The sequence below is a fragment of the Phragmites australis genome, chromosome 6, assembly GCF_958298935.1.
Source record: "Phragmites australis chromosome 6, lpPhrAust1.1, whole genome shotgun sequence".
NCBI lineage: Eukaryota > Viridiplantae > Streptophyta > Magnoliopsida > Poales > Poaceae > Phragmites > Phragmites australis.
Genome location: NC_084926.1, coordinates 45259305 through 45401575, shown reverse-complemented (window position 1 = coordinate 45401575; position 142271 = coordinate 45259305). Strand labels below are relative to the sequence as shown.

The 142271-nt window shown below is 44.2% G+C and overlaps 13 protein-coding genes across 15 annotated transcripts; 5 read left to right on the top strand and 8 right to left on the bottom strand.

Annotated features, from left to right (window-relative positions):
• Positions 1-6330: 6330 nt before the first annotated feature.
• On the bottom strand, positions 6331-11025 carry LOC133922883 (probable transcription factor KAN2). Of its 2 annotated transcripts, none has more exons than XM_062368408.1 (6): positions 9970-11025; positions 9703-9779; positions 8791-8836; positions 8534-8714; positions 7219-7288; positions 6331-6853 (listed from the first exon to the last, which is right to left on the bottom strand). In XM_062368408.1, the coding sequence occupies exons 1-6, from the start codon at positions 10607-10609 to the stop codon at positions 6734-6736; spliced, it is 1134 nt and encodes a 377-aa protein (XP_062224392.1). In that variant the 5' UTR covers positions 10610-11025; the 3' UTR covers positions 6331-6733. The 2 variants fall into 2 exon arrangements, with proteins under 2 accessions (XP_062224392.1, XP_062224393.1); XM_062368409.1 differs by having other exon boundaries at positions 7219-7285.
• A 19465-nt stretch (positions 11026-30490) lies between these two features.
• On the bottom strand, positions 30491-30943 carry LOC133922178 (uncharacterized). The gene has a single exon (XM_062367388.1). It carries the CDS (start codon positions 30941-30943, stop codon positions 30491-30493), a length of 453 nt encoding a protein of 150 aa, XP_062223372.1.
• A 7881-nt stretch (positions 30944-38824) lies between these two features.
• Positions 38825-58015, top strand: LOC133922879 (DNA-directed RNA polymerase III subunit 2). 2 transcript variants are annotated; one of them, XM_062368405.1, is made up of 37 exons: positions 38825-39029; positions 39097-39218; positions 39350-39442; positions 39706-39772; positions 39858-39948; positions 40053-40105; positions 40291-40355; positions 41261-41366; positions 42354-42464; positions 42653-42712; positions 43322-43351; positions 43607-43657; positions 43731-43829; positions 47889-47948; positions 48015-48104; positions 48796-48897; positions 48987-49097; positions 49223-49339; positions 50200-50316; positions 50402-50482; positions 50968-51072; positions 51151-51231; positions 51318-51464; positions 51538-51582; positions 51855-51932; positions 52001-52140; positions 52256-52355; positions 53053-53180; positions 53306-53441; positions 53524-53654; positions 54760-54885; positions 54961-55016; positions 55496-55566; positions 56420-56504; positions 56607-56710; positions 57151-57279; positions 57730-58015. In XM_062368405.1, the coding sequence occupies exons 1-37, from the start codon at positions 38898-38900 to the stop codon at positions 57778-57780; spliced, it is 3471 nt and encodes a 1156-aa protein (XP_062224389.1). In that variant the 5' UTR covers positions 38825-38897; the 3' UTR covers positions 57781-58015. The 2 variants fall into 2 exon arrangements, 1 of the variants encoding a protein (XP_062224389.1); XR_009910543.1 differs by lacking the exons at positions 55496-55566; positions 56420-56504; positions 56607-56710; positions 57151-57279; positions 57730-58015 and having other exon boundaries at positions 54774-54885; positions 54961-54977.
• A 215-nt stretch (positions 58016-58230) lies between these two features.
• Positions 58231-60583, top strand: LOC133922882 (uncharacterized). The gene is made up of 3 exons (XM_062368407.1): positions 58231-58448; positions 59953-60119; positions 60229-60583. Exons 1-3 carry the CDS (start codon positions 58312-58314, stop codon positions 60282-60284), a joined length of 360 nt encoding a protein of 119 aa, XP_062224391.1. The 5' UTR covers positions 58231-58311; the 3' UTR covers positions 60285-60583.
• On the bottom strand, positions 59183-59863 carry LOC133922881 (pectinesterase inhibitor 12-like). Its single transcript, XM_062368406.1, has one exon. It carries the CDS (start codon positions 59723-59725, stop codon positions 59183-59185), a length of 543 nt encoding a protein of 180 aa, XP_062224390.1. The 5' UTR covers positions 59726-59863.
• Positions 60584-60832: 249 nt separating the features above from the next.
• LOC133920742 (pectinesterase inhibitor 12-like) lies at positions 60833-61813 on the bottom strand. Its single transcript, XM_062365335.1, has one exon. It carries the CDS (start codon positions 61677-61679, stop codon positions 61095-61097), a length of 585 nt encoding a protein of 194 aa, XP_062221319.1. The 5' UTR covers positions 61680-61813; the 3' UTR covers positions 60833-61094.
• A 648-nt stretch (positions 61814-62461) lies between these two features.
• LOC133922878 (WAT1-related protein At3g30340-like) lies at positions 62462-70805 on the bottom strand. The gene is made up of 12 exons (XM_062368404.1): positions 70671-70805; positions 70384-70479; positions 70103-70287; positions 69654-69716; positions 69424-69540; positions 68840-69248; positions 67488-67639; positions 64573-64635; positions 64369-64485; positions 63867-64287; positions 63200-63351; positions 62462-62799 (listed from the first exon to the last, which is right to left on the bottom strand). The coding sequence occupies exons 1-12, from the start codon at positions 70680-70682 to the stop codon at positions 62664-62666; spliced, it is 1923 nt and encodes a 640-aa protein (XP_062224388.1). The 5' UTR covers positions 70683-70805; the 3' UTR covers positions 62462-62663.
• A 600-nt stretch (positions 70806-71405) lies between these two features.
• Positions 71406-73366, bottom strand: LOC133922877 (large ribosomal subunit protein uL6). Its single transcript, XM_062368403.1, has 3 exons — positions 72772-73366; positions 72078-72200; positions 71406-71675 (listed from the first exon to the last, which is right to left on the bottom strand). The coding sequence occupies exons 1-3, from the start codon at positions 73132-73134 to the stop codon at positions 71589-71591; spliced, it is 573 nt and encodes a 190-aa protein (XP_062224387.1). The 5' UTR covers positions 73135-73366; the 3' UTR covers positions 71406-71588.
• A 151-nt stretch (positions 73367-73517) lies between these two features.
• On the bottom strand, positions 73518-76412 carry LOC133922876 (ferredoxin--NADP reductase, leaf isozyme 1, chloroplastic-like). The gene is made up of 7 exons (XM_062368402.1): positions 75890-76412; positions 75358-75491; positions 74714-74792; positions 74494-74585; positions 74277-74354; positions 73888-74185; positions 73518-73781 (listed from the first exon to the last, which is right to left on the bottom strand). The coding sequence occupies exons 1-7, from the start codon at positions 76218-76220 to the stop codon at positions 73714-73716; spliced, it is 1080 nt and encodes a 359-aa protein (XP_062224386.1). The 5' UTR covers positions 76221-76412; the 3' UTR covers positions 73518-73713.
• A 6379-nt stretch (positions 76413-82791) lies between these two features.
• Positions 82792-83351, bottom strand: LOC133920741 (tubulin beta-9 chain-like). The gene has a single exon (XM_062365334.1). It carries the CDS (start codon positions 83349-83351, stop codon positions 82920-82922), a length of 432 nt encoding a protein of 143 aa, XP_062221318.1. The 3' UTR covers positions 82792-82919.
• A 2307-nt stretch (positions 83352-85658) lies between these two features.
• Positions 85659-87667, top strand: LOC133920740 (WAT1-related protein At3g30340-like). The gene is made up of 6 exons (XM_062365333.1): positions 85659-86027; positions 86217-86279; positions 86375-86491; positions 86633-87032; positions 87223-87374; positions 87505-87667. The coding sequence occupies exons 1-6, from the start codon at positions 85840-85842 to the stop codon at positions 87647-87649; spliced, it is 1065 nt and encodes a 354-aa protein (XP_062221317.1). The 5' UTR covers positions 85659-85839; the 3' UTR covers positions 87650-87667.
• Positions 87668-112394: 24727 nt separating this feature from the next.
• Positions 112395-137560, top strand: LOC133922874 (MADS-box protein SOC1-like). Its single transcript, XM_062368400.1, has 7 exons — positions 112395-112881; positions 115528-115609; positions 136278-136339; positions 136455-136554; positions 136643-136684; positions 136814-136855; positions 137026-137560. Exons 1-7 carry the CDS (start codon positions 112607-112609, stop codon positions 137215-137217), a joined length of 795 nt encoding a protein of 264 aa, XP_062224384.1. The 5' UTR covers positions 112395-112606; the 3' UTR covers positions 137218-137560.
• Positions 137561-138180: 620 nt separating this feature from the next.
• LOC133922875 (uncharacterized) lies at positions 138181-140858 on the top strand. Its single transcript, XM_062368401.1, has 2 exons — positions 138181-138464; positions 139635-140858. The coding sequence occupies exon 2, from the start codon at positions 140013-140015 to the stop codon at positions 140679-140681; it is 669 nt and encodes a 222-aa protein (XP_062224385.1). The 5' UTR covers positions 138181-138464; positions 139635-140012; the 3' UTR covers positions 140682-140858.
• The last annotated feature ends 1413 nt before the right edge of the window (positions 140859-142271 follow it).

The window sequence follows — 142271 nt, the reverse complement described above, 5'->3', positions numbered from 1 at the left end:
ATGCTTGAATGCCTATTTCTTGTTGAACCATGACTGGCGGATTGGCAGCAATGCTGTCTGGTTTTGGCTCATGCGTGAGATAATCAAGGTGCTACCAGATCCAGATGACTATGAGCTACTAATTAAAGATGATACTTAGGTTGACATTGTGCTGAAATGCAGGAGACTAAGATGATGTCTATCATTAAAGCTGTCCAAATGGATCATGCCTACTGGATCAGCCTAAGGCCTAGCACTCTAGGCACAGCCCAGGCACGACATGGTGCCACGGGCTGTGCCTGGGCTAAGTGCGTGGCACGGTGTGCTCGCACGGCACGTCCCGACTAAGTCGTGTTGGCACGAGTACGACCCAGCTTGGGTCGGAACGAGCACGACATGGATGGCACAGGCATAGCCCAGCACGCCTGGGCCCATCCAGGCACGATCAGCCCATCAGACACGACACGACCTGCCAAGAGCCGTTACGCGTGGGGCCAACCCAGTGGGGCACGGTCAACATGGGTGGCCCAGCCGGGCATGTGGAGGCAAGGCCGGGTTAACGGGTTGAATGGGCATAGCCCGACCCATTTAACCTGTTAACCCATTTATTTTGAATTTTGTAGCCGTTTTGTGACCGTTTGAGCTCAAAAAATCAAAAATTGCAAAAATTATCATTTTTAGCTATAAATAGAGAACCACCATACCCTTCCATTCTACACCAGCAACAACATTTGCTCTCTTATTTCCTCCTCTCATTCTTGTTCAAAGTTCCCAAGAATTTACAATAATTTGGCAAAATTAGTTTGAATTGTTGCCAAAAATCTGAGAAATTGCAACACCCTTGTGCTGCTATCTTGAAAAAATCTTGGTGATTTTTTGAATCATTGTTCTTTCTTGTTTCTTCCATTCTTTGTCTGTTAACGTCAAATATTTGAAAAAAATTTAGTGTCATTCAACATTAATAATGGACGCTGGTGGTCATGATCATGATAATACGTCCATCGATCATGATTTTTTTCTTCAAGGACTCGAAGGGGACTACGTTTCCTTTGATAGCGGTGTTGCAGGTGATGAACCCAATGGTGAGCCTCCAGCAACACCTCCATCGTCAGGCTCTACAAGTGCACACATGTCAGTATGAACTGGCTCTAAAAGATCAAGAGCCACTACTTCCAAAGTTTGGCAAGATATTGAAAAGATCTACAGAGACTAAGACGGGTTAAATATCAGGTATGCTAAGTGTTATATTTGCAAAAATAAATTATCTGCAAAGCCCTCAGGTGGAACGAGATACTTGAAGAAGCACGCCACAACTTGTAAGCGAAAGAGTGGAGCAACCATGAAGCAGACAATGCTACAGTACAACCGTGATGGCTCTGTTCATCATTGGGGGTATGACTCCACCAATGCTCAAAAAGAGCTATACCGCTTCATTTCAAGAGCGGGTCTACCACTCAACATCAGTGAGTTTGCTCTCTACCGCATTTGAAGATTACATTAAGCAAGCTCATAATCCTAGGTTCACGCATGTTTCTAGATAGACAACTAGTAGGAATATAGTAAAATACTACAATGTATGTTGTAGCAAGCTTAAAGAGAGGTTACAAATAATTACATTTTCAATTGCTTTGACCTTGGACATATGGGCAGGTAGAGCTAGAGATGATTATTTTAGTGTGGAAATGCTCACCATAGTAAAAGGCTGGAAGGATAATCGAATAGAGAATAACAAATCTGTTAAGTGAGATGGTGAAAATGCTCATTATAGTAAAAGACTGGAAACAAGCTAAAGCATGAATGCAACACACTACAAAGAACACTGAGTTTGAAGCTTAATTTGAAAATTTGTATCGAGATGCTGATGAGAACGTGTAATTTCCTATTTTCTAAGTTAGGTTGTACTCTTTTTTTCTTTGCTAGAAAGATTTTTAATGAGGCAACCTATCAATAAAGCTCATTTTTACAATTACTTATGCGTCTCTATTATTTTTTATTTTTAATTATTTTTCATTATATTTATTTATTTATTTGAAAACAACCGGGACCTGCCACCCACATCTCAATCTCTCATCTTGACCTATAAATAGCCACGAGCCATGCACGGAGCCACCATCCCAGACTCCCTCCCAATAAACAACAAAGCTACTTGCTAACCAAAGCCACTTGTCTACTTCAACAAAATAATTTCACATTTCCTTTCATGGATCAAGACACCAAAAACTCGCGTGTATGGTCATGGCTATGACAATATTTTGGAAAGATCTTTAGAGAAATTAACGAACATGTAAGATTTGGTAAGTATAATATATGCAACTATGAATTATGTGTTAGGTTTACAAATAGAATGAGACACTTGAGAAAGCATATTAAATATTGCAAGCAAAATTCTGGAGTTTCTAAAGAAACCATGTAATTTTTGGAGCAAAGATTGTTGTCGGAGGATTAACTCCTATCGCAGGGATCCCAAAAGACCCTTTTTTAGAGATTCGGCCGGGGGGATGATCCTGAATAAGTTCGTCGGAGAAATAAATGAAAGTGAACGTAAATGCGACGTTCGGTGGTGGGGGATGATTGACCTAGCGCAAAGAGAAATGAATGCACCGGAGTTTTAGACAGGTTCGGGCCGCACGGGGGCGTAATACCCTACTCCTGTATGGATGCAATAACTGTCCTGAGGGAGGTCCCCTGAGGATGTATCTGGCTACAAGAATCTAGTGTCTAACTAAGAGTTTGAGGCTCCTTGTTCTTCGGCCGGAGCTCTGCTCAGGCTTGCTTGCAATGTCTTCGCATGTTGGCTTGGTTCGTTGTGGGGTTCATCTTCTTCGTTTGTTGTGTCTTTTTTGTCTACTTGGGCTTGAGGCCTTCCGCCCTTTCTCTCTCTGTATGCCGATCCTTTTATGCACTCGCCGGCCACGACATACCCCGAACGGGAAGGAAGGGGCACAAGTTCCAAGACGCCATGACTGCGCCATCATTTCCTCTGGGTGAAATGACTGGGGCGGTGGAAAAAACGCGCGCGTGTCCGGTCACGTGTCACTGTGGGCGCCCTGGCGACGGGCGCCGTTGAGAGGGCCCATCGGGCAGCCACAGAGGCACCCGGCGTGCCCGCCTTGTCTTGTTCCTCTGCCACGGCAGGGCGGCAGGCGGAACGCCTTGATCCTAGCGATGTTATCCCGAGACATACCGGATGATACGGGACGAGATCCGTGCAATTAATGGCCCCACGCCTCTCTGCTAGAGCATGGCAGGGACTGACACTGCGACGGGAGCAGTTTGGGATGTCAGGCCGCGCACGCTCATTAAATGCGGCCTCGGACCTCTGACTGGCTGACACCTCATCGGCGGGTCCTTCGGGGGCCCTTTTGGATCATTGGGGCACCGAGTGCTCAGGGGTACTGTTCACCTCCCCGAGCACCCTCTCCCGAGAACGCCTACCCTTGCCCTCGGGGTACCGGGCGCTCGAGGGCACTGTTTACCTCCCCGAGCACTCTCTCCCGAGCATTCTCGCACGAACCTTCGGGGAACCGAGTGCTCGAGGGCTGCCACGTGCAACCCCGAGCACTCTCTCCCGGACACTTTTGCACTGACCCTCGGGGAACCGGGCGCTCGGGGGTTGCCGCACGCAGCCCCCCGAGCGCTCTCTCCCGGGACTTAGCTCTTCTGATCGTCGGGGGACTAGAGTGCTCGGGGGTGACCGGGCACCTCCCCGAGCACTTTCTTCCCGGTACTTGGACTCTGCGGGTCATCGGGGGATGGGGGTGCTTGGGGACCAGAGGCTGTGGCCCCGAGCACCTTCTCCCGGAACTTAGATTTTTCTCATCCTGCGGGAAGGACCTCGCGGGATGGTAACACGTGGCGGACGGCTGGCCTGGCCTCGGGACTCAGGGACCCCCGGTTCCTGATACACCGACAATTGTACTCTTTTTTCCTTCTAGTAGAAAGGTTTTTAATGAGGCAATCAATCAATAATGCTCATTTTTTATCTATTTTCTATAAAAAAAATTATTTTTGGAAGTTTTTAGCTATTATTGTTTATTTTTTTCTATTTTCGAAGTGCTGCCAGGCCGACCGTGCCTCCACCATGCCCCGTACCTCCACCGTACCCATTGGGCCAGTCATGCACCGTACCTCCATCGTGCCCAGCGAGCCTGTTGTGCCGCTGGGCTATAATCGTGCCCGAACTGGCTCGGCATGGCACAGTGGCTGATAGGCCGTGCCATGGGCCGAGGGTGCAACATGGCATGACCCATTTAACTAAGTGAGCCTATTGGGCCATGCCATAACTGGGCCATGCCTAGTCGGGTCCTTGCCGGGCTGGCCCGATATGTCCATTTGGACATGTTTGTTTATCATCTCATATTTTTGGAAGATGGTGTCGATCAACCCAAGTTTGTCGATCACTTTTCATCTTTTTGGAAGATGATGTCGCCATGATGTTAATCATTTCATCCTTTTGGAATACGACATCGATCGACCAATGATGTATAGCTAGCTAGGTTTATGTGTTCTAAACAATACGTGATTTACATCTGTGTGATGTTTTTAATCTTTGTGATATGTAAATTCCTGTGTTTTGTGTTCTGAACAATATGTGATCGATGTTTTAAATAATGTGTCAATGTGTTTAATTTGAAAATCATAAAGTATGTATCTGTATGACCCTTTCTCCCACTATGAGCAAATTTGCTTCCTGGCTACGCAGCCATGAAGCAAATTTGCTTATAGGGGGAAAGGGAGACGCAGACGATTTTTTAATAAAAATCCATCTATGACAATTAACACAGACGGGTTAAAAAAACATCTATTACTCTTAGTACTCACATATGAGTTTAAACAATGGTTAATTCGAATTATGCCATTATAAATATGCATGTTTCGAAAAATATCATTACAAAGGTCAAAATTGGACCAATGCCATTACAATGTGCGATTTCTTTGAGATATGCCATTTTGGACCAAAATGCCCATGTCTGTCTTCTTCCTCCCCTTCTTCGGCGACATTGATGGCACTAGTGGCCCTTGCCAGCGCCATTCGGTCGAGGGTCAGCGACATGAGCAATAGCACAGGATGAGGAACTCGTTTGAGGCACTCGCGACAGCTAGTGACGGCACACAGCAGCAGCACGTGCATGGGAACAGGGAGAACGAGCGTGACTTTTGGCCAGTCGAAGGTGGTAGAAGGCGCAGCACATGAAGTGGAAGCTATCCAAGTGTCCTCAGGCTGAGTGCCTGATCCTGGCTCGTACGACGGCGTGCGGCTAGAGGCAGCGACGCTCGGCTCTCGTGGAGAGCCACGCTGGCGCCGGGCCAGAGCTAAATTGGTGTGTGTAAAAGCATGCTAGAGGCAAGTTGAAGCTCACCATGGGCTCAAATTGGATGGAGAAGGTCGGCTCACCTTTCACATTCGGTTGGATCTGCTCGTGTTCATCGCCAAGGAGGGTGGAGCTCTCCAAGAGGGCAACAACATGCGTGGAGGGGGGGCATCGCAGTGGCACCGATATCAGGTGGAACTCGAGGAGGAGGGAGGCCTCCACTGTTGTGCAGATCCAGCCGGTGGGGGAGAAGAGGGGTGGGGTGGCGCAGCCAGTGGGGAAGAAGAGGGCTAGAGAAGGAAGAAGAGGGTAATCTGGTCCAAAAAATTAATATAATGGCATATCTCAAAAAAAAAAAAGCAAATTGCGATGGCATGCCTACAATTTTGACCTTTGTAGTGGTATATTTCAAAACCGATAAAATTATAATAGAATGGATCAAATTAACCATTTAAACAAACAACGTCTATGACCCTTATTATACATAGACGGTTAACTAAAAAAAATCATATGTGTGTAAGTGTATTACAGACGGTTTTGAAACCGTCTGTAATAAGATCGATATCCCATACACTTTTGTATTTTTCAGAGACAGAACTTATAATCATTTGTGGTAAAATTTAAAATCCATCTATAATAACCTATCGGTAGTGATATGTACATCAACTCTTCTAGCTGGTCACCTTTCTTAATTTAACTATATTGTCTAAAATTTATGTTCATATATATTGTATTGTACTTCTACATTAAATAGCAACAAGGAAGCTTCAAACAGTGAATTTCAATCACATTAAATAGTTGGTTGTACGGTCAGAATCCTGAATTGAAGATGCAAAGGCAACTGAATGAACTGAAATGTGCTCATGCTATAGATTGGAGTGCTATTCTTTTTAGGCATATACTTAAGGCTTTGTAAACGTGAGCTTTCTTTTCATGTCGTTGGTTGCACGCAGATGGAGTAATTCCATGCAAAACAGGCACTGTCCAGATCTCACCCACATCTTTTTTCGTCTTTACTTTTGAGCATGAAAGCAACATCTGAATGGGAGCTGCACGTGGACGAGCCTCTCTCCTTTTCCACTTTAATTTGTGGCAGCAGTAGAAATTAAAGATGAACTCCGTCCTCGATCTCTTCAGCTCCCACATTCCATGCAAAATACATATACATCAATCTTTAAATAGCATACTCCTTATAGGACTTCATATTATACGTAGCGCAAACCATGGAGTATAAGACAACTCTCACGTACTACTAGCTACCTCTCATAATTTTCACAAACGCACACATATATAGTGGAGCTAGGGAAGATGTAATAGCTGAAAGTATCCCTTTCTCTTCTTTTTTTCAGCTTTCATTCTTGGTGACTGGATCAAGCTAGTTAGACGAAATATCTATTATATTCCTTGGGGTGTTTCCTTAATTTCATACTCGATCGATCTTGTTATTGTGGCCTCCCTAGTGTAAACTCAAGATTTGGCTGCCCGGCCGGTGGACTTGATGTCTCAGATATGCATGATACATTCATTTCTGATATCTCCAAACTCTTTGATGACGGAGCTTCCTGCCAAAAGAGAAAAATGAATCAGCTGTCTAATTTATTTTCCAAATAGACACTAGTGTGATATTTGCTTAAGAATCGACTGGGATAGTCTGAGTCGCTCCTGGAGCTAAGAACGGTTTGTGATAACCATCATCACAATCAGTTTTTCAAAACCGTCTGGGATGGTTTTTTAACCAATCGAATTAAATGTCTGTAGTAGTGAGATCAAATGAAGAAATAACACTACTTATTACATAAATATGACATAAATTAATAACACTACCTAGCTGTTGACCAGTACTTTAAGGATGTTTTAGGGATTTAGCACTTCCCATATATGCAGTAAGAATCCGAATTAATTTGATTTTCTTGTACGATGTAATTACCTTGAGATTTTCCCTTGTGGCTTTACTATTTGATTCCTTCGGTGAGCCGAAATCAGACCAGCCTGCTCTGCTGCGAGGTCCAGAGAGAAATGATAAATAGAAACATCTATCGGAAGGTTTCAATAATGGTAATGAATCACCATGCTCAAGCAGAAAGCACACAGCATTGTACTGCTATATATGTGTTACAACTTACAACTGGAGGGGCTAATGATATATGATTATTATATATGTTTACAAAGGTTATCTAGTCCAGCTGGTATAATTCACCATCTCCAAAAAGAAGTCTCAAACTTTGTCCTTGGTTGAACCTTGCTTTATTTTCTTTAAAATAGTATTGTTCTCATAGTATTTCTTTTTCGTGAGCGGAGCTTTTTATGCAAAACTAAAGGAGATAATTTTTCAGTACCGCAGCAGTCAGTCAGTACATTTTGTCCTTTTCCTTTCTGGACAAGTGGGCCTGCATACTTTTTGGTGTGTGTGACTGTGTGCTCATCTGATCTACTACGTAATATGTGTCCGTGTACAGAGAAGAGGACCAACTACTTTTGGTTATTGCAGCCATTAAACAACCGAAGCAGATCATTGAACCATCATGAGGTTTCAAATGTCCACCCTGTACTGGACAAATCGAGCAATGCCAGGCCAAGATTTCTTTCTTTCCACTTTTCTTGTGAAGAATATATATTATATACACATATATGTTTGCATGAGAGAGAGGGGGAATGACATGATCACATGAGAGAGTGTAAGAAGCTAGTGGTCCATGAACGAATGAGGCCTAGGGAATGGCACACAGGTTTTGAGATATCTCCCGCGGCCAACATGGTACTGCCACACTCTGTCCCTCTGCGACTCAAACAGAAAAAGTATGCTTTTTCTTGACATCCTGTTAATTGGTAATGCGGTGATCAGCACTGCTGTCTACAGATTTCTTAGGTCAAGCTATATTATTATGAGCTCTTGTTATTTAATAATGTACTGAATATGTCAAATCTTATTGTGGATAGCTAGCTAGAGAGAATTCGAAGTTCATGGATTACTCGGTTAAGTATATATTGTCATTTGTCAACCTAGCTAGGATAGATTATACAAGCATGCATGGTCCACGCATACTATAATAATTAAGATGATGAAATTGTACTTATCAAGTAGTTACGAGTATATATCCATTTATTTATATCTGCTAGTATAGCTTCAGTTAATTAATTATATTAGTTGATTAATGAAATTAATTAAGGAAGCTAATTAACTAATAAAGGTCAGAACAAAATTACTACAAAATTAAGGAGCTGAGTATTTAATTAATCATCACCTTGAAGAGTTGGTCCATAGACCACCAGTACTGTAATTTCTGCTCGCGTGAGAATTCCCATTACCACTAATCCCATTTTGTGCTAACGACGACTCATCCATCTGTCGGCTGCTGCGGATCTCTGAAAAGCTATCATCGGATATCTCTCCTGCTGACCCCTTCTCGAATCCATTGTTTTCTCCTATAAAATAATCAAAGAAATTAACAAAATGTAAGGGATATATAAACTTAATAAGAAACCAAACAGGAATTTATACCTGAAGAAACTGCAGATTTGTCGGTGTTTTTTATTGTGCGATACATCTGCGTGAATTGCATACAGCATGCTATTAGGAATTCAGGATACCACGTACAAAAATGAACAAGTAAACAGTGATTATTTATAGGAGTAGTATGTATGCACACATATTAGACCACCTCTAGGTCGTATGTACTATACTACATGATTTCCTCAGCTGTAAATTAAAACTATATTTAATAGAGCATTCAAAATTCCAAAGATAATTAAGGATAACGAAACCAACTGCACAATGTGTTTGCTGATCTATATATTGCACATGCACAGGGAGATATCAGATTTTCTTTCAGTTGCAAAAGCTTTGTATTCCCCTCTTGCAAAAAGCTGCTCACTATATACTATGAGAGAGAGAGAGAGAGAGAGAGAGAGAGAGAGAGAGAGAGAGAGAGAGAGAGAGAGAGAGAGAAGGGAGAGCTATGCATTGATAACGCTGTTTCCTTTCTGTACTCTTTTCTCTGTTTATATATCTATGTTGTAAATTATGTATGGAGCGCATGCATGCTATAACAAAAGAGCACACCATGTCTTTTTTTTCGAAATTGCTTAAAAAATAGTTTTTTCCCCGAAAAGGAACAACAAACTATGTGAATTACTAAGGAATTAAAGAAGGAAACAATATGTCCAGAAATCAACAAAGATATATACAAAAGGCTGAAACAAGAGTACATGCTCGATATTCACACGACGCATATATCATCAAGAAGTGAACTTAAAAAATCTGGATGAAGAAGGATCGAACTATACCAATTAAAGCCATCACGAACACATGTTCCAACAACGGCATACAGAAAGCAAAAAAAAAAGGAAAAGCTTGAATGAAGATTCAGTCAATTTAATCATTAATCAGGCAGGAAAGGGGGGGGGGGGGTACCTGCAAGTGAGACTTGACATGGGCCAAGGTGAGATCCTTCACATCCATGAGCTCCAGCACTGACTTGGGAGTAGCCCCTAATTAAACCAAATCCCAGGGGGGGAAGTACTTAGACGAAACAGCATCAGATCACTCGATCCCATCACAAAATCCCATGTGAACAAGAAATTAAGAATCAAAATAAAAATCGACACAATCTTTTAATTTGTTAATCGATCAATTAATTATAGATACGCACACACTCAGAGAAAGAGGCTATGTACATACTCTCATGGCCCCCAAGGAGCTCGACGGCGTGGACGAAGCGCGCGTGCAGCGTGGTCGTCCACCGCATCCTTGGCGCCCGCACGCTTCGCCGCCTTGGCGGGTACCTCGACCTCCCCATCATCACGTGATGCTGGTGGTGCTGCTGCTGCTGGAATTGGAAGGGATGGTTGTGGTGATGGTATATTGGGACTCCTCTTATCGGCTTGAGCAAATCGTTCCTCAGGTGGTAGTGCTGCTTGGAGTAGCAGCTGCCATGGCCGTTGCTGGTAGAGCTAACCTGTTGCTTGTCGTAGCTTGCACCACCACTGGTACTACTACTGCTTATATTTGTGTGGTGGTAACAAGCAGGCACGGTGCTCGCCGCAGCAGCAGCAGCACTGCCGCTACCGCTGGTGCTTGTAGGACTTGTAGTGGCGGTGGCGGCTAAGGAGAGGAGGTGGTCGGAAGCCGGCAGGGTCGCTGACGTCGTGTCGGTGGCTCGCCAAAACCCTAGGTGGTGGAATCGAGCCGTCGTGGTGGTGCTGTTATCGCCGGAGTCCGGTGACGAATGTGTCCGCCAGGCCGCCGGCGCGGAGGAGGAGCTGCTCGGGCGGGTGCTGATTTGCAGCGACAGGTCCGGCTGCAGGGGGAAGAGCTCCATATATGGAGATCTAATTGCTTGATTGACTTGCTAGTTACCTAGCTAGGGGGATCGATGAGGCTAGAACAAAGTGGAGCTCAACTGAAACTGATAGACAGAATCAATCTATAGATGGAGGATCATATCGAACTAGTCGGAGGATGAAGCAAGCTAATTAATTGAGCCGACCGGGCCGCTATATAGCTAGCTATCAAAAGAAATTTTATTCGTAGGAGATTGATCTTGTTTGGTTTTGGAGATGTGTGTTGACGATAGATGTTGGTGGTGTTCTCATCGATGAGGTAACAAGCAAGAGCCTAGAGGAGAGGAGCTGAGGTGAAGAAGATGGATGAGGGGAGGATTTGGTGAGGGTGGGTGGGTGAGAGAGGAGAGACGACTGTGGTGGTGCCGTGCTGCTGGTCTGCTACTACTGTACTGTTGACGAGAGTAGCACTGTACTTGTACATTAGGGGACGAAAAGAAATATTAATTGGGAAAGTGAGCTACCTAGCTCAGCGTTGCTGTAGGTTGATGTTGTTGTTGTGTACATGTGATTGTGGGGTAAAAAGAAGGACGAAAAGGCTGTCCCTTTCTAGGTACGTAGGAGTACTACATAATAGTATTACATAGATGCATGCATGCGTCGTAGATGCACTGAATTACTGATATGGTCTGCTGGTGCCCCCTGGCATCCCTCCAAAAGTACATGTTCATGCATTGCTTTAAGATTATTCTCAATGGAAGTTTCATTCTCTTTAAATAGAGCGCTATGTCAGTATTTTTGTGATATCGTAAAGGAGTAATGAAGAGAGAAGAAAAGAGTTTTATATAAATAAAACCGGGCACTTTTTTCAACGTAATTACTCTCTTGCATATGTTGCCTATGAAACAACAAAATGAAATATTGCACTGTAGGAGACTATTTCAATCATCAATTAAATGCAGTTTTGCTTATGAGACAATTAGAAACACAAATATGAAATCTTTCATTGGGAGTAGTCTAATGTGAATACTAGTTTTTATTTTGATATATACATTGTTCAGCAGTAATAATCAGCTTATTTTAATTGTATGTATGTGGACTTCAAATATATCCGCCTCGAGCTATCAATATATATGTTTACACACTATCTATCTATATATATTTTCGAGTAGCTAGCGCTTTCTCGAACACCAGTACTTAGTACTCATGCAAGATGCTTCAAAGAATAATCCTTTGTGTGTGTTCATAATTGATATGTATATCTCAGTCCTCTCAATTGTACGTCCTGCTCATTTGTCCTCTTTTCCTGCCTTTTAATTTCTTTTGACTTGACCTATTTTGCCACATGGAAATACACCAATCTTACATATATATCGACTTTTCACAATTATAGTGCCAAATAATCAAACATTTCTTATGCCCCAATTTCTCAAAGAACCTCATGATGCAGAAGTCGGGAGATGTTTTTCAGAACAATATATTCCTCGACGGAAAGATTCGCCTCAGCAAAAAAATTTACCAGTTCTCATCAGTCATTATAAATATTCACAAATTAACACAAAACCAGCTGGCACAGCAAGTGCATGTAGAAACTGATCTAGTCACCTGGTTTTTCTGGCCTTCCGCAAACTGCATGCGATACGATATGATCTCTGTCTTCCTTTTTCATCTTTAATTTGATGTGCTCTCTCTAGCCTATTATTCCTCGCTCATATAAATCGATTATTTGTAGTTGGAATAATCAAAAGTTCGGAAAATGGCCTCATTCATTCTCACCCATAAAAAAGACCTTGACGGAGAAAGATTGAAATAAGAGAGAGAACGCACATATAGTATCCTGTACCACAACATATCATTTCACGCTTTGGCTCGCTTTCAGTCTGCGTCAAACTTATTTTTCAGAAAGACGGGGAAACAACAAGAGACTAGTAGTGCATGGTTGAAATTGTTGGTAAATAGGCTTGCGCCAAGATTTAATGAAATCATCTCGTGAGGGCACTAGTAGAAAAATAATTTGTATAAATAGTTTGAAAATCTCATATGGAACCACTACTACAGAAGTAGTCATAAGTGTCGGCTCATCAGTGTCGGTTCAGCTAAAACCGACACTGATAGAGTATCAGTGCCGGTTTGTACTAAATCCAGACATCCACTCGTCCATTCAGATAAAAACTGGTACTGGTAAGTAGCATCAGTGCCAGTTAGTATTAAAAATCGGCATTGATAGTATCAGTGCCAATTTTGATAGTATCAGTGCCAATTTTTAATACTAACCGGCACCGATGCCATGTCCGAACTTGAAAATTTATTTCAATCGGGTTTCGGCTCATCAGTCTCTTCTTCACGTCCACCGTCCGCCAGATCTCTCCATTCTCATCTCTTTGCGACTCGCATTCAGCTCTCTCCCCATTCTCTCTCTCGCTCTTGCGTTGATCTCCCCTCCCTATCTCCTTCTCCCTCCCACCGCTGGCCACCTCCCCTCCCCATCTCCTTCTCCCTCCCACGGCGTCATAGTTCACCATCGAGAAGTGGCTTGAGATAAGCGACGTGAGCTGCAACTAGGCCCACCTGCTCTTCTCCTGGAGGTGCGAGTCCCTAGCGTTGTGCTCGCTCACACCCTTCTTCACCGAGCTGGAGACACGGCGCATCGACGACAAGTGGAACGGGCCGCTCGCCGCGGTGCTCGACCGCAGCGGTCGGAGCTACGACCTCACGTGCAAGTACCTCGACTCAACAGCGGCTACCGCTTCATCACCAGCCGGGCGGCGTTCCTCCAAGCAAACAGCTTTGAGCTGGACGGTGAGGGCAGGTTCCCATGCGGTGGCCGAGCGGCGGTCGAGTGCGATTTAGCTTTCAATCCCCTTGACTCCTCATAGATTTGAGCTATTGGAATATACTTAGTTTGTAAACTTTGTAGATTGAGATGCAGGAGACTTTGGATAATTCTTGATGGGGATTAAATTTATTTATGTCAGGAGACTTTAGTTCTTGATGGGGAAAATTTGTGGATTAAGATGAGCCTATTTGAGCATGGCGGCGGCGGCGGCAGGAGCACGGCGACGGCGGCGGTGGCAAGAGCATGGTAGTTGTGGCGGTGGCAGGAGTGGCAGTCGAGCCGGCTCTTTTGAGCTGGCTCATTTATTTTTTGGCTCAGGAACATTTTCAGTGCTGGTTGGAGGCACGACCCGGTACTGAAAAGAACTTTCAGTGACGGCTACAAACCCAGCACTGATAGTCAGAGACTATCAATGCTGAGTAAAGAGTTTCGGTTGAAAAACTAGCACTGAAACCGTTTTTCAATCGGCACTTATGTGCTATTTTGTAGTAGTGAACACTTTTTTGAACCGTTTGCAGAAAAAAGTATGTACAAATCAGATTTGTACAGACGACTCGTTATTGGAACCGTCTGTACTAATTTTTCTGGAGCTAAAAAATCTAAAAATATATTTTTCCTACCCACACCAACCCCCTATATTATTATGTAGGTGCGGTTGCAAGTTACATGATTTTTCACGCGAAATACCACGATTGCGTTTTCTAGGAGTCAAACCCGCAACCTCTAACCTCGCGTGAACCTTCCTTACCATCTCACATGTCGTTCATTCTTGACCATTGTATAAAAATAATCTATATAAGATATACGCTCAAAACAAGTGGGATACTATTAGTACATACGGTTCTAAGCTTAGAACCGTCTGTACTGTTCCTTTTTGCACAGACGATTCTAATTTGGAATCGTCTGTACTATAACTGCCAATAGTACAGACGGTTCTAATTTGGAACTATCTGTAAAAAAGGAACAGTATAGATGCTAGAACCCTCTGTAATATTAGTACAGACGGTTGTAGTTTGTAACCATTTGTATTGTAGCATACCGCTTTATTGCAACTGCCTGTTACCATTTTTTAGACGGTTCTACTTTAGAGCCGTTTGTTGTACTCTTTTTGTACAGGTGGCTCCATAGATCCGTCTGTACAGGGGCATCCCACTAAATAGATTATGTAGCAGTGGGACAAAGTGTCTTCATTAAAAAGAGGTGCATCCATGACAACTTTGTATACTTACAGTGTGCCATACTTGAGCTACAAAAGAAAAGAATGCCGTCATTGTTTATGAAGCTGGACATATCAAAGGTTTTCAATTCGGTAAGTTGGGCCTACCTGTTCGAGGTTATGGAAGCGCTTGGTTTTTGTCGGAGGATTAACTACTGTCGCAGGGATCCAGAGAGACCCCTTTTTAGAGATTTGGCCAGGGGGATGATCCTGAATAAGTTCGTCGGAGGAATAAATGGGAATGAATGCAACGGCCAGTGGTGGGGGTGTCGACCTAGTGCAAGAAGAAGTAAATGCACCGGAATTTAGATAGGTTCGAGCCGCACGGGGGCGTAATACCCTACTCCTGTATGGATGCTATAACTGTCCTGAGGAAGTCTCTCAAGGATGTTGCTGGTTACAAGAATTTTGACCTAACTAAGAGCTTGAGGCTCCTTGTTCTTCGACTGGAACTGTGCTCAACCTTGCTCACAGTGTCTCTCTTGCGCTGTGTTCTTCATGGGGTTGGGGTTCTCTCGCCCTTGTGGTGCTGTCTCTCGTTGTTCCTCAGGATGGCTCGATCCTTGCTTCTGTGCCGCCGGCTGTTTTAAGTACCCGCCGACCGAGACATGCCCCGAACGGGAAGAAGGGGGCTCGAGTTCCAAGACGCCATAAATAGAAAGGGCGTCATCATTTCTTCTGGGTGAAGTGACCGGGGGTGAAAAATGCGTCGCATGCCCGGTCGCCCGTCACCATAAATGCCCTGGCAACAGGTGCCGTGGAGAGGGCCCACCGGGCAGCCGCAGAGCAACCCCGCGTGCTCGCCCTGTCTTGTTCCCCTGCCACAGCAGTGCGGCAGACGGAACGCCTTGATCCTCACGACGTTATCCCGAGGCAAGCCGGACGGCACGGGACGGGACCTGTGCAATTAATAACCCCACGCCTCTTTGCCAAAACGTGGCAGGAACTGACGCTGAGTGCGGCGGGAGCAGTTGGAGGTGTCAGGCCATGCACGCTCATTAAATGCGCCCTCGGACCTCTGGCTGATTGACACCTCATCGGCAGGCCCCTCGGGGGCCTTTCTGAGTCGTCGGGGTACCGAGTGCTCGGGGGTACTGTTCACATCCCCGAGCACTCTCTCCCGAGAATGCCCATCCTTGTCCTCGGGGTGCCGGTTGCTCGGAGGTATTGTTCACCTCCCCGAGCACTCTCTCCCGAGTACTTTTGCACGAACCTTCGGGGAACCGAGTGCTCGGGGGCTGCCATGTGCAGCCCCGAGCACTCTCTCCCGAGCACTCTTGTACGGATCTTCGGGGAACCGAACGCTCGGGAGCTGCCGCACGCAGCCCTGAGCACTCTCTCCCAGAACTTAGCTCTTCTGATCGTCGGGGGACTAGGGTGCTCGGGGTGACCGTACACCTCCCCGAGCACTTTCTTCCCGGTACTTAGACTCCGTGGATCATCGGGGAACTGGGGTGCTCGGGGATCACTGACTGTGGCCTCGAGCACCTTCTCCCAGGGCTTGAGATTTTCTCATCCTATAGGAGAGACCTCGCGGGATGGCGCCATGTGGCGGATGGCTGGCCTAGCCTCGGGATTCGGGGACCCCTGGTTCCTGATACACCGACAATTTTGGTTAGAGATGGAGCGACTGGATAGCTCAATTGCTTGCCTCTTGCTCTTCCTGCGTCCTTCTAAATGGGGAGCCAGGCAACCTTTCAACCATGTGCGGGGACTGAGATAGGGAGATCTGTTCCCGTTTATGCTGTTTATCATTGCAATTGATCCATTGAAGTGTCTGTTGCAGCTTGCAGAGGTTAGATGCACCCTGAAACCAGTGTTGCCAGAAAAGACAAAGCTACGCAGCTCGTTATATGCTGATGATGTGGCTATTTTCACAAATCTGGATCGAGATGAGATTGAATTAATCAATGAAATCCTCATGGATTTCGAAAAATGCTCGAGATTGCTCATGAATCTGGCAAAGATAGAAATATTCCTTATTAGGTGCCAAGGGATTAACCTTGCTAAAATGCTTGCTGAATTCCTAGGGGAAATTAGATCTTCCCATGCAAGTACCTTGGACTCCCACTACACATGAGAAAATTGACCTTCAACCTTTGTTGGATAAGTTAGGAGGAAAGTTATCTGGATGGAAAGGCCGGCTATTTTCCCTAGCTGGCAGGGAAACATTGGTCAAAATGGTGCTCTCCTCACAGCCAACGTACCACCTCACCATCTTCCCTCTGCAAAAATGGCTCGCTAAGAGAATTGATCGAATCAGATGGGCTTTTCTATGGAAAGGGGTGGCGCCATAAGAAGTTAGTGGAGCTCACTCACTAGTTAATTGGAGCTGCACAGCTAGGCCAGAAGACCTTGGTGGCCTTGGGATCTTGGACATGGAGCAGTTTGTAAGAGCATCACGAATTCGATGGCTATGGTACCTATGGATAGATAAGGACAGACCTTGGGCTAGGATGCCGGTGTCATGTGATGCAATCGACAGAGATCTCTTCATGGTCTCAACCGAGGTTAGAATCGGTAACGGTAAAAAAGTCAACTTCTGGAACGACAGCTGGCTAAATGGAAAGGCACCAAGAGTAATCGCACTGGACCTATACAGACTAGCCAGGTGAAAGTTCATAGTGGTACAGAAAAGAGCTGCAAAATGATAACTGGATCCATAACCTAAGAGCTCTTACAACCCAGGAGAAGTCTCTCAATTCGTTGAACTCTGGAATGCCTTGCAGCGGGCTCTTCTTCACCTAGCAGCTGAAGATCACATCACATGGAAATGGACACGGGATGGCATGTACAGCGCAAAGAGCGCTTACAATATTCAGTTCAGAGGGGTACAGTGAAACGTTACAACATGATACCGATCTGGACAGCCAAGACCGAGCCGAAGCGCAAAACGTCTGCATGGTTACTTTTTCAGAGGAAAATATTAACTATTGAAAACTTGGCAAAAAAAAAAAGAGGCTAGCCTCATGATCAGCATTGCAAGTTGTGCAATATGGTGGATGAAAGCGCAAAACACTTAGCCAAGGACTGCATCTTCACACGGCAAGTATGGCTTTACGTGGCACAATGGTATAGGTGGACTAATGTGCCGCCTCTATCGAACTACTCCAATTTACAACAATGGTGGAGCCAAGCAAGACGAACGATCAACAAAGAGACCCGAAGAGATTTCAATGGTGGAGTGATTTACTTCTGGTGGAATATATGGAAAGAGAGAAACATATGGGTTTTTCAAACCCCAAGCCTAGACCCGGAGTTGGTTGCGAGGATGACGAAGGAAGATGTTGATCAATGGCATCTCGCATGGAGGCAGGGCAGTAGGGGGAACACGAGTAGTTACTTTTTTATCGTTAAGGGTACTGAGTTAGCTATCTAGGTTACGTTCCTGGAGTATGGAGGGTTTTCACCCCACCTATATGTATTTTGTTAAGAACTCTCGCTAGCCGCTCTAGTAAGAAAACCTTACTTTTTTTTATCTCTTCCTTTTAATATAGCACAACAATTCACTCATAGACAGTTAAAAAAACTAGAGACTAGCCCCGCGCTAAATGTTCAATTAGTTTCTGGGCCAACCTTACTGATTCCACCTTTTCCGAATCGATCGATCGATCTACATGCCATATACACATGATGCTGCCGGCAGGGTTGCCCCTCTCTCTCTCTCTCTCTCTCTCTCTCTCTCTCTCTCTCTCTCTCTCTCTGCATCGTGCGTAGAGACCAGGGAGTTAATAGACAGGAGCATTTTATCAAAAAGGACAAACCATGGGTCACTGCATGTGCAGCTTTGATCAAATCGGTTGCTTTGCTCCATGCATGTAGTGTGTCCTACAATCTTGCGCTGACTTGTAACACTTTCCGTATGGAACACTTGAATACACTGCAGCTGAAAGGAGCAAGCAGCTGCTTTTAAAGAACACGTACGTGGTTAGTGAAGTTTCACATCAATTAGAGCATCTCCAATCGCCCTATCAAATTTAACTCCTTATTATCTTATACAGAAAGCTCTTTATTCAGATTTCACATCCTATTTATCAGCACATTTCAACCGACTCTTTAAATTTCACTCTCTAAATTTCACTCTCCTATATTTTATTAGTATCTCCTATAAATAAAAAAATTTACAATGGCTATATTTTCAACGGCTAAATTTTGTATATGTTTAAATTTTGTTTGAATTAAAATTGAATTAAAAGAAGAATATCACATAAAATGATAAAAATGCATATAAATTGATCATTACAAAGAAACTCACTTTTTCATTGTATAACCTAGGGCTGAAAATAATTTTAGAAATTAGTCCATCACATAAGAAAAATATTAGTGAATTTTCTAGATTTTTGGAATTTGTTTGAGGCACTAACAATTGTTAGAAGTTATAAAAGTAGCAAGGTTTTGGAAAATTTTAGTTTACATTATACACATGCTTTTTGAGTGAACCCAATTAAAATGAGTTGCACATGGATTATTAAATACGTATAAAAAATTCTAAGATTTTTGGAGTAACAGAAAATCACTGTTTTAAATAGAGAAGATGTCCAAAGTTGATGACGTAACTAATTGGATCTGGGAATTACTATTCATACAGGTCCACAGGTCATCCTCTGGTACCGAAGTGGCAAATTGAGATGGCGAGCAGCGTGCCGCTAGCTGGATATGGCAAGTGAGGCGGATTAGATGCCGAGCCCCAAAAAATAGCCAGCGTAGTAGAGAGTCGATTTCATTACTACGAAAAGGGCTATCAGTGCCGGTTGAAAAACGATTTCACTATTGGTTTTTCAACCGCACTCTTTAGTCAGCACTGATAGTTGAAACTATCAATACCGGTTGTTCACTTGATACTCTTGCTATTTTTAGAGAATAAAAAAAAAAGAGAATTGACCACAGCGGGAGCGGTATCTGAGTCGGCTCAATCGAATCGAGCCGGCTCAGATGCCACTCCCGCCGCCGCTGCCATCGGGCACACCCACAAACACAGCGGCTCGAAGGCCGCCACCACAGCACAGCACATGCACAGCCACAACACAACACATGACGATCCCGATCAGTCGCAGCTCGCACTCGGCGGCCGCTCGCCCTGGACCCGCCGTTCATGCTCGGCTGCCGCTCGCACTCGGCCGCCACTCGCCCTGGACCCACCACTCATGCTTGGCTGCCGCCCTTACGTCGCATCCCGTCCACATCGCATCTGCCCACCCCCACGCCGCATCCCATCACCGTCCGCGCTGTGTCCTATCGCCCCTGCGTCGGATCCTGCCGCCGATGAGGAGGGCGGTAAGGAGGGAGGAGAGGAGGGTCCGAGGGGGGAGGAGACCGATGAGGAGGGCGATGACGGGGAGGAGAGGAGGGGCCGAGGGGGAGGACACGAAGGCTGGCGAGCTCGAGGCATGTGAGAGCGTGGGATAGAGGGGGGGAGATAAGTGTGTGTGAGAGAGAGACGGAGAGACTATGTGAGAGAGCGTGAGAGAGATAGAGTCAGTCGGATGCGAGTCGACGTGAGCTAAATGAATCTGATAAAAACTTTGGATCCAGCTCCCCCCTTAAGTGTCGGTTGTGGCTCAAATCGACATTGATATTCAGGTATATATCAGTGTCGGTTCTTAACGATTCCATCATAGTTCGCGCGGGGGAGTTTAAGAACCGGCACTGATGTATCTTCAGTCGTGATTTTTGTTGAACCAGTACTGATAGGGTGCTATTTTTGACTCTTTCTGTAGTAGTGCGATTGGAACGGATTTTTTTGATCGGATCGCTATATGTAGCTATAGAGAGTGGGATAGGGAGCTGGTTAGAGTTGCTCCTAGCAGGAGTATTAGGCATCGATGGGGCATGAGATCGATGGTGCTGAACGATCAGATCGACAAAGGCAGTCATGTTTAGCTAGCCAATGCCAGCTTGCTGTGCCTCTTAATCTTATCATCATGCATGTATGGCCTGCGTGTGTGTATATATATGTATATTAATGAGAATATATAGCTAGGAGGCTGCCTGCTGCTGTGCAGATGTCGGTCGTCGGTCGGTGTCAGCTAGCTTGGGAACTACTGTTTGCGCACAAGCGGTAGATATGCGTGTGTGTGGTTGTGACCGATGCATGCAAAGTTTATATGAAAAATACTAACATTAATTGAGTACAAGTAAATGTAGTCTTTCAAACTTTAAGAAAAATGTCTACTAGTACAATTCCAGATTATTAAAATAAGAGACATGAACATATCCATCGCCATGTCATGCATGAAGTCATCTCGATCGGTTGCGCACTTCATATCTTGCTAAAATGCATGAAAATTAAGGAAGCAAGAACTAGTACGTCGACAATACAAGTTGGCCAATCTAGCTAGTCTTTCGAGGAACCTAATGACAAAACAGTGTAATATATAGACCCTTGCTAGTTATATTTAATTTGTGTGTCGTTAGGGCATATCGGTAACAATTAAGGCACAATATATCTGCAGCATAGAACAAGTGGTGCGGTGGTGCCTCATCATCAGTCCTTTCCCTGAATTGAACCATCATGGACATGGAGGGCTCTAGATTCATGGATGCATGCATGCCGATGGTATGCTACTAGTACCACTCCTAGATGTAGTATCAACACTTCACGCATGGGGAAATGTGTACCAGTGAGTAGTGAACCCAACTTGTATGGTCGTAGTACAAGCTACATGCATTCTTAAGCCTAGGGTTTACTCGTGTGTTATCTCTCCGAGGCTTAGTTATACAGTGTGTGCGCGCGCGCAAATTAAGCATCATTTGACAAAGATATACTATAACTGGAAGTTGGGGCAGGCATTGAATGTGTTGATGCTTCCCATGCAAGACCATTTGTCTTGGACGGGTCCGCCCATGGAAGAGAGGAATCTTGATCCAGCTGCCTGTGAATCGCCAAGATTAATTTGATGGCGAATAAGGACTAGTGATGCGGGTTACGAAGAGAAGAAGAAGCTAGGGTTATGTGCCACGGGTTTTGACTGTCGGAATGCAGATACTACTATATGATCCATCAGCTAGTACTGCTACAAATCACTCGAAGACATTTAGATGGAGTAGGGTGGCCTAAAATCGCATGACCATCGTGTGGGTCTTGCTGCTTCTAAGCTTCTCGCAGGTCCCCAGGCCATTAATTAAACAAAGGGAGCTAGTACGTGTTTGTGCTCCCAAGTCAACACTTCCAACCAAAGAAAATTTCCTTATGTTCTTGGAAGAAGAATATATATACACACACTTATATATCCTGGGGGTGGTTTAGATGTTAATGTCTTCCAATAATTGAAGCATGCATCAACGTCATGAGGTATTCCCTCTCCCTATTGTTCCAAAGTGAAGCAAGAAATAAACATTTACTGCTAAATAGTACTACCTCCATTCTTTTTTACATTTCATTTAGAATATCAATGCGGTCTTCAATAGACATGTTTTAACATAACTTTTTATAATTATTCTTAGTAAAAATTTGTTAAACATATAAAAGTATTTTTCATGTCGAATCCACTTATATTATTTGCACGAGTTGAATTCTAGCAATTTTGCATGTATTAATAATCAAAGTTTTTAAAGTTTGACTACACATATTTAAAACAACATTTATTTGATAATAGTTGTAGTACTAGATACCGGAAGAAACTCATTTCTTGATGAGGATTGTTCAATTAGAAATATACAGTTTGAAGCTAGCACGGTATCATGATTCATGCATACGCACATTTTCCGGCATGCATATGGTACAGTAGACCACCAAACCAAGTTATATGGTTGGAAATTCCAATTCTTCAACCACCATGCATGCATGATGCATGCGTAATCATTAGCAAGGCGTACGAAAGATAAATTTTAACATATATGAAGCACAAAATACATAGGATATATATATATATAGGAAAACTAGTCTGTACTCTCGGGAGTACATACTCCCTACTATAATATACCATATACCATATAAATAAACTGGATATACTCATTTATCACTATGAATATACTTATATACTCATTCTAAGATACTCTAATATGAATTACATGAAAAAATTGAAAAAAAAATCCATCAATTTTAATTGATTTTGATAATACCTTCATATTTGTACATAAAATATAATATACTAAAAAATATGTACAAACCACTAAAAAAATATACATACCACTTAGATAATTTTATATACTCACATGCTACATATACATACCATTTATCACATGAGATACTCCTATATTATGAGATACGTATGTGAGAGTACATACTCCCGGGAGTACCAAATATGCTTCATATATATATACACACACATTAGAGAAAACACCCGTGCGTTGCCGCGAGAGGTGTCGAGATTCTAAATGAGAACCTACATATGTATAATATATGCTATATATTGCTAGTAAATACAAATATGTATCTGTATTGCTATATGTATTATGGTAATTATATTATATGATACATATGTTATTATAGTAGTATGGCATATGGTACATATGGATACTAAATTATATATATGTATACAACAAATTACAAATACATGTAATTCTATGGTGTGTGTGTATGTATGTATGTATGTATGTATGTATGTATGTATGTATGTATGTATGTATGTATGTATGTATGTATGTATGTATGTATGTATGTATGTATTATATGGTAACAATATAGTATTCGTATTATATATGTTATTATATACATATATGCATATGGATATCATGGTTATGCGTATCCATGTGTATATAATATGGTAATCATATACGTTATATATGGTAATGCATATGGTAGTAAATTATTGTTATTATCCATATGGTATCCTATAATCATATTTTACTAATTTGTTGTAATTATATGTGTGTGTGTGTGTGTGTGTGTGTGTATATATATATATATATATATATATATATATATATATATATATATGAATATCATATAAATATATATTAATAGTATAGTTATGTTACCATATGGTACATATATATAGTGTAGTTATACTATCATATGTTTTATGTACATCTGTATGAACTATAGTCGATGCACATATGTATATATATTATATGGTGTGCTATACTATATGTCTGTATACATATATGCACATATTTATAGGTATATATATGATATGTAATATATATACCTATATATATATATATATTTCACCATCATACTATATGAATATAATATGTTATATGCATGCATAACATGTAATATCCATATATTAGTAACATATTATATATTAAAAATATTATGTATTAATATATATATATATATATATATTATATGGCACTGTATTATATGTTATATGGATGGTAGTTGTTGAAATCGGTTGGGGAGCACAGTTTGAAACCATGAAGATTAGTATGCATAGAGCTAGAAGATCTACGTACTGGTAGCACATATTAAAACGTAAGGGAACTGTATTGTATCAGACATTTTATGTTGCCTCTGGAGAATACATGTACTCCCTCCGATTGCAAATGTACGTCGTTTTAGACTTGTGCACAAAGATTAAGAAAGTAGATCAAATGACCTTATTGCCCTTTATTTAGTTTGCATTGAAAAAGATAACTCATTCATTTGTGAGAATGGTAGCATTTATTAAACAAAGGTAAGACGGGAAAAAAAGAAAAAAAAAATGTATAGAAGTTCAAGAATGACTTATATTTAGATAATAGTTGAGGAGACTAAAACGAACTACATTTACAACCAGAAGGAGTATATCATACCATCATACTATATGGATATAATATGCTATACTCATGTATAAAATATCTTATATGTAATATCCATATATCAGTAAATTAACATATATTAATATGTAATATGTATGATATATATTTTAGTATACATATATGCGCATATTTATAGCTTTATATATTATATACGGTAATATACAATATATATATGGTACTGTTTGTCATGCACTGTTTATAGAGCACTGTAGATGCATCGTTCATCGTGTACTGTCGCAAGGATCCTATAGAGGTATTGCAGGGTACTGTTTATGTTAACAGGGACAGTAGAACAGTGCTTGTTGTGTGTATATATGTATGTACTCCGGATAACTTAATCAGTAACGGTACTTGCATGACCAAATATTTGTTTCTTTGTCTTATTTATTTATTTTCTTACATCCATTAATCACCTTCAAGCTACTTGTAAATTAAACCACAATACTTACATTTATAACTATTATTAGGCGATCAAAGTGATAGAAGTAAGATTAATTGCTAGAATATATAATAAACTCTTATCTGGTACTCCACTAATTAGTCCATTCTCGTGGCCTGCATGTGCATATGCTTGCTTCTTGTGTGATGCATGTATATAACTATATATCGGAGCAAATTAAAGACAACTGTTGAAATTAGTTTGGTTGTATATATGCATCCGTACATTTGTAGCTACATACGTATATACATCGATCCACTACTGGTCTAACTTTGCGTCTAATAATGATATTCGTTCTTCGCTCATGGCAGACTCCTCTCTTATATATATAGTTCAAGTTTAGGCACACCAAAAAACGATATTTAGTTCAAGTTTAGGCATAGTTGGAGGCAAAGTTTAGCAAAACGCATAAAGGGCACAGTAATAACAGTGGGCTGCAACTTCCGAGCCGCACAGCAGCACCACTCCAATCAGGCCCATCCACATGCTGCAGCATCCTACTGCCCAATTGCCGTGACATCCCCTCCTGGGCTCCTAGCCTCCTCATGCGTCGTTCCTCTCGGCTCCTACTCGCAAGCCTTGCAACATCGTCTCTCCTCGGCTTGAAGCATGCACGCAGGCTACACAGCGACGCTGTTGAGAATTTTAGTTCTGAAAAAATTAGCAGGTAGGAACATCTGGATTTTGGTGGGAACTTCTAGATTTTTGTGTACACCGGATAGTTCGGTGTTTAGGAATTTGTTCTCGCCGGAGTTTTTTTTAGAGCATTTGGATTCAAGTCGGAACTTCCGGTTAAAAGTTTTTGTCCAACCCGGGAGCCCTATTCTGGAATGAATCCAGATATTCCGGCCATATTGGAACTTCTGATGTTAAACCGGATTATCCGATTAATTATTTTCGACCGAACCCGAGAACCCATTTCGAAATGACTACGGATATTCTAGCCATATTGGAACTTCCGATTTTCGTGATCGGAACTTTCGGTCTGAAACAAGTCCGAGTTTTAGGAAAAAGATTAAGTCATATTTGAATAGGAGTTTTGATAGATTCCGACTCAAAACGGGACAAGATCATCCCTTCCTATAAATATAAAGGGCTATGGCCGATTCAATCCATCCAACAACCGATCAAACACAAGCATGCATCTATTCTACCCTAGTTCCTCTCCCGTAGTCTCTTCTCCTTCTTCTTCCTCCTATTGGTAGGGTTTCCAATACCTGAAGCCATCTTGCACAAGGCCACAATGGGCTCTGACCTGGCCTTGTGTTGGTGGGATTATCCCTGTGCTAGTTTGCTCGAAAACTAGCCACGTGCTTCCGTGAAAACGAAATGATCTGAAAATACCGGAACTTTCGGTCAAGCGATCGGAACATTCAATCCACATCGGAACTTCCAGTTTTCCTGGTCGGAACTTCCGGTCCAAGATTGCACACGAGGTGCTCATGTGTTGGCGCCAAGATCCATATTTTTGTGCCAACACATTTTGGTACCCCGCTAGGGAATCAATCTTCTCCAACCATGGCATAGCATGGACTAAAGATCAATCCCAACATCATTATCACGCCATCCATTTACACCAAGCTCAATGTACAATTTTTTTTAGATAATGGAAAAAGAGTTTCCAGCCTCTGCACTACTTGGTGCACACAGCTTGGTTCATTATTATAATAATGCTGCAAGCATTCAAAATAAGAGAAAAAAAATAGTTCATAAACTTCATGGCATACATATCAGCTACCAGCGAGTCTATTACTAAAGCGTCACCCATTCTTGACGAATATATCCATAGTCACAATCTTCAAAACATGGCACACCTTGCGCACGACATCCCTGTCCTCCTCCTTCTACAACAGACTCCAGTATCTTAGCCAGTGTGTGCTCCTGAAAAATGCCTTCCAGGTTACATTTACTTGCCATTCTTGTTGCCTTCGATAGGATATCATCATCACTTATTGTTGATGATATGTGGGAAGTGCGTCTCACACTCGACTTCTCCTCCCCGGGGACAGTGAACATGTCACATATTGAATCGTTGATACTGTTGTACTTAGCCTCTAGGAGATCAAATCCTTGAACCATACCCAGCTCAGAGAGTGCTGCCTACATAGATACATTAGTGTCGTTCTCCTTGATGCCATTTTGCTTGCAAAGATACTGCAAATCCCGCCGGTTCAAACCAAGTAGCGCAGAGTTGAAATCACACTCAGTCGTGTCCTTAGCTTGAGAAGATGCACCGTGATCCGTCGGAGCCCCTCCCATTGCATCGGACATCTGGATTTCATCCGTGACTGTACCCACGCCAGGAGCAGAAGCGATGGGCTTATCCCCCACCTCCACGAAAGCAACGTTCCCCTTAGCAGCGGCCTTGGCACTCTCACCTGTCAGTACCAATGCAGCAACACCCATGTCCATTGCCGTAACCATAGGTGCGAGCACCATAGCAGAGGAACCGAAATCATTATTCTCCGCCACGGCGTCAGCTAGAGCTGTCACACACGCAAAAACAATTCTGCGCGGCCAACGCACTCTCCGGCCCATGCACACGTTCATCCTCTAGAACATTCACTAAGCCCGAATACATGCACATCCGTGGATGGCACACAAACGCTGTTATGAACATCCACGCCGCCACCACCTTCCAAAGCATATTAGCCAGAGTTCTTGCTGCCCCTGGCCTCTTCGGAACACCTCTCTGCATAATGTTGGAAGGGCGCTTTAGTGCCAATGAAAGACCCAAAGGAATGGTACCCGGAGACACATCAAGTGCAGCACCCTCTTCTTCCATGGCAACCTTGTCTGCGATTTCGAATAACAACTTGTCAACCACCATGGTGATCGCATGCTCAACAAGACTATCATGCTGATTGATGCAACCAGGACCATGTGACAAAGTTCCATCGCCCAACACAGCCCCATTCTCAACCATATTTGGTGCCTCAGCTCCTTCCTGCATTTCATCAGTATTGTCAGTTTTGTCTTTCAATCCAGACTACTCCCTGTCATGTTTACCCTTGGCACGCTTGTGCTCACGATCCTCCATCTCATCATCTCCCTCCTTCTGCTACTCATCAGAATCCTAATCACCCTCCACATTAGAACCCTTGTTTGAACATCCAATGGCATCCAGGACCTTAAAAAAGATTGCATATACCCCGTCGTCTACTACAATATTTGTAGCATCTGGAATTCTTTTGACATCCAGAACCGTCACTTGCAACCGAACTATGCCAGTATTTCTTATAGTCACCATATCAACCTTTTTAGAAGCTCTGAGTATAGAACCAACAACCCATAAAGGAAGGAAGGATCTGATTTCAAAGGGCACACCATAAACATCCATCCAAACATTGTGTAATTGAGTTACCGACTTGATCTACTGATCCCACTCTTCAAACACAATCACACCCTCTCCCTTGTCAATTCTAATATCTTTGATCGCAATCAGACATTGGAGCTCCACCTTATTTGGAAAAGGAACAATATATGTTAGCTCCATGCTCATGAACATTCCAATTCCACTTGACCTGGATAAGCCTCACGAGCTCTGATTTGACAAGCTCAGCTGGAACTACTCCTTCAAGAGATTAATATAACTATTGGTTCTGGTACATCCACAAATGATGTTTGAAGAACAAAAATTGTGCTCTGAATATACTGTTGCAACTGAATAAGAATAAACTGAATAAAGATAACTGGGTTTACCTCTTGTTGTGCTATGTTGTCGTCTTTTTTCTTAAAAAAGGAACAACTATTGTGTTCTTTTGTACCCTCTGCTTGCTGCAATGAAATGCTATACTTGATCTGCATCTGAAAAATGAAATAAACTCAAATCAATCAACTAATGAAGTAGACATCATCTTTATTTAAAACTCATTTGCAGGTTAGAGAGAAAAATTGAATCTTCTTCATCCTCTGCTCTGTATGGAACCATGGAATGGGGTAGGGGTGGTAAGATGGAGGTGGAACATCCTCTAGGTATGGGAAAGAGATAAAATAAAATCCCTTTGATGAGGACAAGTTGCTAATAATGATGCTTCGTGGAGAGGGGTATCAGATAGTGATTGAGAGTGAGGGGTTAACTCAAGGTCGTTTGCATGGGAATTTGATCGAGCACCTTGTAAGCATTCAGCGGCAGCTACATCCGTTGCCTTGGAGGCTGTGATTGGTGGTGCAGAGGGGCTCGTAGATTTTATGCGGGGTGATGAGGACGTAGGAGGCACTAGGTTATACCACGGAGAGGCGGCCACGTTGGGAGAAGAGCGCCTGGTGGGGCTTGTGACGGGGAGTGCTGGATGATGGGGCATGGTGGTGTCGGTGGGTGGTGAGGCCAATCATGATAGGGCAATGCGGTCACTGGGCGAGACGACGAGTGTCGGTGATGCTGGCCATAGGCCCAAGTAGTGGTGACAGGTAGAAGAGAGGAGAGGTAGTGAGGTGGAGGGGGTGACAGATGTGAGCGATGGGGGTGCGTCAGGAGGACAGAGAGAGGAAGTAGGGTGCACGGGCAATGGAGAGCGGGGGAGCACCAGCCTGTGGCGGCTGGTGGTGGGAGCGATGGTGGTGTGTAGTGCCTTCGACGCGTCGGCACTGCTTGCAGCGACAAGGAGAGGATGACAGGAGGAGGAGAGGGAGACCTAGCAGTGGAGAGAGGTGAGTAGGGTGGTCAAGAGGGCCGCGGCCACAACAACGCGTGTGACAATGAGTGTAGGGTAGGTGCTGGCACCACCGAAGCGCGCCTCTCGTCGCCTTGGGTCGGGGCAGTGTGGGTAGGTGGTGGTGCAAGGGCCAGTGCGGAGCCGCGGGCGCAAGGAGCAGTGATGGGCGAGGGGAGGTGAAGAAGAGACCACGGACATGTGTGGGAAGAAAAGGGTGGGGATGCCGGTGGGATAGACAAAGGGTGGCGGCCGTGGGGGAAGAAGAGAGGTCGGCAGCACACGTGGCAAATCTGATAGGCGGGGGAAGGCAGCGTAGGTATGGCCTTGATCCCAAAATTGTGTGATTCAGTGCTTCATGAAGGGTCTAGATGCAAACTTCACATGGGGATCGGACGGCTGAATTCTCTCATTGTGAGATCCGGCAGATGCAGATGTAACTGCTGATGTGGCTACACAATTTCTTTTTTTTTTCTTTTTTTTTTTGGCTACGCAAATTAGGTTATAGAGATAGATCCCTGGCAACAGCGCAATTTCTTTTCTTTTCTTTTTGGCTTAGCTCCTCGTTATGTGCTTTGATTTGCAAGCTTCCTCGCATCAACAGATGTATCGCTCAAGACACAACAGGAGGAGGAGGAGCAGAAGAAGAATAGAAAAAGACTTACCCAAAGATCCTCATCTACACTATTACTTACCGGATATATTCATCAGAATACAGATGAGTTAGGAACAAAATGCACGGATATAGAGATCGATATGCACACTCTGCTATATATATATATATATATATATATATATATATAATATAGGATATTACACATTAACATTATATACAAATTTTGCAACAATCAATCATGACCAGTACGTACGTAGGTTTCAAATTATTAAGTAATCTGCGTATCATTTTGGGAGCTTTTAATGTGGTATGTATATATATAGATCGGACTTGTAGTAGTACAGTAGAAATTAAGCTTGATTAGTGAAATGGATGGAATCAGTGATCATGGATACGTAGCAGCATGGGCAAATTAATTATCGTGCATGCATATCTATAGCAGGCAGCAGGCTAGCCATAGCCAGGGAGGGAGCGAGCTAGGCGGCCTTGTTGCCCGCGCGGAGGTCCTCGAAGCTCCAGTCCCGGCGCATGCCGCTGCTGCGCCGGAGCCGCGGCCCCTCGATGAGCTGCGACACGTCCACATCCTCCACCGTCGACTTGCACTTGCGCACAACCTTCTTGATCACCTTCTTCTTGGTTGGCGTCGTTGTTGTCATCTTCCCGTCAATGCAGATGCCGCCGCCGCCGCCATCCTTGTTGATTACCATCTGCTCAGCAGCCAGCTGCCGCGGCTGATCGTCCCCCAGCAAGGCCGCCGATCCGGGCGTCCGCAGCGGCGCGTACCGCGGCTGCGCGAGGCCGTCGGGCGTGAAGCCCCGCTGCAGCGCTGTGCAGCAGGTGGCCGTCTGCGGCTGCGGGCCGTCGTAGGGGTCCACGGCTGCGCCGCGCCGGGGCACCAGGTTGCATGTCAGGTACGACGACAGGCTCATCCTGCTCTCGATCGCCGGCTCCGGCCTTCAATTGATTCCTTCCTTGAAAATTGATGGATCTGCCCTTCACTGCTCCAATCCGGATGCATGCACCGGAGGATATAAGATCGAGATGAGGAAAGCAAGAAATAATTAAGGAGGGCACGCATGGATACAGTGGATGAGCCAGCTTAATTTGGATTCGCGCGCGCAGCCCAATTACGGACGGCCTAAATTCGGATGGATGCGCTGCTGCTGCGTGCGTGCGTGCGTGCATGCATGCATGCCTTTTAATTTCCCATCCCGCAGATCCACTATGTAAATGGTAACCGGATGCAAACTCACTAGATCTTGGTAACTGAACCAGTGTCAATGTAAAAGCCATATAAACATCACATAACTGGTAGCAACCATCAATGAAATGGACTTACACATCAGCACTCCAGCGACGTTCGCAGTCGGGTCAGGCCGGGTGATGAAGGCTCCCTTTGGAGAGGTTCTAACTTTAGAGCTTTTGACTAAGTTGAGAAAGTGGATATAATTGTTGAATTTTGGTTGTTGATTTTTAAATAATTTTTTAGCTTCTCAGTACACTAAAAACAAGAAAAAATTATTCCAATCTGCTTCTCAGCTTTTAGTTTATTTCAGGTATAGCCATTTCCTCAACAAGCCAACCCTCTCCCCCCAAAAAAAATTAAGCCAAAAGATAACCGTTTAGATAACTTCTGGCTTGTTTCAGAAAAAAACCAAAAAAAGCCTATCAAAATGGGAGGAAGACACAGGAGAACCATAGCCAAATCCCCAGGTGTGGGGGGGGGGGGCTGAACCCCTACCCTTTGGAACACTAGAGAGCCTTCAAGCTCCCTGCAATTTTTAGGTATGGAAAAGGAAGAAGAAAAGAGGGAGAAGGAGGAAGAAGAAGAGAAAAAAGAAAAAGAGGAGGGAGAGAAAGAGGAAGAGCCTCTATACTTCTCAACTCTAAATCCGTCACTGAAGCAAACATAGATGCACTACTACAGAACCGGTCAAAATAGCAGCTCATCAGTGCTGATTAAATAGTAACTAAGTCTAAAAATATATTAGTACTGGTTATTAATTTTCCGCACGCGAATATTGATTGAACCGCTAAGAATCAGCACTAAAACAAACTATCAGTGCTGGTTGAATCAGTACCGGTTACATCCACAAACCGACATTGATAATCCGTTTCAGTATCGGTTCTAGCTACCAACCGATACTGATATTTTCTACAGTGTAAAGCCCACATTCTGCCCCAATCCCGACCAGAACAAAGCCACCGTAAGTCCAAGCATACCAGTGTCGATCATCATTTTTACCTTCCTTGCACTTGGAGCATCTAAAATTTGGAGGAGTCAATATGCTCTAAGGTTAGTTAGATGATCTATATTTTATTTTTAGATAGATTTACGTGGTAGATTGCTCTAGAGTTGATAGTTAGTGCTTGTTCTATGGTGATGAATTTTGAGATCTAATTTAGAAAAAGTTTGTACTTTTGTCATTGTTAGATGTATAGAGATGATCTACATTTCATTCATAATTCGATTTAGTTGCTAGATTGCTCTAGGTTTGAATGTAGGTGGTTGTTCCTTATGTTGAATTTTGAAATGAGCAAGAGCTCTAATTGATATCTAATTTAGAGAAAGATCGTAATTTTGTCATTGTAGATAATTTAAGAAGTAGATTAAAATCACGAAAATAGATGTGGGTGCATACATTAAAATATAGCTCAATTTTTTATATGTGGATTGCATATATTTTTAAAGTCTTCAATTTAAATACTAATCCAATATATTTCTTTTATTCATTAATCAATATAGTGAATTTAACACAATTGATAAAATAATATATTGTAGGGATGGTACGTCCACCCACGGACGCAATCGGACACGGTAGCCTTTGTAAGGCGGGTCCCCCGACCCGGCCCAAGTACCGGAAGGAGATGGGTCTTCAAATAGGGACCAATCAAGATACGAGGTAATTCAATAAATTTATTTATATTTTGAAATGTTTAATGATTATAAGTTGTAGTGACAGCAATCGGGTGTCTCGTGAGAGAACATGTTGTAGTCACCTATAGAAGTTGGAGAGGCAGACGAGATAACAAGTGGGTTGTTCCCAATAACATCAAGGATTTGATGTGGGGCAAGTTGGCGGCAAAGTTTGAATACCCTGAAGGATGCAACATGGCCTGTCAGAGGGTTAACTCCTATCGCAGGGATCCTGAGGGATCCCTTCTTGAGATTCGGTCGGGGGGATGATTCTGAATATGTTTACGGGAGAAATAAATGGGTGAATGCGATGGCAGGTGGGGTGGAATGATCTAATGCAAAACGCAGTAAATGCACTGGAGGGATTTTTAGACAGGTTCGGGCCGCACTGAGCGTAATACCCTTCTCCTATGTGGATGCTATAAATGCCTTGAGAATGCCTCTCAGGAATGTGCTGGTTACAAGAATGTTTATCTATCCTAGAGCTTTGGGCTCCTTGTTCTTCGGTGGTCTCAGCTTCTATGCTTGTACGAAGATGCTCTTCGAGTCTCGGCGTCTGCGCTCTCTGAGAGTTGTCTGAGAGTTCGAGCGTCTTCCGGTTCTGGGTCATTTTTGTCCGTACCCGCCGGCTCCCTTAAATACTCGCCGGCGGTGGCGTGCCCCGAAAGGGAGGGCACGAGTTCCAATGCGCCATAAATGGAAAGGCAGTCATCATGGCCTCTGCGCGAAGTGACGGGGGGTTGAAAACGCGCCCCCCGCCCGGTCTTCGGTCGTCATGATGGCGCTGGCAACGGGCGCCGTGGAGAGGGCCCACCGGGCAGCCGTAGAGCGGCCTGGTGTGCCCGTTCGGTCTTGTACGCCTGCCACAGCAGGGCGGCAGGCGGGGCGCCTCGGACCTTGCGAAGCTATCCCGAGGCGCACCGGATGACGCGGGATGGGACCCGTGCATTAAATGTCCCCACGCCCTTCTACCAGAATGTGGCAGGGACTGACACCGTGCGTGGCAGGAGCAGTTGGAGGTGACAGGCCACGCGCGCTCTTAAATGCGGTATTGGGCCTTTCACAGGCTGACACCTCACTATTGGACCCCTGTGGGAGCCACCGACGAAGGACTTCTTGGGCCGTCGGCGAACCGAGTGCTCGGGGGTCACTATTCACCTCCCCGAGCACTCTCTCCTGAAAACGCCCTCTCTTGGTCCTCGGCGAACTGAGTGCTCGGGGACCACTGTTCACGGTCCCGAGCACTCTCTCCCGGAATTGACTGTTCGGGTCATCGGGGAACCGAGTGCTTGGGGGCCGATGCTCGCGGCCCCGAGCACTCTCTCCCGGAACTACCTTCCTTGGGTCCTCGGGGTACTCGAGTGCTCGGGGGCTACTGTTCGCGGCCCTGAGCACATCCTTCCCGGTACTCGGCTTCTCTGGTCGTCGGGGGACTTGGATGCTCGGGGGCCACTATTTATGACCCCGAGCACTTTCTTCCCAGTCACTTGGTCTTCGCAGATCATCGGGGAACCCGGGTACTCGGGGACCACTGTTAGTGGCCCCGAGTGCCCTCTCGCGGGTCTTAGTCTTTTCGTACCTCGTGGAGGTGAACCCCGCGGGAAGGCACCACGTGGCAGAATGCTGGGCTGGCCTCGGGATTCGAGGACCCCTGGTTTCTGATTCACTGACATGGCCAAAGCGAAGAGTCGTGCCATATTAACAATGGACACCACGTTCATGAGTTTCAAGGGTAAGCTATGGAGAGATTATTACTTGAAGGGTCGGATACTAAAATGGAAGGATTATCCAACGGTGGAACTATTTTGGAAGGATTTCATAGAGTACAAGCTGCCAGAGGAAGCACAACAGCTAAGTGAGGCAAATAAAGTCAACTCCCACGAGAACTTATATCCCCATAGAACTGGCTCGCGTGGGTATGTGAGGAAATACGATGAGTGAAAAGAGATGGAAGAACAAGTAACCCACGGTAGTGCCACACTTGCGATGGTCGACTGGATTGAACGAGCAAAACACTATCTGTACACGAGAGGGGTGACTTTGTCAGCAGAGGGCAACCTAATCTTCAAAAACGACAGAGGACAAGAAGTGACTCAAAGAATTATAGATGCTCACACCCAGTCTTCTCATGACTCTTTCAGGCTAGAAATGGAGAAAGACCAGCTAACCTTAGCACTGTGAACCAAGGGGCACCCAAGTCGCACCAGAAGCAATGGTGTGGTACCTTGGAAAGAGTAATTCCCACAAGATGTCGAAAGTTACAGGAGTCGGAAGAGAACCAAAGAAGAATTAGCAGAGGTATTGGCTTTAGTACAATAAGAACTTGTACAAGAGTAACAGATGATATACGCCAAAATCAAAGAAGCACTTCAACAAGAAAACAGGCAGCAACAAGCTGAAAATAATGTTTTGAGCCCTACTGTTCGTCGGGCAGCTACGTGTCTGCAGGGTTTCCAGAAGAAGAATTGACCCGCTACCCCGTCGACAACATCACAGAAATCAAAGTGTGCAAGCTTATCGTGCCCACCTTAAACATTACCACCATGGTGGCTATAGGACAGGTTGACCAATGCATGGAAGGGGCTCTCTTCAACGATCTCTCGATACCGAGGGGATACGCTAAGTCTACATGGACTTCGTACGAAGGCTGTATCGTAAGATTGACATTGATTACCCTGGAGAGACGGGTTCCAAGAGACTCGGATCAAACGTAGGTGGTTTTGTTCTGTGGCACAAGCGCTACATAGTGTTTAAAAAAGAGACAGATGAGTCATTTGATGCAGAGTCGGACTCACCATCCAGAAGATCTCCAACTCCTCTATAGTCGCCGCCGCCACTATCACCAAGAAGATCTTCAACTCCTCCCTCATGGAACTCGCCACCACTGCCACCAAGAGAGCCAACTTCTCCCCCTCGGAAGTCGACATCACGTACACAATCTAAGAATTTGAGTTCATCTCAGAAATAGACTTCATACTAGAAGCAACATGAGAAGTTGCCTTATGACCAAACTGAAGAGGAAACCAAAGCGATAGTGGACATCAGTGTTAATAAATTCTTGCAAAAGCTAGAGCCTATGAAGAAAATACCAATCCGTGCAGAAATAAAGAAGTTTTTCTCGAAGATGACCACACCTATTGAGCCTAAGCATAAATCAGACTACGCGCGCATCAGTAGCAAGAAATATATGAAAGAGTCTACAATCGAACAGATAGTACAAGAACAAAATTTAGAAAGATTTCTTGAAGAATCCAAAATGATAAGAGAGCAACTTCTAGACGAGTCCTTGGCACCAAAAGCCATCGAGAGATGGAAATTCAAGCTGGGCGAACTGTTGGTCGCGCCAGACGTGTGAAACAACCTAACATTTCAACTTCGGAAATTCCATGCTGTTACATGAAGGAGTCCAGGGAGGGTAGAAAAATGTTCGAGGCCAGATACAAGCATCGAGATTTTCTCTACGTGGATGGTACTATTTTTATATTATTTGAGGAAAATGTATCAAATGTACCAGCAAGATGCCCTCAACGTGTCTATCATGAGTTGCTGGACTCTGTAAATGTCGTATACATATAATTCACAGTATACATTTTTGTACCATTAGATTGAATATCTTAACTTATTTCTTGTGTAGAATAGAGGTACACAAATACAGGACGGACGGTATCTACCATGTTGGATTCATCGACCCACATAAAGTGAACCCAACAACGATCCAAAGTATAACAAAAGAAAACGAGGACTATACATTGAAGTGTATTTTGGAGCTATAATTGAAGAAATACATATTTTTATCCTGCCACTTGGTTATGTGTTTCCCTTCATGAATGTTTCTACTCTATTTGAATAATACAACGTTAGAAATTAGGACCAACTAACATATAGTGACTTATGTGCAATTTTCATTGGATCCTCCTGATCATCCAGCCAGACATTAGCAATATCATTGTCTTGGACTCACAAAATAATCCAAAAGAAACCTACCAACCCGTTATTGACTTGCTACAAAGGTAAACTCGATCATTTCATTATTATTCTTGTAATATTTGATTTGATTGAATCTAAGTCTACTTACGGTAATAATCGCACACATACAGAGTGTACACATGATATATTAAGAAGAGTGTTAGTTACCAGCTATACGCGAAAGAATGAATAGTCCGATACGACTTTTCTTGTAGGAAGTAGGGTCCGAGCAACAATTTATGTGCTTTTTATGTAATGTAATTTATGCACGGATTCACCGAAGATGCATCGCTCCAGGTGACCGATGCTGAAGTAGGCGACATACATATTAATGACTAATTTTCAGGTCCGATACATATTCATAAGGATTGATTTTTTCAATTATTGAAATTACAGCTCCTCAAGCTGGCCACAGATCGACTCGTGCTTATTGAAATCAACGCATTTTAAGAATAACTTATCGGGTTCATCAATGACCAAGTCATTAGACCAACCATCGAGTACCATAAATTTGGTTGGTCAATCTTGTTACCATCATCTAACAAGAAAAGACAGAGTTCAGACCTTTCGATTAGCAAGAAACCTCGAACTTGTTATCCTTGTTGTAATGAAATTTGATATGTATATGATGTATATATACTGTGATAAGACTTGATATTTATGACTGAAATTTATATGTGCTTGTGTATATATGATGCGATAAAACTTGAAGTCTTATGAATTAAATTTATATGCGCGTGCTTATAAATATATTATACACTATTGGCGGCAACAACAAAAATTTGAAAATGGACATAGTATTGGTAGCAAATACCAAAATTTAAAAATGGCGGGAAACACCTATAACTGCCGCTTGTTAAAATCAACCAGCAGTGATACTTGAAGAGTATCACTACCGGTTGGCTCCACGAACCGGCAGTGATGCTGATTTTCAGTGCTATTTCTATACCCGACGCTGATAATCACTGACTATCAGTGTCGAGTAACCAGTGACAGTTCAATATCCGTCATCGATAACGATTTTAAATCACTAGTGATGATCGGTTCTATAATAGTGATAAATCAGCAATGTAGGAGCAATCATCTAGATGAGGTGCCTAAAAACCTTACTGCCACCCATGCATGCTTCCCGACAATAACAGTTCAGCGATACCGCTCGCTTTCCTCCTTTGTGCACATCGAGGAAGGAGATCAATGTGAAACGCCGTATCAATACTATAACACAGTAACTCCAAGTCTTCGGGAAAAAAACAGTAACTCCGAGAGGAAAAGAGGAATGTGATTTGTTTGCTCTCAGGTACGTGGTCTCACAATATGCATAAACGTCAGGTTTTAAATATACAACAGCCAGCCAGTAGTAATAGCTTATATTAGGCCGTATCCAACAATCTTTGTCAGCTAGTTGTAATGATATCAACATCATGTTTTTATCTGTATGGAGGAGAGTTAATGTGTGAAGAGAGATAAACTAGCTACTAACGTATAGTTAGTCTATAGCGTATTCCAAGATGTATATAGAATTTTAATACCTACTACATGTGGACCAATATTACATTAGAAGTAAACGATATAGCTAGTGTCATTAGAACGATTGTCTATTGTGTTATCTATAAATGATATAGACAATTTTTATAGCCAATTGTTGACTATATTGTTAGAGATGCTATTAGCGCAATGACCAGCCATTTGACCTCAGTAGTAACTGATCAAATAAATCTTTTGTCAACAGAGCAAATAACCACAAACAAACAGGAGAGAAGAAATTGCTTTGGAATTGTCATAATTCAGGGCCTTTGCAGCTTAGATGGGCCTAAAAAAACTGTGTGCTTGTAGGCCTTTGCAGTTTATATGGGCCACTTCGATGCCCATCAAGGCCCAATAAGGAAAGAATTGCTCGATCGCCCAGCCCTAGCCGCCGCCGCCTCAACTCATCTTCTGCTGCGTCGTCCCCTGAAAAGCAGAGCCGTCCCAAGCAGGAGGGCAGCGACCCACGCACCGCCATGACCGCGGACGACCAGCAAGCGCAAGGCGACGACGCGGCCAAGGCGCGGCCGCCACCTTCCTACCGCTCGCTGGCCGCGCCGGTCAGCAACCCCGTCGACAAGTTCGCGCTCCTCCCCGCATTCCTCAAGGTTTATCCCTCTGATGAATCTTATCTATCGAGTTTACGGCTTGCTCATTATTGGATTCCCCTCCCAGGTTAGAGGGCTCGTCAAGGAGCACATCGACTCCTTCAACTACTTCATCACCAGAGGGATCAGGAACATTGTCCAGGCAAACAATCGGATCGAAGCACGCAATGACCCAAGCATTTACCTTAGGTATGCCCCCCCCCCCCTGCTCTTCAATCTGTGCCATAGCTGTAGGTGGGGTTCTTAGTCCATTTTGACTATCCTCTATTCCTCTCATGTATATTTATCTGTTTTTGCTGCCTTCAACTCCATCGATGTAGGTACACTAACGTACGTGTTGGCACGCCCTCGGTACAAGTGGATTACAAAATCGAAGATATCACGCCGCACTTTTGCCGCCTTACTGATCGCACGTAAGCCTGCCTGCCTCATTTCCATCGCAATTTTGTACCGACTAACTCAGCATGACCAGGTAGACTATGGAAATCCATGAGTTACGTATATCCGTTTAGCTTAAGTCAATCTATTACTAACTTCAAATAGATAAGCTTGATCATCAAACACATAGCTTTATCATCTTGGTGGTACTGTGGCAGTGTTATTTTTTTTCCAGTGCATTATTTATGCTGATTTATCAGTTATCATGCTTGCTCAACTTGTTCTTTTCTTCCTTCAGTTATTCTGCTCCTATAAGAGTTGATATTGAACATACCATAGGGAACCATCCCGGTCAGAATACTAAGGTAACTCGTCTATCTGATTGAAGTACCTTACATATGCTTGATGGCAAAAATAACTTACTTGGCCTCCCCCTCTCCCCTACTTCAGAATGGCGTTCTCATTGGATACTTGCCTCTTATGCTTAGAAGTGCTGCATGTATTCTGCATGGAAAGGAAGAAGCTGAACTAGCAAGACTCGGTTAGCCTAATTCTGAAATTCTTGCTTATAAAAAATACCTTTGTTAGACGGAAATACCATTTTATCTTACTCGTCGTTTTGATGGTTCACCATTGTGTTTGTAGGTGAGTGCCCTCTTGATCCTGGTGGATACTTCATTGTCAAAGGGACCGAGAAGGTAACTAAAAACATTGATGCATTTTCTCCATCTTGTCCTGCTGCGATGCCACTAGTGTACCATGTTTCCACAGCCTGTTGGAAGCCATAATTAGCAGAGCTAGATGCTAAGTGCTTAATTTGGTCACATAAATTCTATTGCTTGTTGTGCGTATTAACAATCTTGCGATATGTGTTGATTTTCAGGTCATTCTAATACAAGAACAGCTATCAAAAAATCGTATTATCATTGACACCGACAATAAAGGAAGGTCCTACTCATTGCCGACTAACTTATTTATTTACTTCGTCAACTAGTTTGGTGTTAGACAGTATGGCATCCATGGCTCATACAGTTATACTGCTACATGCTTACGTGTACATTTATCCTTTTCCAATTCCACTTAAGTCAGTGTTACGTGGTGCATCCACCTTAGTGCGTGACATACCTTCTTTGCCCTGAATTACCATGTTTGATTTGGTTCTGCGTCTTGTTGAACGTTGAAGCAATATTATTGCGTAAATGAAGATTTCTGTAATGGTATTTTCCTTGAAAGCAGACATGTTTATGTGATGATTCTACAACCTTTTGCATAGTAGTTAATTATGTTCTCATGTCATGTTATCAATATTTAGAAACTATGCATGTGTTGTCCACTGTCCAGTCTTCCTTTGGCTGATGTTGTGGACACTGGATGATTTGATTCATGTTGATGTCTGGCTGTCTCATCCATGTTCACTCTAGGTAACACTGCTTAAGTTGCTTAGATACAAACCACTGGATAAAGTATGTACGTGCTTGAAGCACTTATGAATAGAACTGCTTGCTAAAATCAAAATCCAAACAAGGGAATTGGGCTTTCACTCTGTTTTTACATATCACTCGTCCACTTCTAATATGTCAGCATCTCTGAGCGTTTTTAGAACTCTTTGACTCAGGTATGATTAGAATTGGCAGTGAAACTGTTCAACTCTAATTCCAACCATCATGGTCGAAACCATTAGCCTTTGAGTTCTCCACTCATTGCTTAAGTTACTTCTTTTTGTATGCTATTCTGCATGACATTTCATTGCTAGTTCATTTGGTACTGTAGGTTTAGTTCCCTGTGTGGAGTATGCAATTCAACAACTGTTGCTTGGAATCTTATGTGTGTAACCTATATTTCCTGTCTATTAGGGTTATTGCGTCTGTTACCAGTAGCACACATGAAATTAAAAGCAAGACGGTAATTGTTATGGATAAGGAGAAGATTTATCTACAGCTGAATCAATTCACGAAACAGGTATGCATTTGGAAATAGGACCCTGTTGGCTTGTTAAGTACTCCTTCCATCTTGTAATATATGGGGCCCTACTAATTCTTCAGCCTGGTTTAACAACATAGGGTCCACACCGAAATCAGATGTGTATTTAATGAGGTTTCACACATTTTTATCAATTATTTTTTAATACTTTATGCAATAAGTTATTTCATGGTACTGGGTGTGGTCAGCAGTGTGATTCATTGGGAGATTTGGGATGTCTCATATCGTCCTTGATTCTAGCCAAACAAGAGAAACTAGAGATGAGGGATGGCATTGCTTCTTTTGGAAAGGAGAAAGCTAGATTCAAAAATTTGGGAGGGAGAAGCTCCTGATTCATTGAAGTCGCTGGAATCTCCTTTGCTTGCTTACTTGCTTTGCGCTGGCAGAATTGAACCTAAACAACCATCTATTATCAAGCCAGCAGAACCTATCTACTTAAGAATGTGGCTAAGAGCCTTTATAGTTTCTAAGAGCTAACTGTCTTCACTCTAATTAGAATTTTATGCCTATATCTATATTCCATCCTTCTTTTTCTTTGATGGAATACAATGGGGGACAGCCCTTCAGTTAGTATATATTATTTATTAATTTGATCCCTCCTATCTGTGCTGAGAGAAATTTAGGGGTCAAGATCTCAGTAACATCACAAATACCTTGTGAGTTGGAAAACAACATCGGTGTGTCACGGTCAAGTGGCCACATGACTTACTTGTAAGTCTCACATTTGGTTTTGTTTCCCAACTTATACAGGTTAGTAATGTACTAAGCTAAGTTTCCCAAGTTTAAGTGAGTAGTCATCTTGATTAATAGGGCTACATGATCTAAGTTGCCTTCTCTTTCCTTAATTTCACACCTGACACCTCCTTATGGAACGTGTTGTGCATAGGGTCTTTGGGTCCTATATTATGATATAGAAGGAGTAAGTTGTCAATTCATGCCTCTATTTCTGAGAGTTGAAGTTTGCAGATTCCTGTAATAGTGGTCATGAAAGCAATGGGAATGGACAGTGATCAAGAGGTTGTACAAATGGTTGGAAGAGATCCAAGATACGGAGACCTCCTATTTCCATCTATTCAGGTGACTTCTTTGTTTTTCTTTTATTTTTATGGCTATAATAAAATGTATATTCTCTCAATAACCGTATAATTTGATAGTTGAACATCAGCTAACTTTAATATTTCTTTTGCACCCTTTTTCTTGTTATTTCCCACTATACCTGATATCTTTTACATTTCTGTCTATTTAAACGTTTTCTTCTTTCTCAGGAATGTGCCTCAGAGAGAATATATACACAACAGCAGGCCCTGCAGTACATGGATGACAAGGTGAAACTTCAAACTGAAAAGCAGAACATATCATCGTTCAATTAAAACGTTCAATGAGTTTTGAGTAACGTTGAACGAATTGCAGAGCGCTCAATATTGCATGAAATGCATTTGAATCTTTGCAGAGTAGATCCCTTTGTTACCAAATCATGCATTCTGTCTGCATAAGTTTTGTTTAGGCATCAGTTTTCTGGAGGGGCTAGTAAAAGTTACTTGGACCTATAGCATTGATTATTTCGTTTCCATGACAAGTTGACAACTGAAGGAATGTTCTGTTTGTGTTTTTTCATATTGTTGGAATTGATGGTTTATCTTTCATGAACCTTTCAAATCTAACACTGGGTGGATGAGACGGTAGGCTGCAACCAAAGGATAAAGTGCAAGTGGAAGCATTAACAGTATGGAGAAAAGTAATAAGAATAACAAAACCAGTAAACCACTGATTAGGAAGGCAAAACTATGAATTTCTGAAGTAGATATTTATCTTTGTCAACGATGAACTGAGAAATTTTTAGAATATAAAATTCTTGCAAAGAAAATTATTCCAAATGCCCAGAATTATTAATCAGCTCATTTTTTCTGACCCTGTGTGTTTTCCCCCTTTTGTAGGTGATGTATCCTGGTGCAGGAAACCAGAAGGTAATTATTAATCGCAGATCTTTTGTTTCTTTCTTTTCTTCTAACAACTGCTGGCTATCAAATATGCAACATTTACAAAATTCCATATTTATATTCTGAAACTTATTAGTGGAGAGTAGGGATCGAAGACAAGCTGTAAACTAGCTTTTTCATTACACATTAAGTTACTGCAGCCGCTACGTGTTTCAAATTATGCATTCAAAATGGCACAGGTCACATTCTTCATCGCTTAATCATCTGGTTTATTATTTTCAGGAAGGTCGGTCTAAGTCGATCCTCCGTGATGTATTTATTGCGCATGTGCCGGTGAGATAAATGTTTCTACTTAAGTTTTGCAGGCAAACTACTGTTCTCATATTCATGTCAATCTCTCCTGTAGGTTAACAATGGGAACTTCCGGCCAAAGTGTATATACACAGCTGTAATGTTAAGGCGCATGATGGATGCAATCTTGAATGCTGACACCTTTGATGATAAGGCAAGTTCAAAGCTGGTCCATGCATCGCTTTAGTGAATGACTACAAAATTTTCCATTTACCAAAAGCCATCATCTTTTTTTTTGCCTTCATTAATGCTGCTTAAGAAATGGAATTCCATTAAAATTTAGTGTGGGTCTGGAGTAGAATACTTTCCTTTCATAGTAACGCCATCTTTGATTTACTACAAGCTTTTATATGTGAGTTAATACACAACATTTATGGAGCTTCAAGTTTGGCTAGTGTTCGGTTTATGGCTACACATGTGGCTTGCTAACACTTTCTCATAGTTATGATTTGTTCGCCATAATTTTTTTGGCATGCTACACTATGCCACCTTTTTTTTATTGTGAAGTGTGGCTGCCAAACATGTGGAATTTTGATGTTGATTTGTTGCCCCAAGCCAAAGTGGTTTACCCATTTTCTTGGGAAGTGTCCCTATTGTACATTGAGGAAATCAAGATTGTTGCAATATTCTCTCTACCCCTATTTAATGAGGTTAAATGGTTGTAACATGTCATTTCATAGGGGCATGTGTTGGGCTTGGGCATCCCTCATTAAATTATTCTCAGATTTAGTCCTTGGAAGAAGCACTGCAAAGGCTTGTTCTGTGCGCATGGTGAGTTTGGACAAATATTGTGATGTTAGATATATATGTAGTTGGATGTTATTAGCCCTTTGAGGTCTTAGAATACAATCTAAGTTGTTCATTTCTATCATGGTAATAGAGCTTTAGGAATGTTCTTGATCCACAACGGGCCTTCCATCCCTACCGTCGACATGCCGCCAGCGAGTCGCCGGTGAGCCTCCGCCGGCCGCGGTCAAGCAGCTCCACCTTCTTCCCTTTCCTCGTTCCTCTCATTCCCCACTCGATCCCATACCCTTTCGCGCGAGCGCCACCGTCGCCGCTGAGGCGTGCTTGCTCGAGCTTGCCGCTGCCTTCTGCTCTTGTGCTTGCTCGCATCGTCCGCTCCCGGTCCGTCGCGGCCTACGCCCAAAGAGGTTGAGAAGCCGGACCCCATCAAGCTTGCGTTCGCCCGCGCCGCCACATACAAGGAGAGGGACAACCCGACGCCTGCCCCGCCTTCGTGACGCGCGTGACGACGAGAGCCACCGCCCCTCCTTCGACCCGTGATGTGTGCTCGATCTGCTCAGGGCCGCTCCTGCTGTGCCCCACCTCCCCACGGGCCGTCGCCACCCGATCTGTGCTCCTCTCCTCTCCCTGCTGCTGTGTTGTGGCTGCTGCCTCTTCCCTGCTGCTGTGTTGTGGCTGCTGCCTCTGGTGTGCTGTTTGCGTTGTGTTGTGTTGTAAAGAGACACCCAACAAGTTGGATGAGACCACCCCCATCGTCAAGTTGGATGAGACCACCCCCATCGTCAAGTTGGATGAGACCAACTATCAGGAGTGGGTGGCACACATGTGGATCATCCTCGATAGCTATCGCCTGCTAGGACACGTCACGGGTATGAGGCCCTGTCCTCCGTTGCCCGTCCCACCGATGTCATCGATGACACCATCTCCTGTCGTGGTGGATGGAGACAAGGCTGCCACAAAGGCGGCTAATGATGCCTTTGCCATTGACACTGCGGATGCTGAGGAGGCTTATTAGGCTGCTCTCGATTCTCTAGAGCAGTGGCGTGCCGATGAGGCTCGAGTAAAGGCTATGCTCATTCAAAGTGTCAGCCGTGACATTTCCATGGAGATCATCAAGCTCCCTAGCTCGCGGACGACCTGGATGTACCTTGAAGAGCACTATCACCAGGGTGGTGAGGCTCTCTACTAGCTGGGGTAGCTTGCGAGCCTCTGACGGGTGAATCCACTGTGGACGCCTTCTGGCGGCAGTTCACCTATCTGTGGCGTTAGATCGACGATATGGATCGTCCTCTTTGCTCCAGCTGCTCCACCTGTCGGCGGACGCAGCAAGCTCAGCGTGACAGGCGGCGTATGTACGACTTCCTCATGCGACTTAGGCCTGAGTTTGAGCCTGTCTGTGCTCAGCTTGTGAGTAGATCGCTGACCACCATGGAGATGCTCGAGGTGCTTACTGCTCTTCGAGCCGAGGAGACTCGGCTTCGCAGCCTCTCTGAGCAGCCATCAATAGCTGTTCTGGCTGCACCTACTACTGCTTCGCCTTCGGCTTCCACTTCGATGACTCAAGCTGCAGCTTCATCTCCCGCCTCTACTTTCAGAGACATCCGGTGCACCTACTGTAAGAAGTGGGGGCACTCTCACGAGTAGTGTAGGATTCAGATGAAGAAGCTTCATGCTTGTGGTGGTGGTGGTCCCTCGAGGGGTTGGGGGGTCATCAAGTGGCTCCTCCTCAAAAAGGGGGTCCTCATGTGGTTCCTTTCAGGGGGGCACCACACTGTCACCGAGTGACACTGCTCAGCTTGTCTCCATTCTTCAACGTCTCACTCACCAGTCCTCGAGTGACACTGCTCAGCTTGTCTCCATTCTTCAACGTCTCACTCACCAGTCCTCGTCGGGATCTGTTGGCATTGCTCAATCTTCTCCAGATATTTGGATCTTGGACTCTGGTGCCTCATTTCACATGACACCAGATTTTTCCTCTCTCACTTCTACAGGGCCTCCTGCTATTCCTATCTCTGTTCAGACAGCTGATGGCACAGCTATGCCAGTCACCTGTCAAGGCACTCTTGTCACACCTCATTTTACTGTTCCTGATGTGTCTCATGTTCCTAATCTTTCTATGCAACTTCTTTCTGTTGGTCAGCTCACTGATCGGGGTTATCGTGTTAGTTTTGATTCTTCCTCTTGTTTTGTTCAGGATTGTTCAGACCAAGGCGATAGTTGGGACTGGCCGCCGCCGTAGAGACCATCAAGGCCTCTACATCCTCGATCATCTTCATCTACCATCCACTACTTCCGCTACATCCTCATCGATGTCTGCTGCTACTGCTTCCACCATAGCTTCATCAGTTTGTTTTGCTCAATGGCATCATCGTTTAGGTCATCTGTGTCAATCTCGCTTGTCATCTTTAGTGAGTCACGGTGTTCTAGGTCATGTAACTGTTGACCCCTCTATGGTCTGTCAGGGTTGTAAGCTTGGCAAGTAGTTACAACTCCCTTGTGGTTCTAGTGAGTCTGTTTCTCTATCATGTGAAACAGTGGTAACATAATTTAGGTTGTTGGATAAAACCTAGTCTAAGATTTTTTGTAGTACAGCCAGTGTTTATGTTGAGGTCAACTATAACTACATGTGCTATCTCAATTATCCGCATCCTGGGTAAGGATCGCAATCTACTGATAACCTAGGTATCTAACATGTCCCCTTTTTGGAGAACCAAACATATTCATTCCGTAGTAAACTCTAATTTATAGTTGATTGTGCATAGTGTCTGTCAACCTGTGCAGAGCCTCTATAATGGGATACTGTCAGGTTGCACAGTCTGATCATGATGACCCTGCATGGCGATTGGAACAACACACTTCATGTCTACTATGTTTTGGTATCTGCCTTCATCCTTGACCGGTTTACCCAAACCCACTCCTTTTTTTTTGTGTTACCTTCTAGATATATCTGTAAACAGATTGGTGTTATATATTTGTGTAAACAGATTGCTGTCACTCTTCAGCCAGTAGCCCAGTATGTTCCAATTGACGGTTGTCTATTAGAATTCCTTTATTCCTTTTCTATGCTAGAATGAAACAAGTAACAATATTCTTCAATTTGGGTTTTCAGCTAACTGTTTAGGTTACTTAATTGGCGGTTGTCCTTGTGTACGCATATTTGGCAAGGAAATGGCTATTACTCCCACTAGGATTATGGGGCATGTGGTGTAATGGAGTCTATGTTATAATACATTAGTACATATTGTGTCCAGGTGATTGAATGGCTTCATGGAATAGAAATACATTGAATATGAGCAATGGCATTGCAATTTACATGAGAGCTTTTCTTTTCGAACATGACTTTTCAAAAGAAATCTTCCTAGAATATCACTTGTAAAAGAACAAAGATGAATTCTTTTCTCCTTACAAATTTATTTAGACCACATGTTTAGCACCCTGTTGACATCTTTTATTGAACATATTCCAGGATTATGTAGGTAATAAGAGGCTGGAGCTATCTGGTCAACTAATATCCCTGCTCTTTGAGGTATTTATTTTCTCTTATCATTTCATTAAGTGTTATGTTTTGTGTCTCTTATGGTGTTTTTTTAAGGATTTGTTCAAAACAATGAATTCCCAAGCTGTAGAGAGCATGCACAAAAACAGTGAGAAGGCTCATTCTAGTCCTTTGGATTTCAGCAAGGTAATGAAAAGCAGATGCATATTTATGGATGTTCGTTTGATCCTCTTTTTGCTTGTTACCGCAATGCTATAATAACATTGAAGGCTCACCTGAATACCTGATGTTGCTGTAGCACCATGCTTTGAATCTTTGATAGTGCACCCAATTCTTGTTGCACTATTTCCTTCAAATGGTTCTGACTGTATAATCCAATTTTATATAGAGGTTGTTTCTAGCTTATTTTACCTTGGTGAGCAGCCTTCAGTGAAGAAAGAAGTATCTTTGTTGGTTTTGCTAGCCCCTCTACTCCACAGCAGGGAGCAGAGTTTAATCAGCTTCATCGCTTGTTGCTCTTTTCCCAAAGCCATGTCTTCATGCTTCAAATGGAAACACCAGAACTTTAAGAATGACTTCTTGGTTGTCTAACCACACTAACTTGACTGTTGATTATAATGTCCATGGTTGCATGTATGCCATTAAGTGGAGTAATTCTTGAGTTCATAGTATGTTGGAACTTGATAAGGGATGTATTGAGGGTGGATACATTTTTGACTTCGCATTTATACATCTTGTTCTGCACATGATATTGAATGGCACTTATCTGTCTGAACTATGAAGAGATATGTTGCAACATCTTAACTATATTTATTAATCACTTTGGTATGCTCATATATGGTATCTTAGCTATTCAGATTTCCCCTTTTTTTTGCAGTTGATTAAGCATGATATCATAACCGTTGGTTTGGAGAGGGCTATTTCCACAGGAAATTGGGATATTAAACGGTTTAGGATGCACAGGAAAGGTGTATCACAGGTATGAACTCGTCCATACCTGAGTTTCATTTCCCCTTCTATGCTATTACCCTTTTTTGAGTTTTTGTTTCCATTTTTTTTTCTGTGCAGGTTCTTTCTAGGTTATCCTACATGGCATCTTTAGGCTACATGACACGAATAACACCACAGTTTGAGAAGACCCGGAAAACAAGTGGGCCACGCGCTTTGCAGCCTAGTCAGGTGGGGTAGAAATGGCTGCAGTGTTTCTACATCATATATAAACACCAAATGTATGTGAAAATCAAGAATTTAAAACTTTTTTGTTTGCCTTCTGTTTAATATTGCATTAGTTTTGTCTGTAACAGTGGGGTATGCTTTGCCCATGTGATACTCCTGAAGGAGAAGCTTGTGGATTGACAAAAAATTTAGCTTTGTTGGCTCACGTTACAACAGATCAGGAGGAGGGCCCCCTGATAGAATTGGTTTGTTTTTATCCTAATTCATTTAAGTTTACCTCTTAGCTTTAGCACTTTGTGCCTGTGTGTGCACACGAGTATGCCCATGTATGTATTGATGACCTGATAGTCCATGACAAATATTGTGTTCTTTTTTTTATTTTAATTTTCACATGCTAGCCCTTGCAGGTAATGTACTATAGCTAATGGTGCCTCCGTACTTTGAGATTTTGTGACAACTTCAGCATTGTCATATTTAATAACCTAAATTACTATCCAGTGCGCTTTGTGTCTTGCCACCCTGAACCTGGTTGCGATACAACCGTATAGGATGCTGCAATATTCCCTTGATTACAGATGTATAACAAGTTAACAACTAGTTTCACTTTCAACTTTAGGCTCTGTTTGGAATTGCAGTGGATTCTGATCAGCAATTACTTTTTTAATTAGTAAAGGATGACTATACAATTGTACATGTTTAGCTACAAAGCATTCCCAACTTTTTCTGCCCACATATTCTCTCCCACTTTCCCCACTCCCTCCTGTAGGATGTGCAATGAATCTTAAGAAAGTGTAAAACGCATAAATGACACACACAAGTACCAGTCACACTTCTAAGTATAATAACCACGCCTGAGCAACTTTTTGGGTCCATAAAAGCAAAAATTCATTAAGTGGCTATATTGTACAGAGCAGCACAGCAACCACAACTGATCTTTATTTAGCTAAGATATGTATTCAGTTTTCTTTACTCTTAATTTGGCGCTGCCACAATATTCTTTTTCTTTCTTTTCACTTGCTTTCTTTGCTCCTGTCTACATAATTAAATGCAATAATTTATGTGCAATACTATATCTATTATTTTTATGTTCATTTTTTTATTATAGTGTTATAGTCTAGGCGTGGAAAATTTATTACTTCTGTCCGGAGAAGAAATTCATGCACCAGGTTCATTTTTGGTCATGTTCAATGGATTAATACTGGGGAAACACAAGCAGCCTCAGGTCTTATTCATTATAGAACTTACATATATGTTTAACTTATTTAGCTTTTCTTATTTTTTCATCAAGTTGTCCATATTTCTTCCAGAGATTTGCTAATGATATGAGAAAGTTGCGTCGATCAGGCACAATTGGAGAGTTTGTAAGCATTTTTGTAAATGAGAAACAGGTATTATTTCTTCTCTTGATTACTATTAGCTTATAATGTTTCTTAGCATAATGCAATGAGAATTGTATCCCTAATAGCTGATAATGAATAAGAAAAATGTCTTGAGAACTTGAAACTCAATTTCAGGGGGTATGAATAAACATTTCTTAGTTACAGCTTGTTACTGCTGGCTTGTGCACCCTGGAATGACTTGCTATGAAAGCTTTATTTCAATTAGGAAAAATGATGGTTTGAGGCCAACAAGAGTTTAGACCCTTGAGTTGTAGCCAGCTTTATTATAATAGTGCCACCTACTGTGAAACTACAATAATACAAAGGACACACCTTGAGTGTAGTTTGCTCCAGGTCTAAAAAAGTCTAATTTCGTTTGCTGGTTATTTGTGATCTGCATCTACTTTTGTTATGCAAATTTTATACTAGATACTATCTTTGCATCTGTTCTGTTTAATCAAATATGCTGGAGGTACTAACCTTATCTTTTCTAGCATTGCATTCACATCGCCTCTGATGGTGGCCGTGTTTGTCGCCCACTTATAATTGCTGATAAGGGAATATCAAGGGTCAAAGAGCATCATATGAAAGAATTGCGGGTTAGCAATTGCGTCTCATAATTTCTTGATCCAATGTCGTTTGTCTACTCTGTTTACAAAAAAAAAAAACCCTTCCAGGATGGTATTCGTTCTTTCGATGATTTTCTGCGTGATGGATTGATCGAGTATCTTGACGTCAATGAAGAGAACAATGCATTGGTATATCATGGATTTGTTTGCCTTTTCTTTTGTGGTTTATTGGTTTATTTATACTGTGATGATGTGTTTTAAGATGACTCAAGCAGATTGCATTGTATGAGCATGTGGATCAAGACGATGTTGAAAGAAGCAGCATCACACACATTGAAATAGAGCCGTTGTCTATCTTAGGAGTTGTATCTGGCCTTATTCCATATCCACACCATAACCAATCGCCACGCAACACGTATCAGGCAAGGATGCAGATTATTGATATACATCCCATCGATTTTTTGGTCATTTTCTATTGATATTTTTCTTTTTCAGTGTGCGATGGGTAAACAAGCGATGGGAAATATTGCTTATAACCAGGCAAGGAGCCACTTGATTTCTTTTTTGATCAGTTAAATGCTGGTTTTTCTTTTTTCTTTTTCCCTTTTGCACTCAAATATACACAGATTGGTCTGGTCACAACTGCTTCATGCATTCAGATCATTCTAAAGTATCTGTGCATTCAAGTAGATGATACTATTTTCCTTTTGATGTGTTTGACTTTGTGATGCTGTGATATTCTGGTTCTATGTTGTTCTCAGCTTCTTTTCTTTTTGAGGTGAAAATAAATGTTTCTTTGTAATGTGCTGCAGTTATTCAGAGCAGATTCACTACTCTACTTACTAGTGTATGCACAACGTCCACTACTGACAACAAAAACAATTGAGTTGGTTCGTCTCTAACTTACAGACCTTTTTAGATTTGATGTGCTGGATAGTTTACTACAATTCCGTTACAGGTGGGATACGATAAGCTCGGTGCTGGACAGAATGCCACTGTTGCTGTCATGGGGTATAGTGGATATGATATTGAAGATGCAATTGTAATGAACAAATCATCTCTTGATCGTGGTTTTGGTCGTTGCATAGCAATGAAAAAGTAATGTTAACTTTTGATGGCACTTTTCTTTTATTTACTTTGATTGAAGTGCTTGGGAGCATGTCATTGCTGCTTTATTGGTTTTTATAGTGCATATTTTGTTCTCATCTTGCAGGTACTCAGTTATGAAGGACAACTATGAAGATGGTACATCTGATAGGATCGCTAAACCCCAAAGAGATAAAGATGGTGTTTTGTTAAAGCAGAATATGCGGGTAAAGAAAAGGACTGGTCATTATCATCATTATGCAACTATTTTATAAAATTGTTACGTTTCTCTCAGTAGGATGGTTTGTTTTAGCTGAGCTAATGAGCAAAAAAGAAGCCCACCTTGAAATGCGTGGAAAAAATTAAGGAAATTCTGTAGGTTGTGAAGGTCCAAGTAATTGCTGTTGAGCTGTTTGGACTATAGGGATCACAGAAGGAAGCAAGGTCCATAGAGGAGCCCAATTCATCGACTTTTAGAGGAATACATAAAGGATTTCGAGTTGAAGGGGAAGTTATTCCCAGTAGTGATGTGCTCAAGTTCAGAGAAACCCATGCATTATTTTCTTGACTTCTGTTCCGAAGGCCATCTAAATTCGGCCTCAGCATTTCTCATATGATTTTATATGTACTGTCATCACAAGGATATTCTTGTTGTGTTACAGCTTTGAGTGTAGATTTAAATTGAGGTATACGTTGAGTTCTAACTTTTGGGAATAACCACATAGCGAATAATGATAGTGGCCAAGGAATTAACATAGCGTTAGCAACAGTTTTTCCATATTTATTTTGGTGTGCTTGTTTGGTGCTTTATTTCTGTTCCTTTGCTCTCTCTCTCTCTCTCTCACCAGCATTTTTGCGGTAGTGATGGTATGCCAACTAAGAATCCATGTTCTAAGGCCTCCTAACAAGGCAACTTATTCACAGGCACTGGATGAAGATGGTATTGCTGCACCCGGTCAAATAATCCGCAATCATGATATCTATGTGAACAAGCAAACTCCCAGGGTTACCAAGAGAAGAGATTCTGGTGCACGTGTACCGTTAACGGACAGGTGAGCATTCTCTCCTATTATGTTTTCCTTCTTTTTTTGTTCTATCTTCTATTTTATAGCTCAGAAGTTTTGATCTCCATGAATGAATGTTATATGTGCTTTATTGCCTTAAATTTACCACCTAGGGACTACAAGGATTCACCGGCCATTTACAAAGGTGTTGATGGTGAGACTACTGTCGTAGATCGTGTAATGCTTTGTTCAGATACAAATGACAAGTTGTCTATTAAGTGCATTATCCGCCATACAAGGAGGCCAGAGGTATGGCTTGTTTGCTGCATTCACTTGATTTCATCTGTAGAAAGATGCAACTTAAAATTTGGCATTCCTGTTTGTGACCCAGGTCGGTGATAAATTTAGTAGCAGACATGGGCAAAAAGGTGTTTGTGGTACCATTGTTCAGCAGGAAGACTTCCCCTTCTCTGAGAGAGGAATATGCCCTGATTTAATTATGAATCCACATGGATTCCCAAGGTTTTACATTGGCTTTGGTTATATTCTGCACATATTTTATCTCTTTGTTAATTTCCCTAACCTGGTATCTCATTATTAGTCTACGAGAAAGTTGCTTCTCCCATGAACATTAATGTGCCTTTGTTTTCCTTTTTACCATTTTACTTTTGGAATTTTTTTCATGTCTTGTTCAGTTCTGCTCTAATTTAATATAAAAGTTGTCTTCTGTGGTTGATCCTTTGCTTGAGAATATCCATTTTAGAAATCGAACTTGTATTGTTTTCTGTTTTGCTCTGTGTATTCTGGCTAGATTTGGAGATATGGACATGATATTTTTAGTGGACTGCTGGCATCTTCGGCTTATACCGTGCCCAGTTTGACATATGATGCATTGAACATTGACTTTTAGCTATAAAAGCCAGTAATTTAAACATGATATGTTTGCCTGCCCTCTATTTTTTATTGAAACGGATAAAATAATTAGGGCACCATGAGTTTGGGCCTGCAGACATGAGCAGGGAATAATTCTCGGTAGTATCCGCTGGTAAGTGGCAATCTATTCACATTCAAATTTGGTTTCTCAAAGATCCACCATGGTTTCTGTATATTTCTTATGCATTTTAGTATCTAGTTCATTCTACCTTTTTTCATTTCTATTTTGTAGAAATTTGAAACTCTTTACGAAAAAAGGAAATCAAATTTGAATTGCCAGAAATTTCGGTGGGGTTGGATTTTCCGCATCTGAGATTTGGATATCTAGACATGAGACATTTTCCACATGGAAGATTTAAAAACCAAGATACTCAGCCTATCACAAATATCGAGTTCTTACTGTGGTACCTGGAAATATGTTAAATGGATAACTATCACTCTATTGTGATTTGTGATTGTGGCACTCAGGATACAAGATATAAATCTGTCCAACATAGTTATTCGATCCTTCCAGTTGCTTTTTACCGTCTGTCTGGCTCTAAAGGGTCATCTACTGATCATGGCATCCTAAATAATATTGTATTATGAAACTATGATTGCTTGATTATGTACCTAAACTGGTTCAGTTGGTAATTTTGTATTATTTTGCATACATTTTTTTTCCTGCCGTCTGACTTTTCTTTTGGCTCATCAGTCGTATGACTATAGGTAAAATGATTGAACTTATTGGTGGAAAGGCCGGTGTGTCTTGCGGTCGATTCCATTATGGCAGTGCATTTGGTGAGCCAAGTGGTAATGCTGATAAGGTTGAAGACATAAGGTATACTTCTGTCATGCTTGCACCTTAAGTTTGTTTACATTAATTGTTCTAACACTGTTTTCTCTTTCGTACCAGCAAAACTCTAATTAAACATGGCTTCAGCTATAACGGAAAAGATTTCTTGTACTCAGGTGCATTTTAATATCAATTTATAAAATTACTTTCTGCAAGTAAGCTTGAAATTTTCATGTAATTCGCTGTATCAATTAGATTCCATGTGCCACATATTGCCGCAGCTAGTATGCGAATACAAGTCAGACGTAATCTCAAGAAAAAAATACAAGTCAGACGTAAACCAATTTACACTCAGTTAATGGAAAAATTACTGAGGCTAATTTTTACATTATAAACATAATATATGAAGCTATATCCAAAAGAGGGGGCATTATGGACTTAGGAAATCTAGGTAAACTTTGTAACCTATCAGCGTCGTAACTGTATTCCATTATTCTAATCATGCAAATTTCTGGGGTGCAACATATGTCCAAGATTTTGATCACTTGAAGTTGCTATTCTTATTCATTAGATGACTTTCATTATGCATGGTGAGCATCCTCGCCACTTGCCCCTGCCATGGTTCTTTAGAGCTGATTTGTGGCCCCCATTTCAGGCATTCTAGGTCATCCTCTTGAGGCGTACATCTTCATGGGGCCAATCTACTATCAGAAACTGAAGCACATGGTAAGGATAGTTTTGTTTGTATCTTCATTTTTTCTTGGCCTTAACTGACACTTTGTTTTCTAATGCTGCTGTGTGTTATGCTGTACTCTGATTTAGTATTCCCTCCAACCGTACAAGAGTGTCGTTTTGGGGCATGTATAGTCAAATTTTGTAGACTTTTTTTTATCTATTTCACCATGAGTAATAGGGTCGAACATATGAAAATGATGTGTAGCACTGAAAAGTACCTCAATGACATTAGAATTTACTGGGTATCTTAATATATTACAAGAGAAATTAGTGGTGAGACTTCGTTTTGGAGACCGTGTTGATGTTGATGTCCAAAATAACAATTTTGCGACCTTAGAGAGTAATGAGGAAAGCATTGATCATGATAGAGATGTGTAGGAAGTGGATATGGAAAGGAGAGCACAAACTTCTTTCAGGTGGAATTGGTTGTAATAATACTATGATTCATGGTTAATATACTAAGATGTTTGTTACTTGTTAGTCCTATAAAGAGAAGCAGCATCATAGTATAGCGAAAAGGTAGTCATAATACCATAATTTATGAGCTGGCGTAGCTGAATTTCATAGTTCATAATTTATCCTGTTGTCACATCCTTTGCCATCTTGACGCCAACTCTGTATGATGTAATATTTGGTTTTTAAGGCATTAGCACTTAGCAGGGCCTAAACAATGCTTTTCAAACTTGAAAGATTTACAAAATTTCAGAATACACATTCTTATTTTGTGTTTCCTTGTTTGCTCATGCTATTGGGTGCCTATCTCAGCCTTTTCATCTTGCTTGGGATTTCAGCGGAATTTGTTGTTGTATCTGTAAATAATTTTCTTAACATGTGGATTCTCCAGGTTCTTGATAAGATGCATGCTCGAGCTAGTGGACCACGAGTGTTGTTGACCAGGCAACCTACTGAAGGGCGAAGTCGTGATGGAGGTTCGGCAACATCTATATATGCTGCAATTATAAGTCTATGTTGCCCACTACTCTTTCTTGTTGATTATCTTGTTACCCTTCTGTAATATTCTATTTTCATAGGCCTGCGTCTTGGTGAAATGGAGCGCGATTGCTTGATTGCATATGGTGCTAGCATGCTAATTTTTGAACGTCTACTACTATCCAGTGATCCATATCAAGTCCAGGTAAGCTTTGAAGTAGTATGTGAATTTCTTGTTGGTACAGGCTGGAATCGTGCAAGGAGCAAGCATAACTGTTCATGCTGTTGATTTAGCATCAACTCAATTATGAAACCTGCCTGTCCTTGCTACTCAATTGATGCACATGGTTGAGTGGGTAAACAGGTCTTAAGGCAAATAGTACCTATATATATAGCTTCTAATCGTGGATGTGCAAAAGAATAAATGTGGTTCAACAGCATTGAAGCCAGCCTTCTTCAAAATGCTGAATTGTTATCTGGTAGTATTCTGTTATAAGTTGGGTTTTGCAAAGGAACTAACTCAGCCCTATTGCCATTGTTGCAACATGGTAGATTTTAAGTTGAGTTGTGCCAACACGAAGCACTCCTATGTTCTTGGGCATTTGTGGTGAGCTCACCTTATTTATCGATGTGAATGCTCACCAGGTTTGCAGAAAATGTGGCCTGTTGGGCTACTACAATCATAAACTGAAGACTTCATACTGTTCAATGTGCAAAAACGGGGAAAATATGGCCAAGATGAGGCTGCCATACGCTTGCAAGCTTTTGTTCCAGGTACTGCAGAAGTTGGAAGTTTGTTTAATCATGCAGCCTAATTGTTATGCTGAAATTTTCCCAAAAATTTCTCTACCGATGGGTGATTTTATTCAATTGCAGTGCTAATGTAGTTTAAGCGCTTTAGGCTCAAGCCTTTGCATAATCTCTATTGCTTAAGTATCCTCTAAAATATTTTCAGTCTTGAATTTTGTTTAGGAAATGATTATCAGGTAATTGCATGGTCCATAATATCCCAAACAGAACACCGTCCTCAGAACCTCTCAGTTCTGTTATCCGGTCTCCATAAGCTCTATTTCTTAATCCAGAAAAGTAAACTCATGTTTAATACAAGGAGTTGGATCTGCATGATTCCAATTAACCCTCTTATGTACATGCTTAATGGTTCATAGACCACTTACGAGACACTAATTTCATTCCATCCTCTTGTTTGTCTGTTTGATTTTTCAGGAATTGCAAGCAATGAATGTTGTTCCGCGCTTAAAGTTAACTGAAGGATAACTTAAGCAATGGTGATTTCTAGTTTTGATTGTAAAGGTGGATAGTTGAAGGCTTGTGGTGGTGACTTGATGTCCATTTTCTTTTCAGCAACAAGGCTGCCTCTGGACATTAGCATTGTTCTCCTGTTATTATAAGCATGCAAGGTGGAGTTTCTTTGCGCCACTCTTGGAGTATTAGACATAGAATATCTCTGTAACTCGTTGTCTATTAAAGCGAAAGAAATAATTGAGAAGCATATCATAGAAATTCGCATCACTTGAAACTGTACAGTAGACAGACCTGGATCTGGATTGCTACAAATGAAAGAAGCAATCCTTTTCTACTTCAACTCTTGATTGTGGAGCATCCATCCAGCCATGGCATGCAATAGTATTACTCTCTAGGAGTATTATTCATGAGTGAAGTAAAGCTGCTTTGTGATGGTGGCCAGGCAGGCAATTGTCTACGGGCCTGGGGTCAGGCAGATATCTCACTCGGCACGTTGGGTTTTATCTTTCCTTTCCTTGTTGGGAGGGCGCAAAAAATAAGATAATGCCAAATGCGATATGCATGCAAGGAGGCGGGCGCATCATACTTTCTGCCACTGTCAGCTCGTTCGTCACTCCCTCTGCTTCTCTGCCACCGTCAGAGCTTCATCTTCCACCTCGATCGCGTCCCTCCCTTCTCCGGTGAGTCGATTCCCTTGCCACTCCGCCCGCCGTCAAAATCCCATCTTTGATTCTGCGGCGACACTATGTTTGCTTTTTTTTTTTTTTTTTTTTTTTTGCTGCTCCTCCGTTCTCGATTCAACTGCAGCGACAATTTTTAGCTTAGTTCCATGCTTACTTTTTTATTCCCCTGCCCTGGTCTGGCCTGCCTCCGATCCTGCATGCTTATTCACTCCCTTAGTTTGCTAGCCTTAATCATTCTTTAGCTGCTCCTGCTTATATAAATCAATCATGGACACAAAGATATATACTTCGCATTGCTAAATTTGCTCTAGACGTCAGAGTGAGCATCCACACCACACCACTTGGCACTTGCTATATTGATTGACTGGTACATGCCTGCCAATGGTTCCATATTTTTGCCACCTGCGCTAATGCGTACCTTGCTTTACCACCCAGTTGCAATTTGACAAAAAAAAAACACGATTAATATAGGTATGGTCAAGCAGCTAACTAGCTACCAGGATAAGTACGAACTCGATCTGACCCTTCTTTTAGTTCCATACAAGCACGGCGATATATCATAGCTTCATACATGAATATATTCCATTCCAAACAGCAAGCCATTTTCTTATACGTACTACTAGATTCTCGCAAGCACGATTATGATTCCACAAAAGAAGCTATTATAACAGACTGCATATTTGAATATGGACTACAATAACAATATATAGTTGCAGTCAGGGAGCAACTGATCACAGGAGGGAAATAATGGCAAGGGAGATGACGGCCTGTTGAAATAAGTGTTTACTCTCCTCTTTCATCGGTGGCTCCAAGCCCTGTTCCTCAAACTCATCCTCACAAGTTACTGGTGCATCAATGGTGGCGCTCATCAACGTCTTTGCATCAGCGTACCTTCTCTCCTCGATCGCTCCAATCGAGTTGTCGAGGTCGTACAATGAGTTGTGGAACACTGCCACGCATGCCTCCAAACAGGACCTTCTGGGAGACCCCTCCGTTTCGTTCCTGCTTAGCTCAGTCATCTTGGATTCCATGCTCACCACACCTGATCTGACCAACTTAGCTGAAATCGTTGCAAGCTCGTGGACGTCTGCCTCACTGCTCTCGGGCTTCTCCGAAAGCGATGTAACGCACAGGGTGTAGTTCACCTTTGGATTGCTATTGCTGCATCTTTCGCATGTATCGGCTATGATATCGGCCACCGAAGGCGAGGGACACAGTTGAAGGAAGAGAATTAACAAGAGGAAGAAAGGAATTATGAGCTTGGAAGGCGACATATTGTGGTATAATGGTATTGCTTTGTTCGGCTGGAAACTGTGCTGAGAGCCTTTGCTGGACTCTGAGGCCCGATATATACATACAGTGGAGGAACTAGGATAGGAAATAGTTTGGCAAGTTATGTGTTGTGTGTGACAAGCGACAACACTGATAAGAAAAGAAAACTTGCTTCTTCTTTGTTTGTATTCGCCGTGTTGATTTGGTGCTTGATTTCATCATCTTGTAGCATCCATTTCTACGATGGTTCCAAGAATCAATCGGAAGGGGGAGAAAGGTACTGTCATGTGCTTGGTGCTTTGTCGTCCCTGGTGCCTCAAGTGTGTAATGCAAGCAACCTGTTTGTTGCTGATGGTTGCAACTTGCAACTCAGCAGGGTCGGATTGAAACCGAATGGTAAGGCAAGTTTGTTGTGCACTACTCTTCTTGTCCTTGCCAGGCAAATACCATTCGACATTGAAAAGATTCTTTGTAAGGTTTCTGGGTCAAAATTATTATTTTTCAGGCTGTACTCGAAAACCAAGTTTCCCTGTTGCTGTGGTGGTGGTGTTACAGGATTGAGGTTTGCACATTTTAGGCACAGATCCATGGGTAAATCGATCATTTTTTAGGATCAGTCAAGATCAAATAATAAATAAAAGGCTTCGTTCATGTGATTTGTGAATACTTGTGTTCTTCCAAGGAAAACAAAGACAGAGTGTTCAAGTTTTCTGGCATGCCAAATTGCCAAGTTGGAATCACTCTTCTTTCTCCACTGTTTTGGTTCGTTGCAGACTCTGGGGATTCTGAGAATTAATGAGAGAAAATCTGCTGACAGCTAGTACTTCACCAGCCTCCCATTTGTTTGTCACCTCACTCTGAAAGATGTTTTGTTCTGCCATTCCTTATCTGATCATTAAGTTGTATGGAGCACATTACTTTTACCTGATTATTTGAACATGAAACTCTCTATTTCCTGGGTGAATTTCATCAAGGGCTAGCAGTATGAAATTGCGAATGTAATGTTGACCTGAAACATGGCTCAACATCATGCATGTGAAGAAGAAAACAGAACCAAATAAAATGCAGAGTAAATTAAGCTTTTTTATTCCTTCTTTTCCCTTCATCTGATGAAGCCCTACAACAATTAATCAACAGCACACGCACACACACACAAAGAAAGCGTAAACGGACTACAATTAATAATGTTGCTGGGAACACATGCATCGAAAGGCATGCAACACAACACCCCCCCCCCCCTAACGTACACAACTCAAATCAAAACATGGAAGAAACACCAGATGAACAAGAAGAGATCAATCATATCTATATATGTATCGATGGATGGATCTGGGACGTGCGTGTCGATCTGGGGATGATGGATGATTGAGATCATGCGGCGGCGTGGGTGAAACCGAGGGCGATGTGCGCCATCCGTCCGTACTCCCTGTCGTGACCGGCGACGGGGATGCGCTCCTCGCCCTTCCAGGCGTCCTCGCAGCTCTCGGAGGCGCCGAGCGCGGCGGCGAGTTGCTCGATGGCCTTGCCGTAGATGTGCGACTGGAGGTTGTCGAGGGCATCGCGGAGGAGGTCGGCGGCGCCGCCGTACTGATCGAGGCAGTGGTTGAAGCGAGCGCGCGCTTGCGGCGAGTCCTCGAGCTCGGCGAGGTCGTCGATCTTGGACTCGGTGCTGGCGGCGTGGTCGATGGCGAGCTTGGTAGCGAGCACGGCCAGGCCGTGCATGTCGCCGGCCTCCTTGCTGCGCGGGTCGGCCGCCAGCGACGCCACGCAGTGCTCGTAGGCCACGGCCGAGTGCGTCTCCGACGCGCCGTGGCACGCGGTCTCGACGCTCACCGGGTTCGCGCACTCCTCCGTAGGCGCGAACTCCGCCGCCTGCGCCGGTGCATTAATGCTCACCAAGAGGAGGATGGCGAGGCAGAGCGACGTCGTGAACACACAGTCACCAGTCATCTCCATTGCGATTGCGATTGGTACGTGCCTAGCCTAGCTAGCTTGTGTCTGTCTGTCTCGATCGATCGATCAATGGATCGTTGCGTCGCGTACGCTCGCGCTGCTTCTTGTACGTACGTCGTCGATCATACGCTGGGCGCCAGCGAGATCGAGGAAGAGAGATGGTGCAGAGAGAGAATTAAAGAGAGACGCATTGGAATGGAAGCTACGAATTTATAATTGCAGCGGGCGAGCAGGATGCAGTTAAGGGCCGGGAGAGGTGGAGATGGACGAGCGAGAAGATGTGCATGCATGCATGCATGGGATCGAAGAAGTATATGCAGTGCATGGAGACCTCCTCTTCTTCGATCTTCTTCCTCGTTTAGCAAGTGACTATCGGTTCCAGCGTTGAATGCTTCAACATGCGAGCATCCATGGACCACCACGAGGAAATTTCAACTACATGCTATTTTTGGTACATGTGTTCTTCTTTTTCCAAATTTAGTGAGTAATGTATTTGCATGACAATGACATGGAATAAAGTTCCAAGAGCTAGCAATGCAAGTTTGCGAAATGAGCATCCGTCCATCGATTCTGAATTCTCTTTATCCCTTCTTGCACTAATACTTATATTTACTGATGCCATCATCTTCTTTTCAGCACGCATGCAGCAATATATGGTTTAGAACCCAAGAAAAACTATAATTTTATATATAAGAAATTTTCAAGAAGAGTCTATATATGTCATTTTCATATATTGCAAATCTAAACACCTATAAAGATATATTTTGATAACAGTGTGACTTGATCTTTCCATAATGTAGCTTATATTTTGATAGAAGGGAGCAGTTGCACATGGTGTTCCATTTCCATATACTAGCTGCTAGCTGGGAAAAAATTAGGAGAAAAGATATATTCTGAGATACAGTATTGGATACTGTAAACATATATAGTGTTCCTCTTTCTTTTTTCTTTTTTTTTTGAAACGAACATATAGTGTTCCTTATGATTTCACTGCTTGCTGCTCCGATCCTTGCTGTCGGCCTCTTCGTCCACCTGTTTGTTAGTACAACATACCGAGGCATCCTTCTTCTTTCCCCACAGCAGAAGATAGAGTCCAAATATCATCAGCACGGATCCTAGTACGCTGTCAAACAATAACTTTTGTCACGCATGTAGATGAATACTCAGTGCAACTGAATTGTTTAGACGAAACTTAATTTAAATTGGGCCAGAACATTCCAGTGAGAAACCAGGATATCCATATCTTCTTTTTTTGTGTGGCAATGGCAGGAGTTCTGCCTAAAGGATATCCATATTTAACACTAATATGACAAGAGTGAAACTTAATTTGGTAATGACAATAATCGCTGCATGTAAGAATGAAATGTAAGGTCTTCAGAAATACAGACGGACAGAAATTGAAACTGAAACTATCGTACAGACGGACAGACATGAACTGAACTAGCTTGCTGTAAGGGGTGCTTATTTTTTTCTTTTGCGAGGTAAGGAGTAGGCCAGATGCATTTATAAGAAAAGATTATTACCTGCCAAGATAGAGCTGCTCATGGAGGAAGAAGAAATCAATGATGGCTACAATGATCTGAATGATGGGGATGAAGGCAGCAGTGAAAACTGGACCTCTCTTCTGGACACACCAGGTCATTATCAGGTAGCCCGCTCCAGACGCCATGATTCCCTATACCATATGCAACCAATTATTTGCTGTGTTTCAAAGAGTTATTTTATTTTCTGAGCTTGATTTACTATATATCAACCTGCATAGCCCATACATGGTACATTTCCCTAGAACATCTGCAATTTAGTTTGACGGTCTTGTCTTGTATATCAAGAAAATGATGATGCCTAACACGAAAAGTTAATGTGGATCAGAGGAATTAACAGTTTTGAGCTTACCCTATTGCAGAATTGAGTTATCTGTTAAAAATGGGTTAGTGCAATATACTAAGGACAAAAGTTTCACTAGTATTTCCTAATTTTGGACAAACTGTGCTCAGTACTATGCTACCATTTCTGTGGCACTTAGAGTTCTTGCATTTACCGCTTTCCAAAACCTACTTTGACGTTATTTTGTTAAATAATAGCCATCATGGTGGATCGTGTCATCCATACTGGAGTGTGACTAGTTAGGAATAATAACTGGAACCTTTCTTTTGCCTAAGTAAGTAGTGTAAAGTTCAGATGATATCGTACCGAATACAAGATTGTGATGATCTCCAACTTCCTTGTCACAATCCACATCGATGCGTGCCTCTCCATCGTCACCGTCAGTGCTCCGGCCTGCAGTGTGCTGAGGAAGAACATGAAGGTGGTGCTGGAGTATAGCGCCGGGTACTTCTTTGTCAGCCTGGCTTGCAGCAGCAGCCAGAAGGAGAAGCACATGCAGTTTGCCAGTAATACTACAGTTCCCAGCATCCAGCTCTTCTTGTCGTTATCTTCAGAGGAAGCAGGTGCTGCTGCTGTATGGTGAGCTGAGCTTAGTGCAGCAGCGGTGGTCTGGTGTGTCACGGCCACACCCTTGTAGAGACTCAGTAGCAGCGTGCCTCCGAGCGACGTGAGCGTCCCAAGGATCTTTGCAGCTCCTGCCTTGCTCTTCATGTTGAGTGATTCCTCCCTGAAGCATACATATACATGCACTCTTACTGGGTGTTTCAGACTGAAGGTGACTGATAAAAGTGACTTGATCAGGACGTACCGTAATACTATGGAGATCAGGAAGGTGACGACAGGAGCCAAGTTGGAGAATGTTATGGCGAATGTCGCAGTCGTCAACTTCAGCCCGTAGAAGAAGGTGTACTGCGAGAGCGCAGCACTGCACATCAAGAATAAGAATCATCAGGTATATAAGGTCATTCTCGAAAGGCAAGATATCAGTGACAAGCATATGTCTTTGTTGTACCCAAGCACTGCACTGAAGAAGTGGTAGACAAAGATCTCCAGTGTTAGCTTAGGCCTTGTGTTCCTGAAAAGGTAAGAACAACACAGAGAACAGTACCATACGTTGCAGTTAGCATCAGTTACTTGAAACCACCAAAAAAAATGGTGTTTTCTGACAAGACTAGAGACATGCATGTACCGTTCTTTGAAATAGGCTATCGGTGCAAGGAACACGGTTGCCACCAACTGCCGGAGTGTGATGAGGACCAGGGTGTTGAGCCCTTCTTCGAGCGCCTTCTTGACCAACGCTGTCATCACAGCAGAGATAAGGCTGAAGACCAGCATTCCGATCACTGGTCTCCACTCAATGATATGTTCCATCCCCCACATTATGATTGTGTCAATGTGATGGAAGATGATGGATTGATTTGGCAAAGATCTAGTCATGGACTTATATATAGGCCTGCACTTCCACTTACCGATGTCTCTGAAAAGCGACGGCTCTCATTCATCCGAACAAAAAGCAAATGCTATGAGCATACCTAATTGCTCTCCAGATGAAACTACATATATTCATCTGGAAATCGCAAATTGGGAGACACTCAGGATCAAATTGCAACGCAAATGTGAAACTAAAATATCGTGATTCAGCCCAGCACTAACATTTCTTTTTTTGGTTCCCCAAAGATCTGCGTAAGATGCCAAGAAATTGATGAAAAAGTTTGAGGCACTGAGCTTATTAAATATTCCTGAGAAAAGCTTTAGAAGGCCCCCTCCTGGTTGCACAATCAGCTGGTGTGTATGTGGATTAGTCCTCGCCTACTACAAGAGGTATTGGAGTGCTCACCTGTGTGCGAGTGTGATAGCTATTTTTCCTCACCCACAGGTACTCGTTCTCCAAGTTGCACCGGTATCTGCAGCTGCTAGAACTGTTGGAAGAAATGCAACAAGAGCTGCCGACAGACGATCACACCATGCATGCGTCGTTTGATTAGACAAGACCATACATAAATCTGAGTTTCAGGAGTGAGCAAGGACCTAAAGAATTACTGGCAAAAGCAATATCCTTAAGGTTGATCAGCATCTGCACCTGATGGACAAGTGCACTGCTACTACACAACACAGGACAGGAAAAAAAAAGAAGACATATCGGTACAGAATCATCATTTCAAGCTTGAGCAGCTTGAAAATAAGCGTGCTTTTAGATTTAATTTAATTCTTAGATAAAAACAGATCACAAGCAATCACATAAAGTGCTTTCTAAAAGACTTTCTCCTAGTGTATGATCGCAAGGACGACGAGTTCTGAAGACCTACGTAGCAGAGATGAATAGATAAAACCCTAATTAATTGTCCTTGTGCTATGATTGAACTCTGTTACGTGCCACGATCGGACTCTTAACCGATACAATTTTCGTATGCAACTGTACTGTCCCTTTTCCAAGCAATAAAGAAAATAAAACCACAAAAGAATGTTACACCTACGTAAGCAATTGGACCGAATTTAAGTGAACTATTCACACATATGTCATACGCCTGCGCCCTTCACCTCGGCCACGGCAAGGCAAGTACGCACATGTGTGTTCTCCTTATACATCTACATGTGCTAACTAGTGGGATGGACGATACAACTTTTAAATTGATCTCTCTCCACCTCTACTAGCACACGTGAGATTAAATATCACATTCACTTTGCTTATTGAGCATTTTGAGAATTATCCACAAAATAAACTAGGCCAAGCCCATGATAATTCTAACATGCCTGTGGTCCTGCACAATCAGTGGCAAAATAGGATTAGTATCTGCATTTCGGTTGATGTCGGTAAAGAACTATTGAGGCGTGCTATCGCGATCATTGAGCGCGTAGGTTTATACTGTTAAAAGCTGAAGGCGAGGAAGGCGCAGTTACAATGATATAAAAGCTTGACAGTGAATTATTATTCATGTAAAGGTGTACGTAGTAGTAACGTCGGACATAGATTATAGCAGATGGTAGCAACACTTCAGGTGTTTTTTGGCATTCCAAGGATTAGGACTAACTGCCAAGATTGTCCTTGGTATGCCTCACAAATCACAAGTTTACTTGCTTCTCCTTGTCCTCTTGTTCCAGTCCTTGGGCTGACAAAGCTGTGGGTGCGGCATCCTTGGTCTTCCCCCAGAGAAGAAGGTAGAGGCCTGCAATGACAAGTGCAGCACCAACCGCACTGCAGGGACAAAGAAGAAGAAAGGTGGTGACTTTTGATGTGTCCCACTTTGTTGTTCTTGTTACCAAAGTGCTCGGTCTTGAAATGAATTTGTCTTTTGGCTAATAGTTGTTTACACTTGGAAGCTTTGAGCAATATGTCAATTCTTAGTCCGTCCATTGTCGATGCTAGTTGACAGTGCAATGATTTCTATTCCAGTAAAAAATTTTGTGCCCTTGTCACCAGATGAGATCTATCCTTGATCTTTTTTCCAGACTAAGGGCTCGTTTGGCAGGGCTCCAGATTCTCCCAGAAACGTTTCGGTTTCAGATTCTCCCTGAAAACGTTTCTCTGGTCACCCTCAATTTTCTGAAAACGTTTGGCAGGGATTCTGGATTCGGATTCTTGAAGAAAAATGACCTGAGTGATTCTAGAAACGGGTGAAACACCATTTTAGATGATTCTCCTCGTAGTGTTAAAAATGAGAAACGTTTCAGGTGATTCAAGGTGAAACGTTTCACGTTTTGGTGCGTTTGGTAGGGATTCTAGAGAATCACCAGAGAATCTGAAACGTTTCTTGCAACCAAACGGGGCCTAAATCATGACGTGTTATGAAAAGCTATCAAGTGTATGTGTGAATACCAACAATATCAAAGTTGTTTGGCTAATTGTGCATATTTACCATCGCTACAGAGACAGTTGTCTTTTAATGAAGTAAAAGAGGCAATGGGTAAAGGAGGGGTGGCGATAGCTACCTTCCAAGGTAAAGTTGTTCATGGAGGATGAATAGGTCGATGACGGCAGCCATGATTTGGATGAGAGGCATGAAGCCTGCTGCGAACACCGGCCCTCTCTTGTGGATGCACCAGGTCATCAGCACATAGCCTATCCCTGAGACTCCCACTCCCTGTAGAGAGCAAAGAAAGTTTCAGTGGAATCCCAGCACGCTAGCTGCGCCAGGATCTGAATTAGTCTACTTGATAATCATTCCCTGCTACTGAAACAGAAGCAATGCCATTTCTGAGGTCCAGAGAGAGTTGGACGCTACTACAGTACTGTGTCCAAAGAAAGAGTAAAATTTAAAAAGCTACAACTATTTTGACATATATTGTAGAAAAAAAATCTACAATTATTTTTTGCAACACGTATCAAAATAGTTGTAGGTTTTTTATATACGCACTAAAAGTTATATATTTTTTAATATATATCAAAATAGTTGTAGATTTTTAAATTTTACTCTGAAAGAAAATTCCTTGTGAACTAGGTTTGCTTACAGCAATAATCCATTTCAGCTAAATAAAAGTAGTTCATCAACATACATAGCATGTGATAGTAGTTATTAAGCTGTATATACCAAATAATTCATTTAAAAGTCTAAGCTGATGAGTAAAAATCACTCTCTCTCACATGAAGACTCCTTCAAATTTCAGACATGGAAATATGAGTCAGTTGTAATTTTTTATTTAATTATGTCCGTCAGAACTCAAACTCAAACATCTAATCCTGATACCATATTAAACTTTATGCATCAATCAACACACCCGGAAATCTAATATGATAAGAAAATATGGAGAATTCGCTTAGACAGTAGTATTCTACTTTGGAATTAAAAAAAAAAAGAATTTTCCATTCGATACTCATCTACTTCTAGTTCGACTTTCTGACCTCCCGTAGACAGAGAGAGAGAGGGGCAGGGCGGCCCCTCCGCCGACCGCCGCAGCGCAGTCCCGCAAAAGGCATCGCTTCCCGGAGCCACTGAGGCGGCGACGGCCATGAATTGGAGGTCGTTTTAGGGTGGCTGCAGTATCTGCTCGGTCTGTCGACCAGTTACGGAGTGGCTGCGCTTCCAATTGCCAATTTCAATTTTCAGACAGAGTCAGAGCGAGTCACATGTTGACCTGGTCGGTCAGCTCAATATTTTCTGGACCCTTGCCTGATAGTAAATAAAATCGCTACGGAAAATTTAAAATTCGATACATGAAAAAAAATAAAATTTGGACGGCAAAGTAGTAAGCTTTAAGCCTAGGATGTATCAAAACTTGAGCTGCAAATCATGACAACTAATAAAACCATTTAATACTGCCGAGCTGGACGGAGGTTATCTTACTGCGAAAATCACAGCTGTGATCTGCACGCTTCCTCGGAGCACCCACACGGAGAGGCGCCTCTGGGTCGTCAGCGCCAGCGCCGCCGCCTGCAGCGAGCTGAACAGCGCCATGAACGCCGTGCTGGAGACCACGGCGGGGTACTTCTTGGTGAGCTTCCCCTGGAGCAGCATCCAGAAGGAGAAGGTGACGCAGTTGGTCAGCAGCAGCGCCGAACCGAGCATCCACCTCCGCTTGCTGATGACGCCATTCCCACCGTGCTCCTGGGCTGAAGATGGCGATGACGATGCTGCTGTGTGGGTCAGGGCGGCGCCCTTGTAGAGGCTCAGCAGCGTCGCACCACCGACCGATACCAGTGTTCCAATGATCTTTGCCAGCCCTGCCTTGCTCCTCACATCTGCTGTCTCCAACCTATCGATTACATTTACAAAATTCAAAGACTTTCAGTTCAGGAAAGAAGAACTTGGAAAATTGATTAGAAAATCTAGCCTGACTGCTTTAGTCTGACAATATTTTACTTGTTGATGAACAATTATTGACGAATAATAATGAAACACCAAGATTTTAAGGAGAACAAGAAATCGACCGGAGAGGGACAGCGATCAAGAAGGTGAACACCGGAGTCATGTTGGAGAATGTTGCAGTCAGTGTTGCAGTGGTGTAGCTCAACCCCAGGAAGAACAGGTACTGAGCTAACAGTGCCCTATAATTATATACACATCCAGACCAAAAGAAAACAACTTCAATCAGAAATTCAGAATGCTCTAAAGTTGCTCTGTTCTTTGCATTGCACTTAACTAGATCCAGCGAGTCTACCCGAGTAACGCGCTCATGAAAAAGTAGGCGAAGATCTCCTTTGTGAATCTTGGCCTTGCATTCCTGGAATCAAGTTAAATAAAACATCGAGCAGGAGACAACTTGTTACTGACGGATTTCCAGATGCTGAAAGACAGACAGTGATTTTTATGGACACATTTCGAAGTTGAAGCATCAAGGAAGACAGACACACTTTTCAAGTTGCAACAAAAATCATATGTTACACAGCTTCAATTTAGCAGCAGCTTCTCCGATGAATCGAGAAGCTACTGAAAATAATTTAGCAAAAAAATTCAGTTAAATTGAGGAGCTACTGAAAATATCACGATTCACGAAACAACATATCATCGTAGAATGTTTAGCATTCTGACGTGTCACTGGAGATGCTTATGATGTAACCCTAAAGAAATATCCATCAACCTTTTCTTTCTCAATTCTCACAAGCCTACCTTTCTTTGAAGTAGGCAATTGGTGCCAGGAAGACCGCTGCGACGAATTGGCGCAGTGCGATAAGAACAACATGATTCAGCCCATCAGCCAGCGCCTTCTTGATCATCGCAGTCATGATGGCAAAGAGCGCATCAAAGGCCAGCATTGCGAGCATCGGCTTGAGCGTCTCCATCCACCCCATTCTCTGCAATGCAAGCCTACAGGTGTGAGTGACAAGGCTAGCATACAAACATTTTGATACTAACTAGCTTATATACATAAAAGCATATGTACATTTTACCTCCAGGTGATGTATTTGATTACTGGAACATTTTGATTCGTTATCAGGATCCACTGGAGGAGGAGGGTAGACGGCACAGCAGCCTCCTGACATGACCTGACCTTCGATGAATTGGGGAATGGTACAAATTAAAGTGCATGACAAATGGTGCCTAGTGGCATTCAGATGTTGGAATAAGAACAAGGGCACTAAAGGATAATTGAGAGCACCAGATGCTGTGTAACAAATTTATATGCTGGTCAAATGAAATAGTTGTCCCCTTAAGAAAAAATGAAATAGTTGTTCACCTTTTTCGCCATTGCTGAGGCGCACGCATGCAGCTGCTGCCTTTAAGTACCATCATCAGGTTCTCGGCATTCCTGCAGGCAGCAGCCAGGGGAATGCATGGGAGTATAAAGATGCAAATGGTCAAGGGAATCACTGTGATAGAAGCTTAGCTTACATTGTTTCTGTTTCCCAGACGTATCTGTCTGGAACTCTACGTGACGTGCGTGTTCCTGCTGCTGACGAACAAGGCATCTACCCTCCTAATCTCGTATCGTCCCAGCAGTACGTCCATGCATACAAAGCACAGGAAATCTGGCTATGGCACCTGGAACGATGGTATATGAACCTTTTGCTCATTTCGTTCCACTTCATATCGGTTCGGTGCTCGATTTGAGATTTTGTCCTCTGTTGATCCAAGGCACATTTTATCTTCTGCTCCGTGTCCATCCATTAATCCATTTACCAGAGCCTGTCGTGAGCAAGGCATCAGCCATCAGCTAAGGTATAAATTCTCTGCAGGAAAGCAGATTGGATTTTTGGTTTTAACTACAGACCATCCATGTCGATTGCCAGCAGAATGTATGAATTGCTGCGTAGACATACAAGTCCACATCACCAAAGATAATCATTCACTGTAAATATACTCCCATTTTGATTTTACAATAAAATAAAATCACACGGACAATGAGACAAACAGTCAAACATCAATGTCTTCCAGCCAGGGAAGGTAGACATAGGGATGGTAAACACAGAAATATTCTCACAAAAAATACTGATAGCATAGGACCACCTCCAATTCCATAACATCCTAAACAGTACAAAATTTCAGTACCCAACGAACTTGTGAAGTTCTAGTTTGCTCAAAAACAAGATACAAAAAGGTTGATCTCAACTCTCTCAAACACAGCTTTTGCTAGCAGCTAGGAGGAGAATGCAGCTCACTGCTCATCAGAGATGCGGCCCTTGTCACTCACATAGATACCATCCAAGAACTTCCTGATATCCTTGTTCTTGACGTGGCATTTCTGTATAAAAGAGAAACAGGAACTTGGTTTACGATGAAAGTGCTTGTCACAAAAGGGTAAACATCATCCAAGAAAATATGATTGATCATGTCAAGTTATTAGATTGAATTATACACTTAGTTTTCATGTAGGACTGAAATATTAACTACGATAAACATGCACAAACTCAACCGCAATTGTGGAAAATACATGGTACGAAATCAACATTCAGAGGAGCAATATCATGCTGAAGTTGATATATGGAGATGGAATGTCCCACTCCATTATGGAGTGGAGTTCTAAATTATCAAATCTTTACAATATGATAAGGAGTGAGTAGCTGAAGGTTCACAGGTCAAAGGCTAAAACATGGTGTACACTCATACAATGCAGTAAAAGAAACAGTGATCCAAGGACTCTAACCTGGTTTATGAGAGCAGCAGAGCGAGAGACAAGCTCAATATCATTGCCATCAAGAACGAGCTCATCCTTGACCTTCTCAGAACGCAAAATCGTCACACCTTCAAGCATATCAACCTTCCTCACCTATGCAAGGAAACAAAGAATCTCAAAACATTTCATTCCAATCATACAATTGCATGATATGAAAGCTACACGTCACACCTAGGAGAAACGCCACAGATAAAAACACATAGAGCAAGGCACAAAGATACAATGCCATAGCAGAAGAGAGATTTTATTGTAGAGCTCATGCACAAGAATCTAAAGAATGCAACTAGGTCACAAATTGGAGCATGCAGTATGTCAGGAGGTGCTCTATCAATCGTCATAGACAGTTAGGTACCATAACACCGGCAGTGATTCACATTATGTTGTACAGCATCAGCATTATCAGTAATCTCCCTATTCTGTTAAGCCTACAAGCAGTCTAAGCATTAGCTAGCATTAATTTGGATCAGCAAATTCAAACCCTCGTGAATTCATCAGGTCCATCGCAAAGAGAGATGATACTGCGCACATTTCAACACTTAACAAGTCGTACCGCGTAAAAAATGCAGTCTTTAACTAGTCAAATCGCCCCCTGCCCCCCCCCCCCCCCCCCAAAAAAAAGAAGGGAAGAAGAAGACGAAGGATGGTACAGGACGGACGGTTTTACCTTCTTCTCTCCAAGGAAGTTTCTGATCTCAATGGCGGTGCTGCTGTTGGTGATGGAGGCGTTGATTGGGAAGTGGGCGTAGACGAAGCGCATCTTGTAGCGGTAGCCCTTGGTGACGCCGGTGATGAGGTTCTGGACGTGGGAGATGGCGGTGCGGATGGCGGCCATGGTGCGGCGGGTGCCGAACCAGGCGTCGACCTTGAGCTTGCGCCCATTCTCCTGGAGCTGGAAGTCGAGGTTGAGGTGCTTGAAGTTGCGGGTCAGCTTCCCGCGCGGCCCCTCCACCGTCACCACCTTCGCCGCCACCTTCACCGTCACCCCCTCGGGGATATCCATCGTCTCCGAAGCCAGGATCGTCTTCATCTTCGCCGGTGGCTGTGCCTGTGCGAGAGGAGGAGGTGCGGCGGCGGGGGAGAGGAGGGCGCGAAAGAGACGAGTTCAGTTTTTATACAGGCGGCGGCGTTAGGGTTCTCTCTCTTCCTGTTCCTGGCTTTTGTGACCTGCGAAAGGAGAAGAGAAGAAGGGTGGGTGGTCCTGGGCTGGGTTGGGCTGGGCTATAAGTGGGCCACTATTGGGCCCAATGTTTGACTTGTGCCTTCCGTTTGCAGCCCAACTATTGACTCGTAAATCCATCTTTATTATCGTCTTAGAAAAGAACATTAGAAAGCCTCATGAAAGAAGAGAAATCCATAAGGGATGAGTGAAGAGAGAGTCTCGACCGATGACCGTAAAATGACATTTAAGTATGTACAATGATTTGATTTGTTTGATTTTATTTGATTTGATTTGAGCCCAGTTCACTTGAGCTGAGGATGCATGCTGCTGGTGCATCTGATGATGAATAGATTGGATACAAGAGGCAGGCAGGTTGAGCTTGCACAACAAAAACAAAATCCCTGTGCAAGATGACTAGTATAGTGTGCCGACGCATGGACGATTCCATCAGTAGACTTCGACGTTCCATTGCTCACCCTTCTTCAGCTGCTTCTTGTACTCAAACCAGTCAATCCCTGAATGATATATTAACCACACAATGCAAGCTTCTTCGATCAGTTACTTGTTGCATGATAACTCAAGGGAGAAGAAGAAGAGGAGGAGGAGGAGGACTAAACGTACCGTCTTTGGCTGCGAGGTCGACCATGATGTCGTCGATGCCCTTCTCCATGCCCTTGAGCCCGCACATGTAGACGTAGGTGTTGTCCTTCTTGAGCAGCTGCCACAGCTCCTCCTTGTACTCCGCCATCCGCGTCTGGATGTACATCTTCTCCCCCGCCGCGTTCGTCTGCTCTCGGCTCACTGCGAAGTCCAGCCGGAAGTTCTCCGGCGCCATCTCCTTCATCTTCTCCAGCTCCTCCTTGTAGAGCAGAGTGCTACTTGTAGGAACTCCCAGGAAGAGCCATGCCAGACCGTTGAACTGCACAGGACATCATGATATATACTAGTCCGTCCCATTGTTCGTCAACACAAGTCCATCTTTCTGTATTTTGGTTAGAATTATATCCTACCTTGTAGTCCTCGTGCTCCTCGAAGAACATCTTCCACAAGAATGAGCGGAACGGAGCGATTCCGGTACCTGTGGCAAGCTGCCAAGTACCCAAAACAACACAGATGCATGACATGAGATGTTCGTTTCTGGTCAGTGTTGCAGGGATCATGAATTGGTGACGCATCAGACAGCTAAACAAACAAATTAAACATTCCATTCACGCCTTAATGACTCACCATAACGATAGTGGCATTGGGGTCCTTGGGCATGAGCATCTCCTTACCAACTGGTCCTGTGATCTTCACTTCAGAGCCTGCCTTCAGGTCACCTGCAGCATTACATTTCCATTTCCACAGCAGAGGATTATTGAATACTCAACTGTTTGCCTCATAATCTGAAAGACTTGGCAATTCTCGAATTATTGTACAGGAACAGAAATTCGAAAAGAATACTGACATAGGAAGTTCGAGCAGACTCCTTTGACGATCTCCCCTTGATCATTTGTGTAAACCAGCCTCTTCACGCAAAGCGACACCTGCCGATTAAAATTTTAAGGGAATTGCTATCCTTTAAGTGCCTTTTTTTTTGCATCTTTTCAGTGGACGAATCTCATCCATCGGATCAGAATCCACCAACCGTTGAATCTTCTTCCTTCTGACAGTATTTCTTTCGGCACAAGTTTCTTCTTCCGTCTCGTCCCATCGCTCACCCCTACCCCACCCGCTTCCTGCTGTCTCCGACGGCTCACCCGCCCCTTAAGCCACCCATGGCTCCAATGACGCCACCACCGCTTCGCCGCATCACCACACCATCACCCACCACCAGTCCCGCTACCTCCCTAAGCATCCCTCTAAACCCAACCCCGGGTGAATCCATCATGAACACTAACCCTCCTCCCCTAACCTCATCATCGCATATTCTTCTTCAGCGAGTGTTCACATCGTCGATTGTGAATCGTTTGAGATTTAAGTCGTCTGATCATTAGGAAGTGTGACAAATTGAAGTACCAATAATTTTACGGCGATCTTTCACAATAAAGCTTTTGTTTTTGTTGTTGTAACGGCAATGAAACAGATGAAAGAAATCGAGAATGAACTCACCGTCTTGGAGTCACCGAAATCTCCGAGGGCGCTGCTGGCGATGGAGTAGAGCCTGAGCTTGTGTGGCTTGCCGTTCTTGTCGACACCGTCAGCGATCACGCCAATGGACTGCCCTTCTCTGTACGGGAGCTTCCCTGCAGAACACAGCAAGATCACGAGGTTCAAACATGCACGGTGTTCCCGTCTACAATTACACAGTGGGGTGAACACCTATTCTTTATTTATTTTTTTAAAAAAAAGAAGGGGCAGAAGCGCTGCCATTCATTAAAGAAGAAAGAAGTTTAGAACTACATGAACATCTGAAATAAAAAAACTTTGGGTGGCACTTGATGCTGATAGAAAATTAACGACCTTTGCAATTGCAACTGGCTAGGGTAATCGATATTTCAAACTCCGACGACCAGCTAGCCCACATGAAACGATGGAATTTGCGCGCCAAAAGTCGTTTGTAGCTAGCTTGTGCTGTGATGGTCCATGATATGCATCGATCGACAAGGCCAGAGATTATCCGCATGCTGACTGATATGCATACCTTCGGTGCTGAAGACCATGTGCCATGTCTCCCCGGGCGCGTCGTCGCCGGTGATCCTGGTGTTGAGCAGGCACCTGCCCACGTACGGCTCCTTGGGCCTGTACGTGTTGGTCGCCACCCCTTCGTCCTGCTTCTTGGAGATCTTCTCCTTCTTCACCGGCGCCGGCGCCGCCTCGGTCGTCTCCGTCGTCGAAACTTGCACCCGTACCGCCCGGGCATTGCGCGCGGCCACGCGCGGGTAAGCCAGGAAGTGGCTGCATGACGGGGACGGTGCAGCAGCCTTGGCAGGGGAGGAGGATAGCGACACGGCCGCGGCGGTGACGGCGGCCATGGCGGCGGCTGGCAAGCTATATGCAGCAAGGTACGTGGCTGTGCGTGCCGAGAGGTGGAGGGAGGAGAGAGAGACTGTGGAGAATGGAGGTGAGGTGTTGAAGAGAAGGAAGGAAAGCTAGAGGAGAGGAGAGGAGAGGAGAGAAAGGAGAGGATTGGGTTGCGGTGCGGCGCGGAGTGATCGAGTGGAAGGGAAACGAGATGAGGAGCAAGTGGACAGTGGTGCACTCCCCCCTCCATCCTACACCACACCCCAACTGCTACAATCTACCGTTTTCAGTCTCCTAGGCTGGCTTGTACCGTTAATCAATAAGATCGTGCCATGTGGAAAAAAAAGGCAAACGGTTTGTTTTTATTCTGATTATCAATTCTAACTTTAAGAAGAAAAAAAGTTAATTCTTACCGTCCATAAGGTATGTTATACTATAAAATCTTATAATCCATAATATAATAAAAAGAACCTTTCACAAATTCTACAAACTGTATTAAATTATCATAATTTCAAACTAAAACAAATAGACCCTACAAAGGTGGGCCAATTCTGCACCTGCCTTACATGATTAGCTCCTACACAAATTTCAGAGCATGTTTGCTTGGATCGAGATTTTTCTAAAAGGTGCTTTTAAAAACTACCGCTGAATAGCTGCTTATAGAAAAATTATTTTTGAATTGGGTTTTGATGCGGATAAAATATACTCCATCTGATTACAAATGTAGGTCGTTTTAGCCTCCTCAACTATTCTCTAAATATAAGTCATTCTCAAGCTTCTATGTATTTTTTCTCTTTTGTTCATATCTTATTCTTGTTTAATAAATACTACCATTCTCACAAATGAATGAGTTATCTTTTTCAATGCAGAATAAATAAAGGGCAACAAGATCATTTGATCTACTTTCTTAATCCTTGTGTACAAATCTAAAACGATCTATATTTATAATCGGAGGAAGTATAATATATGTAGTACCTCTCAAAACATTATCTCTCGGAAGCTATAAAAGCTCCTCCAAATCAGTTTCTAGCTTTTAGTAATAATAATAGTATTTACTTCTTAGAAACTATTTTTAGAAACAGACTATTTAATCTAACTTTCTACTTTTGAGTAATAAAAGCCAACAGAAACTTAATCAAACATAGTCACAATGCTGCCTAGGGAAATCAAAACTAAAAAGTGACAACCGGGGATCACAATTCCACATCGTCAACCACTTAAATGTTACTCACTCCGTTCTTTTTTATTATGACGTTTTGACTTGTTACTGTCTCCAAGAAGCGACTTTACCACTGGTTTTTCTAACTTTATTCAAATATAAAATTATACTTTTATGAATGTGTTTCTAGAGACAAATCTAGTAATACAATTTTCACATAGTGAATCCTTGGTAGTTTTAAATATATTGGTGGTCAATTTTTTTGATGGCGCATATTCTAGGACTACCACCAATATTTTTTGGTCCCTTGCCGTGGTCTGTGACGAACCTGCGCGGTGATGGGCGATCGGGGCTCACTCAGACTGAAGATCAGACAGAGAACAAACAGAGAATGCGATCAGGAAGAGGATTTGGGTAATGAGAGAGAGAGAGAGAGAGAGAGAGAGAGAGAGAGAGCCGGGATTCGGGCACGAGAGCTGGAATGGCCTCGCCTGTTTACTGTGTAAAACAGTGATGTCCTCAACAGTGTCGCGCCCTTGGCTTATATTAACGCCAGTTTGCACCTCTTACAACGCACATCACAAGACAATGTATTTATCACACGAAAATGAGGGAAATGGACTGTGGAGCTCATTAGGCCCAATTCCCGCCTCTACCTCTTGCAATAATGCCGTGGGCCTTCTCTGCATGCATGCAGCTAGCTTTTTTAATCAGCAGCATTGCTCTAGCTTTTTTCTTCATCTTCTTCAGCTCTAGCGGCCTCCTCCGCCACCCCACTATTGACCCGCCACCACTCTGCCTTTCCAGCCCAACTGAAAACACGGTGAGCTGTGTGCCGCCACTGACCGCTTTTCGATTGTTGTTGTGGTCATCCATCTGTGCCTCAGATGGGATCACGTGCTTGCGATGACGCCATTGCTACCCTCCGCTGGCCATGGTTCGCCGTCGTTCACCGCCAGCGAGCTCAGCCAGTGTCACCGCCGTGTGCTCGCCACTGTGCGAGCCGGTCGTGGGGTCGTTTTTGACCGAAGTCAAGTGCCCGGCCCCACTTCCATGTCTGAGGCTAGCTCAAGCCCAGGTGCAAAAGGTATTTAGGCACTTTCTAATTCAGTTAATCTAGAAAGTGCGAAATTGATTTATTGTTCAACTATCAAATTGGCTGAAACTTGTAAAATACATAAAAAAAAAAATATAATTCCAAAAATAGTGAAACTAATTTCGTTAAACTTTTTATAATTTCCCTGTTCGTTAAAAATACCCACCGTCATGTTAAGAATAATCAATTCTCTAATTAGGTTTACACTTTGAGCTAAGCTTAAACCATCTAGGAAATTGATAAATCAATTAGCAATAATCCAAATTAAGAGAAATTCTTTATGCTATCAATCCAAGACATGATGCATTGCATCTCCACGGTTGTCATACACTGTAGAAACTCCTTTATTGTATGTCATCATACTTATTGCAATGCGCTGTCATCTTTATTTAGAAACCAATGTTTCGAAGTGTCGCGTGATTGAACTTAGGAACAAACCCGCGGAGTTCTGTGAGTACTACGCAGAAAGCATCAGGCAGGCATCAAGCAATCATCTATCATATCTCTCCTATGTTTTGGTGAATAGTTGGTAAATCTGTTACATTTTGTTATATGTCGTAGATGCATGTGATAAGGAGTCGATGTCGGGAATCGGGTAGATCCTATTTATTGCATCGTATCTATCTTGACAAAGTTGATCCTTGTAGCTTGGGTATTTTTCATGACATGGTCCAACTTAAAAGTGATGTAGTAATTGTTTAGCCTTGCATAGGTCATCGGTAAAAGTCGAGCGATGGATGTCACCGTCGTTCACGAGCTGCGGGAATTTCAACTACAGTTACAAAGAAATGATATGTTGGGATAATGAGTTGGAAAAATCAAGACGAGATGTGAGCGGGTGCTAGGAGAAGTTCGAGAGAGGAGACCCAGGTGCAATAGACCACTTACATCGTTTAATCGCTGTCCATGGTGTTTTTTGGCTTAAGCACTTTCTATACTTCCACATATCGATCTAATGGTAAGATAAGTCAATTATTGTATGTCGTGCTGGCGCTTGACTTATGATCCTATGACGTGAAGAAAAGTACGAGGAGATGCAAGGTAGCGAGGAGCTAGAGGTGTCGAGGACACTCTCGCGATAACCCAAGTGCCATAAGGGCATGTGTAAGTGGGTGATTCCGGGTATGAGAAATGTTATCTCAGGGGCTAAGAGGATGGACTCGAGTCGTGTGGGTAAAGATGTACCCCAGCAGAGTGTAAGAACATTTTAAATTGCCGCACTCTTAGTCATTAGCATGCTTAAGTTTCATCGAGCAATATGATAGAGTTTCGATTAGGTTAGGGAAAAGAAATGGAAAGTATGTAGGCTTCTGGGAGAAGCATGTGCTGGTACTCAATTGAGATAAGCAAGTTTACTTTATTGAAGTTTATGTTTAATGTCAGTCAATGCTAGTTGTTTACGTCATTACATTGGTTAAAGTACTTTCTGCTGAGTTAACTTAACTATATGGCTATTCCTTGCTATTAACACAATGCATTATCCTTGAGTCAGGATAGTATATACCTATATTGTGTAAGTATTGCAAGTACCTTTGTACTCATGGTACCGCCCTTAAGTTGATGCAGGTAGCGACGAATTGGTTTACGGGTACTTTTATCCTACGATGTTGGAGATGGCTAGGAGTAAAGATCGAATGTCTGAGCTAGTCTCGGTGGTGCCTTATGGGCAATGGTACCATTGGTCTTTTATTTTATTAATATCTTTTCACTACGTATGAAAACTCTAATCAAAGTAGAAACTAGAATTTGAAACAAGGTCTGCAATAAAAGTTAAAACATTTGTACTATGTTCATATCTTGTGATGGAACTATGTTGTAAACGGTATATGCTGTGATATTAGATTTTATTGAGTATATATCGAGACTGTCGGAATTACTTTTATTTTAATTGACTTAATTGTCGATTAAGCTGTGTGTAATTTGGTTGGGTCTCCCAGTTTGGTTAGATGTATATAATGCATCTATGAATGTGTTTAGTTGCTAAAAAGATAAGTATTATATCTATTTATAACTTAATTTCTTTATAGTATAATAATTTTATAATTATAATTACCAACAAATTATTCTAATTAATATTAATATTTACTAATTACAATTAATTATAACTTAACATGTCACTGTTCATCACTAATTACCCACATTAATACTTAATTATGGCTAATAATGTCTAATTTTAACTAATGCATAGTTAGTTGTTCTTAATTCTCATTAATACACACTAATCATCACTAAGTATATGTAATTACATGAACTTACGGAGCCTTTATGAGGTTGTTTAGCCAATTTCTCTGTATGAGATGGTTCAACATCTTGATAAAATATTCCTAAAATATATATCACCTTAGCCTGGACAAGTTGGTATTATTCATCCAACCAAATATGGGGATGATAACATATCCTGCATCATCACATATATGTACCACCCTATACAGGAAACCAAACACTAACTAAGTAGTGGCTGCAAATTAAGTTTATTTAGAAGTTTATTTCTTCTTCTAAACGACAACAAAAGTTATGAGGATTTTTTAAAGAAAAAATTATGAGAAAATGGAAATATTCTCCACTTACGTGTGCACAAACATACCAGTTGATATTTAGAGTATGATTAGTTGTCCATATGAGCAACCTGCTTGGTAGATGCATATAATCTCAGGGAGAAATGTGTTTGATTGCCCGTATGCACTGTTCTAGCTTGGCTCAACAGATGCAAATATACGCCCACAGCCTGGTCCGAGAGGGATGCTAGATTCGAGCTTCCCTCCGCAATCTAGCCAGGCGGATGCAAGCTCCTACATCTGCTCATGCAGGCGGACTTATTTGTTAGTGTCCTAAAATCATCTTCATGCGAGTAACCAATCACAGTCTCAACTCTTGCATCAGCTCATGCGGTCTCAAATTCGATCAACTAAACAGAAGATCAACTCAGCCTGTCTAGAAATATATAATCAACCAAATTCTCTTCTTTTCAACAAATATGATTCTACTCAGCATACTTTCCCTCCACCTACATATAGATCCTTACTGTCAACACCTATATGGGAAACCAATCACACTCTTAAAGGACACAATGGCTACTAAAAAGATCAAGTGCCACACACATCTTTTGGCACTACTAGAGAAGATATTTGTACAGACGGTTCAAAAACCCCATACGATACATCGTTTTGAACCATCTGTAGAAAAGATTCTATACAAATTAGATTTATACAAATAGGTTTTGAACCTTCTGAGCAAATAATTTTTACAGATGGTTCTATACTGAAACCGCCTATACTAATAATTTGTACAGACGGTTCTAATATTTTAGAATCATTTGGATAAATGATTAGTACAGATGATTCCAGTTTAGAACTATCTGTATAGATGATTAGTACATACGGTTCCAATTTAGAATAGTTTGTACTAAGAAAAATACCAAAATTTTTTTGTACCCCATACTTTGATAATTGACGGATCACTATACATGCACGAACTACATAGATAAAAATAAATACATAAAACCACACTATACATGGACGGTCGCATCGATTCCCTACTCGAGTGAACATACACAGAAATTGAATCACATCTTTGATGCCTTGTTCTGTTTGGTAGCCAAACGGGAGCATGGTTGCTGCTATGAAGATCGCTTGCTTGATCTTGTCTCTGAACAAATGCATCAGACGTGGTTGGGGTTGACACGGCTGCCTGCGGCTCTGGTGAGGCCGAGGCAGGAGATGCCGTGGCCGGAGCCCAAGAGCAGGCACAAAAGCTTGAACCAGCACCATGCGTCGTGGCTAGCACCGTGCACAAGAACAAAGTACTCCATTTTATAGGCGGCGACGCCTCCAGCTGTGCAGAACAAGGGCACGTGGATGATTTTGGAACGCTCAACCATGGTGGAACATCTCCTGGATGGAGAGCAACCGAAGCACATAGGCACAGGAGTAAGGAGAAAGCAAGCAACAGAAAAGGGCCAAAAAAAGTACTTACAGTTGGGGGTTGTGAGCTTGAGCGTGCGGAAATAGATATAGGTCCTGTTTGTCTCAGCTTCGGATTTTGGCTTTCAGTTTTTATAATCCGAAGCTGAAACAAACAGGCAGCTTTTGGTTATAGCTTTTTAAAATCTGCTGGTTGGATTGTGAGAATCTGAGAAGCTGATTTTCCTCAGCTTTTGATAGATTGTGAAAGTTTATTTTACTAAACTGTCCATTAAATTTTTTTAGAATCTACAGTCTAAAAGCTTTTCACAATCTAACTTTTCAAAATCCAGCTTTTAACAATCCAGCTTTTATAAGCTGTTTTTCAGAATCTCTAGCTGAAACAAACAGTCCCATAGTAGAGCACCATGCACTCGGCGGCGTTCTCGATGAGCTGGTGCATTAAGAGGGAGAGATGTAGCAGATCTAGACAGATCTGGAAGCCTGTGAGCAGATCCATTCAGATCCGTGAGGCTGTGGGAGAGATGTAGCAGATCTAGGTGGATCTGGAAGGAGCAGAGAAGTAGTAGGAGAGGAAAGGGCTGACCCTGGAGATAATCGCATTCTCAGCCTTCTTGCACACGGAGTCGATGAGCTCAGCGCCCTCAGTGTAGTGGCCCTTGGCCCAGTTGTTGCTGGCGCCCGATTGACCGAAGACGAAGTTGTCGGGGCGGAAGATGTTGCCGTAAGGTCCGTAGCAGACAGAGTCCATGGTGCCGAGCTCGAGGTCCATAAGGACGACGTAGGGCACGAAGTGGCCGCATGAGGCCTCGTTGAAGTAGATGTTGAGGTGCTCGAGTTGGAGGTTGGAGTCACTGCCGTAGCTACCAATGGCGTCGATGCCGTGCTCGGCGCGGGCGACCTCCCAGAACTTGGCGCTAATCTGGTTACCGCACTGGGCTCCCTGGATGTGGAGGATCTCCCTCATCTTCTTCTCCTTGTTGTGTTGCGGTGGTGGCGGGGGGAGGGGGGAGAGGAGGAGGAGGATTTAGGGATGGATGAAGGAGTAGGGAAGGGTTAGGGTTTGTAGCTGTATAGAAGGGGCGGAGCGTGATGGCGTCTCCATCGTTGATGAATGGGGCGTGTTAAAGCGGGACGCACGATTTCAGAACCGTCTGAACTACGTCATTTATACAGACAGTCATATTTTAGAGTCGTTTGTATTATTAGTATAGACAGATTTTAAATACGAACCTTTTGTACTAAAGCGTTCCACTTCAAGAAAACTACCCATATCATTTTTCAAACGATTCTAGTTTAGAACCGTCTTGATATCTTTTGCACAAATGACTCTAAGTAAATGTTTGTATATGAACATCCTACTAAATAATTTTTGTACTAGTGTGGGAAAATTAAAGATGCCAAGGAATAATTCGTCTCTCTGACGATGTTAAACTAGTTCCACGAGTACGTACGTCAAACATTGCACTACGTACTTTTCTAACGACGGGTCGCGTGTATACACACACTTGTTTATCATTGGCCCGGTCAAAAGAATTACTTCAGAGTGCTCTTTCATGTCTCACTTCTCATCTATCATTTGATTCCAAGTAATTTAAATATGATGATCTATTCTGTTCTTAGAGAGAGAGAGAGAGAGGCCGGATCGAATGCCTGCTTTTCCTCTGCTAGCTTTGCAAACCATTTCTTGGTGTCGGTAACAGCATCAATTCTAGCTTATTACTCGTAATTTGTAATGCATGAATAATTCTGCTCGCGTCACGCCGGAAGCATCATATTTGCATGTCACCAACGAAAAGCGTTAAACTGTTGCATTTGACTTGCATGCCTTTTTAATTTGTCTGTCTTTTTTTTTTTTTTACTTTTAGTCAGAGCTAGTTGAGATGCTGTTTTTAGTTGGCTGTATCTTACTGTACAATCGCTGATCGACACGATGCCTGATCCATTTTTTCTTTAATATCTAATTGTAAGAGCATAAAAGATCAGAACGTTAATGACGCTACAAAATATGACCGAGTTGACACCATTGCTTTTAATTTACCAGCCAAGGAAATCAATGGAGCAAGAAAAGTGATCCTTGTCTTCAATTTATTGATCCTTGGTCGCCCATGTGTTAAGCCTGGTGAAATGCAGAATATCACACAGCTCTAAAAAAAAAGCTCGCAGATGACACATCCCATCCGATCAAATGGATGGACAAAGCGCATTGGATGCCTTTGAAGAAGAGGCCCAGCCGTGCACATATAGGACGATATATATTTGCATTTTGTTTCATTCTTTGTTTCTACTTTCCTCTTCTGATTATTGTTCTTTTGCTTGTTCTTCTATATATAACCTTTGTTAACCAGCAACAGCTGGCATGTTGTCCAGCCTCACATTTATTGATATGTATACTTGGATTTTCATATCATAAAAAACTTATGCTATATACTCCCTCCAATTTGAAATAAGTGTCGTTCTGTACATCGACACGGTCCCTAAAATACAATTTTGATTACTATTTTTTGTTATAATATATTAATAAAACATAGCAAAAATATGTTACTATAAAAGTATTTTTTGAGACAAATCTACTCGTGTTATTTTCAAATATCCAAGCTCAATACATAAAAAATAATTTATAGCTAAAGTTTAACAATATTAACCGCACGTAGCCTAAAAGGACACTTATTTTAGACCGGAGGAAGTATCTTTTAAGACTGCTCAATCTGAAAAATAGCAACTCAAGTTAGGATCGATCCGTGTATTGATGTTGTCACTCAATGATTTCTTTGAAAAATTAAAAACTCTCCAAACATACCTTTTACCTGAATGAGTAAAGAGATCACTGAAAGGTGCTTCCCGTTTAATTTTGTGGTTTGCATTGTACGCAGAGGGCTCAGACAAGGCTTTACTTGGTTGTACCAGATAGAGCATAAATATAAATTGGTTTCATTTTAAGAATATTGAAACGGGGTTGTGCTCTGTGTTTCTAAAAAAGATGACGCATATAAATCTCAAACATTTAATTTGTTCGATATAATCTTTGTTATATGTAATTTGAGGTTAGCTTTTCCAAAGCATCCGACCTTCTTTTCCCTCTTTGTAGCATAAAGTGACATGCACAAAATTCTCCCAATAACCAATTCTTTTGGCAGATAGGTTCTTCCATTTGAATGGTCTAGAAAACTAATGCTGATTCTGGGCCAGCAAATATTTATATACTATCTTCATGGTATCATTCTTGAGTGCACATAAAGCAAAATACTGGTCTCATCCCCTGGATTGCTTGGAGGCCATGACCATAAATAGCATACTGCATGAGTGCGTGATGTAAGGGGCTTCAGATTGGAGACAGAGCTTCTACCTTCTACTGTAATGCAGCACAGCTATTGGTTAGCATCACTACTTGGCTCGATTCGCATCGATCATAGATAGATATCAACCTGCTGGCTCGATCATTTGGTTAGAGATCGATGGGGCGTTATGTTTGGGGTGATTGCAAGCCTACGGCCACAATGTTGGCGGTTGTTGTTGTGTTTGCCGTGCTCAACACACTGACAAAGATGGCTTTCAACCAAGGCATGCACACCACTGTCCTCATCACACTTCGCCAGCTCACGGCCTTCCTCTTCCTCGCCCCAATTGCCTACTTCCGAGAGAGGTATATATATGTGCTCTCTCAGGATATATCTTATATGTTTGATTGTGACATGTACTGGAGGTGTATCATATATGATTCTGACTGTGCTTGTATCAAAGTTGGAAATTTCGGTAGAGAATGGAAAAGGCTACAAGGATATATGCACATCTTGATTGATTTCTCACCTACATATGTGATGCGTACATGTAGGAAGACAAGACCCAAGCTGACAGCTGAGATCTTTGTGTATCTCTTCTTCAGTGCAGTGCTCGGGTAAGTGATATATACATGTAACTATGCATGCATCATCATCATTCTTGGTGCTTTCAACATGCATGTGCTAATTTCTCTTGTTGCTGCACTTGCAGTGCCTCACTTACCCAGTGGCTATTTTTCGTGGGGCTACAATACACCACAGCAACATTCGCTTGTGCCTTCATCAACATGACTCCCATGTTTACTTTCATTGTGGCGCTTCCTTTTGGGTATTTCTTTTCACCTTTTACTTTGCACAGATATGCTACCATGCATGCTGCTATTTTTTACTCTTTCAAGTTCTATATATGTTGCGTGCATTGGTGCCAGTAAAAAAAAGGCAATGTAAAACTTTGCTATAACTGCTGCAGGATGGAAAAGCTAGACCCGAAGACTGGAGCTGGCATAGCAAAGGTGATTGGGACAACAGTAGGGTTTTCAGGAGCAATCCTCCTTGCACTCTACCAAGGTCCATCACTGACCAAATCCTCTTCTTCACCAATGGAGCTTGCAGCTGGGACGCCAACACCCCATGGTGCACATAGCTGGATGATTGGGTCCCTGGCCCTTCTGGCTGGGTCAGCATGTTGGTCCTTTTGGTTCATCCTCCAGTCAAGGATTGGCAAGAAGTACCCAGCACTCTATTCTGGGACTGCCTTCATGTTCTTGCTCAGCTTCCTTCAGATGGCTGCAGTGGGGCTAGCTACGGAGAAGAACTTCTCAGTGTGGATCCTAAGAACCAAGCTTCAGATCATCACTGTGCTGTTTGTGGTAAGCAAGATCATTGCTACTAGTTTTAATTTGTTAGGAGAAGAAATCAATAGTAGAAGTTTTCTTTAGGATAAGAATCAAATGACTGATCAATTATCTAAGAGCAAATTACATGTTACAATAATTAATATTGTTGGATGATCGAACCATTTCTTAACAAAGAAAAATCATGTTGCGTGTTCTCTCTTAGGGGATAATGGGATCTGGGATAGGATTTTTGGCCATGTCTTGGTGCATCGAGCAAAGAGGACCAGTCTTCACCACTGCATTCACGCCTCTGATCCAACTGATAGCAGGTGGTGTCAACATCGTTGTCCTCCACGAACAACTCCATGTTGGAAGGTATGCATCACAGTTAGTTACTCCATGTGCTTATTTCATTTTCATAGTCAACTCAAATCATATATATGGGATAACAACTTCACTGAATTCATTCTGAATTAGAGATAATTTGTGTGATTTGATTCTCCAGTGTGCTGGGCTCTGCTCTTGTGGTTACGGGGTTATACTTCGTCCTTTGGGCAAAGACCAAGGAGGCACATCCTACTTCTCCATCAAATATTATATTGGACGAAATATCCAAGCAAGCAACACAAACTACAGAGGAGGCTGTATAATAAGCAGACGTAAGGAGAAGGAAGAAGGAAGAAGACTCTACGTGTGGAGGTGTCAAGCAGAAACGGGGACCACGATTTTATATAACTCCTTTATTGAAAACAAGACAAGTCAATGTTTATATTCTACGAAAAAGAGAGAATACAATATTTCCTTTATTGGGAACAAGACAAGTCAATGTTTATATTCTCCAAAAGAGAGAATACAGGATTTTGTATGTGCACACCAATGCAATCTATTCTAAGCCAGAAATCTAGTCCCACGACTTCCACCTATAAAAATTAACTTTCACTACGCATACAAATTCTTTCTCTTTTGGAGTGTCTACGAAAGAGGGCTTGACACATACGACATCTTTCTTCTTCCCTTCGCACCCCATCGATGCCATTGAGTAGAGCCTCAGCTGAACCGCACAAAAACTGTAAACCCTAGAAATTTCATCCTCTCCCCCTCCCCTTGAATCACCCCCAAATCGAGGGTCCCTAATGACAAGCCCCATGGCCTAAAGCTTGGCCAGATCCCTCGCCACCGCCTCCACCGCTACCTTCCTCGGCACCGTGGCTTCTTTGACCTGAGGTGCCCCTCCTCCATGAACCCACCCCCGACCCAGGCCACTCTGGAGCGCGGCACAAGTGAGCTCCATGGCGTGACATGAGACAGGTGAGCCCTTGCTACCCGCCTACCTCCCACACAACTGGTAAGGAATCGGGTATGGGCAAATCGCCCCCAAATTCGAGGAGTCCTGGCGGCATGAAGATGAGAAGGGAGGCGCTACCGGAATGGTATGTATTCGAGATTCCCATCTACTAGATGCCATCCATGGAGTCACTTGTTAGATATCATGCTTATTCATGCTCGATGTGATGTTTTGGCTCTGGGTGGATGAGGCTTCAGTGTTTCTACTTAAGATTAGGATTGTTGTGTGTCCTGGTTGTAGGGTTGATTACAACTTTTTTTGATCAAGCATGCGGTAGACAAAGATTTGACAAATTGCACTGATCTTATTGAGGAAATATGGGACAAGTGGCCTTGGGGAGTAACCTGTGCTGCTAGCATGCAATACTTTGATAGTGTGCAAAAGTTATTCTATGATGTTAACAGTGATGCTGACCTGATGCCCATATATGACATCCACTCTAGTGATAAGATAGTAGAAGTTACCGTTTGGCCCGAGGGATCGACGACTCCTACTCCTAGCTTGGTTTAGCCAAACCAAATTGATGTGGCCAGTCGACGAGTTGAAGCTAGTAAGCCAAGCAAGCAAAGCAAACCCAGTGAACCTAGTAGTTCCAAAGTGAAGAAGGTTCCTGGGAATCCAAAGGATGGCCATGTAGGTCTAGATGACGAGGGCATGCACTCAGATAGTGAAGCACATGTTCCTGTTGTAGGACATGGTACTATTGTTCCACATATTGCTGTTGTGGCACCTGCAAAACCAGCTCATGTTGCACCACCTGTAGCTCCTATTGTACAATCTGGCCCTGCATTACCACCTGGTATACCACAAAAGGATGAGGATGCTGAGGAAGATGAAGATAGGGTGAGAACCTCTAAGGACTTTGAATAGCTTGTGATACACTATGATAGGGAGAACCCAAGCATGGATGTAGGGACTATATTTTCATATGTAGATGAATTTAGGATGGATCTTGCACATTATGCCATCACAAAGGAATTTTTTTGACACTAAAAAGAGCGAGCCTAATAGATTTAGGGCCTCCTGTTCTCTAGAAGGTTGCAAGTGGAGGATTCGTGTATCAACAATGAAAGATGGCCGCACATTTCAGGTACTTTGTAATTGCAATGTTTCTATTGAACTAAAAAAGCAATCCAATTAATCGATGTCATGTTTGTTGCATGCAGGTGAAGATGCTCCCAGAAGCCCATGACTGTGCAAGTATAACAAGAAGTGGAAAAGTGAAAAATGTTAAGAGGAAGTGGGTGGCAGAAGTAGTTACTGAATGGCTTAGAGAAGATCCATCACTTGGGCCAAAAGCATTGCAGAAGAAGATTAAAGTGAAGTACACTATACATGTGCCTTACTAGAGGGTATTCAAGGGGAAGGAATTGGCTCTAGAAAGGATACAAGGCAAGTGGGATGAAGGATCCCATAAAATGTATGGTTTCAAGGCAGAATCTGAGAGGGTGTCACCAGGAACTGTTGTGGAGATTGATTATGAGGTAATCAAAGGTAAGAGGTACTTTAGAAGATTGTTTGTATGTTTCAAGGCTTGTATTGATGGGTTCCTACAAGGATGTATGCCATATTTGAGTATAGACTCTACATCACTCATAGGAAAATTCCATGATCAATTGGCTACAACATCTGCAATAGATGAGCACAACTAGCTATTTCCTATTGCTTAGGGAATTCTAGAATCTGAAAATAAGGATAGTTGGGAATGGTTCTTGAAGAACTTGCATGCTGTCATAGGTGATGTTCCAAGACTAGCAATCCACATAGATGTAGGAAATGCATTAGAAATTGCAAGAGAGAAGGTGTTCAAGCAAGCTGAGCATAGGGAGTGCATGTGGCACCTAGTGGCAAACTTTAGCAAGAGGTTCAGGGGAGATTTTTTGATGAAAATTTGTGGCCAGCATCATACTCTTACGTTAGAAGCAAGCATGATAAACACATGGCTAAGATTGGAGTCAATGGTAAGGCTATTGCTTGGCTGAAGAAGAATTGCGCGCACCTTTGGAGCAGGAGCATGTTCTCTGAAGCAAGTAAAATTGATTATGTTACTAACTTGGCTGAGAGTTTTAACAATTTGGTTGAGGGAATCAAGCGACTACCAGTTGTGGACTGTGCAGATGAGTTGAGACAAAGGTTAATGGTCAAGATGGATACACGGAGGAGGATTGGCAGAAAGTTTACAGGCCACCTCATAATACCTAGTGTCATAAAGGAGCTAAATGCAAAGAGTCACAATCTGAGTTTTCTAATATAGAGGGGTGAGGACCATGATGCAGAAGTGTGTGTCAAGACTTTCTACAAAAGGACTAGACATGTTGAGGAATGGAGACACACTATGAATTTGAAATCAAGGGAGTGCTCATGTAGGCAGTGGCAAGTGACATGTTTGCCATGTCTTCACGCATTAGCATTCATCACATACATGAGGAATAAAAGTGATATAGATAAACATGTGGATCATTACTACTCAGTGCAAAAGTACCAGTTAACTTATGCAGGTCAGATCTCTACATTGGTTGAGAAGGAACAATGGCTAGATGTTGACCCTAGGTTCAAGCTGCACCCTCCACTTATTAAGAGGCCACCGGGTAGACCAAGAACTTACAGAATTAAAGGATCAAATGTAAAGGGAACAATAAAGAGAAAATGCAAAACTTGTGGTAAGTTGGGCCACTTCAGCAAAAATTGCAAGGAAATAGTTCCTCTAGATGGCCTCTCACAAATTGATGTTGCAAACTCTAGCATTGCTAGTTCACCAAGGTAAATTATGTAACATCTTCTCTTGTTTCTTTTTTTTTTCTCTTCACCAAGGTTAACACTCCTTATTGTTTCGGTTGGTAGCTCAAGCAAAGCCCCAGTTAAAAAAGAGGCATAAAGAGAAAGAGTGGAACTAGTGCTCAGGGAGGGAAGAATAAAAAACAATCTTTCCAAACACTATTGGAGAAGCTACTTCACCTGCACCGCAGAAAAGGGTGGCAAAAGTTCCTGATAGTCCAACATTTGGCACAAGGAGCAAAAGACAGCTCAATCTTAGATGACCAAGCCATGTTCTTTGCTGTTAGGGATTATTTTGGGTGCTCGCTCTATCCTCGGTATCGAACTTTGTCATATCTGTTATATATATCTACCTATGCATATATGATATTGAACTAAGTCACGAATGACATTTATGATTCTGAATCTTGTGTTTTTCTTTCTTGTTGTTTCATGTTGAATTAGTGATTAGGGACAAATGAATATATAAAACTTAGAATTCCATTCATTACTCATTACATCAATTTCAAAATTCAACATATGACAAAACTTCATGCTCCAACAAGCTACAAGCTCAAATCTTCTAGCTGGGAAAAGAAAAGGGATGGGGAATTTTGAGCCAATTCTCATACTTCATTGACTTCACGTGGGACAAAGTCTAGCCAGGGGCATTCTTGTCCTACAACCTGCCCCTCACCTCCAGAAAACGGTCAAAGTGCTCTGACCACACGACGATGTCAAAAGAAAAATAAGGTCTAACAAAATGATGGTAAAAAGGAGAAATGACATTTTCAGTGGCAGAAGGAAGAATTCGTTCCTTTTCAATAGCAAAAAGAAAAATTTCCTATTAAATAAATCAATGTAGACGCAAGAGGTAGCAACTAGAACTTATATATATATATATATATATATATATATATATATATATATATATATATATAATATACAGGCTGGGTAAATTAAATAAATCAATGTAGACGTGAGAGGTAGCAACTAGCCAAAGCCAAGATCATCATGTGTGGATGCATGGTAAGACATTGAGACGTGCTTATGCCAGCAACATCGACATATATGCATGTGACAAAGATCCAATAGTAATATCCAATACGCAAACAATTTGTGTGCATTGGTGATTGATATATGAGCATTCTTTTCCTTGTTTGCACAACAAAACGGAAGCATCCCTGTTGCTAAGCTGCACCAAATTAGTTGCTTACCTAAAGTTATACCAAATGTATCCTAATTAATATATCATACCCAGCTCCTCAAAAGTTGTCTCTTTATTTGTGACATGTACTAAAAATTGGCCGGAAGCTATCTATGGTGCCGGACACGGCTGAAAGTTATTTATCTGTTTGTCCAAAGAGTTCGAAACAAAAGATACCATGCTTCTTTTCTGTTTGGAGGAATTGCAAGGGAAAAATTTGATGTGTGCTAATGCTTCGATTTGGTGTTGCACTTCTATTTTTTATGCTCTTTGCTTGTCTATTCAGAAATGTTAGGAAAACCTTGGAGGTGATCAAATAGAATCTTTCTTATCCCCTTTGAATGTTCTTTTATGTGAAATGGTATATGCTAACGGAGTATGTATGTTTTTTTTTTTTTTTTACTTTGTAGTGAACTTGCCTAAGAGAATTGGGGTGTGATTTTTTGTGTCGTGTCATTTAAATCTGGTCATGGAATATACTCATAGAAGTGGTTCAACAATATTTCAAGTAGGTTGCGAAGAATTCTCCAGGAGTATTATAAAATAGAAAGGCTGCATTCAACTGTGCACATCCTTCTTTCTTTCTTTCTTTTCTTTAGCTTCAGTATTGCTGGAAGCATAGTGCAAATGTGCAATGGAAATACAATGTGATATTTATTATGCAGTAATCAGGGGAAAGCAAGCTTAGATTTATTCAGGTTTGATCTGATTCATTCCATGTTTACTTGCTATAAGAAATTATAAGGAGATCTAATGCTTGATTTATTGAACAAAGCTTGGTTTCAAAAGCTTCATTCAATATAGAAAGGCCCGTAATTCATGAATTTAGTCTGGTGTAATCGTTCGATTTTTGTGCACAAGGTGTGTTTCGCAAAATGAGTTATAGGACAGAATTAATGATGACCATAATGTGTACTCCTTTATCATCTATATAGCCCAATTATCTGTATTTGCTTACAATTTATTATTTCATACCCTCAGAATAACAACCGCATCATGTGGTTGGTTACTACTGAAAATCTTGTTTTGTAAATTTAACATTTAAAAGTGCATAGGTAAAGAAGTGTATACAAGTTCCAAAGTCTTCGGAAAAAAAAATCTGAGAATGTGAATGGTGGAAACATCTAAAAATATTAGCGTATGCAAGTTACCAGTAATCACAATCAATAATTTAAAATTATAAAATTATCAATTGAATTAGATTATTAGTCTTTGCAAGTTTATGCATATCTGTATAAATCTGGAGCTATCAATATATAAATTCAATAGAATATTGTGGCACCTGCAAAATTAGCAAAATAGGTTAGCTAAAATAGGAAGTGCTAAAGATTAGTGCAGCAGATAGTAGTAATTGAGAATCAACCATTTGTGTAAGCATCAACGGGACATACATATGAAGCCTTGCACTTTATAAGTATCACAATTTACATATAATTGTCTTTATTACTTATCTTTATAATGAATTAGACTCAGATAGATATCACATATTCACATATAAGCATGCTCTAGATACACAAATCATGGTAAGCATGCAATGTGTACCATACCTGCTATTTTCATATTCTTGACCTTAGACATCTTTCTCTTCCAGTTTTTCTTTCTCGTTAAAGCAATCTACTGCAAGGTAAAAGCACTCTCTTGGGATAACCTACCAAAACAAAAATAGCAGAACATGTGAAATACACTCTCTTTTTTTCTATGAACATCAAAAAGGATTCAATAGCATAATACTACATATAATTATAGAGCGATTCTAACAACATTAAAGGCATAAGTCTAAAAAAACTGCATTAGAGGTATAGGCTTTCCACTATCTGATGAGGCATCAATTTGCCTCCCTAGACGCAAAGTCCAGGCTGAGTGCCATTCTAGTGCACCATGAGTTATAAAAGAATTTTCAATAAACATATCAGGTCATAGCACCCTCAATAGATAGGAAACATATATCTCATATAAAAAGTGCAAAACTGTTAGTTAGACACCTAAAACCGAATCATGTCATCCTTAAGAAAAGCTAATGTTTGGTATGATGGCTCTATAATCGTGTAATCTTGTTTCTATCTTCTTTTTTTTGCGATTCACTTCCAGGAGGGAGGGATCCTTGCTTGGTCTCTCCCCAGTCCGATGGAAGGAAGAAACTTGGAACTGGCAAAAAGACATAGATAGAGGAAAGAGAAGGGAAATAACCATGAAACGGGAACCCACTGAAGCTGGGTAGCGCTGAACTATACCTTGGTGAGGAGCACTGCTCACAACAGCGAGCGTACAAATAAGGTGCCAGGACATGACGTTATGACCATTGCGACATTGAGCCATGCCGATGTGACAGAGGAGCGAATTCATCCCTGGAGCAATCCATGGGGTAGGGGTGCGAGGACACAGCCTGCGAAAAGGGAAACGAACCAGGGAGGTGGCGTGAGGCAATTCCTTGACCACAACGGCACGGCAAGGCCCCTGACGCATAGGGCCACGGTGGTGGCGATAGACGGTGGCATCGCGACGATGCTGCTCACCACCTTCCGACACACGTCGCATGCGCATGACGCTAGGAACGTAGCCCCCCCACATGGTTGGTGGTTGTTATCCCCGATCTGGCGATCAGATCAAGTCGACTAAGGGAGGAGATCAAATTCGAAGCCGGCACGACGGATTTGGGGATTTTCTTGGTGAGAGAATTTGGGGAATGCGTGTGGTAGACCGGAACAGAGAAGAAGGGGTCAACCTTGCATCTCCTTGGAGACCTTGGCCTGCATCCCGTGGAGCGTGGCGGCCTCCTCCTCCATCTCCTTAAGCCGACGCTTCATCTTGTTGAGGTCCTGCAGCTGCGCATGCGGGCACAGGTTAGTTATGCCGCTAGCGTTTGGGCAATGAGCAAGTTGCAGCCAGGCCGAAGGAGCGCGGAGCGGAACCTTGGCTGTGTGGTCCCCAGTGGAGGCCATATCGACATCCACGCCATCGACTGGGATCTCTTGGCCACACGCCTGGTGCCACCAAATGGAGTATAAGTATCACAATTTACATGTAATTGTCTTTATTACTTGTCTTTATAATGAATTAGACTCAGATAGATAGCACATATTCAAATGTAAGCATGCTTTAGATACACAGATCATGGTAAGCATGCAATGTGTACCATACATGCTACTTTCATATTCTTGACCTAACATGCCTTATGGAATAAAAATAGCTCAGGTTAAAATAGATGCTCTCTACCGAGTATATCTAGAATATTTACCCCGTGAGGTGCAAATCATTTGTGGCGGTGACTCTGCTTCCAGATGTTACAAATGTACGTCTGAGGAGATATTTGTTTGCTAGAGACTGCGTGATTTGCAATGTAAGAGGATAGTGGGAGAAGTCTCTAGGTTGGAACACTTCACAGAACGTTTTTTTCCTTTCCCTTTTGTCTGTCGGTGCAGCAATGCTGCAGTACTTTTTAATATCTCCAACCGTTCATCAGTATTTGGACGGCCATTATTCACCAGCCAATCACATCTCTTCCTCCCTACCGGAATTTAGAGATGTAAGATACCCAGCTCCTCAAAAGTTGTCTCTTTATTTGTGACATGTACTAAAATTTGACGGGAAGCTATCTATGGTGCCGGACACGGCTGAAAACAGGAATATCCCCAACGGCCACAAAGCGTAAGGGGAAAGTTAAAAACAATCAAAAACAATTTCCCCAACTATCATACATAATCTATTAGGGCAAATATATTAGAGCCGTTTTATAGGCCGTCTCATATATTAACACATAAACTTAAGACAATTTAACAAATAACCCTTACAATATGTTGTCTTTTTAGTCGTCTCATAGTAATTCTACAATTCCTTAATTTGTGTATGTAATAAATGAACATTGTGAGCTGTATAACAATGATAAGTCGTATAATGGTGTATGAGTAATTTTCTAATTCTAAATTTTAGCTTATAAGATTGTCGCTTTGCGAAACAATATCTTTCTCTCACCTCACTCTCTCTTTCACATCATTTAAAATTCTACGTGACATTACATGAAATGACATATAAGATAGCTGGCGTGTACTAATGTACTTGCCCTTAGGACCTAGATTCACGGGAAAATGTAAAATGTCTCATGGCTGTACATAGAAAAGATAATTCCCGGCGGGTTTATATTTCTGACGATGTCACATAGGAATATTCAGTTATGTAAGGTTTGAGACCCATTTTCCTTGGCCGGCCGGATAGGATGATCCACAGTGGCAAAAACAGAAGAAAAGAAAAGAAGTGGGATGATGACTCGTCAGTCGTCCGAAACAAAAACTGCCGGTTGGAATATTACTATAAAATGGCGCGCCCGTTGGCGCACGATTGTGCCGGTCGTTGGATTATTCATGATCGAGGAAACTAATTTACATACTTATTATAATATATACAGAAAGAAATTGATTCGAAGTATAGTTAAAAACAGGGAGGTATCACGAACTATATACATAAAAAGTCGGGATGAGTGAACTATATATACATCAAAATATAAACATGTTTTGTTTGACCTTACATCATACATGTTCAGTATGTTATATGATAAAAAGTTAGGATAAGGAAACTGTATATATCAAAATGTTAACCGCCCCGTAGGTACTATGTTCTATATTACCTTTTCATGCACGATCAGGATGTTGTGCACCTAAAGGTGGGGATGAGTGAAATATATATATCAAAATATTAATAGATATTGTTTGTCAGAACTGCATAAATGATCAGCATGTTGAGAACTAAAAAGTTAGGAAGAGAGAACTACATACTTGAAAATATTAACTGGTCTTGTCTACCACAATGTTCTCGTGTAGGTCCAACATAATCTGTAACAAAACATTGAGACTATAGCCTTAATTGGAATCAGAAAAATATATAAATGATGAAGAGTCATTCGTTAATTATGTTCTGTATAAATAGGAAAGAACTAATATTACTAGCTAACCTTATACAAGTTGAGACATTCTAATCTGTACGATGTTATACAGATGAGCTCACGGCTTATACATGTTATAAAATATATAAATAATCAAGAACTATTTGTTATTCATGTTCTGTATATGTAGGAAAGAACTAGCTAACCTCGTGCAAATTGAGACATTCTAATTTATATGATGTTATACACGTCGCTGTTTTCAAGATACTTTTGCTATGTGCAGGTGAGCGGCGTGATTGTAGGCTGCGATGCGATCACGGGCTGTAATTTGCGATGATATGATCTTTTTTATTGAGGTAGCTGAAGTGTTATGGACAAATTATTACCACTGAACTATTGTTGAAGCTTCAGAGCTACTCGGCCCAATAGAGTTGCGCCACGTCGTGACTGTTGTTCCTGAAAGAGAAAAGGTCCAGAAGTGTAACCAATAATAATCTATTATCCAGTCATATATACAATAATAGTTGATTTACTGTGGTTTGTATAGACCTATCATGCATGAAGGCCAAAAATAGAAAAACTTCTGGACCTTCTCAGTTTATTACGATGTTTATTATCATAACATGTGAATTGTCACAATCAAAATGTATGTTTAGTTACAGTGCCATGATAGTGAGAAAACTGTTTCTTCTACAGTATATTGTGTTTAATATTTTTAGGGGCAGAGTGGATTTTAGCCCGGCGAAAATTTTTGGTAGATGATGCGAAGCACTTTAACCAGAGAATGCTAAAATACGTTTAAATATTGCTCTGTTTTGGACAAATGTCAAGGTAAAGAATATATGGGTCTCCTATTGGAATAGCTCGCAATGATAGTTGTAGTAGTATCAGCTTTCTTTCTTTGGTTCGGGTCTACCGCGCGACCAGTCGACGTCTGACTATGACCCTGATCTTCGAGGGATTTCTCGCGATCAGCTCTTATTAGTCGCGGGGCAGGTACTCGTTTGACCAATCAAACCTCATTTAATATCATTAATAATATCGTTTTTCCTTTCCCAGGTGGTTCACTTCGGCTGAGGCGGCGTGACCAACGCAAGATTACCATGTCCCGTCTAGCAACATAAAACCCGATATGGATGTTACATATGATATTAAATATTACATGGGATGTAGAGTTTTTTTATCGTAGCGTGAATAGATCATAACTATACAGAGATGACTATAACAAATGTTGATATATATAGTATGTCTAAAGACTAATCTAATAGTGTATCGATACTAAACCTAACATGCCTTATGGAATAAAAATAGCTCAGGTTAAAATAGATACTCTCTACCGAGTGCATCTAAAATATTTACCCTGTGAGGTGCAAATCATTTATGACGATGGCTCTGCTCTCAGATGTTACAAAAGTACCTCTGAGGAGATATTTATTTGCTAGAGACTAACGCGATTTGTAATGTAAGAAGATAGTGGAAGAAGTCTCTAGGTTGGAACACTCATATAACGTTTTTTTTTCCCTTTCCCTTTGTCTGTCCGTGCAGCAATGCTACAGTACTTTTTAAGAGATAGTGGGAGAAGTCTCTAGGTTGGACCACTCCACAGAACGTTTTTTTTTTCCTTTCCCTTTATCTGTCGGTGCAGCAATGCTGCAGTACTTTCTAATATTTCCAACCGTTCATCAGTATTTGAATGGCCATTATTCACCGACCAATCACATCTCTTCCTCCTTACCGGAATTTAGAGGTGTAAGACTGCAGAGTAGTATGCGTGAGTTCACTCGCATGGCAGTTATTGTCAACATTGTACTGTCCCATCCATGGTGATTGGTGTATATGTTGTCCACCACGACCAAATCTATCAGCCATCACCGATATATAAAGCAAGGTAGAAAAAGACTATTATCGAAAGCTCAGTGGTTTCTTACTTCCTTGAATATATACGCGTGGCTTAATTTGTGTGTCATGTTCGTACGTAAATGCTTATCTAGCTGTCATTGCATTTAGCTAATCTAGCTGTCATTGCATTTAGCTAGTTAGCTATATATGGTGAGGGTGGCTTTGAAGATATATAGATGGATCGATATTCAATTTGCGTGCAGGGAGACAGCAGCAGCAACACAGGAGGAGGAGGAGGAGACGGCGGGCAGGAGATGATCATGGTGGAGGAGAAGAAGATGGCGTGGCCATTGGAGGGGGTGTTGCTGCCGGCGAGCATGGTAGTTCTGGTGCAATCCTTCACCATCGGAGCCCTCCTCCTCTCCAAGCTCGCCCTAAACGTCGGAATGCAGCCCTTCGTCCTCCTCGCCTACCGCAACCTCATCGGCGCCATCACTGTTGCTCCCTTCGCCTTCTACTTCGAGAGGTATGTCGTTTCACTTCAAAATTATCAGTAGCATGCAACTGGCTACTCAGTACTGAACATATAGTACTACATATGTGCGTTTAACTTCAAAGTGCGTGGGTACCTTAACCTGCTGCCACCAGATTTACTTGTCATTTAAGACACGGATACGGTCTCCTACACACATGTTTGAGCATTACATTTTTTTAGACGAATCAACAGAGGGCGAAGCGCCCACCTGAACTTTTGAATAGAAGGGCCCAGCAGAGGGCGAGTTCTATACACACAGAGCTTTGATCGGAAGCATTACTTTTCCTAAGTACATATGGCATAACATTATGTATGTACGTACTTTGATGATGAGTCTATTGATATCATTTTCTCGTGATACAGTTAAGTTTGATGGCACATATTCTGGGACGACATTTATTTAGACCGGAGGTAGCAGCTAGAAGCCTAGAACTGATCGAGTCTCACAGATGCCCGGCATGCATTTTACGCTCGCCTGCATGTGTACTCTAGCTCTTCAGAATTCAGATTAATTACGCATGCATAAAACATCGTGAATCGATCGACAAGGGGTTGCATCAATGTGTTGTGACAGCAGGAGCAGGGTGGCATTTGCTTCAAGGCTGTTTTTGCCTTCTGAAAATGGTGCAGTGCCTTGTCTTCAGGCAAGAAAAAGGGAAACAAAAACTGAAAGGGCAGGGGAACAAAAAAGAAGAAATTGTAGAAATATAAGTTCACGTGTAAACTTGCTAAATATGCCAGAGATGAAAATACACGCTATGTTTTGAGTCATGAATTGTATCTATTTTGGGATGAGAAATGGGTAAGCTGATCACTTGTGACTTGCCCGAGAAGATATGACAGATTTGCCGATGCATCTGAATTTCAAACAAAGGATGCAGTAGGCATTGCATACATAGCACTAGTTTCTTTTTGGGCAGCTAGACAAGGATGGTCATGCTGCCATTGGATGTAGTAGCCTATGCATCTGAATTTCGAACAATGGCTGCGGTAGGCATTGTATACATAGCACTAGTTTCTTTTTCGGCAGCTAGCAGCACCCCTTCTTTGGTTAGAGGATTGAATGGTCAACTTTTAATCATCATGTGACGCAGTCAGGCTAACCATGTTACTTAGATTGACACAATGACTGCATGCGATGAAAGTCTAATCTATCTACTAGACTACAACACAAGAATGCAACTTGATCGAATTCAGTTTCCAGAGATTGGTTGAACAGTGTGTGAGTGATCTTTGAGGATCGATAGATTGTTCGTTTTGCAGTTTCAGTATTCTTTTGAGGCATAAACGTTGCAGCAGTCATATTATTAATTTATTATAGGCATGATCCCTTGGATATATATTCAATCGACTAGCTATAATTTGGATTTGGACAGCAAGCAAGCTATTGCTCTGGTATCCAGAGTTGCGAGGGCATGTGGTGCTGATCCAGATGATCAATCCAGTGAGGGTCGAGGTACAGGAAAGAAGCTATGCAGTGGTGAGGCGCAGCAATGAGGCTTTAAGGCAGCCTGCTTAGCAGCCTGTCACGCTGAGTTTTTTTTTATTTTTTTTAAAAAAATTAAATAAATAGATTTTTTTTGAAAAAAATTGCAAAACTAAACATCTGCAGAGGGATGTAGCCCTTTGAGAGGGCGGTTAGGATTGCTAACCGCCCTCTTAGGGGGCGGGTAGAGCCTGGGAGGGCGGTTAGCAGCCTAGCCGCTCTCTGAGTGGGCGGTAATGATATTTTTTTCGAAAATTATAAAATTTTGTGTACTTCATCAAAATTTAAAATAGAGCATTTAGAAAATTTGGAATTAAAAAGATTGAAGAGGAGTGAAAACAACATACTGAGGAAGCGAGAATTTAGAGTAGGTTACGTAATTGTCAGAGAATAAAAAATCAGTAATTGTGAACAAATTGTATATGTGAAGCACTCGCAGCATATTACGCGGGTATGAGGTGCGAACGACGACAAACATAATATTAAACATAAGGTGAAAACATTACATAAGACTGTAACCACGACGACACGACAGGGAAAAGAAGGTGGTATGTACTGTTCGCACTAAGACCTACTTATTAGTGTGCCGCTCCTAATCATAATATGCCTTAGGGAGTGGAAGTATGTCGGGTTACATTAGATACTCTCTACTGAGTGCATCTAGGATATTTTCCCTTTCGGAGGGCATCGAGACCTGCCGCCTTAGCACAGCGGGCGCTCTTCCGCTTCCTTGCCCTCTCAGCCTCCCAAGCCTGAGCCACGGTATGTTTGTGCGCCTTTTTTCTCATGCGCTCTTCTTCCTCCCGCTTTAGGCGAAGTTCCTCTTACTGTTGCTCGTACTCCCGACGTGCGTAAGCTTTCCTTCTCCACCTCATGTTCATGTCGACCCACTGCTTCTGTTGCTCATTTTGCTCATTGTCGAGCCATTGAATAAAATCACATAGCAGTGGAGGGGACTGAACAAATAGAACAAGATGAGAGGTTAGTAAAACAGGGTGCGAAATCGGCAGAGATGTGGCTGATATTTATTGCTATACCGGTGGATACTCATATGTTTCATATTGAGGCTTGTCATATTCGTAGTTGGCACACATGAAGAAGCGCAGCCCATAGGTGTATGAGATGTCCTGCGACTCACGGAGCCTGCAAGGGTCACCACAGAAGCACATCGGTGATTCGATACCTTGAGGGATGAAAATCCCCCAATGTTTCTTTAGTGGACTTGGTGGAGCTGAGGAAGACATTGCACTTAAGAGATCTGAGAAATGAGTTGTGCATCAACGTATGGAGGTTTGGCTATTTATGGTTGAGGGAGGCAGGAGCAGTGGATTCGCTCTTGAAGAAAGGAGTGAGTGCAAGGGCTCAGAGGATGGCAGGAGCATTGGATTCCATCTTGAAGAATGAGAAAGTTGTGTCATTGACGATAGACAGAGATTCCATGTTTATTGGTACCTGTGTTGTCATTTATTGTGTGGTAAAAGCTGTCCGGTGTTTTCACTTCTTGTCTAAAGCCTACGCAAGGAGACATGTGTTGTCATGTCATGGTTAAAGTTCACTAGTGTGGTCACTTCGTGATTAAAGTTACACTCTCGACAGAGTAAGCGAGTTGTCACTTCGTGTATAAGTAGCTTTGTAAGATATACATTGGTGAGGACGATAGAATGTAGCGTGTGATCATGTCGGATTAAGAAATGCAACTAGCATGCCATCACATTGGAATAAGAAATGCAGTTATGACATGCTAAGTGGACCATAAAGATTACACACGTCTGAATACGTAAGAGTACATCGTGAATCGAATATGCATATGTAAGTTACAAAAACAAATGTAAAATTTTATTGTTGTCTCCCCGCTGTCGTTGGCCGTGCCCCCCATCGTGGTCCCGATGCCGCTGGTTGACCCTCATGTGGCCCCTGGAGTAGGTAAGGGGGTCGGGTGGACCGACCTGTCTGGTAGGCCTAGTAGGGAGCATTGGTGTTGAGGCCTCGTCCTGCGTGGGCTGTGTCCGAAGTGGAGCACTGGGTACCTGAGACTGCTAGAGGACGTCGTAGTCAGGTGTGCCCCCGAAGAAGTCCCAAACGAGGTCGTACGCGGGGTCCAGGCTAGCCTCATCCTCCTGAATAGTGTACGAGGACTATGAAGGATCTACTGGCGTCTATGTGTACTGGCTGTAGGGGCCTACAAACAAATAATTATATTAGATATGAACAATATGGAAATGAAAGTAGTAGTAAAAAATGCACAATTGTACCTGCGTGTTATACCAGTGCAACAGAAGATGGCCAAGCGGGCGTGCCATAGTATGACTCGAACAGTGCTGGTGGGATAGGGCGTGGGGCAGCTGAAGACGGGCTAGCCTCATCACCGAAATAACCTGTGCCCAATATTTGCTGAATATATTGAAAACGGGGATGAAGGGGGCGCCCAGTACCTGAGGGTGGACGCACATAGCTCGGTCTACGAGGTTGCGTTGAGGCTTGTGTAGGTGCACCTAATAAAAGTTTAATAATCATTGCACCAGTAAGAAACGAATATATTTTAACATCGTGCGAATTAAAAATTCATACATATTTGCTCTAAGCCTACATGATGTGGTAAAAGGGGTCGTGTGGGTGCCGACACCGATGAACGGCGGTGCACATCTGACCTTCGGGATGACTCAACGTGGACCCCACTAGACTTGGGAGGCGCTCTAGCTACATCTGTGGTGGATCGACATGAGGTAAACTTAGAGGCGCGCGCGGTCTTGTCGAAAACCCGCTTGACAAAGCCCGCGACATCCGACGCACTAAGGTGCACCCCTTGCCGGAGGCGATCCATGGTACCAGCTGCATCCCTATGGACATCGTAAATAATATCGGCCTGCGGATACGAACAAGAAAAAACAATTTAAATGTACAGGTTTTGTTTCTTGAGTATGGACTACTGACTAGTAAGTAAAACATACCGCTAATGCAGCGTCCTCGTCCCAATAGGTCAGGTATGCCTCCGTAGTCGATGTGATGTGGGGCCGGACACCCTCAGGGGTGTAGGTGACCCGTGTGCTTGTACGTGGAATATACCACCGTAGGTAGTCGTTGAAGCTCTGCTCGTCGAAGGGACGCACCTCCTTCACGATATCCTGTAGTGCTTGGGCCCATGCTGCCACGTATGGTGCCAAGCAATCTGCCCAGAGGTTGCCAACCGGCTCACCTTTGCGTGTGTACCTGCAAGTGAACCATGTTAAATATAATTCACAGTAAGACGAATGTTACGAAAATTTTAATTATGCATATGTACCTGTGGACGTACACAGGGGAAGTACGAATGTGGACGAGAGGGAATGCCTGATGACGACCAAACTGCCGCATGATGCGGTACGTTGAGTACTCCTCGACATAGATGTCAAAGATAAGCGGTGCCTTCGTAAACCAGTACTCCTCGTCGCGTGTACACAACGGTGACAAACCCAAACCCGCACGGCCTTAGATGGCCAAGATGTTGTACGGCTGCCATACCACGTCGTCCGGACGTAGCCTGTTGAACTGGGACCGAAAATGCTCGTAAGCGATGCGAGACTGCTCATGCGCCCAGTGTGGCTGTGTGAGAAATATCGTTAGATATCATTAGAAATAACATGCGTGCCAATGAAAGTGTTAACAAAAAGTACGTACCCGATGATGACACCACATTGAGGCCATGGTAGACGCGTCCTCCTCCGGCTCGCCGTACCATTCCTCTGAGTACGGGGAGCGGTCGACCACTGGCATGCCTATGATGAACCAGTCGTAGGACCACAGCTGCAGAAGAAGTGGGCACCCGGCAAAAGTGGCTAGTGGCTCTTTCTTTGTGCACGCGTCGCAGAGCGCCCGATATGTCGCAGCAAGGACAGCAGATGCCCAACTGAATTGCGGTTCCTCCTCGTCATCAGCATCCGCTATCAACCTGGTGTACGGCACAAGCGTCCTCGCAACCAGGTGACCTTGGCCGCTGGTGAATATACCCTACCCAAACAGCCAAAGCAGATAGGCCTCCAAATGCCTGGAGACCGAGTTTGCGTGGGTTTGGGGGTGTATGTACGCCGGCTGCAAATATGACATGTGTCAATAATGATTATAACTAGATACTCGAATAGTAAATGAGAGGTTGTATTGTATTGAACCTGAAACTGTAGGATCCACTTTTTCGTTGGCCCTCGTGCATTGGACAAAAACTCAGGCACGTAGTGGGGTGCGTCGGCCTTCCACTCAATCGGGCCAAAGCGCTGATGCATGACGTTGATCCAGTCAGCATCCATATTAATGACCCCAACCACAGCTCCCGCGCAAGGTAGGCCTAAGAGGTAGACTACGTCCTGCAAGGTCGGGGTCATCTCGTCGCACGGGAGGTGGAACGTATGTGTCTCCGGCCTCCATCGATCAACCAGTGCTGCTATCAGCAACCGGTCAAAGTAGAAACAACGCGCCGCTGCCTCGGGGTTCTCCGTCAATCGGGCCTAAACCAAACGGCAAAGCGGTAGGAGTCCCGCCGCTGCCAACCTAAAAGTATCGAAGTACATCAATGATATGGAATTAAATCAATGATATGGCAATTTTGTATGAAAGTATCGAAGTACATGTGCTTCCACTGATCGTCAATCGTAAGTAGCTCTCCAGGGCCTCGTGGTTGGAACACTCCTAATTTTGTCTGGTGCTCGGCGGACAAGAAGGTGCGGTGCCTCTTGTCCACTGTAGGGTCCAGAAGCTCGGGGGTCGCAGGGTCCGCCATATTTGCATTTAAAAGACATGTACATTAATGCATTGCTAGATGTAGACAGGAACAATATACATTGAATGCAAATTCAATATACAACTATATGCAACATCAACATATTGCGACACGTACTTACCAATAAAGGTTCAAATGCTAGCAATCGAAGTACAATTAAGACAGCAAGCTACGCTAAATACAATCACACTACACCGTGTCATAATACTCACCTAGACATCAGGTGTATTTTTTAGGACAATACTTGTACGTGTGACATGTTTCATTGCATTGACTGCATCGCTTGACCTTAGGACCCGCCTTAGATTCATCCATATCGTTGCGAATCCAGTGAGTTTGTTGGCGGCCAGGTGCGTTCTTCATCTTTTCCAAATCAGGCACATAGATTCTTGAAGGCCCTGTATTACTTGTAAATTGTCAACAATGTCGTAACCATACAACTCATGATTCTAGGTGTTCAGTATTTGATCCTTCATAAAGTACTTTGAAACATATTACCTGGGAAGCATATTGTGCTCCGCACACGCAGCTATGACGTGTGTACAAGGTTTGTGGAGTAATTGTGGCTCCTGGCAACTACAAATGCATGTCCCACTCCTTAGCACACATTCTTGAACATGCCGCTCACGTCTTCCACCCCTCCGACTCTTATTCCAGCACATGATACTGAACCTGTGCTCCGCTGTCCCCTCTTGATTTGCGTGACGTATGTACCCTTCTTCATATACTCACATAGCATCCGTCTATACAACATACGATTGTCCTCCATTACATTTTTTAGCAGCTGTGTACCGATCAATAAAATATTTACAAGTCCCATGCAAAATATCTTATACAATTCCAACAAGTGGGAGAGACCTCATTCCTCGCATGACCTAATTATAAACCTCTACATGATTTGTTATCATTACTCCATACCTTTCCACACCACTGTCGTACAGCAAAGCCCATTTTTCATTTGGCTCATTACGTATCTGTCGGTGAATCAGGAATCGGGGGTCCCCGAATCCCGAGGCTAGGCCAGCAATCCGCAACGTGGCGCCATCTCGCTCCTCCGCGAGGTAAAAAAGATTAAGTCCCGGGAGAGGGCGCTTGGGGCCACAGTCAGTGGTCCTCGAGTACCCAAGTTCCCCGATGATCTGCGAAGTCTAAGTACCAGGAAGAAAGTGCTCGGGGAGGTATACGGTGGCCCCCGAGCACCCGAGTCCACTGACGATCAGGAAAGCTAAGTACCGGGAGAAATATGCCCAGGGCCACGAGCGGTGGCCCCCTGGGCACCCAAGTATCCCGATGACCCACTAAAGAAAGTTCTGGGAGAGAGTGCTCGAGGCTGCGGGCTGCAGCCCCCGAGCACTCGGTCCCCCGAGGATCCGTACAAGCGTGCCCGGGAGAGAGTGCTCGAGGAGGTGAACAGTACCCCCGAGCACTCGGTGCCCTGAGGCTCAAGAAAGGGTATTCTCGGGAGAGAGTGCTCGGGGAGATGAACAGTGACCCCCCGAGCACTCGGTTCCCTGACGACTCAGAAAGCCCCCTGACAGTGGCCCCCGAGGGGCCCACTGATGAGGTGTCAGCCAGTCAAAGGCCTAAGGTCGCATTTAAAGAGCGTGCATTGCCTGTCACCCCCAACTGCTTCCGCCACGCTCGGTGTCAGTTCCTGCCATATTCTGGCAGGAGGGCGTGGGGTCATTAAATGCACGGGTCCCATCCCGTGCCATCCAGCCCATCTCGGGATAACGTCGTAAGGGCCGAGGCGTCCTGTCTGCCGCGCTGCTGTGGCAGGAGAACAAGACAGGGCGGGCACGCAGGGCCGCTCTGCGGCTGCCCGGTGGGCCCTCTCCACGGCGCCCGTTGCCAGTGCATTTATGGTGACAGATGACCGGGCGTGGGGTACATTTTCCACCCCCGGTCACTTCGCACAGAGGCCATGATTACGCCCTTTTCATTTATGGTGTCTTGAAACTCGTGCCCCCTCCCGTTCAGGGCACGCTACCGCCGGTGGGTATTTAAAGCCGCCGATAGCACGAACAAAAGAGAGAGGTCTTTTAGAGTTTTTTAGAGGCTTTGAAGTGAATCAATCGCCCACAAGCTTTGAACTCTGAGCAAGCTAAGCAGCAAAGAGAAGAGAAGATCGAGAGCACCTAGAGCCAGTAGACACGCGCAGACCGAAGAACAAGGAGCCTTAGGCTCTAAGATAGACAAACATTCTTGTAACCAGCAACAACCTTGAGGGACATTCTCAAGACATTTATAGTATCCATGCAGGAGTAGGGTGTTACGCCTCCGCGGGCCCGAACCTGTCTAAACACCAGCGCATTTACTCCGTTCCGCACTAGATCATTCCACCCCACCGGCCATCGCATTCATATCCATTTATTTCTCCGGTGAACATATTCAGGATCATCCCCCCGGCCGAATCTCTAAAAAGGGGTCCCTCAGGATCCCTGCGACAGGAGTTCACCCTCCGACAGTATCCATTGTGAAAAGCTCCTAATAGCTGACCCTAATCTCCTTACTATCTGCGGAGTATCTGTTAGGAGAGGTCCAAGAACTATCAGTTCATCACCAGTTGGTGCAGCCTCCGCTGTCTGTTTTAGAGTTAGTTCATCTAGTCTTGCCTATAGGGCATTGAACTTCCGTTGCTGGTTTTGACTGTATAACTTTTTGAAAAGTTTCATCAACTCTTTGTTTTTAAATTATCTGTAGAAGTTCGCACCCATATAGCGCATGCACCACCTGCTCTTCAGGTCGGGCCACTATGCTGCTACACCCCGTCGAACACTACTATGTTGCATATCCAGCAAAGCCTACAACAACACTGCATGTCTATCATGAATTAGACACACATCTGGTCGGTCAAGAATAATAGCATATTTCACCTGCTCAAAGAACCAATACCAGCTATCCCCGTTCTCACTCTCCACGAAAGCAAACCCCAGTGGCAGGACTTGATTATTACCGTCTACCCCAATTGCAGACAATATCTGTCCTTTGTACTTCCAGTCAGGAATGTTCCATCCAGGTATATGATGGGTTGACAATACCGAAATGCTTTGATGGTTGCAGCGAATGCAAAGAAAGCACGCTGCAATACTCATTTCCCGCTGTACTCTGCATCAGTCGAGGGGTAATGCTTGATATCATAGTATCTGTCTGGGTTCCTTCCATAAATTGTGGCTAATTGACTAGATAGATTGTGATATGAATCTTCATATGTTCCAAACCTCATCTCAATAGCCTTCTGTTTCGTCCTCCATATTTTCGCATAGTTTATCATGTACTGGAAGCTTTACTCAATAGCACAGATTATTGATCGTGGCTCATACCTTAGGTTGTCCATAATCTCTCCATACATTATGTTCCTTGACTATTGAGCACTGCTAGTAGTCTACCCATTTTCCTCTAAATGCATGCACCCGCCAAGGACATTGAGGCACTAAACACTTCACATCATACTCTCTTTTACTGAATTTAACAACCTTGAACTGCCTCCGAAGAGACAGCGATCAGAATTTAACTGCATCAATAACTGTCTCCTTTGTTGGGTACGTAGCACCCAGAGACACCTCGTTCTCATGGTACTGCCACGGTGTCCGATCAGCCTCGCTAACCACCAGCTTTGAAAATTCATGATCTCTCCACTCTGCAGGAACTAGAGCATTACCCTCCTCGTCAGATGAATCCCCATCGGCAAGGCCTTCCTCCAACTCTTGATCCTCCAACTCCATCTCTTCAATGATGCTAGGGATATGCCCCCTTCATCAGCTACACCCATCGGTTGCATCTCTGGAATATCTCCAACATCTGCCCTGGTCCCGACATTAACCTGGTCCGATTCATCTTCCACTGTCTCACTTGATCTTGTTACTGCTTCTGCAGAGTTCACCTCCGTTTGATCTTTCAGGTACGTCTCAGCTAACAAAACCAAAGGCAGACCACGTTCACAAGATATATCTATATACTGCCTCCAAGTTGATGTGGCTTCGATCGGAACAAGCTCCCAAAATATCCATGACTAGCACGGCTGATGACAGCTTTCAGCTTCAGCTCATGTTTCTGCGGATCCAGTTGAAAAAACCGCATGAGCCATTTGCACACACCCATAATGGTCCTCTCATTAGCTTTACTAAGACCCTTCATGACATGACAAAATCTAGACAGATTTACACTATTAGGACCATACCTAATTTCACCCTCACCATAATATATCTAAAAAATTAATTTATCTTCCATCTCTGGAAACACCCGCAAATATAACCAATGTTAAGACCGACGAACTATATTTCTCAGTATTGGAGAAATTTTTTTTACCGACACCGATTCATATATAACAATAGATTTTCAATAATAGCCCTACCAAATTTACCTATAAATATTACTCTATACAATCTACATTTAATAGCTATTCTACTATGTCGAAATTAATATTCACAGTATACTACCATTTTCTAAATGCTACATCCTAGGTTCGCCTATTATCTATAGTGCTAACTCCTATATCACATAATACAACCCTACAATTATTATTCTATAAAATCTACATATTCAAAACTAACATAGAACAAATAATATTTTATATTTCGCTGCTATCCTACTATGTCCTAAGTAAATTTGACAATTTTCTACTAAATATAGTATTTTCTAAACCTAGATCATACATGTCTAAAACCTATGTTATATACTACTACTGCACTAATTAACAATAATAAAAAGAAAAAAAAGACTTATTGGAAAGTGATCTTCAAATCCACGGATCAAATGTAGCAGGGCTTCGTCAGACTTTCTTCCTCTCCTCTCCTCTCCTCCCTCTTCAGAGTTTTTTCTTTTTTCTGAATAAAATACGATTTTTAACTATTTTTAGCCTCTTTTATAGAGGAGGGCGGAGGGCGGAGGGGTGGAGGCCAACGGACGTGGGTGGGCAGCCCCCTTACCGCCCCTGAGAGTTCTCTGGGGGCGGTATGGAGCGGGCTCGAGCGGGTAACTCCTTACCGCCCTCTGAGTGGGCGGTTAGGCCACCCACCCTTCCAGAGACGGTTAGCAGCCTAACCGTCCTCTCAGAGGGTTACAGCACCTGAGTTTTGCAATTTTTTCATAAAAAATCTATTTTTAAAAAAATTTAGTCGAAAAAATATAAAAATAAAAAAACTCATTACCCTGACCGATTTGCTTGCTGGAAGCGGCCTGCAAACATCGGAGGAAATATGGACCATCGATTTCCTCGGAAGGAGTTGGATGGGCTTACACCATGCTTGACTTTCTGGCAACACGAGCTCAATGCAGAATCGATTCAAGCAAGCGGTGCAAGGTGTACTCTGTGGAATTGGCAATCTCACAGAAGACAGAAGAAGCAGCAGCTTGGGGGCAAGCCGCTTGAAAACTACTCTGCCGGACGGGCTAGGCTGGTGCTCTCTGCCGAGTATAAAAAAGGGGGGAGAGATTGTACCCAGATGTGGTATTTAGCTTGTGTTGGCTGTTGAGTTGCCGAATTGGATCGATTTAGGGTGTGCTTGCATGCTTGATTGGTGCTGTAATCCCCTTTCGTAACACACGGCTCATCATCGGAGCAACGGCGACGAAAGCGTCGTCTAGCTTGTGCACCTCGCGCGCGTATCGATCAGGTTGTGATTGTAGCTGTTACGGTGGTAGATACATAATTAATATATCGATAGACACACATAAGATAAAAGATATATGATCACAACACACTCAACAAATTAAATTGACAAAAAATATGTGATCACAACACACTCAACAAATTAAATTAAATGATCAGTTTAGTACTTATTTTTTTTATAACTCTTAAATTTCAGACATTTTAAAATAAGATAAATCCCTCATACGCCAAAATTAGAAGAGAGAGTTTTCGGCTGGCGGCGGTTAGAGTGTCGCGAGCGGTAGACAGGTGACAGGTGGGATTAATGGTAGCGGATTAGTTAGCGTGGTGAGAATGACAACGGGAGCGGATGGGATGCGGGATAGTGAGCGCAGTGGGTCACAAGATGAGCAGGAATGTCACTGTGCTGGAAAGAACTACTCATGCAAGGGGCACGAGCGAAGGTTGAAAAAAAAAAGTGAGCCGGTGTATGCTCATCCAACGGGCATGAGCCAGTGTTTTTTCTTGTTTTTATGCGTGCCTGCGTTTTTCTCTCTTTCTTTTTTTTTCTCCGAGGAAAGCCTGGACCATATATTAACTGTTTGAAAATTTATTGCTCTTTAAGCCTTAACGTTAGGTATAAACTGGTGGATTTGTCGTGCTCTCGGGTAATGTACCGGCAGCCTCCGTCGGTGGGTGGTGTGGTCTGGAGATCCACGTGGCGGTGCTACCTCGTTTTCGCTGCCGGCCGTGGTGGTGGCGGGCCCCGCTAACACGCGTGTCTCCAGTGGCTAGGTGAGCCCGTACGGTCGCTCCAATCATCGTACGAAGATGCAGCCGCAGGCAATAGGCTCCTGACACGTAGTCCTCACTCCGACACAGTGGCTTTCCTTTCCTTTCCTTTCCTACTGTACCTTTGCAACTAGATACAGTACTAAGGAGAAATTATTTGTTTTTTTCTTTTCGGAGGAAGGAGAAGTATAGCTAAGGGGTCAAATCGATCAACTCAACTCAATTATATTGGTGGGCAGGCCATTTGTGGATCCTCCGGCCCTTTCCTTTCTAAGTAATTAGCAGAACCCCCTTGGTTTCCTTTTTCTTCCTCCAGGAAAGAAATCGCATCATATCCCTACAAAATTAAGGGAAATCCCCAATAATGCTACCACCAGATTAAGCCATCCTCTCCTCCCCCTTAATTCAGATCCATCCACCCGCACGTGCCTTCATTCAGATGGTGGCGACGCCGGCGGCTGCCACGGCGGCGGCGGCCGAGGGGAACAATAAGCAGATCGTGGCGGAGGCGGCAGACGGCAAGAAGCGAGGGCGGCGCGGGCGCCGCGAGATGCGGCGGATCGAGGACGCAACAAGCCGGCAGGTGACCTTCTCCAAGCGGCGGAGCGGGCTCCTGAAGAAGGCGTTCGAGCTGTCCGTGCTCTGCGATGCCGAGGTCGCCCTCGTCGTCTTCTCCCCGCGAGGCCGCCTCTACCAGTTCGCCTCCGCCACCGAGTACGTCTACGTCACGTGTCCCCTCCCTCCCTTCCTTCCTTCGCTAGCCCTAGCCCTAGCCCTAGCCCTAGAATATCATTTGCTTCTTCTTCTTTGCAGTTTGATGACCCGTACGTGCGTTTAGTCGAATAGATTAACATGTGTTTGGGGTAATTCCCAACTAATTAATCGACCGACCGAGTACATGAAATAAAATACATCACCCTGACGGCCGCACTTCTGTACATGCATGATTCGTTATCATGGATAAAGTTCTCTCTTGCTGATTTTCTTCAAGTACGTATATATACGTGCTGGTAGACCGACCTACATATATATTTCCTGGTGTTTAGATCGATTACAAAACATATACACACATTATTCATACGTACATGGACGGGGGAACGAGAATAGTAATAAGTTCGAACGAGAAAATACTTCTCTCTTAATTCTTAATTCCCCCTTCTAAAGGGTTAGAAATTAATCCTCTCAAGTACTCAAATGCACAAAAAAACCTCTCTGCTAATTCTAGAACCTTTATCTGTGTACTTATCTGACTAATACCTCACCAACTATATAGTCTGAAATGTCTAGCAACCTCTTATATATATACTTCACTCCACATTAATTTGTGGGTTCATTATTGACCCTACAGTGTGATTTTGTACCGTTAATTGGTAGGGGTCATCGACATGCCTTTGACTTGCATTTGCAAACACGAGGACAAAACTACGCATTGGACTAATTTTTTTCTTGTTAAATTATGTTTAGCATTATTTTACAACTTCTCCCTGGCAATTAGTACATAAAATACAGTCAATTTATACTGCAGTTTTCACGTATTTGTCCTCTTTTCCTGCATTGATGTATCTCTCTAGAGCTTTACCTCTAAAGAAAAAGAATGAAAAGAAACATTGTCCATGTAGGTATGTGAGACGACAATATATACAAATCTAGCTAAAAAAGAAACGTATATACATATAGTCAACAAAGCGTAGTATATAATTTTGATTTTGATATCCATCTCTAGTAGTTTCTTATTTCTGTTTATCTATCATTATGTTTGTTGAATTTGCTTTGAGATCTGTTGATTTTTGTTGCTGGTTCCATAATCAGGGAGACGTAAGCACAAAAACATGAGATGGCAGAAAAATTGAGTGATATGGCTTAAGCTTTCGCTTGGAAGATATATAGGTATAGTCCCATAGAATTCTGGTGCAGTCGAGAGAGGAAAAGCGAGGAGTTTTTCAGTTCTTAACATAAGCTGGCAAACCCATTTGATTGTATCTTTCTAAGCTTAGCAGTATTTCCCAGTATTAATTAGTTCCCGAGAACTGATCAGATAGACGTACTGATCAAGCTTGGCATTAGACAAATTGAAAAATGCATATAGTATTAATCTTTTCTCTTAGAAGAATCCTTAGTGTACTTGTACCACTCAATATGGCACATGCATTATCATGCTTTCATGCATATCATCCATATCATCCATCGTTGGTTTACTAATGACTTGTGCACCATAACATTGTCGCTATTAGCAGATCATTGTTGACCAGATATATACTTATATGGTATGCGTTTCCTTTTTTTTTGGGTGGATCAAATCCTTGCTAATCTGGATATCTCTTCTGAAAACAATTCTCATTTCTTGCTTGTGTCGATATAATCCATTTATGCACACATCAGCCACCCGCATGTACATATGAATAGGCGAATAGAAAGGAACAGTACACAAACCCCTCATTCTTTGCTCAAATGGTCCACACTTAAATGATGTTTGAATCAGTTAAATCTCCAAAAAAATATTTGAGGGTAGAAAGTCACTGTGTTATTAGGAATTTCTTAAGAATATTCAAATATCATCGTACTGGGTAATTTTAGCCCTTAGCATAGTGAAGTTGTGAGTAAGCTTCAAGATGATTACTCGTAAATGATCATATTTTACAGTATCTTTCTATTTGATAATATGCACTGCTGGTTGCAGTAAAGTTGGGGATTTATCACTACAAAAGAAGTGTTATCACGAGCAACTCAACAAAATAGATTTTGTCGTTTCGGTATTCACTTGTCTGTTGAGAAAGAACCAGAACTTAATAGCAACAGACTACTTCGGTCATTTTTCAATACTCTATCTCAATTGTTCCTTTTAACATTATTCTGTTTTTTTTTTTACTTTGAAATTTTAACAGGTTATCAGCATTTGTTAAATAACAGTGTATATTCAACTAAAAAGCTCTAGAATCATCATTATGAACCTGTATATCCTTTTTTATGTATCATGCGTTTGGTTCTCTCAGATTAATTTTATGTTGTATCTTATTTTTATTGAATCTCTGCTTGTTACTGCAGATAGTGTATCCATGTGTTCACGCACTGGAGTCTATTATTATAAACAGAAGACGCAATTACCTTTTCACATTATCCAAAACAGAACCAATGAAATAAACCTTGTTTATGTGCTTGTTTAGCAGAAACCCATATACCATGTACATGGCTGAACTGTGTGTTCCTTATGATCAGATCCTTTTGACGACAATTCTGGTTAAATAATCCATTAGCTAGTCATTTACGATGGTATAGCCTGTGAAGAAACCCACTGCTCACGTCGCTATGCATATGCTCCTTATAGTTCTAATTACTTGTCTATTAATGTTTGGAAATTCTCAGCTTGCAGAAGACGATTGATCGCTACCTGAACCACACAAAAGACACACCTACAATTGAGAAAGCTGATGAAACAGGTGTAGAGGTACCAAGATATTCCCCCTCCTGTCCCCCACCTCTTACTCAAAATTTAGATGGATGTGAGGAACGGTAATGTCTTAAAAGAGGGGCGAATTAGGATATTTAGAAATTAATGGCTTCAAAAACTTTATAAAATAAACTTATCTTAATTTCTATCTAAATTGCAAGTATATAAATGCGGAAACGTAAATAAGGTAGAGAGATAAACTCGGCACAAGGGATTTTTATCCCGTGATATCGGTGGCACACAAGCCACCTCTAGTCTATGTTGGAGCTCTACAAATGATATGTTTTCGATCATCATGTCTCTTCCGGTTACGACTCTTGAGATACCAAGTTACCAAGATAAGCCTTCAAGCATGATGAGTCATCAAGCCACCAAGGCGAGGTCTCACCACCAACCTCTCTTTCGGTCACTTGTGCGTCATCTTTACTTTAGAGCTTTAGTCACAAGACAAGTGTCTTCGCATCCTTGTATAATCTTCTTGCCATTCCTCCACACCAAATCGGAGGGTCAACAAGTTACCGATGAGTCACCAAGACTCTAAGACGCTAGCGTACCTCTCGGTACATGGTTGGATCACTCCTTAATCCACTCTCTAGGTTGAAGCACCTAACAACACTTCTCTCTAAGCTTATAAGCACTAATCACTCTCTAATGGTGTGTTTAATCGTCTTTGATGAATATTTTAAGCACTTAGATGGCTTCTATGTCTTGTCAGGTGTGTATGGGTTCTTTGGACTCCAGCACTTTCAAATGACCAAGTGAGTAGGTATTTATGGCCTCAAACCCGCCAACTAACCGTTGTTCTAACGGCTTAACTTTACTGTAAACACGAGATGGTTCGATGACAATAGTAGTACAATCACCGAATCATCCAGTGTGTACATCAGTCAAATGGCTCAACTTTACTGTGAACACCGGATGGTTCGGTGATAATAGTAGTACAATCACCAAACTATACAGTGTGTACATCAGTGAATACTAGCTGTTGAAACTTCACTCAAACTTCTTAACACCGGATATTTCGGCGTTGCCTTCAATTCCATCATCAGACTTTTCGATGTGTAGACTTAAGTATGACTGAGCCATCTTCTATACTGTTCAACTGTCTGGTGTGTAGATCTGTTGATCACCGGACCTTCTAGTGTGATGAATTCCAACTCCCTAGAAAAAAAATCCAATGTTATGTTAAATGCTTCGGTGTTCTTACTCTTCTAACACCAGACCATCCGGTGAGGTGATCCCCATCCTCCATCAAAAATACTCCGATGTGTTCACCGTGGCATCACCCGAACTGGTGAGTTCGACTTCACTGAACTCCACTGATAGAATACTCCAGCGTTACCAAAGCTTTATCACCGGACCATCTATTGAGTTTAACAGCTTCTGGACAAAATGTTCCGGTGAGTGCAAACTCCTGCACTGAACTATCCGATGAGAACAATTTTTCTGAGACTTCTCTAATTCAATCAAACTTTGTCCCGACTTTGGTGGATTATTCCTGTTTTGCATACATGAGACCTGCTACCATATATTCTTCACAAACATATTAGTCTCAATGACTATGTTGTCATTAATCACTAAAGTCACAATTATGACATAATAGAGCTATTTTTGCTACAATAGAACCTATTTTGACACCACCACTGCCAGCATACCGTTAGTTTGTTGGCTATAGAATAAGGAGTTAGTGCACGTTGGTGCTTGTACTCATTGTATATGTATCTCAACTGATGATCAATAGAGTTGTGTTGAGCATAATCCCATCTTTGCATTCTACATGGTATCGGATGCTTGTTTCTATCTTTGAAACCGATCCTTTACTACTCGCTTCCGCTCACCTGCTCACCATGACTTCCTCCCCGTCTTCAGTGTCATCCACCGGTGGGAACCCCTTCATCGATGCCGCTCTGTTGCCGGCATCCTCCGTCGTCATCCAACTAGTGAACATTCGCATGAATGTCCTCATCACCCTGAACCTTTAGGATTTGAACTACTCCTAGGGGATTATATTCGTCGCTGTCATCTTCGCAAATTTGGCCTCAAGAACCACATCGACGGCACCGTCGACGAACAACTCAAGTTCGTTGATGCCAAATGGACTTAGAACAACACAAGCATTGTGTCCTGACTCTACACAACCATCTCCTTTAAACACCTCCTCCCCACAATCTCCTTTAAACACCTCCTCCTGTATCATCGTCGACAATGGTGCCACCACATCTCTGCCTACTTCTCATCCCCTTAATCTTCGCAATGTCCTCATTTCACCCTCTCTCATCAAAATTTTTATTTCAGTTCGTGCACTAACTTGTGACAACTCTGTCTTCGTCGAATTTGACTCGTATGGTTTCTCTGTTAAGGATCTTCACACATGGACAGTTATACTCCGTAGTGACAACATCGACGCCCTCTACCTCCATGGCGGCACCCATGCTCATAAGAATTTATACGCGTTGGTGGACATCAGGCATGCGCACCTCAGCTACCCCGACAGTGCACCACTCTCCATCATCCTTCGTTCATTCGGCTACACCTACAATAAATCGGACGTTCACTTGTGCCATGCCTGGCGCATCAGGAAAAATGTTTGTCTACCTTTTAATTCCTCATCGTTAATGTTTGTTTTTCCATTTGAGTTGATCCATTGTGATGTCTGGACATTCCCACTATTGAGTAATTATGATCTTCAGTATTATTTGATTATACTTGAGTCTCGATGATTACTCACATTACTCTTGGATGTTTCCATTACGACACAAATCTGACGTTCTCCCCACCCTCTAGACATTCTTCTCCAACATTCGTACATTGTCCATCTCTCAGTCCAGTGCCTGCAAACAGACAATGGTCGGGAGTTCGACAACCTCATCGCTTGCTCATACTTCTCCACTCAGGGAACCCTCCTGCGCCTCACATGCCCTTACACGTCCAAGCAAAATGGTCATGCCAAGCGCGTCCTACGAACACTCAACGAGAGTGTGCACATTTTGCTTTTCTACACCTCTATGCCTTATGGCCCGACGCCCTTGCCACATCCACGTATGTGCTCAATCATCGCCCATGCCCCTCTTAGAACAATGCCACTCCCTTTGAGCTTCTGTTCGGCTCGCTACCATACTACCAACACCTACACATGTTCGAGTGCCTGTGCTACCCAAACACGACAGCCAATGTAGCTCACAAACTCGCTCCCCGCTCTATCCCATGCATGTTCGTCGGCTATCTACTTGGCACCAAAGGCTATCGGTACTACAACCCTGCCACTAGGCGCATACTGACATCACGACACATCATGTTCGACTTTCCATTTTTTTCCTTTCCAACATGTTCCAGAGATTCCACCAGCAATCTTACCTCCATCTCGCATCCCTAACATGATGGCTTAGGATGTTGCCCCGATCGTCGTTCAGGTTGCACATCCACACCAGCGTACATCGTCTGCGCCATCAATGTAGCACGATCTTCTTGGAGCGCCAGGTCACATAGCCGCCACTCCATCGACACCCACGTCAACTACTTCAATGGCCCATGATCTAATAGCATTGACTAGCACCTCTCCACTCGTGGCGCACACGACGCAACCTCCCCATGTCCTAAATCCATGATACGTCTACGTCGTGTCCACATCGATATTGACTGCGACTCTAACTTCCCTGGTACCTATGTCCATCCGTGAGGCACTACGGGATCCCAACTATCTTGCCGCCATGAAGGATGAGCATGAGGCCCTTCTATGGAACAAAACCTGGACACTTGTTCCCTGACCACACGGTACTGGTGTTATCTCAGGAAAGTGGTTGTTCCATCACAAACTCAAGCCTGATGGAGCTCTTGGCCACTACAAAGAGCGATGGATTGTGTGGGGCTTCACCCAGCGCCCTGGGCTCAACTTGAACAACACCTCTGCACTGGTGGTCAAGCCAGGCACATTCCACACGGTCCTCCACCTCACCACCTCATGCCAATGGCATGTGCACCAGCTCGATGTGTCGAACGCATTCTTGCATGGCACACTATTTAAGCGTGTTCACTACCAGCAACTGGCCAGGTTCGTCGATGTTGACCACCTTGACTATATTTGCTTGCTGACAAAGTCACTCTATGGCATCAAGCAAACGTCACGCGCGTGGTACCAACTATTTGTTGCATTCATCACCAAGCTCGGCTTTGTCTCGACACGGTTCGACTCCTCTCTATTCGTCCTTCACCACGACAATGACATGGCTTATTTGCTATTGTACGCTGACGACATAGTCTTGATAGCCTCGTTGGATCAGTTTCTATGACACATCATCAACTGTCTTCACACCGAGTTCGTGATGAAGGCCCTCAGCAAGCTCAACTTCTTCCTCGTCATTCATGTTCAGTGCACATCGTTCAGGTTCTTCCTATCCTAGGAGAAATATGCTCTCGACATACTTGATCGAGCCCTCATGGTGAACTGCAAAACCACTGCCACGCTTGTCGACACCAAGCCCAAGTTGTCCGCATCAGCCGGCAAGCCGACGACTAATTCATCGTTCTATAGGAGCATCGTGGGTGCACTCCAGTACCTAACATTAACTCGTCATGATCTTGCATATGCAATTCGTCATGCATGCCTACATATGCATGATCCCCACGACGTACATTGGGCTCTTGTGAAGAGAATCTTGCGCTACGTGCATGACACTGTGTGGTGTGGGATAACAATCACTGGCTCTTGGACCTCTGATATCGTCATTGTCGAGGGATAATATGTGATAATGAATTCAGGGTGTACCGGATGACGGGTGCGTTGATCAACGTTTATTGTGGTTGCATCAAATGGACGCAAGAACATGGAGACTTATCTAGGTTCAGGCCTCGCATGGAATAGCCTTACATCATGTGTATTTTCTTATGAATTGGATGAACTTGTTTTGGAATAATCTCTCCCTTAGTCTCCTCTTCCACCTTTATATAGCAGGGGGAAAAGTAGAACATACAAATGGACAGGGCTAAGCCCTATAGCCAGTCTATTCCTGACGATAGTAGACCTACCCCTATCTCATCATGACGGGGGTAGGCACGCTCGATCTGCTTTGGTTGTCCTGCAAGTCCTGTCCCGTCCCGTCCGTTGAAAACCGTAATGCTTACTAGTGATGTCATCCCGTAGCATTAAATGCTACAGGACGGGTCACTCCATCTTTACGCCTGCCCATGATCATGATCACTGAAAGAAGGTACTAGGGAAGGAAAACACTAGAGTGAATGACATTGAATATGATTTGACTGGTTAAGTGAGTACCTACCCTACGACCAGTAGAGACTGGTCGCTGGGTTTTATCCTTGACCAGGGGACTGGTCGACAGAACCCTATCTTAGTCACAAGGTGAGGTCATGATCTTGAGGATATCTGTCTGTCAGTTGACATTGGCAGTGAGGCGCCCGCCTGGTCGGGCACCTCCTTACATATTACACCAATATTAGCCCCTAAGCTCTCCTAAGGATGTAGTGGACTGAGTGGTTCGCCGTAGCAGCCCGTAATCGCTACGTGCCTGGTGTTCGTGCTCAAGACCAGTTGTGCCACTTGGTTACCAGGTGAGCGCATGTTCGCTTGGGCAGTGGTCGTTGATGCGGCCTGCTTTTATGGTCAACTCAGGAAACCACATTCCGGGGGAGGTTAAATGTCCAAAGAAAGAGAGAACGTGGGAGTGAGATACGATACGCCACCGGACCCGACGGAATTTCATTTCCCCAAGCGCGACCTTTTAAATTTCGAGAGAAGCAAGGCCCGCGGCGGTTGAGGTACCGTGGCAACCCTTTAAATTGGAGCATTAAGGCCCCTCCCATACTTTTCCATCGTCTCGCATCCTCGATCGTTTTGCCCTCTACCTCTAAGTTCCCTCTCAAAGATCCCATCTCTCCACTTCTGTTCTAGCCACTGAAGCGTCCTCCTCCAGCGTCCAATGGCGCGCACCAGCAATAAGCCCATTTCCCGTATCCAAGTGTGATGCGATAAGGCTGAAGCAAATGCACGATGCTGGCCAGCTCACCCATCACTTATCGTCTAGGTATTGCTCCATGGAGATTGTGCATGCTCCCTACCAGGGGGAGATTGTGATATTCGCCTCTTTCTTGGCCAACCTCATGCCGCCCTTCTTTGAGTTCTTTATTGTTATCTCCTTTTATGACATCTGCCACCTTCACCCCAACCCTAACTCCATTATCATGCTAAGCATATTTGCTCATTTGTGTTAGAATTTCATCGGGGTTGAACCGTGCCTGGATCTCTTCTTTTTCTTCTATACATGTCGTTCAGTGATCGGGTCGGACACAGGAAGCTGCGGGATCCGCCTCCGCGATGACGTCACAGACTCCTACATCGAGGTGGGCCTCAAGTCGCTGCGAGCGGGTTAGAGAGAGGAGTGGTTCTACCTTACGGCAGACAACTTCTTGGACAACCTCCACATGTCGAGCGTGTTGGCGCAGGTCATCGACAACTAGGGGAGCACCCTCACGACAACCCTAGAGTTGTTGACCCTCGCTAAACGGATCGGCCAGCTCAGAGAAGTCGGACTAATAGGGTCAGATGTCGTGCACGACTTCGTCAAGCGCTGGTTGTGCCTTTTATGGAGGAGAGCACATTCGGCATTCAAGTACGTCAGGCCTGACGTCACCCTGGAGATATCCTCAGGTAATACCGCAACCGTTCCCCTGGTGTATTTTGTTAGGTGTGTGACCTTTAACTTATTATCCCCTTTTTTCCAGAGCTCACTGATGAGGTCGTCGACTCACAAATCCAGAACCATATGTTGACTGCCTCAAGAAAAGACGGTCCTCCAATCGATGCTCCTTCGCTGTGCGATCTTCCCTCATCGGAGAGAGCACGGTTCAGGAGGGTAAGTTGGGCATTTTCCTAAATTCCCGCCCCCAAGCCATCTCTTAGGTTATGGTTCCATGGTTTGCACCGCTGCATGGTCTTTCGGAGGTCAATGTCCTGCGCCTGATAATCGACAAAGTCATGGAGGTCTCTGAGGTTGCCTCAGGGAGAGAGGCTTGCCAAGACATCCATCCTGGCGGCCAATCGATCTCTACATGCCTAGTACTAGCCTAACTGACAACCAACCTAGTCACGGTACCGACCTATCTAGGGATGGCAATGGATTGGGTCAGGTGTGGGCGAAGTAGAACTGTGCCCGACTCGCGACCCAATTCGGGTTACCTGACCCATGTTCGCTAAGGGTGATAGGTACAATATTGTGACCATACTCATGCCTGTCGGGTACCCAAAACCCGCGAGTCGCCTGAGGGGACGAGGGTCGGCGGCTGGCGAGATGAGAGCCGGGGATGATGCTTAGGTACGGTAGTGGTCGGGGCAGTCAGGGACAACGCTCACTTCTGCGAACCGTTACCCCCCATGCCATTCTTGTGGTTGCCATCTTCTGCCTTCTTCCTTGCGCACCGGGAGCTCTCTCTTCAGCCTGCAGCGCACCTTTCTTCTCATCTCCTCCAGCACACTCCCCACCCCCAAAGAATGCCGAGGGCAGGAAGCGGTCACGGGGACGCGTCGAGCCCCAACAGTGCCCTGCCGAAGTCCCGCCTCATGAATGAGGAGGGGGCCGAGAAGGTCCGCAAGCTGATGGTCCCCGCTGGTCAGCGGGAGGCGTCGGTGGTGACGCCGGCCAACTTTCCGCCCTCCACGCGCAGACCGGGGCGGATTGTAATCTTCGTCTCTTTCGTCGCCGCTGGACTGGTGCCGCCATTCTCGACGTTCTTCCTGCAAGTTCTGGACACGTTCGGCGTCCAGCTGGCCCACTTCTAGTGATCCTGGCAATCTTCGCCCACTTCTGCGAGATGTTCGTGGGAGTGCCGCCGTTGGTCGCATTCTTCCGGCACTTCTTCGTCTTTCGAGCGACCGGGAAGAGGAAGGGATCTGACGAGGTGGAGGTGGTCGGCTGCTGCAACTTCCACCTGCGGGAGGGACTCGGCGACGTCTAGATCCCGTAGGTGCTGCACGGCAAATGGGAGGACTGGCGCCGGGATTGGGTCTACGTCGATGTCAGTCCCCATGACCGCCTCACGCTGCCCCAAACGCCGGTGGAGCCCCACAAGCCGATCTGGGAGGCGGCCCCTGCGGAGGATGAGCGCATGCGCCCGGTGCTGAACCGTATTGACGACCTGCGCCGGGCGGGGCTTACTTCGCTAATAGTGGTCGCTGATTACCTGCGCCGCTGTCTGGCCCCTCTGCGGAAGCGTGCCCGCTTCACCTGTATGTACACCGGTTCGGGCGACCTGACGAGGACCTCCATCGGTGAAGAGGGGGACCTCGACGAGGGAGCCCTGGCGACCCTGCTTAAGGTGGTGACCGGCGTCGACGACCTCGCCCGGGCAGTCCTACCACGCGAGGAGCTGGCGCTTTGCGCAGATCCGGGCCGGGCGGTTCTGCAGACGTCAATGCCAGCCTTCGACGCCCAGGGGCTGGTCGACCGTTCGAGGAGCCGGAACCCCGGGACCATACACATCCCCGGGGTAGATGACAACAGAGGGAGGGGCGCCGCCGCCGAAGACAGTAGGCCGACGACCCGAGGCGACAAGGGGAAACATCCCTAGGCGTACGTCCCTCAGCCATCCTCATCCTCGTCGCCGCCACCTCCGCGACAACGACTGACGGCAGGCGGTGCGACGGCGGGCAGCTGAGGTGGCCAGTCTTCGGGAGCAGATTTTAGAACGGAGGTTGCATCTAGGGCGCGGCAACCCGGAGGCTACATCCCGGCTTGCGGTGCAATGGCTGGCGGCCGGACCAACCAGCCCTCGGAGGCAGGCTCCGGGGAGGCCGCTGGGGTCGACCCACGACGGCCCGAGGGCCAGAGCCCGACTGGCGGTGCAACGGCTAGCAGCCGGACCGACCAGCCTTCGGAGGCAAGCTTCGGGGCGGCCGCTGGGGCTGGACCACGACGGCCCGAGGACCAGAGCCTTCTCCTAAAAAAGAGGAGGTCTGAGCCGAAGCCGCAGAGCCCAGACTTCCAAATCCCACAGTACCAATAGCGGTACCGCGGGCCTAAAGCTACGCAAGCTCCCTTTTTGTCTTGAGCACGTTTTGCTCGGATTTTGGCTAGTTATTAAATTGTTCTTGTTTCAGGCCGTCCAAGGACTCCGCAGGAGGTCAGAAGCAACCGGAGCAGCCGAGGCTAGCCCTTGTCCCTGGGTCGAGCGCACTGGCGGACCCCTAGCCGAGGGCTCCAGCCAGCTTTGAGCTGAGGCCCCCGGCCGGTCCCAAGCAGAGAGCCCCGGCCAAACCTGCCCCGAGCCCTCCGAGGAAGGAGCGACAAGGGGAGGTGGTGCAGCAGGGGGACCACCGGGCAACCTCTGAGCAACCCCGCGTGCCTGCTCGGTCAGAGCAAACCTGACACAGCAGGGCGGCAGGCGATATGCCTCGAGCCCAGCGACGATATCCCAAGGCGCGCCGGATGACGAGCGATGGGATCCGTCGTATTAAATGTCCCCACGCCTCCCTGCCAGGCAGTGGCAGGGACTGACAGCAGGCGTGAGGGAGCAGTTGGACGTGATAGGTCACGCTCCCTATTAAATGCAGCATCGGACCTCTCACCAATTGACACATCACCACTGAGCCCTTGTGGGGTCCACCGGCAAGGGGCTTCTCAGGTCCCCGGGGAAGTCTGGGTGCTCAGGGACTACTGTTCGTAGCCACGAGCGCCCTCTTCCAGATATGTCTTTTCTCGGTCCTCGGTGAACTCGGATACTCGGGGACCACTGTTCACGACCCCGAGCGCCCTCTCTCGGAACTGTGTCTGCTCGGGTCCTCGGGGAACTCGGTACTCGGGGACCACTGTCCATGGCCCCGAGCGCCCTCTCCTGGAACTTGCATTTCTCGGATCCTCGGGGAACTCGGGTACTCGGGGCCACTGTTCATGGCCCTGAGCGCCCTCTCCCGGAACTACCTTCTCGGGTCCTTAGGAACTCGGGTACTCAGGGACCACTGTTAATGCCCCCGAGCGCCCTCTCTTGGAACTTGGACTTCTCGAACCTCGGGGAGATAGTCCCCGAGGGAAGGTGCCACGTGGTATTCTGCTGTACTAGCCTCAGGACTCGGGGACCCCTGGTTCCTATGTTGCCGACACCGCCCTGGGGTCTAGGCGGTCCCAACCACTCTTTGTTCAAGCGGTAGGATTACCCGAGAACCCAGAGGCTCGGTAATGCTTGGGGTTCTGTCAAGCCGGCCGGGCACCACAGCCACCATAAAGGACCTAGGTCAGCCATTGCCGCCCGTACGGTACACTGACTAATGTCTGTTTTTGTCGTTCCGGAAAAGCGAGCACGTGGGCGGGGTTTTGCGCTTGAGGAGACTGTCTCGCCGAACAGATTAGCATGCGAGGGTCCCAAGGATAACTCGGGAACAATAGTTTATTGCGTATATATGAAAGGAAATTCATATAACTTTAGTTACTCACCGGACAGCTGTCAGTCTTCTGGCCGACCGATCCAGGAAGGGGTAGATGGCCTGAGCTCAGGGTGCCCGGGAACGTTGGTTCCCTCGTACAGAGCGCCTAAGCCCCCAGGACATCCTTTTAGCACTCAAGCGCTGTAAACCCGGTGACAGAACCAGGGGCTAGGTGGTCCCGACTACTCATGTTAGAGCGGTAGGTTTACCCGAGGACCCCATGAGTTCGAGCAGCACCTTGGGCACTGAGGCCCTTGCGGTCGGGCTGCATGGTTCTTGATCATTGATCTGTAAGCTTAAGAAATAGATAAAGGTTCTTTGCTTGGTGCGCTCTGTTAGTACGGTACTTATTATAGACTGCTCTCGTTTTTTACCCAAGACCTCTCGAATATCCGGATCGACGAAGTATACAGACAGAGGCATAATCAAGAAGTCCAATGGTTTGGTAGTGCTCAGGGTAGGACTGACCAAACCGAGCACCGACAGCCCGCCCTGGGGTCTAGGCAATCGCGATCACTCTTTGTTCAAACAGTAGGATTACCCGAGAACCCTAGAGGCTCAGTAGTGCTCGGGGTACTGTCATGCAGTCGGGCACCACAACCTACCACAACAGACTTAAGTCAGCAGCTACTGCCTGCGCGCATACCAACCGGGATCCGTTTTTATCAGCGGGAAAAAATGAGAGAGCGTGTTTTTCTCGCACAAATCGAGCATCTCACCAAACAGATTAAACATATGGATTCCAGAAGAAAAACTCCGAATATGAGTAGTATGAGCGTATATTGACAATTTGTACAGAAGTGCTAACTTACATGGTTGGTGGCAGCCCCCAGCCAACTTGGGCAGGGGGAAGGCCCCTGTCCAGGTTGGCCCGAGCATGAACATGCCGACTTAGGAATAAAACTTGCACAGATACTCGATGCTCGATGCTCCACGCGTTTGGAAGAGGCTGCTCGTCCTCCGTGGCCAGCCGAAATGAGCCTTGTCGCGGGGCACCGGTCACGATGAAGGGGCCTTCCCACATCGGGGAGAGTTTGTTCTTTCCTTCGCGCGTCTAGATGCGTCGGAGAATTAGATCCCCAACCTCGAGTGACCGAGCCCGGATGTGGCGCTGATGATAGCGCCGCAGGCTCTGCTGGTATCTGGCGGCTCGGACGGCGGCTCGTCGCTGACGCTCCTCCAAGTGATCGACGTCGTCGCATCTTCGCTATTTCTGTTCGCCTTCTGAATAAGCATTTACCCAAGGGGAGCCGAGAGTGAGCTCGGAAAGGAGGACCGTCTCAGCGCCGTATACGAGGAAGAACAGTGTCTCCCCGGTGGCGCGGTTTAGCGTGGTCCGGTTGGCCCATAACACAGCAGGCAGCTTGTCGATCCATCCTTTCCCATGCTTTGCCAGCACGTCGAAGGTCCGGGTTTTGAGCCCCTTCAGTATCTCGGCTGTTGCGCGCTCGACTTGCCCATTGCTTTGAGGATGAGCGACAGAGGCGAAGCAGAGCTTGATCCCGAGGTCTTCGCAGTATTCCCCGAACAGGGCACTTGTGAACTGGTTGCCATTATTGGTGATGATTATGTTCGGGACGCCGAAGCGACTTGTGATACCGCGGATGAAGATCCAGCGTTGTGCAAACCAAAAGGCATTGACACATAGCAATAGGTCCCCACCGGGGTAGTAAAAGATATTTTTTCTTCGTCCTATTTGGCCATGCGGATTTGGTGATAACCCGAATTTGCATCTAAAAAACACAAAAGATCGCATCCCGCAGTGGAATCTACAATCTGATCTATGCGGGGTAAAGGAAAAGGATCTTTTAGAAGTCTTATTAAGGTAGGTGTAGTCGACACATCCGTAGCTTACCGTTGGCCTTCGGGACGACGACTGGGTTGGCCAGCCACTCCGGGTGGAGGACCTCTCGGATGAAGCCAGCATCGAGGAGCTTGCTGACTTGCTCCCGGATGAACTCTTGGCGCTCGGGCGCCTACCGTCGGACCTTCTACTTCACCGGTCGTACGTCCGGGCGCACGGCAAGGTGGAGCTCGATCACCTCCCTAGGGATCCCGGGCATATCGGACGGCTGCCATGCAAACACGTTGACGTTATCCCGGAGAAAGGCGACAAGCGTGCTTTCCTATTTGTCGTCCAGGTCACCACCGATTCGGATGACCTGGGACGAGTCTTCGCCCACCACGACCTCCTTCGTGGGAATGGAGGCATCGGCGGCGAGTCAGGGTTTGGATGAAGAAGGTCTCGGGCCCCCTAGGTGTCCTTCGACTTCGGCCCGAGTAGAGACCAAGGCCGAGTATAGTTGCTCGGCGCAGGAGACGGCGCTGCCAGCCTCGGCGGGCACGGAGATGGGACCTGCGGGGTCTGGCATCTTGACCGTGAGGTAGGCGTAGTGCGTCACCACCATGATCCGGACGAGCGTCGTGCGCCCTAAGATTGCGTTGTAGGGGAGAGGGACTTCCGCGACATCGAAGACGACGTTCTCTATCCGGAAGTTGTCCCAGCTTCCGAAAGTGACGGGCAGCTTGACCTGTCCGAGGGGCAGCGTATGCCCCGGTGTCACCCCGTAGAAGGGGAGCGACGGCTTTAGGCGCCTTGAAGGCACATGTAGCTTCTTGAAGGCCTCCTGGGACAGGAGGTTTAGGCCAGCACCCCCATCGATCAGCACCCAGCTGACCTTCACATTACAGATGGTGGGGGACACCACCAGAGGTAGTCGCCCCACCCCTGCAGTACTCGCGGGGTGGTCTGCCAGATTGAAGGTGATCGGGGTCTCCGACCACTTCAGAGGCCTTGCGGCCGCAGCGCACGAGGTTGCCGAGCACACCTCACGCCGCATTGTCTTGACGTAGCGACGAGAGGAGGGCGTGTAAGCGCCTCCGTCGATGAAAGCAACGATGTGCTCGGGCTCTTGGAACCCGAGTTCTTGGTTTTTGGGGGCGGCTTTGTCGTCGCCATCCTTGGCACCGCTCGACGAGGCCCTTGTACGACCGGCACTCAGTGAGGTCATGCCAGTCGGTTTGGTGGATCTCACACCACTTTTCTTGTTCGGGCTTCGCGGGAGCGAGCTTCTTGCCGCCGGCACGACAGGGGCAGCGTCGCGCATCTTTCTCTTTTTCTTTTCCCACCTGTCAAAGCGGGAAGGACCTGCCTTGTCGACAACGGGTTGCTCAGGGCGCGGGACATGCCACGCCCGAGCCTCCGCCGCCTTGGCGCATTTGTCAGCCAACGCGAAGAGCTCCGCGGTGGTTTTGACCTCATGTGTACCTAGCTTTTCAAACATCCGCTCATCGCGGACGCCCGGCCAGAATGCGACGATGATGGCACGGGGGGTAATCCGAGGGATGGTATTGCGGACCTGGCTAAAGCGTGTTGTATGAAGCGTCTCGGTGTCTCCCCCTCTTGCTGCTTGACGGCATGGAGGTCGCATTCCAAGCTGGGGCGCGTGAAAGTGTCCTGAAAATTGGCCACGAATTGGTGGCGCAGATCATCCCAGGAGCTAATAGACCCTGGTGATAAGTTCATAAGTCGGGAGCGGGCAGAGCCCCTCAAGGCTACGTGAAACTAATTGCCATAACCTTTTCACTCCCGCCTACTGTTGGACGGCGGTGGTGTAGATCTGGAGGAACTTGACGGGGTCGATGGACCCATCGTACTTCTCCGGTAGTTCTGGCCGGAACTTCGTGGGCCAGTTGACCCGATGGAGCTCACTGGTGAATGCGCGGCAGCCTGTGCCGTATCCCACGGCGCCAGCAGTGCCCTTGGGGGCGAACGCCGGCACGCCGGGGAACCCTGACGGTCGCGGGCCGGCATAGAGGAAGCCTGGTCCTCTACCTTGGCCTCGCGCCGGGACTGCCCCGACAGCCTTCCGCTCGTTGAGGTGTAAGCAGAGGTCCTGAGCTCCTGTGGTGACCAGAGGGCGGCGCTCCGTTTGGAGCCCCCTCGGCCAGTTCTGCCGCCACCCGAAGATGGACCGGCCTTTGTTGTACCGCGGTGGGAGGTGGTGCAGGAACTTTCGGCCAACACCTGACGGTGAGACGTGCCCATTAAGGCGGCCATCTCCTGCAACCAACGACCTTCCGGGGTTTCCCTTGCTGCCTGGACAGACGGGTGCTTGAGGAGTGCTTGCGCCGCAAGAAAAGCGCTCCCAGGGCTAGCGTCGCCAAAGACGAGCCTACGTTGTAATAGTGCCTGGCGCTGTCCGGACGTCGACCTTGCGACAGGGGTGTCTGCCGCTTGCTGAGGGTTAGGCGGTCCGCCTGCGACAGCAGCGGCGGCCCTGCTGGGCCCAGCGCCGTCGTCCCCAAGGGAGGGGGCGTCGTACGGGCCGACCGCTGCTGTTGCTGAGGAACAGCAGCAACTGGGGCCTCCTAAGCAATGGGCTCCACTTCTTCGCTCGAGTTGGAGCTGGTGCGTTGAAGACGATGTCCGTTTGCCATTTTTCCTGCAGAAAACAAGGCGGATTCAGGAATGCAACCCACCTACCTGGCGCGTCAGCCGTCGGAGGATGAACTCCTCAAGCGGGGATCCTGAGGGACCCCCTTTGAGATTCGGATGGGGGATGATTCTGAATCTACCTCATATGTGAATTTAATGCGAGTGTATAAGATGTAGACGGGACGGATGATCGGATGCTAGCGAGAGTAAATGCTCAAGGGATTTTAGACAGGTTCGGGCTGCACGGGACGTAATACCCTACTCCTGTGTGTATGCTATTAATGCTCTGGGAATGACTTTCTCTCGATCTCTCGTGTTATAAGGTTTTTTTCTAAGTCTAGAGCTTCGGTCTTCAAGCGCCGATCTCTCTGAGCTTCTACTCGGCTTTGTGCTTCGTATGTCATGACCATGTTGTTTTCACCTTATGACCCCTCTTCTTCTCCGGGGTGCACTCCCCATTTTATCTCGTCGGGAGGCTTAGCGTGCCCAGAAAGGAGGGCACGAGTCCCCATGAGCCATAAATGGAAAGCAACCATCATGGAGCTGTAGTTTGATGTTACGGGGGGTTGAAAAGTGCGTCCCCGACCGGTCTTGTCGCCCATTACGCTCGGCTTTAGCAGTTGCAGCAGGGGGGCCCACCGGGCAGCTGCCGAACCACCCCGCAACTGTCGGTCAGAGTAGGTCTGACACAGCAGGGCGGCAGGTGATAAGCCTTGAGCCGAGCGACGACATCCCCCAGCCGCGCAGGGTGACGTGCGATGGGACCCATCGCATTAAATGCCATCACACCTCCCTGCCAGGAAGTGGCAGCCTCCTTGCCAGGAAGTGGCAGGGACTGACAACAAGCATGGGTAGAGTGGTTGGAAGTGACAGGCCATGCTCCTTAAATGCAGCATCGGGCCTCTCACCAATTGACACCTCACCGTTGAGTCCTTGTGGGGTCCACCGGCAAGGGGTTTCTCAGGTCCTCGGGGAACTCTGGGTACTCGGGGACTACTGTTCATGGCCCCGAGCACCATCTCTTGGAACTCTGTCTTCTCGGGTCCTCGGGGAACTCGGGTACTCAGGGACCACTGTTAATGGCCCCGAGCGCCATCTCTCGGAACTCTGTCTTCTCGGGTCCTCGGGGAACTTGGGTACTCAGGGACCACTGTTCATGACCCTGAGCACCCTCTCCCGGAACTGTCTTCTCGGGCCTTGGGGAGATAGTCCTCGAGGGAAGGCGTCACGTGGCATTCTGCTGTTCTGGTCTCGGGACTCGGGAACCTCTGGTTCCCATGTCACCGACAGTGGCCTCGACCTCCATGGTGATGGGCTAACGGCGGTGTGGGAGGAGAGAACGAGAGGTGGTGTGGGAGGAGAGAATGAGAGGTTAGGGGTTTGGGAAGAGTATGGGTGCTCATGAGCTGGGTTGAAGGAAAGCAAAGTTAGGGTTAGACCTGCGGGCTGGGCTAGGGAGTTTTGGGCAATACTTAGCGAGTATGCCCGCGGTACCTGCGGGTAGATTATAAAACTCATGCCTAAGCCACTACTTCGCAAGTACCCGACCCACTATGCTTGTGGGTAAAAATTCAAACCCATGCTCGCGCCCGTCGGGCAACACTACCCATGGGTACCTGCACACGCGGGTAGAATTACCATCCCTAAACCTATCTTATCGTGGCGACGACTAGCCTCCTCGGAGTCGATCAATGACCCCGTGCGAGGGTTCCACGAGCAGTGCCGGCCAGCAGAGAAGCGATCAGCCCCGCACGGAGCCAACCAAGAGCATCGACATTGCCGCTCTTCAAGCCTTCGGGCAAGGTGGAAAGATAATGATTGCGGATCTGACTTTCTCGTAAAGGACTAAACACATCTGTGGGGGCATCGACCACTAGCAGTTCTCTGGCAGCTACGACCACCCCTTGCCTTTTCTTAGCGGCTTCGCAAGGACGAGCATTGTGGTCACCGCTCCAACCACGCGGCACACTTCACGTTTTTTCCTTAACTCCATAATTCGTTGTTGCTGCACCCCGTCCCATAACGAGGAGCCGCTCGTTGATGGGCAACTTTTCATGATCGGGGAGAGCCGACAATCTTGTGGTCCTGGCAATGGGGTGGAGGAGTTCAACGTCACCCCGCGAGGAGAAGGTGAGTGGCAAGGCTGCTTGCCTTTTTCCTGCTCTCACCGGCCACGGTCTTTCTGTTTTCAGGTGGCCCTCTGGCCTCGGATTAAGTCACGGAGGTTGCAGTGGCAAAGAGAGTCGCGCAAGTTAGACAGTTGACTGTCCCGACACGGTAGGGGTTTTCGAGTACTCCCTATTACTGAGGGAGCATGGGTTTTCTCCTGCCACGGGGTCCACTGTGAACCCAGTCGACCGTGACCTTGACCACTCGTGATGAACGAGGTGGCTACTGCCATGGTCTGTTGTCGAGCGGTTTCTACCAAGAGGGTGAGGTCGCGCAGCCATGATGTTACCGATGAACTTTCCTGTGCCGCCACTGGCGGGTGGCTAAAAAGCACTCACACAATCTCCAGGTTCTACGCAGGGGTCATGGCTTCATAATCAAGCTGTTGAGTCTGTGGTGTGAGTCCGCGGAGCCCCCAGCCCTCATGTCCCGCATACGGTGCGAGTCCACGGTGTGGCATGAAAGCCTTGAAGACGCCGCCGCCAAGGGCTCAACCTCAGGCGGGTACTCCTTCAGGTGGCGTTGTAGTCACTAGGGCAATATAGGACCGCCTTCGTGCCTTGTGCCAGGTTGGTTTTCCTCTTGGCCAATGGTCTGGGGCTCACCTCCAGTTCCTGAGACACGAGTATCTCTACTGCCCCCTGTTGCACGGTCCATCATGCAGACTTCATGTTCAGTCTCTGAATCCTCGGAATTCGTCACGGTGTTCCATGCTTGGAGCACACAAGGCTCGTCTGGGTCGTACTCCATGACGAAAACCTCGCGATGGCCAGAGTCCTCAAAACGAGACTGTGGTCGTCGCAGATCCGGACATAGGTAGCCCAATCATAGTCTAAAAACCTAAAGATACGCAAAAAAACACGCCCCTACCTAGTGCGCCATAGTCTATTCCTAACGATAGCAGACATACCCACATACCCCTAGCTTATCATGACGCGGGGGGGAGGGTAGGCACACTTGACCTGCTCTGGTCGTCCTACAAGTCATGTCCCGTCCGTTGAAAACCACCATGCTTGCATGCGAGGCCATCTCGTAGTATTAAGTGCTATGGGACGGGTCACTCCATGTCCACGTCTGCATACAATTGTGCTCACTGAAAAGAGGTACCTAAGAAGGAAAACACTTGAGTGAACGTCATTGAATGTGATTTGACTGGTTACCCTACAACTAGTAGGGACTAGTCGGATAGTTTTATCCTTATCCAGGGGACTGGTCGACGGAGCCCTGTATTGATCGCAAGGTGAAGCTCTGGTCTTGAGGATACCTGTCCGCCGGCTGATATTTGGTAGTGGGGCACCCCTTTACCTATTACACCAATAACCATGTACTCTGATGCCGACTGGGCAGGATGTCCAAACACACAGCGGTCTACCTCAGGCTATTGCATGCATCTTCGTTTATGACTTCCTGGTGTCATGGTCAAGCCAACGCCAACCTACCATGTTGTGTTCCAGCGCTGAGGCTGAGTATCGGGCAGTCACGAATGTTGTGGCAAAGTACTACTGGTTATGCCAACTACTCACCAAGCTGTACTTCGACGTCGACAAGGCAATGGTGGTTTACCGCCGTGTATCTCACCACCAATCCTATCGGTGTACAAAGCACATCGAGTTGGATGTACACTTTGTCCACGAAAAAGTCGTGGTTGGCTATCTACGTGTCTTGTACGTTCCCTCGACCCACCAATTTGCTGTTATCATGACTAAAGGGTTACATCCGCACTATTCAACACATTCTACTCCAGCATCTACATCTATGATGGCAACGCAATGACTGCAGGGGTTGTTGATGCACATATCTCTGCATGCATGAATCGGTTACATAAATTGATGGGACCTATTCTCTCCATCACTACAAGCATACACTACTACAAAAACTATTCTCAGAGGCGGGTGGTAACTCATTTTCATAGACATTTAACACACTCGCTTGTGATTAAAGGCATGTGGACCATAGGCACAAAAGAAACTTTATGTGGAAACCTATTACCACAGGCGGTTCACTTAAGTAATTGCCTGTGAAAATAGGTTTCCACATGCAATTCGCTTAAGCGGGCCGCCTGTAATAATCGATGCCCCAATCGACTTTTTTGGCAAAAAAAGTGAAAAAAATCTTTATGGACTGACCAGGCACACACTGCGACCGCGACGTCACAAGTCACGCATTTTTTCGCGCGAAATACGTGTGCATGCGGTTCTTGGCACTCAAACTCGAAACCTCTCAGCTCGCGTGAACCCTCATCGCCATCCTACCACATAATTACTACTGATTATAATAGCATATGCATTCCTTTTAATATCTTCTATCTGAAACTTCAAACAATTATTTTGACATCTAAATGACTTTAAATGAAAAGTTTTCAACTAAAAGTTGTAGATTTCGTCGATGACTATAATTTTCATATAAAGTTTATACTCATTCGACTTCGTATGAAAAAGTTATAATTTTTTTTTAAATGAGTTGTCATCCAATATCAGTGATAGTTGATATAAAGAACTGTCTATGAAAATAGAGGGCTATTTTCAGAGCCGGTTCATATAAGGAACCGTCTCTAAAAATGGATGATAACTTATCTTAAAAAATTTGTAACTTTTTCATACGAATTTGGATGGAGACAAACTTTTATATGAAAATTATAGCCCTTGACGAGACCTATAACTTTGTAGTTGATTTTTTTTCGTTTGAAGTCGTTTAGAGATTGAAATAATGGTTTGAAATTTTAGACACAAGATATCGATAAAAAAAAAGAGTGCATATGCTATTGTTATCACTAATACTTCTGTAAACCAAGCTTTATCGTTGATTGTTGGGTCTTTAATCTTCTTCTTGTTGATCTTGTTGGAAATGTTGGAGTTGGTAGTATTCTTTTTCTTGTTCTTGTTATTGAGTTTACTTGTATTAATAGGACTTGTGGTAACAATAGCATGTGAAACTTCAATTAATCATTTGTACATGTAAAGGACTTTAAATAAAAAAGTTTTCAACTACAAAGTTATAGATCTCGTCAAGGGCTATAATTTTCATATAAAGTTTCTCCCCATTTGAATTGGTATAAAAAGTTATAAAGTTTTTAAGATAACATATCATCTATTTTCAGAGGCATTTCTTTATATGAACCATCTCTGGACATGATCATTTTCACATGCGTTAATAGTACGATTAACACAGATGATTTATGTAAGGAACCGTCTGTGAAAATGACCTTTACACAGACGGCTTCTTATGTTTCACTCAAGCAGTTTGCCATGTGATCTGTTTGTAGAAAGACACTCTAGGTGTTTTTAGTAGTGATAAGCTTCGTGTTGGCTATAGAATAGGGAGTTAGTTCCTGCACGTTGGTGCTTGTACTTGGTGTATATGTATCTCAACTGATGATCAATAGAGGTGTGTTGAGCATCATCCCATCATGGCATTCTACATGCTCATATATCATGTGTATATTTCCCCCCTCTTACTCATGTGAGCAGTGACTAATAAACTGCCGTCAGAACAACCTTTTACATCCCATATCCCTTTGCACAAATATGAAATACCTCGATAATGTAAATACGAGTAGGGTGTGACTGAGCATGAATGAATAATACATATAATTCTGACCTCTGAAAATAATTTATGCAATGTGTATGTATGCAAAGAGGTGGAAATATGAGGCGACAACCTTGGGCAAGAAGATAGGCGCAATTGAGGCATATGAGAGGTGAAGACAGATGACTTATCTCATGCATTATTTCTATGTACTGAGTGTCCTTGATTATGGAGCAAAACCAAATATGGACAAGCTGCTCGATGTTGGAAAATATATTTACACGCAGGAAGCTGTTGGGGGAGAGCCTTGGATCGTGTTCAATGCAGGAGCTACAAGAGCTGGAAGCGCAGTTGGAGAAGAGCCTAAGCAGCATCAGGCAAAAGAAGGCAAGCAATTAAAACAAAATTACTTTGCTAATTCCTACCTACCGTTGTATATTGTATGATCCAAGTTGCTGTTACCTACGTTGAGCAGCAAAAGAAGCTGATGGATCAACTTTTGGAGTTGAGGGAGAAGGTATATATGTTTGCCTCTCGCTACATAAGTACATATATATAATTGCACGGAGATGTGCGAATTAAGCTTGTGCTCTGAGTGCACCTAGATACAAAACTAATGCTACTACAAAAAATGTTGTGTATACAGGAGAGGAACCTATTGAAGGAGAACGCGATGCTCCGTGACCAGGTATTTAAGACAGACGTACTGAATGAATCGAATAACTATTCATCAAACAGTTAAACTAATTGAGTGGTACATTTGTGGCAAACTATTCTGATGAAATCTTTGAGTAGTCACAATATTGACTGATGATCCATATGTATACATTGTCTAACTGATAGCATATGTGTACTTAGTGTAAGGCACTGCCTCTGCTAGAGCTGAATAAGGGCCTGCATGCTGCTGGACCTTCAACAACAAGTACTGGTGCTGGCGGCCAAGAAGAAGAGGATCGGCGCATGGAGGACGTGGAGACGGAGTTGGCCATCGGAATTGGAAGACGGACTAGCAATGTCGTCGGCGAGCCGCAGCATTTAGCAAGCAACTAACAGTTATACATTGTGGTTCGATCGGCGCATGTAGTGGTCACGCAGCCCATCAAGTCAAGGATTATTTTATGTATTCATGTATGTGTGTGTATGTATGTGTGTGTGTGTGTGTGTTAAACATAATACATACATGAAGCACTGCAATAATCATGCCCGAAATCAACTGGAGGTGTTCTGCAGGTGTATGCGTCGATAGCAAGCGATCGAGGTCAAACTCAGGCTCCGCAGTATTGTTAGCGGGGTTTGCGTAGCTACTCTGCACTGTTAGTTGTCATCAGGTCGATCGGTGCGGGAATTAACTCCATTGCTGCTTTTTTTAAATGTAAACTTGACTGCTGCTTAATTTTGTCCAGGTCGCTCGGTGCTGATCGAGATACTGGATTGTGATCTCGTCTCGCTCATGGAGACAGACGGAAGGGAGAGAGGGAGGGAGAGGTACCACAAAGACATCCCCTTTGTCGCGGGTGCAAGCAAAGCAAAGCTGCAATTAATCATTATTATTCTGCTCCATCTTCTTCTCCTCTATGCTGTGCACTGCAAGTCCAGCAATGTGTTTAGCTTTGCTTTCGCAATCCGTCCTCGTAAAGAAGATCTCTATCAATGAGGCCAAGCGGTGCTCCAGGAAGAGCTTCAGCGTGAATTCGATCTGACGAGCTCAACAGTTGCGTTGCATCAGAGTATTGTCATCAGTTCACACACGAGATGAGCCCAAATCCTGTAGAAACAAAATCACAAATACGTACAATGATGAGACACAGCTCACAGCTGCTGTGCTCTGCTCTGCTCTAGTGCAAACAAAACTGTAGGTGGCTTTCACAGCAGCAGAGGCCCACTAGTACAGCCACTGCGCCCGCTTCAGGAGACCCAGCAGCTGAGTGCACCTACCAGTTTCCCCGCGTGCCTTGGGGATGCCGCCACCCGGCCCATCACGCGCACCGCACCAACACCTCTCATAAAAAGTCAAGTCTTTTAGCAGAGAGAAAAAAATCCCCCAAATCCGGCAATCCCCACTAGACAGACAGACAGAGAGAGATCCAGTCAGTGGAGTCGCTCCCCAAATCCGCCTCGAATTCCTCGACGCCAAGCAACCCCCAAGCCGCCTTCTCCTCCTCCCCTTCCGCTTCGCTTCACTGCTTCCGAGGAATCGCCTGCCCAGATCCGTGCCTTCCCACTCCCCCGTCCAGGCGCCCACGGTGACTGCTCGATTCGGCGTGCGATTCCCCATCCCTCCCCCGGCTCCCACGCAGGTAATCCTGCCGTTTCATACCCTTGATTTCGCCGTTTATTCATGGAATTCCGTTGGATCTGGGTGTTTCCCGATGCGAATTCGAGGGCCGCCTACGCCTAGCTGTAGAATTCGCCCGGGAACCCAAAAGGTGCGGCCTTGCCATTCCCTGGGGCTGCTTGTTTCGTTGGTGGCTTTGACACGGCCTAGATTTAGGAGAATTGGCGGCTAGTCGTTGTAAATTGTCGCAAAGGATCGGCCTTTCCGCGATTCCGCCTCTGAATTTTGGTCAGTTGGTGTCCAATAGGTTGATTTGATCTGGGTAATTGAGCCATGATTCATGATCAGGAAGAATTGGACTAGCAAAAGTCAAATCTTTTTGCCTAACTGATCTGCTGCGAAGTTCACGCGGTGTGGATATGGTTCCTGTATCATCTATTTGGGTACGATCTGAAAGGGATCCTGCTGCATCTGTCGGCACTTTGGATTCTCCCGGTTACCGTAGCGTGAATTGATTTGATTCTGAGGGGTTTAGGATAACATCATTGTTAGATCAATCTTATTCTTAGGTTTTATATTACCTTCCAGAATTGCAGAATGGAGGACATAGATGCCAGGGTATGAATTTGGTGCCCTCTCGTTCTGCTGTGGTGTTGCAACTAGCTAATTGGCCAAGACCTTGTTATCCATAATTGGACTTAATTATTAGGTGCCTATTCGATCTTCACATGCTTCCTCTGCTACATTCTTTTGCGTCCTTTCAAGTATGCAAAGTATAGATTTGAACCTTTTTCTGCACCATTACAACACAAGGTATCAAATGTGAGTTAGCTAGAACCACTAGGTTTGCGTTGACAGAATAGCTCAGGTTATGGCAGTACTATTCAGAGCAACGAAAACTCGACTAGTAAAATCCTTACAAATGAGTCCTCAAGGATGGTGCATGGAATTTTTTTTAGGAGATTTTAATTTGTTGATTGCCAATATACGTTGGGATTTGGAAATCTGCTGAAAGATTATTTTGTTCACCATTTGTGATGTGAAGTCATTTAATTTGTTCTATTTTATATCATGATGCTACAGTTCGTGCTTACTAGAAGAACCAGTCATATGTGTTCCCCTGCTTTATTTATATGTTCGTTTTCTATATCTGCTGGCCATTTCTCACCTCGTGTTTCTTCTCTTGGCGCAGTGAAGGATCCTTATGAGCTGGTTGGCTGGGGTTTTACTCCAATTCTGGTGCTACTAAGATGGGTCAGAAGCTGGGCAGCAACAAGTTTGGGATAGATGAAATAGCAGGCGCTTACTATTTCTTGCTCCTGCTCTCCCCTGTGGTCTCCTTCTGGGATTGCATCTTTCGCAAGATAAGATACTCATTCAGACCTGAGTGGGTGTAGCCTCCTGCAGTGACCGCTTTAGTAGTAGTTGGTTTGAAAATAAATAGACGGGCTCTTAGGGAAGCTTCTAGCAAGGAGTCCAAAAGAATGAACTTTGAAGATTTTGGTTTGGCTTAATTATAGTTGTTAGTAGAGGAGTTTAGCTGAGATAGTCAATAGCAGGTGCAGTTGTCATGGACAAGGCTATGAGCAATCAGGCAGGCAAAGTCTTGAAGAAAGGAAAAAAGAAACAAGCCAAAGATGAATTGGATCGCCAGAAGCAGGCTGAAAAGAAGAGGCGGCGGCTAGAGAAAGCACTGGCAAACTCTGCTGCCATTATTTCAGAGCTGGAAAAGAAGAAGCAGAAGAAGAAAGAAGAACAGCAAAGGCTGGATGAGGAAGGTGCTGCAATAGCTGAAGCAGTTGCTCTTCATGTTCTCATAGGTGAAGACTCCGATGAACCCTGCCATTTGATGCTAAATAAGCACAGAAGGTGCAACCATTGGGATCCCTCGGCTGGTTTTGATTTCACTGTGGATACACAAGGTACTGATATTTATGCTTCTGATGCACTGATTTGCGCCAATCATGCATATGCTCCCAAAGGGAGGTGGACTGATTGGGGCATTGGCCAGCCATTGCCATCTTGGGGAGAAGTGAGGGAATTTCAGGATTCGTACTATCAAGGAACATTGCATCAGTCTGTTACCTGCCCTGGTTTCATGGCAGCCCAAGCAGTCTCGTCGTTGCAGATCAGGGATTCGTCAGAAATCACCTCTCCAAGCCAAGGAGCGGATGCAGCAACTGTCGTTAACAGGATGCTTGGTAGCACCAACAGGCTCAACCTTTACAGAGAGATATAAATACACTTGTCATAGTATTGTATATAGTCACCAAAAAATGTGTTGCTACGTTGCCTGCAATATATCTGGTTTCAAAAGAAATGGATAGAACATCTTCACTGTTTTGTGAGTCTAAAGGATATTTTGTATCAGTTAACATTGGTATTGTAATGAACATATGGTTTTGATTTTCTGTCACTTTTTCTCCGAGGGCGTTCAGAATCTGATTGGTGTGGTATTATTCTGTATGGCACTTTTCTAATTGATTCATCTAATTTTGATGATTAGCAGGAATATTTAGATATGTATCGCATCTTGCTTGCCAGAAGATAATGATGTTACTCGGTCTGTCCTTGTATATGTTGCCATCTGCTCGATCAAGAAGATTGCAACCTGAAGCCTGAAGATTAGAGGATATTCAGTATTACTCTATGCTGGCTCGTTCGGGAGTAAAGCTGGCCGGCACGGCGTGCCGGTTACGCCACGCTGCGCCCTGGCCCGGCATGGCATGCCGCATCCATGCTCGGGTTCGGGCTAACTCGGCATGGCATGGCTCGGTCTTGGCCGAGCCTTCGGCACACGGGTCAGCACAAGATGGCCTAGTTAATTAGTCTTGTCTGATAAGTCGTGTTCATGGCACGGTCTCTTATGAGTCTTGCTATGGACTGAGCCTTCGGCACACGGGGCAGCACAGGATGGTCTAGTTAATTAGTCTTGTCTGACAAGTCGTGTTCTAATTGGATCGTGTCTAGATGTGCATATGTTAGATCGGCCCATCAGCACAGTTGACTAGGTCTGTTTGTGAGAATCGAAATATCAGATCAATTTTTTTTGCGGGGATAAGTGGGCTTTATTACTCCAAAACAAGGTTACAATCTACAACAATTACAGAAGAGATATACAGTGATGATTGATTCAACAGAACATCTGATCCTCGATTCACCCGAGAGAAGTTTGCTAACACATATGAAGCCTTGTTTTGTGAACGACTAATCTTCTTAGTAAAAGTTCACATCTCCATTGATCATCCTACGTAGATCTTGTAGAAGGTAACCAACGCTCGATCTATCCATCATAGTGCTTGGCAGTGCCTGCAGCATCACCTCACAGTCTGACTGAAAGACAGTCGATTGTTCGATATGCTAGAGCACCAAAGTCAACCCTTCCGTAGCAGCTAGGACCACTGCCTCTAGCTCATCATTGCAGTGGGGAAGGAAGCACCATGCTGACAGCAGAACAACGCCCTCTGAATTCCTGATGACCACTCCCAACCTAGCTGTCGGAGGGTTAACTCCTGTCGCAGGGATCCTGAGGGGCCCCTTTTTAGAGATTCGGCCGGGGGGATGATTCTGAATATGTTTGCTGGAGAAATAAATGGATGTAAATGCGATGGCTGGTAGGGTGGAATGATCTAATACAGAAAAGAGTAAATGCACTGGGGGTTTAGACAGGTTCGGACTGCACGGAGGCGTAACACCCTACTCCTGTGTGGATGCTATAAATACCCTGAGAATGTCTTTCAGGAATGTGGTAGTTACAAGAATGTTTGTCTATCCTAGAGTCTGGAGCTCCTTGTTCTTCGATTTCTATGCTCGTATGAAGGTGTTCTTT

Coding starts and splice junctions, on each gene's coding strand:
- LOC133922883 (XM_062368408.1), bottom strand. CDS start 10,609: ATGGAGCTCTTCCCCCTGCAGCCGGACCTGTCGCTGCAAATCAGCACC. Junction 9,780..9,969: donor GCTCCTTGGGGGCCATGAGA/GTATGTACATAG, acceptor TGGTTTAATTAG/GGGCTACTCCCAAGTCAGTG. Junction 7,289..8,533: donor CTATGGACCAACTCTTCAAG/GTGATGATTAAT, acceptor TGGACCTCGCAG/CAGAGCAGGCTGGTCTGATT.
- LOC133922178 (XM_062367388.1), bottom strand. CDS start 30,943: ATGAGCCTGTCGTCGTACCTGACATGCAACCTGGTGCCCCGGCGCGGC.
- LOC133922879 (XM_062368405.1), top strand. CDS start 38,898: ATGACCGCGGACGACCAGCAAGCGCAAGGCGACGACGCGGCCAAGGCG. Junction 41,367..42,353: donor TGAATCAATTCACGAAACAG/GTATGCATTTGG, acceptor TGAAGTTTGCAG/ATTCCTGTAATAGTGGTCAT. Junction 50,483..50,967: donor TTTTTGTAAATGAGAAACAG/GTATTATTTCTT, acceptor TATCTTTTCTAG/CATTGCATTCACATCGCCTC.
- LOC133922882 (XM_062368407.1), top strand. CDS start 58,312: ATGCCAAATGCGATATGCATGCAAGGAGGCGGGCGCATCATACTTTCT. Junction 58,449..59,952: donor TCGCGTCCCTCCCTTCTCCG/GTGAGTCGATTC, acceptor ATCATCTTGTAG/CATCCATTTCTACGATGGTT. Junction 60,120..60,228: donor GGTCGGATTGAAACCGAATG/GTAAGGCAAGTT, acceptor ATTATTTTTCAG/GCTGTACTCGAAAACCAAGT.
- LOC133922881 (XM_062368406.1), bottom strand. CDS start 59,725: ATGTCGCCTTCCAAGCTCATAATTCCTTTCTTCCTCTTGTTAATTCTC.
- LOC133920742 (XM_062365335.1), bottom strand. CDS start 61,679: ATGGAGATGACTGGTGACTGTGTGTTCACGACGTCGCTCTGCCTCGCC.
- LOC133922878 (XM_062368404.1), bottom strand. Junction 69,249..69,423: donor TTGATCGCTGTCCCTCTCCG/GTCGATTTCTTG, acceptor TGTAATCGATAG/GTTGGAGACAGCAGATGTGA. Junction 64,288..64,368: donor CTGATCTCCATAGTATTACG/GTACGTCCTGAT, acceptor TGTATGCTTCAG/GGAGGAATCACTCAACATGA.
- LOC133922877 (XM_062368403.1), bottom strand. CDS start 73,134: ATGAAGACGATCCTGGCTTCGGAGACGATGGATATCCCCGAGGGGGTG. Junction 72,201..72,771: donor ACTTCCTTGGAGAGAAGAAG/GTAAAACCGTCC, acceptor TTCCTTGCATAG/GTGAGGAAGGTTGATATGCT. Junction 71,676..72,077: donor CTGCTGCTCTCATAAACCAG/GTTAGAGTCCTT, acceptor TCTTTTATACAG/AAATGCCACGTCAAGAACAA.
- LOC133922876 (XM_062368402.1), bottom strand. CDS start 76,220: ATGGCCGCCGTCACCGCCGCGGCCGTGTCGCTATCCTCCTCCCCTGCC. Junction 74,793..75,357: donor ATTTCGGTGACTCCAAGACG/GTGAGTTCATTC, acceptor TTTAATCGGCAG/GTGTCGCTTTGCGTGAAGAG. Junction 74,355..74,493: donor CCAATGCCACTATCGTTATG/GTGAGTCATTAA, acceptor GGTACTTGGCAG/CTTGCCACAGGTACCGGAAT.
- LOC133920741 (XM_062365334.1), bottom strand. CDS start 83,351: ATGAGGGAGATCCTCCACATCCAGGGAGCCCAGTGCGGTAACCAGATT.
- LOC133920740 (XM_062365333.1), top strand. CDS start 85,840: ATGGGGCGTTATGTTTGGGGTGATTGCAAGCCTACGGCCACAATGTTG. Junction 86,280..86,374: donor TTCTTCAGTGCAGTGCTCGG/GTAAGTGATATA, acceptor CTGCACTTGCAG/TGCCTCACTTACCCAGTGGC. Junction 86,492..86,632: donor ATTGTGGCGCTTCCTTTTGG/GTATTTCTTTTC, acceptor TAACTGCTGCAG/GATGGAAAAGCTAGACCCGA.
- LOC133922874 (XM_062368400.1), top strand. CDS start 112,607: ATGGTGGCGACGCCGGCGGCTGCCACGGCGGCGGCGGCCGAGGGGAAC. Junction 136,685..136,813: donor TTTTGGAGTTGAGGGAGAAG/GTATATATGTTT, acceptor TTGTGTATACAG/GAGAGGAACCTATTGAAGGA. Junction 136,856..137,025: donor ACGCGATGCTCCGTGACCAG/GTATTTAAGACA, acceptor ATGTGTACTTAG/TGTAAGGCACTGCCTCTGCT.
- LOC133922875 (XM_062368401.1), top strand. CDS start 140,013: ATGGACAAGGCTATGAGCAATCAGGCAGGCAAAGTCTTGAAGAAAGGA.